This window comes from Cricetulus griseus, chromosome 3 (genome assembly GCF_003668045.3).
Source record: "Cricetulus griseus strain 17A/GY chromosome 3, alternate assembly CriGri-PICRH-1.0, whole genome shotgun sequence".
In the NCBI taxonomy this organism is placed as follows: Eukaryota; Metazoa; Chordata; class Mammalia; order Rodentia; family Cricetidae; genus Cricetulus; species Cricetulus griseus.
The window spans coordinates 80,988,369-81,132,547 of NC_048596.1; the positions used below are offsets into that span (position 1 = coordinate 80,988,369).

General features: G+C 42.8%; 5 protein-coding genes across 6 annotated transcripts; 2 read left to right on the top strand and 3 right to left on the bottom strand.

Moving 5' to 3' along the window:
* Window positions 1–3,016: 3,016 nt before the first annotated feature.
* LOC100767354 (acyl-coenzyme A synthetase ACSM2, mitochondrial) lies at window positions 3,017–27,219 on the bottom strand. The gene is made up of 13 exons (XM_035441308.1): window positions 27,043–27,219; window positions 23,611–23,821; window positions 23,165–23,372; window positions 21,179–21,322; window positions 19,807–19,963; window positions 16,530–16,609; window positions 16,228–16,351; window positions 13,567–13,647; window positions 11,660–11,761; window positions 9,126–9,253; window positions 8,918–9,017; window positions 7,844–7,963; window positions 3,017–3,121 (listed from the first exon to the last, which is right to left on the bottom strand). The coding sequence occupies exons 1-13, from the start codon at window positions 27,217–27,219 to the stop codon at window positions 3,017–3,019; spliced, it is 1,737 nt and encodes a 578-aa protein (XP_035297199.1).
* A 20,112-nt stretch (window positions 27,220–47,331) lies between these two features.
* On the bottom strand, window positions 47,332–51,018 carry LOC100773967 (serine/threonine-protein phosphatase 2A catalytic subunit beta isoform-like). The gene is made up of 2 exons (XM_035441620.1): window positions 50,901–51,018; window positions 47,332–47,919 (listed from the first exon to the last, which is right to left on the bottom strand). The coding sequence occupies exons 1-2, from the start codon at window positions 51,016–51,018 to the stop codon at window positions 47,393–47,395; spliced, it is 645 nt and encodes a 214-aa protein (XP_035297511.1). The 3' UTR covers window positions 47,332–47,392.
* A 4,381-nt stretch (window positions 51,019–55,399) lies between these two features.
* LOC100755162 (acyl-coenzyme A synthetase ACSM5, mitochondrial) lies at window positions 55,400–80,639 on the bottom strand. 2 transcript variants are annotated; one of them, XM_035441310.1, is made up of 13 exons: window positions 80,439–80,639; window positions 76,773–76,983; window positions 74,037–74,244; window positions 72,092–72,235; window positions 68,051–68,204; window positions 64,297–64,376; window positions 62,587–62,710; window positions 61,715–61,795; window positions 61,499–61,600; window positions 58,903–59,030; window positions 58,722–58,821; window positions 55,868–55,987; window positions 55,400–55,483 (listed from the first exon to the last, which is right to left on the bottom strand). In XM_035441310.1, exons 1-13 carry the CDS (start codon window positions 80,637–80,639, stop codon window positions 55,400–55,402), a joined length of 1,737 nt encoding a protein of 578 aa, XP_035297201.1. The 2 variants fall into 2 exon arrangements, with proteins under 2 accessions (XP_035297201.1, XP_035297202.1); XM_035441311.1 differs by having other exon boundaries at window positions 55,435–55,467.
* Window positions 80,640–93,460: 12,821 nt separating this feature from the next.
* Pdilt (protein disulfide isomerase like, testis expressed) lies at window positions 93,461–120,011 on the top strand. The gene is made up of 11 exons (XM_035441499.1): window positions 93,461–93,653; window positions 97,869–98,075; window positions 105,948–106,081; window positions 107,228–107,365; window positions 111,307–111,417; window positions 111,499–111,624; window positions 111,779–111,976; window positions 114,832–114,952; window positions 117,181–117,359; window positions 118,720–118,809; window positions 119,739–120,011. Exons 1-11 carry the CDS (start codon window positions 93,461–93,463, stop codon window positions 120,009–120,011), a joined length of 1,770 nt encoding a protein of 589 aa, XP_035297390.1.
* Window positions 120,012–130,917: 10,906 nt separating this feature from the next.
* Window positions 130,918–141,979, top strand: Umod (uromodulin). The gene is made up of 10 exons (XM_035441312.1): window positions 130,918–131,011; window positions 132,113–132,895; window positions 132,982–133,089; window positions 134,625–134,833; window positions 135,708–135,856; window positions 137,419–137,664; window positions 138,936–139,098; window positions 139,629–139,710; window positions 140,421–140,462; window positions 141,918–141,979. Exons 1-10 carry the CDS (start codon window positions 130,918–130,920, stop codon window positions 141,977–141,979), a joined length of 1,938 nt encoding a protein of 645 aa, XP_035297203.1.
* The last annotated feature ends 2,200 nt before the right edge of the window (window positions 141,980–144,179 follow it).

Consider the following 144,179-nt stretch of genomic DNA (forward strand, 5'->3'; position numbering starts at 1 on the left):
GGTGGTCTGGCAAGATAGAGGGGGTTATTTCAATTTTTTGTACCTGTTGAGGTTTGCTGTGTTGCCAAGTATGTGGTTGATTTCAGAGAAGGTTCCATGTGGTGCTGAGAAGAAGGTAAATTGTTTTGTATTTGGATGGAATGTTCTATAGATATCTGTTAAGTCCAATTGTGCCATAACTTCTCTTAGTTCCTTTGTTTTTTTGTTAAGTTTCTGTCTGGTGTTTCTGTCCAGTGGTGAGAGTGGGGTGTTGAATTCTCCCACTATAAGTGTGTACTATTTTATATGTGATTTGAGTTTTAGTAATGTTTCTTTTACAAACGTGGATGCTTTTGTATTTGGGGTATAAATGTTCAGAATTGAGACTTCATCCTGATGGATTTCTCCTGTGATGAGTAGGAAGTGACCTCCTTCATCTCTTTTGATTGATTTTAGTTTAAAGTCCAATTTGTTGGATATTAGGATTGCTACCCCTGCTTGTTTCTTGGGTCCATTTGATTGAATGGAAAATCTTTTCCCAACTTTTAATTCTTAGTTACCATCTGTCTTTGAAGTTGAGGTGTGTTTCTTATATGCAGCAGAAGGATGCATTCTGTCTTCTCATCCATTCTGCTAATCTGTGTCTTTTTATAGGAGAGTTAAGACCATTAATGTTGATGGATATTAATGACCATTGATTGTTCATTCTTGTTTGTTTTTGATTTGGTGATGGTGGTGAAATTGTGTGAGGGATTCTATCCCTTTTTCCTTTTGGCTGTTGGTAAAGTGGGACTATCTATTGCCTATATTTTTCTGGTTGTAGTTAACTTGCTTGGGTTGCAGTTTTCCTTCCAGAACTTTCTGTAGGGCTGGATTGGTGGATATGTATTGTTTGAATCTTGTTTTGTCATGGAATATCTTGTTTTCTCCATCTATAATGATTGAAAGCTTTTCTGGGTATAGTAGTCTGGGCTGGCATCCATGGTCTCTTAGCGTAGGTAGAATATCTAGCCAGGATCTTCTGGCTTTCAGAGTTTCCATGGAAAATTCAGGTGTAATTCTGATAGTTTTGCCTTTATAAGTTATTTGACATTTTTCCTTTGCTGCTCTTAATATTTTCTCTTTATTGTGTATCTTTGGGGTTTTGGTTATTATATGGTGAGGAGACCTTTTTTGCTTCAGTCTATTTGGTGTTCTGTAGACTTCTTGTATTTTCATTGGCATATATTTCTTTAGGTTGGGAAAGTTTTCTTCTATGATTTTGTTGAATATGTTTTCTGCACCTTTGAGTTGGATTTCTTCACCTTCTTCTATACCTATTATTCTTAGGTTTGGTCTTTTCAAAGTATCCCATATTTCCTGGATATTTTGTGTTAGGGATTTGTTGGACTTAAGATTTTCTTTGGTTGATGAGCCTATTTCCTCTAGTGTGTCTTCAACTCCTGAGATTCTCTCTTCCATCTCTTGTATTCTGTTGGTTGTGCTTATGTCTGTAGTTCCTGATCATTTACCCAGCTTTTCTATTTCCAGCATTCCCTCAGATTGTGCTTTCTTTATTGTCTCTATTTCAGTTTTTAGGTCTTGCACTGTTTCCTTCTTCTTTGTTTTGGTTTGCTTTTCTTCCATTTCTTTAAGGGATTTTCTCATGTCCTCTTTGAGGTCTTCTATCATTTTCATGAAGATGTTTTTAAGGAACATTTTAAGGTCATTCTCTTCTGGTTCATCTGCATTGTGATGTTCAGGTCTTGCTGGTCTCCGGTGGTGTCATATTGGGTTTTCTGTTATTGAATGTGTGTTTACTGTGTCCTTTCTCATCCTTTCTTCTGGTGAGTGTAGCAGGAGTTTCTTCCTCTCCTAGTGGGTATGGGACCAAGGTTCCCTTCTGCTAGATGTGAACAGATCCAATACTCTGATATCTGTCCCCTTCTCGTGGATGGAGGTGGTACTGTTACCAGGGTCTAGGCAGTGTCCAGGTGTGTTGAGTTCGAATCCGGTGAGCAGATAGATCCCTGGCGTCAGATGTCTCTGAGCAGGGCCACTGAACTGAGACCAGAAACAGCTCCTGGCCTACTTGTGCTGGTGGATGGAGGCAGAACTGCCACCGGAGCCTCAGGAGTGTCCGGGTGTGGTGGATCGTGCTGCAGAGTTCGGATCCAGTGAGCAGATCCCTGGCATCAGATGTTTCTGAGCCCCCAGTTCTCTTAAGAAGGCTCATTAACCCTTGATCTCTAGGTTACAGGTGAAGCTCTCCCCCTCAGCATCCCCCTTGGACCCATACATCTACTGGTTAGGTAACCCTGGTAGCTGAGCCTGCAGTTTATATCACCTGTCAGTCCTGTGGGTTCCCCAGTCCATAAGCGGCCACAAACCCCTCCTCTCTGTCTTGTCCAAAGGTGGTCCTCAGATTTTTGATTTTGAAATGATTTTAATATTGATTCTGGGAAGTGTAGATAGAAAAAAAGTGTGAGCCACAGAAGTGGCATATTTTGAGGTGCAGAAGTCGAGCCTGCAGATGCCAGAATGAAGCAGGATGGCCTGTGACATGTCTAGGACAGTTCCTTGTGCATGACAAATGCTCTGTAAGTGGTATTTCCTCCATCTTTGGACATGATGTCTCTAAGGATTAAGGCAACTTGGGGAACACTTAATGTCCTGTTCACATGCTCCTCTTTTCCTAATTTCTCTTCAGTTCCTTCTCTTCCCTTTTCTTTCTCTCTTCATTCTACTTTTCCTTCTTCCTTCCTCCTTTTCTTCCTTCCTTATTTCCTTCCTTCCTTCCTGCCCATTATTATTTGTAATTGCTTTTCTTTGCTGTTTTAGCCCCTTTTCACATAATTTTTGTTTTTTTTCTGCAAATATCTCATTCCCTCTTTCTTCTTTTTAACATCTAATATGTCATTGTCCTGTGTTAATAACTAGGCAAAGACAGAAATCACACATAGCCTCTGCATGAGTAGTTTTATTTCTCTTTAAGAGGATGAAGACATCACAAGGAAGAAGTGGGGAAGAGAGAACCCCAGCAAGGGCCTTGGGAGTCTCACTGAGCCTGGTCTTGTCCTGATGTTTTCCATTCCTTGGCTCGGAGCTTTGCTCGCTCAATTTTTCCTGTGATGGTCTTGGGCAAGTCCAAAACAAACTCCACCTGTTGTGAAAAATCAGATCAACATGGGTCACTGATGACCACGATGGCATTGGATTTTTTTTAGAGGAGCTTCTGTGAGCACTAGCTCTTAAGGATAGAGGGTCCAGGTATATGAGGATAGAGGATGGATATGCTCTAAGTCTGCTCTGTTTACAATAAGAAGCCTCAGAAGGTCTCTTGAAACCAGGGCAGGAAGATGATGGCTAGAACAGAACAGGGAGGTCCAGAGCAGGGAGGTCCAGAGCACTGACTTGTATATGCAGTCTTGAAGAGAGGTGAAGCAGCAAAATGAACATGGCATGGTCCAGAGACAGACACCTGAACTTCCATTCCAAACTCTGTATGCTTCTGTTCCTACTCTATCCAGCTTCAGAAGGTCCCCTGACTTTTCCAAGAGTCAGCTTAACTATTAAGTACAATAAAGGACAACAACAATGTCTCTAGGTTGCTGTGGAGATAATATGAGATTGTACATGGAGTGAACACTCATGAGTATCAGCTGTGGGTATTCATCTAGACCAGAGGAAACATCTAAAGCACACATCTAAAAGCTGGGGCAAGGTTTTGGATTTCATCTCAGTTCTTATGATATGTATTTGGCCAAACTACAAAATCTCACTGATGTCAGCATTCTCTCATTCAAAGTGAAGGAGCCACTCTAATATTCTTGAGTATTAAGATACAGATGACAGTCTTTTTTTTAGTAACAAAACAAGGGGAGAGAATTTCTACATGACCAGGTTTAACTTTTCATAAATTTCGGGGTCAAATACCAACAAATATGGCTGAGGAAATGTTACTTCTATTTTGTTCAAATGATTATGTATGCTCTGATTTCTTTAATTTCAGTACCTAAAATGTTGTATGTGACACATTGCTGTATAAGTGTATACATAATGAAAATGTAACTCAGCAATATAAATCAGTATTGGAGTTTGCTCTCTGGAAAAGATATAGTCTTATTGTATTAAGTTTTTTTTACCTTGTAATAGAAAATATTCTAAAAACAATGTTTAAATTATTCAACTTCTTGTGCCTCCTTATCCAAAGGACACTAAAAATATGATCTTATAATAAGTACATATACCCTCATGATTTTTGCCTTAAGCATTGTGCATTTTTTATTAGATTCAACAAAGTCTTGGAGAAATTTATAAAACAAGTGATAAATTATGTGAACCTAAATTTTCAAAATTGAATAGGTTTGGTGATCCCAATAACACAATCAGATAAGGAAGTGTGTGTGTGTGTGTGAGTGAGTGTGTATGTGTGTATCTGTATGTGTGTTTGGATAAGTACAATCATATGAAGAATATCACTGAATGCAGTTATAGGAAGTTAGGACCTCAACTTGAACATTCTGTAAATGAATTAAGATTCAAACAAAATTGGATATAGATGTGTGGTAACTCTATATATGTACTTAGCAGAGATATTTCCTTGGCCCCTTATTCAATGATTTTCTTACTGCTTCAAACATATTTTTGTCATACATGATTGGGTTAATACAGCCAAATTTCATACATGTGTTGTGGAACATTAATGAAAATAAAAATGTGGAACTATTAAAAAAAAAGATACCGATGACAATTTATTGAGACTTTCACTTACTAAGTGACTCAGCTGGCTATGTCATTAATCTTGGAATCAGCTGTCTTTAGATTTAATAAAAGATATTAACTGTGATTCTGATAAAGAAAAACTGTATTCTTGGCAGCTGATGTGTGTGAATGTTTCCATAAGAATTGTTGAGAAAAGAATTTGCTCAGCTCACATTAGGATAGAACAGAGGCTGAAAATCTATGACCTGTGGGCAAAATACATACGTATAGTCCCACTTACTCTGTTAGTCCCTCTTTATCGATGGTTTGGGTTCAGTCGGATTTAACTACCTGAGGTCAGCTGCAAATTCTAGAGATAAATAATTTGTAAGATTAAGTAAAATTTTAATATTAGGTTGTTCTAATTCATTTGTTTTATTACCATTGCTGTTAATTTCTTATTGCCTCTGAATTTTAAACTGGACTAGTCAGAAGTATTCATATATGATGGTTAATCTTGTCAGCCTGATTTGATTGACAAGAGCCCAGGAGATTAGTTAGGTACACCTCAAGGGTATGACTGTGGGTGGGTTTCCAGAGATGATTGCCATGAAAAGGCTCTAACTTAATGAACACTTCATTCCATCGATGAATTCTCAACAGAGTAGTGTTATTGGGAGGTGGTGAACAGTGGAAGCTGGAGCCTAGAAGGATGGAGAAGATCCAGGGAAGGAATAGCCTTAGGATTATGTATTGGCCTGGGCCCTTGTGTTTGATCTCTGCTACTTTTGCTTGAGGGGCAGTCTCTTCCTCCACATGCTCTTATCACCATGTGTTCTGCCTCAAGCTAGGCCTGGAGTCAACCAAGTTGAGGACTAAGGACTGAAATCACTGAAACCAACATTAATCCTTCCTTGTATGAGGTGCTCTCTCAGGCATTTTTTGTCATAGTTATGGGAAAAGTAACTGAAACTGTATACATAGGGGAAAAACCCATAGTTTATAAAAAGTTTGCAACTATTGAACTGCCCAAAGAAGTTCCATTTCATTCTAGTTCAGCTAACTCTACTCACCTACTCCCGAGCCCTTACTGATCACACCCTGCCCACCAGAACATTTCCCTGCAGCTGCACTTGGAGTTCTACTGTCTTACAACCTAAAACAAATTATTTTAATCAACGGAGTATTTGAACCTTTGGAAGCCCTGCTTGCCTCTGGTATGATGTGACTATGGTTTTTGGTTTTATGACTCCCATCTGTGGCAAAAGCTTGCTCTTGGTCTCCAGCCTAAGTAGAGAACTCTTATCCAGCTTTATAGTCACGGTGGTCTGTAACTTTTTCTTGTGTGCTCTAACACTCTTTGTAATTTCTTATCCACTGGGCATCTTGTATTAGAAGGGACAATGCTATTGTCTCTGAGTGCTTTAGCATTTGAAGGGCAAAATGGAATAATTACAGCGAAGACCAACTAACTGTTCTAAAGTATTTACCATTTGGCTCTTGGGAATACATAAGGAGTGGAAGGAAGCCACAAGGAAGAGCTCAGTTTGATGCTAAGAAGAAAACTTCCCTGCTTACTGTGAAATAGGAGCAGAGGGTGTGGTTGGTAGGGAGGGCACTGCAAGGAAAAGCACCTGCTGTCCTAGGGAGTCTAGAGGAAAGATGAGGGCCAATATTTGAGTGATATACTCATGATGTATGTGGTGCTACCGGGCCCCCTTTCTTGGTCTTACAAAATGTTCAGTAGCAATTCAAAATCCCTCACATGTGGATGTCTTGCTTCTTTTTTTAAAAGTTAAAAAAACGTTCATTTTTATTATATGCATATGGGTGTTTTCCCTGCATGTATGTCTGTGTACCATGTGCATGTATTTTCTGTAGCGGCCAGATCTGGAGTTACAGATCATTCTAAACAGCCATGTGGATTTTGGGAACCCAGTCACGATTCCCTGGAAGGGTAGCTAATACTCTTGACTGCTGAGGCATCTCTCCAGCCCCATGTGATTTCTTTTAAAAACATTAAATGTTTACTCTGTCCAAGTTACTCTTCTACATGTCTAATGCTTAACAAATCTTACCCTCCCCCATATTTGGAGAGGATATCTAGTTCTCTATTAATGCAAACAAGCCTCTAACAGATCAGAGACCTGCACTAGCTTCCAGGTAGTTTCAGCAGCTTGCCACACTCCCACCCCTCTGCAGCATAACCCCTTATAACTGGCAGGATTCTCTGAACATTTTTGCTATCTTTTCTGCCATAGCCCTAGCAATTGCCAGTCTGCTCCCCTTTCTGTCCCTGAGAGGTAGTCATGGCAGACTCCCCCAGGTACCTCTGTCTTCTTTCTGTTATCTACAATAAAAACCTTCCAAGTTAATCATGGAACTGCCATATCACATACAGCACACACACCCATCACATACAGAAGGGAAAGTCAATATCCTCTGTCTCCGTTTTGCATATGAAGAATATCAGGGTCAGAGAAGCTATTGGGTAATTAGCAAAGGTAGATTTTTTGACCCACAGTGTGATTCCTGAGACTGTGTTTTGCCACCTTTTTCAGTTTGAGGATGAAAGTCTGGTTGTGGACTCTGATATTCAGTTGCATCCCTCTGCAGGAATGGAGGATGTAGTGCTCCTACCAACCCCTTTCTTGTGACTTCTCTACGATTGCTGTCTTGCCAGCCTCTTCCCACAGCAATATGCATTTGTGCCTGTTCTGCATGGGGCTATAATGGCCTTTTCCCAACTCCTGACTCCAACTCAGTGGATTTCTGAACTGTCTTCTGAGCATCCCATGGGGTTGTCCAGGTTCCTGTTGAGACTGAAGTGCAGTGTACTTTCACTCTGCCCTTCTCCTTCCCTTTCCATTCTTCCCTTTCCAAGTGAAGCATGTCACTTTCTTTAAACCCTTAAATATGAAAGCTGTATGGTTCTGAATAGTTTTGCAAAGCCCCACTATACAGAGTGAACTCCTACTAAAGCATTTGGCTTTTAATTCAGAGTGAGTCAAAGACTGGCCATTTTTCATACACAAATATAGTTGTTGGGTTGTTTGGGGACAGTTTTTGGTCACCACAGGGAGGACTTTTAAATTAGAGGTCTTGTTCTCATGCCAAAGAAGAAAACTGTATCAGGGGTACTTTTGCAAGCACAGGGGACACAGGATGGCAAAGGCCTTACCTTCCTGGGGTACTTGTAGGGCGCTGTCACTGACTTCACATGCTGCTGCAGCAACTTGGTGAGCTGATCTGGGTCATGGGACAGGAACTCAGGGGCAAGAACCACAAATGCCTTTACCACCTACAGCAAGGAGGGGACCCAAGAAGAATGAGAATACTTATTCATCTCCCAGGATGAAGCAAAAATCAGTATCAAGACGCCCACCCTGGCCACTACAACTGAATGCCTGCATTCATCCAAATGTCTGGGCCAAAGGAAAGGAGAACATGGGAAGTGGATAAGAACAGCCAACGGAGTGACTTATTTTTTGAATGAGAGTTAGGATAAGAGATCCCAGGCTCCAGTGATCATAAAGACTGCTGAGGGGAAAACAGATACAGAGAGGAAAGATAGGAAAACAAAGAATGGGGTCTCTAATTTTAAATGGTTTGATTAATCTCTTCCAACTTCAGTTTACTCATCTATAGGATGGGATAATGTTTTCACATTTAATTCACAGGAAGTAAAATAAAACCATCTACAACTTAAAGCTCAATTGAAGGTCCTCTTTTTGCTTTCCCAGTGGCTCTCATTATTTTACATGCCATGTGGCCCATATCTGCCAGACATATGACATCACCATGCAGAAGTGCACTGGGACACTGATCCACTTACCCACCTTAAGCCCTCCACACACACACACACACACACACACACACACACCTCTGCACAGTCCTGTAACCCTGATGTCACAGGGTCCTCCTCTTTCATGCCATGGCTCAAGGATTGCATCTTCTAGACCGAATGTTCCCTCTTTTACTCTTGTCAAGAAGCAGGTCCTTACAGATGCTCATGTGCTAGGTTGCTAAGTCTTGTCCCCAGCCAGCACTTGGCAAATATGTAGCACATTTAATGCTCATGACACTCATTCCACAAATGGGGAAACTGAGGAAAATAGTGGTTAAGCAGTTTGGTAAAGCTCACACAGCTGATTGGCAGTGTGGTCAATATTTGAACCCAAGCAGATTAGCCTAGGAATCTGTGTTCTTAACCACCTTACAACACGGTCCCTGTGTTTCACAACTGCACTGTCACCTCTCCTCTGGTAGGGTCTGGGCTGCTGATCACAGCTGTCTCAGCCACGGCAGGGTGCTCCATCAATGCATTCTCTACCTCTGATGGACCGATCCGGTACCTGCAAAAGGATGCCCTTTAAAGAAGACTGGACACCCAACCTCTAGGACTAAGAATCAGACAGAACAAAACCCTAGAATACCCTTCCTGGTCCAGAAACAATGCTCACCCACTGGAATTAATGATATCGTCTGTCCTCCCCATGAAATGGAAATACCCTTCTGAATCCTTGGTTCCCCGGTCTCCCAGAAGCCAAAAGTCTCCTCGAATATTGGCCTCTGTCTTCTTAGGATTGTCCTAGTGAGCACAGAAACAGAGAACTACTGTGTCTGCAAAGTTTAAGAACTTCCATGAACAGTTACTTCCCATTACCACTTGATCAGCTGTACATTGTGTGGTTGTCACACATCTACTGACCTTAGATTCCCTAGCCAACCTGGATTTTCTCCATTTATTTCAGTCATTTGAATGACAGTCTCTAACCTACTACCCTGAATCTAATCTATAGACCATACTGACATATTCACTAATCCATTTATATTCTAGTGTGTTTCCACCTGTATATCCCATCTTTCCTTCCACAGACAGTTTAACCTCTGTTCATTGCACAGTACCTCTGGGAGTTATTGAGTCCATTTCCCTCCTGGTTCTTTCATTATACTTGGAAGGTCTAGAGACTGGCAGGCAGGGTTCCAAAGCCTCACCCGGTGTTCACACTTCTGGCATGGTTGGGCCTCTCTGTCCTAGCTACCTTGCTAGAATGTGAGAATGCAGGCAGAAAGTATGCAGGCTGTGTTTGGAGAAGAGTACAAAGTAACTGTGTCCTGTCTGCAGAGCCTCAGTTTGTCCTGTAGAGGGGACAGGTTAATTTGGAGTTGCCATAGTGTCTTTATTACACTTGTACATAGTGGAGTTCTAAGTGTATCATAAATACCATTGCCTTTACACCCCTAATGTGATATACAACACAATCTCCAACTCACCAAAGAGGAAGTGAGACAGGGTGGTGGATAACTTGTTCCTGATGACCCAGCAAATACTGGAGTAGCATTTAAATTTAAGCAAGCTGGCTCTAAAATTTTACATGGTGTCTAAGAGCACTAAATGTGTTTAAAGTATACCAGGAGGTTTTTTTTTTTTTTTTTTTTTTGTTCTTTTGTTTTGGACAGTTGAGTTTTTATTCAGTTGGTCTAGAAGCAGGTATTAGGCCTCTTGGTAGTGAAGTGTGGCTTGTTCTGGCATTGCAACACTAGGGAGGAAGTGGGAACTTGATCTTGGATCCCTGGAACTGCTTGACAGCCGGCCATTGGCAGTTGCCCTCTGAAATCTTTTCCACCTTCATCACGTTAATGGAGTGTGCACGGGCACCGGGCCAGGCACTCATGTCTTGGTAGCACTGTCTGACGGCTCCAGCAGCGGTCAGGTCCCGGTATTTTCGGCACATGTTGTGTGTGCCCTGTTGTGAGTTGTAGCGCAGCCATACTACAAAGTTCTTCACCCGCAGTGGGGCCTCAGGTTGCACCTCTGCACATGTACGATCTCCCCCGATGACTTCGTCTTCTTCAGCTGGGACCAAAATTGGGACTTGGCCACCACATGATTTGGCATAAAGATGCACATGAGGTATAGGGGTGGCGTGTCGAACTTCAGGGTGGGCAAGCAGCGCCCACCACCTTGTACTCCCGAAGCATGCCTGAGCAGCCTTCATGGTGGTCGGTCCTCCTTCGCCGCCAGCCACAAAAGCTATACCAGGAGTTTTAAGAATGCTTGCCTTTGTAGAATATGCTCAATAAAGCTTTCTACTGTTATGACCCTTTAGTACAGTTCCTCATGTTGTGGCAACCCCCATGATAAAATTATTTTTATTGCTGCTCCATTACTGTAATTTTGCTACTGCTACAAATCATAATATAAATAACTGTGTTTTCTGATGGTCTTAGATGACCCCTGTGAAAGGTCATTTGACTCCAAAAGGGATTATGATCCACAGATTGAGAGGTGCTACAATAAATGATAGGAAGGGTATTATCAGTGGACTTGCTCACTTATTATCTTGGACACAAGCCTTTGCCACATATCCAGAAGGTGCCTGTTTGAGGTTGTCTTTTACCCCCTCCCAACAGTTGTAGATTTGACTGAGTTTATAATCTCTGGCTTCACCGTCACTACCTGGAAAGAGAGCTGGCCTTATTCAGATGGCCTATTCTGTGAGTAGTTTCCAGAGGTCTGAACCCTGGATGCTGTCAATACTGCTGTGATTCTCTCCATAGAGTACCCAGCATGGCTCTAAAGCTCCATAATGCCATAGATTCTGGGTCTGTGCTTTGTGGAGAGAGCAGGGAGAGTGCTCAGAGGCAGCAAGAATACTGGCACATTGTAGGTTTTGTTGTTGCAAAGGCTCATGGGAAAAGGGGAGTTTTCTTTAGTGATTTCTTAGTACTTGGCTAAGGATGGCAAGAGTGAATGGCCTGGCATCTCTCTTCATAAAGTGCCTGTTCTTTTTTTTTTTTTATCCTAATTTAATATTATTGCTGGTTTACACAGAATTTAGGTGTTATCATGTATAAGTGCCCATTCTTGAACCCTGATAACTCTGTGAATCTCACCAATACTTCTTGGGGGTCTTTGTAACATTAGTCATCCATCATCCTATTTGGTTCATCTCATTCTTACAGGGAACAGAGGTAGAGCATAGGTCCTCACCACGTATCCAGAGAAGATGCCTACAGGCCGGATGGGCTTCACCCTGATGGCTATGTCTCCTTCCTTGCCAGGGGGCAGGACATTTCCCTGCTCATCTATGACCTAGAAGAAGAGGAAGAATGGATGGATGACCACAGAAGAGAAACTACACAAACAGTGGTGTGATGGCAGAGTTGGACAAGTGGAGAGCATTTTTCTCTCTCTCAACAGGACCTACAAGTCAAAAGAGGCCAGGAGGTTTAAGCTTGGATTCCTGGTCTACTTGCCTAGGTGCTGGTAAAGCCTCTAAGTATACTGGACCAGAGGAACCTGGGCAGGTGCCTATGGTTATAAAGGTTTAGGAGAAACATGTGCCTCTCATTAGCATTGAGAGCCTCCTCACTTGTAGACTTAGAGACTAAAAATCAAATGTTGTTCTGCTACCTTGCCCACTGACCTTCAGCTATGAGGCACTATGCTTGGATGCTTTCCTCCAGTGTGTGTTTTTGACATCTTTGCCAAAGAGAAGATGGCTACAATTACATGCTCTTATGTTTGGATCTATTTTGTTCCATTAATCTACATGTCTGTTTCTATGCTTTATTACTGCAGCTCTGCAGTGTAACCTGAAATTTGTATGGTAGTCCCTCCAGCACTGTTCTTTTTGTCAGGGATAGCTTTCACTATTTGGGACCTTTTTTATTTCCATATGAGTTTTAGTATTTGTTTTCTATTTCTGTGAAGAATGTCGGGGTGTTTAACTGGGATTGCATAGAATCAGTAAATCACTTTCAGTTAAATGGTCATTTTCACAGTATTCATTCTGCCAATCCATAAATATAAGAAGTCTTTTTATATTCTAGTGTCTTCTTCAATTTCTTTCTTCAAAGATTTAAAGTATTCACTGAGGAAGACTTTCGCCTTTTTGTTTAGCTTGATTCCTACATATATCTTTGAGGGTATTGTGAATGGGAGTATACTCATGATCTGTTTCTCAGCATGTTCGCTGCTGGTGTATAGAAAAATTACTAATTTTTGTAACTTGATCTTGGATTCTGATACTTTGCTGAGAGTGTAGAACTTTTTTAGAAGTTTTCTGGTAGAATTTTGGTATCTCTTATGTATAATGTCAGATCATATGCAAATGGGGATAATCTGACTTCTTTTCCTATTTAATTTCCTTTTCTTGCCTTAGCACTACAGCCAATGCTTCCAGGACACTATAGAAAGGGAATGGAGAGAATCAACAGTCAGTCATTCCTGAATTTAATCTGATTTCTTCAAACTTTTCTTCATTTAGGCTGGTTTTGGCTGTGGGTTTCTTATTACATTGAACTTTGGTCCCTTCAGTCCTGTTCTCTATAGGACTTTTACCATGAAGTTGGGTTGGATTTTGTCAAAGGCTTTTTTAAAAAAAATACATTATGGATATAATCATGTGATTTTTGTCTTTAAGACCATTTATATGACTTATTATGTTTATTGATTTAGGTAAGTTGAACCATACCTGCATGTCTAAAATAAAGACAACTTAATCATTGTGGATGATATTTCTTATGTGTTCCTATATTCAGTTTACAAGTATTTTGAGGAATTTTGCATCTATGTCCAGGGGAATATTAGTGTATAGTTTTCTTTGTTTTGTTGTAGTGTATTTACCTGGCTTTGGTATTCAAGTTATTATGGCTTCACAGAAGTTTGAATATGTTCCTTCTGTTTGTATTTTTAAAAGTATTGATTGTCGTTCCTGTTTGCTGTGAATTGATCTAGATTTGGGCTTTTTTTTTTTAAGTTGGAAGGTAGGCATCTGGGTCATTCACCCAACTGAACTAGCATACCTAATACTAGTTCCACTCAATGAAAATGTTATAAGTAAATACATGACCACAAATTAATATTTTCCCTCCCTCCTTCTCACCCTTCCAAACCTGTACATCATAATGGGGAACAGCTGTTCCCAGGAAGCCTGGTTTGACGGTCATTGTCCTGGAAACTCTGCAGGTGAGTCCCTGTGGAGAGGCACAGACAGAATAGTAAGGCTCAGGAAGAGCTGCACAGTCAGCGAGGGAATGGTTCACTGAGCAGGTCTCATTCCTACCCTTAGCCATTCACATTCCTGTCTCCTCCATTCCCATCCTCTGTCTTTCTCCCCTTTCCTGGAACACCAATCCTAGTAGCTCACTGAACTGTTGGTTCAGAAGACAATCTGATTACTTCCCAGGGAAGAGAAATGGACAACCACTCTCCAGAAATCCATCTAGATGAGAGTAATGAGTTCTCACATTTTCTAACACAGTAGAATGACTAAAATCAGCACCAATGGATCACATATCTCAAAGTTGGAGAAGAAGCAATGTTCCCAATGTAGAGGAAGGATAAATGTTTGAGGAAGTGCATATAGAGATATGCAAATATCACACAGTAGGCATGGGGTGTAGGTTGGTGGTAGGACAGTTGCCTAACATGTGCAAGGTCCTGGGCTTGGTTCTCAGCTTCACAAGAAGAAGAAGAAGAAGAAGAAGAAGAAGAAGAAGAAGAAGAAGAAGAAGAAGAAGAAGGAACAGGAAGAGGAAGAAGGAACAGGAAGAGGAAGAAGAGGTAAAGGAAGAAGAGAGGAGGAAAAAGAAGGAGAGGGAGAAAGGAAGGGGGAGAAGGAAGAAGTGGAGGAGCAAGAAGAGGAGGGAAGGTGGAGGACTTTTATATTTAGCTCTTTTGTGCCAAAGTTAGCCATCTGCAATCCCAGAGGCCTACAAGATCTTTGGGACAGTTTGCTTGAATACTGAAATGAACCCTGCCTCAGAGAGGCTGTGGGACAGAGAAGCCTCTTCTGCACTGTTCTCCTCTGGGTGGATGACAACCCTTACTAGTTTGCACTCCATGTACTGTGGTCCTCACTTGTATTCATAAGCTCTTCTTGACTGCTTAGCACTGCAGCACTGCCTCCAGCCTGCTGGGGGAATACTACTGGGGTTCCATTAGCCAGAGAAGGAAGATAGGTGAGAGGGCAAAGAGGAACACCAAGGGTCACCAGAGAGCAAGTCACTCAGAAAAGGGGCCAGTCAGTCTGGGGGACAGAATCACAAGGCTCTTCTAAGAAGTGGCACAGAGCAGCGCAGACACATGCTGTACACATGCTGCCAATCAACTCCAAGATTGGCAGGGGTGGCAGGGACTTCACTGGCTTCTCCCTGTGCTTCACTGAGCAGCTGAGTGTTGTGTCCGACATATCTGAGAGTTTCAGTTTTCTGCTAATGTGTGATTCTGTCACACAGAAATTCCATGATCATCTTGTCTGAATGAACAGTTGCTGGGTTTTGTTGTTTTGGTAGTGGTGTTTGAAGGTAGAGCCCCTGAAGTCATAAGAGGAATCAACAGAGAGAACCAGGCCCCAGTAGATCTGTAGCCATAACACAATCCCTGAGCACCCTGACTCTGAACCCAGAACCAAAGAAACACACTTGCTCCTAGAATCAGAGCCAGTTAAAGAAACATTAAAATTAGAGCCAAAAGGCTAAAAAGCACCAGTGAAAAAAAATACAGTTTGGCACTGACATCAGAGCCATCTCTGCCCTGATCAACTGAAACACAAAATCAACCAATCCCCAAGCAGAAAACCCAGTCAATCCCTAGCAGGGAAGTAGTTCCCTCTAGTTTGGCAGTATGACCACTCCCTGACTTTAGCCAGGGAAGTAGTTCCCTCTAATCTGGGGGGATGACCTCTCTCTGACCCCTGACATCATGGACTCTTCCTCCTAATGGGAGGGGCCAATCAGAAGCATGCAGATTCTCATTCCATAGGGAGCAGTCAATTCGAGGTCTGGTCTGTGGCTAAGCAGGTTTGAAATTCCCCAATCCCTTCCCTCTTTGCCTGGCCACTATACCCCCCACCCTTCCAGCAGTGCTCAGGAATCCTCTCCTGTTTCTGCTGCTGCTGGGAACTGACTGGGAGGCTCTAGTTAACTCCCAATAAAGACTCTTTGCTTTTGTATCAGAATCAGACTCATGGTGGTATTTTGGTTATCTGGACTTTGGGCATAAAACAATACCTTTCTGATGGGACTGAGTAGTGGCTCTCTTCAGACTGTCAGTCACGCAAGAGTAGGTTTCTACAAAGCAAGTTTACCCCTGGTTTGTTTGGCCCATGTCTGTTTTCCCACCCACTTTTCATCATGAGTTGAAGCAGCATGGGGATACCAAAGGTATGAGCAGATGCCAACATCCAATTTTAGATTTCCCAGGCTTCAAAACTATGAGCCGAAGTATCTAGTTTTCTTCATAAATCACCTAGCCTCAGTTAGTATGTTATAACAACACAGAACATATTATGTCTCTAGCTTTTGATCCCTCTTTACCTTTTTATTTTTTCATAGCTCTTTTCATCATCTACTTTCTTGATTTTCTGCCTTCTACCCCACTAGAATCCAATGCCCATGAAATTGGGAACATTGACACTTTGATCCCATAGTAGACGCTCAATAAGTATTTCTCAACTCAAAGAGTGATACACTACTTCACAATAGCCCAATTAGGAAACAGAATTTGTAGTCTGGCTGGAGCACTTAGCCCATGGTCCCCTAGGAAGTAGATACCGTTTCTGTCTGGCCGTAGAATTCTCGGATATACAGTCCTGTCTTGGCTTTCCAGTTCTCCAGGGTCTCCGGGAGAAGGCTTTCCCCTCCAGTGAAGCAGCTATGCAGATGTGGGAACTTGTAACTAAAGAAGAGAGTTTGTTTTCTCTTAGCTTCATTGGAACTGAAGCCTACATAGGCTTGGGACTGAGTTCTGGGAGGTATGATGGTGCCCCTGTGTTTATATAGGCTAAGTTGTGTCCAGATAAATAGGCATAGGGATGGGTTTAGAGGCTCCTTCTGATCCCCCAAGTGTCCATCACCTGGAAAGATCCTGTTGTAGCAACATCCGGTAAATGAGGGGGGCACCCACTAGGCTGTTGATGGGATAGCTGGACAGCACCTGTAGGGAGAGAACCTTCTAAGACATTGCTCATTAGATCAGATGCCAAACTCACAAGGCACACATCGTCATGACAGTCACGACTTCTCAATTTGTAGTGACACAGACTGAAATCCTAGTTTGTCTGTTGTGTTTGTTTCAGACTTAACAAGCCTCATGATGCTCACATATGCTCAAGACAAAACAGAGGAATGAATGCAGACAGAAAGAGGTCCAAGATTCATTTGGAATGCTTTTGTTGAAGGTTGGCTGGCTCTTCCCACTCAGTTTAAGACTCACTCTTGTTACCCCACCCCCACTACACCAAAGGATATGTAAAGCCTCCACTATCAAGGAGAATAGATTAATGTAGGGTAAAGGGTCAGGGAAAGAACGCCCTGGCCCTGACTTTATCCCAAGATCAGGGCCAAGGAGAGAACATGCTGACTCTGACTTGACTCCAAGCCCAAGATCAGGGCCAAGAAAGAACAACCTGACCCTGACTTGACTCCAAGGTGGTTTTGTGTATCAACTTGACAAAGGCTAGAGTCATCAGTGTAAGGGGTCATCTGAGGAAATGCCTCCATGAGTCCAGTTGTAAGGCATTTTCTCAATTAGTGATCAGTGGGGGAGGGCCCAGCCCATAGTAGGTGGTGCCACCTCTGGCTGCTGGTCCTGGCTTATGTAAGAAACCAAGTTGAGCAAGTTAAGTCAGGGGAAGCAAGCCAGTTAGTAGCACCCCTTCACAGCCTCTGCATCAGCTCCTGCCTCCAGGTTCCTGCCCTGTTTGAGACCTGTCCTGACTTCCTTCAATGATGAAAAGCAATGCTGAAGTGTAAGCCTAATAAATCCTTTCCTCCCCAACTTGATTTTTTGGTCATGGCATTTCATCACAGCCATAGAAACCCTAACTAAGACAGGGGCCAAGAAAAAAAATCCCAAAACCAAACAAAGTATCAATACCTGAGCCTGTCCCAAGATCAGGCCACAGAATCCCACCAATCCCTTAGCATGAAACCCCACCAATCCTTGAGCAAGAAATCCCACAAATTCTTGAGCTTCAAGATCAGGCCACAGAATCCCACCAATCCCTGAGTTTGCCCAAGATCAGGCCACATAATCCCTCCAATCCCAGGCCACCCTGAAAATTTCCACCCTCCAAGAAACTATATAAACCCTGTCTTCTGCTCAGTTCTCTGCTGCCTCTCACCCAAGCAGAGACAGCCACCCTCTTGAGGTTTTCCTTCACAATCAATGTATGAGGTTTGTTGTGTGGTGTGACTTTATGGTATTGCTTGGCTCCTGACTGACAGGATACCTTTCCCTTCAGAGATGCAACACTTGCATAGGGGAAGCCTTTCCCCTCAGAGCTGTGACACTTACACCAGATGCTGCAGCAAATGAGTTATACAATCTTGGCTCAGTGCCTTGACCTTCTGGAACTAGGTTTGCTAAAGGCTATTTCCATGAAAATATTTGTGAGAAACCGTAGTGGTCAAAAGTGGCTAAAATCATGTCTCATCATTTCCAAAGCAGTGTCCAAGAAAGGCCTGGAACTGAATGCTAACTCTGCATTGTGTTTCTTCCTGAAGTTCCCACAATGACCTCATATAGCATGTACTGTGATCCTGTTTATGGACCTGAGCCCTACAGGGTTAAGTGTCTCAAACAACTGGAGGAGTCAGTGTTAGCCACAGGGTATGCAATGTTCTTTCCCTCACTATATTTGTTTTGTGCAGAACTGAATAGTGATCTAAGCAAAGATCTAGAAAAAAAAGAACATGAGTATCAAACAACAGTTTCTTGTATGTGTAACCAGTGACCCTGTGCAATTCTGTAGTATATTTTTGCAATAAAAATGAAAGCACACTTATTGCTTGTTACCATGCAGTAAGAAGCAGCTACAGCATATAACTTTGTTTAATGACTATCTCTGACTCTACAGGGAAAGCAATGTTATTATTCTTTAGAATTCCTCCCAGGTAAATTCACCAAACTGGACATAAACCAAATACCCACCTGTAATATGATGGGAAAGAAATGGTGACACATTCTTAGAATGGAATACAATTAAAAAGAACAAACTTCATACACATGCAAAAATATGGGTTAACTTCACAGAGAAAATTTGCTGAGTGAAATAAGCCAGACACAAAAGATGATCCATCCTACATAGGATTTACCAAAAAATAAGAGAAGAGGTAAAATTTAAGATGGTAGAAGTCAAGAGAGTTATTAACTTATGAAGTGAGGGCATGGCCAGGGGAGATATGGGCACCTTCTGCAGCTATGGAAAGATTTAATGCTTCCATCTGGTGATGGTTACATGGGTGTCTGATATGAACCATACATTCCATATACTGGATGGATCCATAGACTGGATCTCTAACCTCATGTGATTCGATTTAGAGAGAATGGTGCCAAGTACTGGAAAAAGGTGTGCCAATGGCACATTAGGTAATGTCATAAGAAAAGTACCAGATTTTATCTCTCCTCCATACTTCATCCCTCCCTCCTTCCCTTTCCACCTCCCCACTTCTCCCTCCACTAAGACTATAGCAAGAAGGTGATCTCCTACAAGCCAGCATGAGGTTCATCACTAAGCAGATGACCCCTCCAATACCTTGACCTTCTTGAGTCCATTGTTTAGAAGCATGGTCAGCATCTGCTGTGTGAGCCTCCCTGTTTGTGGTATTCCTGGGGAGTAGCCTAAGCTGACTGAGGCAGTGTATCACCCAACTGAATTCTTTCTAAACTGTATACTAAAATAGTGGCATTCCATACATTTTAACTATCATCTTGGGTTGCTCTGCAAATGAAGGAGGAAACAGGACACCAACACATACTCATGCATAGACACATGCATATACACAGACACACATGCAAGCATACACACAGGTGCGTAAGGGAGATGATAGCACCTCTCATCCCTTTATCTGAGATGTGCCAAAAAAGAAATGTCTCTTAGTTGATAGAACAACCACCTAGTCCCATCTCTTGAACACATGCCATTCATCAATGCCTGTGTCCATCTCTCTCCCTAGACCATGAGCTTTGTTAGACGGGTGCAAACATCCAACTTGCTTCCTGTTGTCCACTGCTCATTCATGTGGCTGGGATTTAGCAAAACTTTTATGAATTGAAACCAACAGCCACGATCTGGAGTGTGTAAACTCAGAGCTTACACTGATCAACCAATGGGGGCAGTCCTCTCTTACCTTTAGAACAGTCTGTGGATTAAACTTCGGCAAAAGATAGACAAATATGCATGCTCCCAATGTCCAAGGTTCCAGAAACGAGGCTAAAATGTTCACTATCCAACCTGTGTCTGAGATGGTCCATACTGTGTCAGAGACATTCAGGCCTGTCCAGGAGCTGAAAACACAGAACACAGGCACACAGAGCTGAGTGCACACTGATGATGTGATACTTAAGGGGCTGTGTGGCGGAAGGGTGAGATGTGGCCAAGCACTCTGTGTGAAAAGGTGGCAGTCCTTTAGAAAGCATGACCCAGAAGACACAATTTAGTAGATAACTGAGTTTTGCTCTCACCTTATTCCCAATACTAGGACAGTGGCTGACAAATGAAATCACTCAGGAAAAGCTTACTAACAAAAGGCATCAAAGTAAAATAATTGTGTGTGTGTGTGTGTGTGTGTGTGTGTGTGTGTGTGGCCAGAGGTGAACTTCAGGTGTTGTCCTCAGGTCCTGTCTACCTTAATTTTTGAGACAAGGTCTCTCACTGCCTGCCTTGGGTTTTTCCAATTAGGCTAAGCTTGCCAGCCTGTAAGTCTCAGGAGTCTGCCAATTGCCATCTCCAAGATTTAGTATTACAAATTCGGGCCACCAAACTCTACATTTTTAATGTAAATTCTGCAGACCACAAGTCCTCTTGATTGTGTGACAAGGACTTTATGAGACTATACTCCTTACTCGTAATTAAGACTGATTCAGTTTTCTGATACTGTTGGCTCAGAGGTAGGACATGCATGCTTTAAAAAAAAGTTTTGAACATGAAAATACTTCCAATTCTAGAAATAAAATTAGCATTGCAGGAAGGCTCTGTGGGAAAAGAGCATGGGGACTTTCAGTTATTAGTTCATGGAGACCTTGGCACCACACCTTCTGACTCCAAAGGGCATATTGACCTAGTACTGAAATTAGTGTGTCTTGAGGCCTGTGTTCTGGAAACTCTGAAAACCCTGTTCACCTTATTCCTCTAATAAAACTTTTCACATAAATGAATTTGCAAAGTAATTTGTTGTTCACCAAAAGATGTCCTCCTGGAATTTGGGTGTCATCAAAGCAAATTGCCAGGACCCCCCAAAACAAGATAGAGAGCATCTGGGAAAGGGACATCTGTGCCCCATTGCTATCCTTCATCCTACTAGTGTGGCTTGAAACAAGGAAGGTGACTTGAGACCTTGTATTGTCTAAAACAGAGATGTTACATTGAAGAGCTCCCAGTATGAGAAGTCTTGCTCCGTTTGCCTCCCTCTTCAAGTTGTCTTTCTAGAAGTCTCAAGGACAAATTAGACCTGACTTCAGATCAGTCATCATGAATCTATATCAGGAAAAGGCTCAGCTTACCCAGCGTCCATCTTGGCCTTGAGGCCCAGGCTGGAATGGGAATGTTCTGCCATCTTGGGAGGGCCACTGGTCCCACTAGTAAAGTAGATGGCGGCTGGTTCATGACTTCCAGTTTCCACACAGTGATGAGTGGTAGATACATCCCTACAAGGACCAGAAAGTCAATGTCTCAGATCTAGCCTAGATAATGATGGTTTGTGATTCGTCTTCCCTCAATAGCCCTCGAAGTGACAAGGGTAAGTCAGATGACCTGTCTCTGAAGGGAAGGTCTTGAGTGGCAAACTTCATGCATTCTTGAGTGAGTCAGGATTAGCATTTTGTTAACTATGTAAATTTGTACTCGTTACTGTTACTTAAATTCTGTGAGTCTCACTTTCCATATCTGTGAAATGGGGGCAACATAACCTTATCTCAGAGAGTTCAGTGAGAAAGTTAACTCTACAACAAAGAAGGAGTGAACATACTTAGCCAGGACTGAACATTAATTCAGTTGTGGTTGGCCCCAGCATTATAGCAAGAGCACAGAAGGAGAGCAGTTAGTTTTCCAAGTGATCAAAAATAATTATTGATTTTTTTATGTGTATGAGTGTTTTGTCTGCATGTATGTATATGCACAGCATACGTATGTTTCCTGTGGAGGTCAGACAAGGGCACTGGATCTCCTGGAACTAGAGTTATTGACAGTTGTAAGTTGCCATGTAGATGCTGGGAATCAAACCCAGGTCCTCTGGAAGAGCAGCCACTCTCTCCAGCACCCCACGTGGTTTCTTGATACCCACTTTTATTCTCTGAAATACCCCATAAGTCTCTAAGTACCTTGAATCTGAATCTCTCAAAGCTGGCATTTTATTGTTTATTTTTATGAAAATTATTTTAAAGATCATGACAATAGAAAGGAAAAAAAATCCTTACATTCTCGATAGATGTTTCCTAAGGCACATGTTTCTAAATGGAAGGATTTTAGACCTGTGGCAAGAATCCCACTTATCCGGCCAGTCTTGCTATGAAATTCTGGAAGGACTACTATTCTGGAAAGAATATCCTACAGATATAGAATAAGGGAAGAAGAGCCTGGAAATCAGTGCACTAGGCATCTCTAAGATGTTGCCTAGCATTTCATCTATGGCTGTGGTAAATAGTTCTGGATGCCTTTCAGCCCCATTCAGATCAGTAGCATGTTGTTCTAGTGTGTGCAAGTGATTGATCTTAATGTCAAGGTGTGTGTGTGTGTGTGTGTGTGTGTGTGTGTGTGTGTGTATGTATGTAAGCACTTATATGTGCTTATATAATGTGTCTGTTGTTCTGTGTGTGTGTGTGTGTGTGTGTGTGTGTGTGTGTGTGTGTGTGTGTGTAGTGTGTATGTGTTATATTCATGTGAGTATGTGCTAAGCACACCCCTGTACGTGAACATTCAAAGGCCAAAGCAGGGTGTTAGGTGTCTCCCTTTCCTGCTTTCCGTGATAATTTCTGGAGACAAGTTTTCTCAATGAACCAGAATCTTAGCTTTTGGGCAGGGCTGGCCTGTGAAATCTTGGGATCTGCTTGTCTTTACCACCTAATGCCAGAGTTATAGGCATGTGCAGCCATGCTGGCATTTTACACAGGTGCTGGGGATTCGAACTCAGGTCCCCGTACTTTTACAGCAAGTGCTGTTACCCACTGAGCCATATTCTCAGCATCTCGGTCTCGCAGGCTTTTTCTTTTTCATGCTACCATGGCATAGGAATCTGGGCCTACAAGTGTAAAAAGTGTGTGGTAGATAATGCCCCTTACAACCATCAATAAATGAAGTATTTGTCAGTCCATTCTTTAATCCTGGGGGCATTCTATGCGCTTCTCATAAGGTTTCTGCATACCTGGCCACACCCACCTTTTGAATGAGTCCCTATTAACCCTTGTATTTGCTTTTCTTTCTTCACTGTCTCATTTTCCTTTGTCTTGGTTTCCTCTTCTGGTGAAAACCCGGCTAAGGCAGGAGATACTCACTTTAGCAATGTCTTGAAGTTTAGCCATCCTTCTCTCCTGTTTTCAGACACCAGCAACTTGATTTTCAGAAAAGAGCAGTCAGGGGCCACAGCATCCACTTCCTGAGCCACTTCATCCCCAGCCACAATGGCCCTGGCCTTGGATGACTGCAGCCTGTAGAGTATGTCTGTAGATTTCATCTGGATGGTTCCAGGCATGAAAACAAGGCCTGCAGAAGACAAATGGCTTAAAGAGAGCTAGGAAGTGAATTATCTTCTTCCCCAGAGAAGGGCTTTGAATAGCCATGGGACCAACAGGGAAGGGCAGGTGGGATGTGAGGACCAATAAATAGGAAGTAAGGGGGTTGCCTTCTATGGGGGTTTTTTAAGGAGGGGAAACTGCTGTTGTCTGCCTTTCATTTCCTTTACAAGAGAGAGAGTGTCCAGCCTGTGTGGATAGTTACTAACCAGTCCGAATGCATCCCAGGGTCACCAGCCACCACTCTGGGACTTGGCCAAGTACTACTGCCACACGGTCCCCACGCTGCAGGCCACAGGCTCCCGAGAGGACATTAGCTGCTCGTTGGCTGATTTCACTCAGTTCTCTGAAGTTCCACTTTAATTCTTCCCCACTGCCATTCATCCACCATAGGGCTGGACGTGGCGGTCTTTTGCCAGCCTGAAAAAAAGAGATGGCCTGGTTATCAGAAGACCCATGGAGACACAGCAGATAAAACTAGTTGCAAGTCTAAGGGTAGGCTTGTTGATTTGAGGATATCCACACACTATTAAAAAGTGTTGAAAACCCTCAAAAATTTGTTTTAAATGAGGGTTATATCTATCAATGTTGTAGTAAAACAGAGACTTTAATATGCATGCTTTAAAAATATAACAGTTAAAACACATTCTATATTACCATGATAGTGATTTTGATTGCTAGCTGGAATGACTCGAGGATGTTTAAGAGATGAGCAAAGTGCATCTCTGAGTTGTGTGTGTCTCCAGAGATGACTGGATGGTGTGGGCTCTGATACAATCATTGGATTAATAGCTTGATGGATTCATAATATGCCATTGGGAGATGGTTAAAAGCAAGAAGTGGGTTCTGGGTAGAGGAAGAGAGTTGGAAGACGTCCTTGGGGTTGGATCTTTCCCAGAACCTCTTCACTGTCATAAGTTTCATTATTTTCCCCTTAAATATTATTAGTTTCCATTTTGCTGGTTTATTTAACTATTTCTTTCATGAATTCCAAATCAAGAACTGTAGCAGTAAGACTTTTCCTCAGTATTCCAAGGAGGAATAACTAAGAAAAAAAATCAAGAAGCTAGCTGAGGAGACCACTGAATCAGTAAAGTGCTGGCCATGGAAACTTTAGGACCTGAGTTCAATCCCCAGAACATATGTTAATCAAAAGCCAGTCATGGTAACACATACTTGTAATTCATGCACTGGGGAGGTGGAGTCAGGCAGATCCCTGAGGCTTCCTGCCCAGTCAGTCTAATGTACTTGATGAGCTTCTGGTCAGTGAAAAACTCTGTCTCAAAAACTAAAGTGATGGAGCTGAGGAAGGGCACCTGAGGTTGACCTCTGGCCTCCATTTGAACTAGCACATACAAACACGTGTGTACATGTTTAAAAATGTACATGCAGGTGCATAAGGACAGGCATATAACAGATAACCTTTTGTTGTTGTTCATCATCACCCTTGTCAAACAGTTCCTTACTCTGGATTGAAACACTCTTTTGTAGATGGACAGGCAAGGCTCAGGGGCTCAGGAAACTAACAATACAACGATGAAGATGCACAAGGCATGTGAATCTTCTAGAAGCCAGTCCAGGTGTTAATATAAGCAGTAAACAGTTGTTGGTGCTCAGCTGCCTGCAAGTTGCTCAAGGAGCATCAGTGATACATGCTGCGGGCTTCTCACTGACACACATATCTTTGAATTGCTCCTGCTTCTGCAACTCCTTGCCCACACCCCATAACCATCCCTTATAGGTTCATTGTTTCACCTGTCTTGACTTACATCACATCAGCTCTTTGGTCTGTCATTACACTCTTTGTCTGGGATGAACAGCAATAGTTTCCCAGGTAGAGTCACACAACAACCTTACACCTTGTTCCATCTTCAGGATGAAGAATGATGTAATCTCCATACTGAGGTTGTGTCATAGTGCCAAGACCTCAGAACAACATTGTCACAACTCACCATTGTCATAGCTATGTATTGTCGCAGAACATCATTTTCACAGCTCCCTTTGCATAGTCCTGTTTGTTGCTCCTATTGGTTAACTCTAGCCTTTCTCCTGCCTTAGTCCCAATGATCTGGTTCATCCTCTAGAAATGCATTTATGGTGAAGGCAGTGGTGTCTGGTAGCAAAAGAAACTCAAAGATGGACAAGAAACTTGAAAGTTTCTGCCTCCTCTCCCTATCCATCTCTTGTGGAAGCCTTTTTATACTCTGCTGAGTGGGCATCTTACCTGCACACTTCAGTGGCAGAGACATGTGGCCTAGCTTTCTGGGAAGACTGGCTCAATCTTGAATTGTTGATTGCCTCCTATGATCTGTGTTAATCAGACTGGCCATCGGCATGATAAACACGTATTAGCTCCTGGATTCAGAGGCTTTGATCAACATTCCTTGGATCCATTGACTGTAAGCATGTGGTGAGGTAGAGCGTCATGACAGTAGGAGTGGGTGACAGAGACTACTCACTTGTGACAGATAGGAAGCTAAGAGAGAAGCAGAGACCACGGACTAGGCAAAGCCCTTGAGTTACATTCCCAGTGAACTATTTCCTCTAGTCCCACCATTTAAAGCCTCCATCACCTCCCAAAACATTGTCAGCAACTGGAGTTCAGTTGCTTAAACTGAGTCTAGGGGGTACTACATGCTTAGTCCTGTAACAAGTTCACCCATCCCAGCTATGCCCCAGCTCACGGCTCTTTATTTCATGCTGGAGAGTCACAATAGACAGTGGGTTTGGGGTTACTAGATACTTCACCATGTCTCATATGCCTCTGACCTTCTTTTTAAAAAATATTTGTAGTAGCATGTATTAATTACACACAATCGTAAGTTTTATTACATTTTCATACATGTGCACAATGCATTTCAATCATATTCACCTTCCTATCATCCTATCATCCTTGTCTGCCCCCCACCTCCCTTTCCCACTTCTCTTGATATCCTTCTTCCAACTGGTTTCTCTTCTACTTTTGTGGTGTGTGTGTGTGTGTGTGTGTGTGTGTGTGTGTGTGTGTGTGTGTGTAAGTTTTACCAGGGTTACTTATAGGAACATGGGAGAAGGTTTGTTTATAGAAGCATGGGTACCTTACTAGTGGCTATATTACTGAACAATATGTCTCTCTGTTCCTCATTAACCTTTAACTGCATATACAGCCTCTGGGAGAAATGGGGCCCAATGAGCTCCTCCCTACTCCATGAAATCTAGTACAGGTAATTATGAGTTGCTGTGAGTTCAAGAGAGCAATGCACATTTCATGCCCAGAAATTACAATCCACACCCCCACCTCTTATGTTCTTTCTGTTCTTTCTTCCATAATATTTCCTGAACCTCTTAGGGGATGATAGAAATGTCCTATTTATGGAGCATTCAACAATCTCCAATTCTCAGCACACTGACCATCTGTGAGCCTCTGGTCACAGCTTATCACAGTTGTCACTGACAACTGCATATCATGCTTTTCTGACAGAACCCCAGAGCTCTCTGATTTTCTTTCTCCCAAGTCACCCTGTGCTGAATGAAGGAGGATGAACACCCTGCTCACAGCTCCTTATGGTGTCTGAGACCTAATAAGCATCTCATAAATCTCTACGGAATGAACTGATAAATGAATGAGGTCAATCAAACCATGCCATTCTCTCTCCCATTACCTTTTCCATGTTGGCCCAGTGATCTATCACATCATTAGCGAAGTTGAACTTGGCAGGTATTTCCTGGTGGCCCCACTGTATGGACAATAGTTTCTTGATATTAATATGGAATGTACGGATGGACATCTCAGTACCCCAGAGGGTACAATATCTTGGAATTTTTCCCAGCCAAAGCATGGTCAGAGCTGTGAAAGAAGGAGGAGATGTAGGTGAACTCTTCCCTGCTAGATTGTGATACTCAGCATCAGCCAGTGGAGAGTTGTTTCCATCCTCCAGGCTTGATTGGTTGTGTTTGTGAGTATATTGAATGGACACGGAGTGCCCGGTTCAGTCTCCTTCTATATGCCATTCTCCTAAAGCAGCTCCCTCCAGGTCCTGCAGAAATTCTTTGGATATCCAATGATTCAGACTTTAGCTTAAAGTATGAGGGAATTGTTTTGTGACTCTCATTATACATCTGTTTTCTTCCTGTAGAAGGATTATATCACCCCATTCATTGCCATGTGACTTCTTGGTGCAGTGTACAGGAAGAGACCATATTCCCCTCTTGTTTACTTTGGCTTGCTAGTGAGATAGGTTATGGTTAATATGATGGCTATGGGTTGATCAGATTTTCATTTCCACCCCAACCCCGTGTGGGTGTATGTGTGCATTGTATGCATGTGTGTACACAGATGTATACATGAACATACCTGTGAGCATGTGCAGAGGCCAGAGGAAGACACCGAGTAACCTTCCCCATGTCTTATTCCCCTGTGATAGGGTATCTAATTGGATCTAGAACCTGCCTTTTCTCAGGTAGTCTTGATGGCTAGGGAGCCCCAGTGATCCTTTTGTCTCTGCTCCCCTAGCTAGCTCTGGGCTCCCACAGACACACACACACACACACACACACACACACACACACACACACACCTTTTTTTTTTTTTCATGTATGCTGGGCTTCTGAACTCAGGGTCTCAGGCTATTGCTGAAAGTGCTTTGACCCACTGTGCCATCTCCATAGTACCATTTCTTGGGCTTTCCAGAACTACATATCTCATATGAGTACTATGAGGGTCCTAGAATGATGACACAAGGAACTCAGCTAAGCCCAACCTGTCCACTTCCAACCTTCAGTTATTTTTCAACTAAGTTTTGTAGACACATCTTAGACCTATATTTAGTAGGAAACATATATATTTGAAAGCTATCAAATGCTTGGGATTCTTGCCAATACACCAACTGTTGACTAATATACTAATTTTTTGGAATTAGTTTTGATTGACATATTTTAAAAACTATGCATGTACAGTGCAGTATCTAACACACACAGCAACTTACAGAATTATAGCTCCTGTGATTATTGTTTTCAGCTTTATTAGTTCCAGGGAAAGATGTTCCAAGGCTATACACTGGTGTTTGAATTCTGTCATGTGCTCTTGCATGACACTGCAGAATTTCAAGCCTAACGACCTTTGATTTAGAGAATCCAGCCAGCAATCTGTCCCCTTGGCTGGATTCCCAGCCCCCTTTGTCTAGGCAGAGGGCATTAGGATTCTCATCTATGGCACTTACATGTTTTCTCCTACTTTCTCAAAGAAGGGGTGAGAATTTCCTTCCCAGACCTGGCCAGCAATACCTAGTGCTTTCATGGTTGCTGGTATTTCCCTTTGGGTGGTTGACTTCTCCTTATCTTCTGGCCTTACCTCTTCAAATAAGCATGTACTCCTTCACCCCCAGCTATCTCTCAGCTTCTGTCTATGCTGCTACCCAGCTCTCCAGTCCTCCACTTTTGGTTGGCTAAAGCCCCGAATTAATACCCTTTGACATTCCATTTGTGGCTTTAAGATGTCTTCCATTGGGAGTTTTCATCTCCTTGATAGCTGTTACTCCTCATGATCAGTGAGTGTCATCATGATGCATGCCTCCCACTTTGGTCTCTTGCATGAACACTTACCTGACAAGCCTCTTCTGGAACTCTGTCTGGAGGTAGCTTGGTCTACTTCCCTCTTGGGAAGTAATACCAGAGCTCCTGCAGCCCTGGAGGAGAGAACCGCACTGAAGCAGATGGTTCCCAGATCCAATCCAAGTAGCCTGTGAGGGCTCAGCTAATCATTAATGGTGCATAACTCTGGGGCAATGCTACTCCTCCTAGTCAAGTTTATGTGTAGCAGTCTTTGAGTCTGTGGAGAGGGCTCACTTGGACCTGGTGGTTAATGCAAGGGATCAAAATGATTGACAGCAAGCCTTTTCTCCAACCAAGGAAGAGAATGGAGTTTCAGATGCTCTATACACTGTCTTACTGTCTTTAATCCTCTCATTTGTTTGGCTTCCACCAAGGGTCGCTTTTCTTGTTCTGTCTGTGACACTTGATCAATTTAGTGTCACAGCTTGGATCTAGGGCTCTTGCCAATGACCCCATTAGTGTATCTCTTGGCTGGATCTCTCTCCTGGGTATTCATCTGTTTGATGTCTCTACTTGGATATATCTAATGTGTTTTTAAGAGTAGATTCAGAAAGTGACAAGTATTCTATCTCTAAACCATCCACTGCATCTGTGGCCTTTACCAGAAGATGGTCATCCTATTGTTCCCACTCTCCCTGTATGAAATCTCAGACTTCCAACTCTTTATGCCTAGATCTGGTGAATCTATTAGTCCTGTCTTCCAGCTGTGACTGCCATCTATCTCACTCTCTTCAGTGTTCCAAATCACCATTTTCTATCTGTTTTAGAGTTACCATCACTGTGATGAAACACCATGACCAAATGCAAGTTGAGGAAGAAAGGGTTTATTTGACTTACACTTCCACATTGTGGTCCATCATTGAAGAAAGCATGACAGGAACTTGCTGTGGAATAATCCTCTTGTACAATATAAATATTTGTCACTTACATTTTTTTTTGTTGTGAGCCTAGCCTTTAACAGCTGAGCCATCTCTCCAGCCCAAGATTTATCTCTTGAATTGGCTTAATAAAACACTGATTGGTCAGTAGCCAGGCAGGAAGTATAGGCAGGGAGACCAAACTAAGGATGATGGGAAGGAGAAGTGCAGGGTCAGGAGTTGCAAGACAGATACAGAGGGAGCAGGAGATCAATGTGCCATGCTAAAAAAAAAAAAAAAAGGTACCATCATGTGGCAGAGCATAAATAAAGAATATGGGTTACATAAAATATAAGAGCTAGTTAGTAATAAGCCTGAGCTATTGGCTGAGTATTTATAATTTATATTAAGCCTCTGTGAAGTAATTTGGGAAGCAGCTGCCAGGTATTTGGGAATAGGAGGTTGGGACAAGAAGCTTCTGCTTACAAGAACTCAAACATGGCAGAAACCTGGAAGCAGGAGCTGATGTAGGGGTCATGGAGGAGTGCTGCTTACTGGCTTGCTTCTCATTACTTTCTCAGCCTGCTTTATTATAGATCCCAGGACCACCAGCCCAGGGATGGCCCCACAGACAATGGGCTGGGCCCTTCCTGATCAATCATTAATTAAGAAAATATCTTATAGATGGATCTTACAGAGGCATTTTCTCGACTGAGTTTCCTTCCTTTCAGTACTCTAGCTTGTGTCAAGTTGACGTAAAACTGGCCAGCACACTATCCATAGGAGCATTTTTGTGCTTTCCCCCTTTCTTCTTGCCTCTGCCCTTGGCCCTTGATATCTGTTCTCTGAATGAGCCTGACTTAATTCGGTTTGTCATTGGAGTCTTTTCAGTAAAATGCCAGGTCCTCGCTTGCTGTTGTCTAAAAGGTCATTACCTCAAAGACTTCTCAGGACTCTTCCTCCTGCCTCCCCAGTCCAGTCAATGGGCCTCTTTGTCATCCTGTCTCCATGACAGACACACCTCCTAACATTCAGGTGACTAGCTCACCTGCTAGCATCACACCCTTTCTAAAAGTTATCTGTCCTGGTGAGTTTTTTTGTCAACTTGACAGAAGCTAGATTAATCTAGGAAGAGGAGACCTTGGTTGAAAAAAATACATCCATCAGATTGTCACATAGGCAAGACTGTACAGCATTTTCTTGATTAATGATTGATTTGGGAGGGTCCAACTCACTGTATGTGGTGCTACCGCAAGTTGTATATATTATTTACAACACATTACATATACAAACAAATGCTATGTATAAATAAATATACACCCCATAAACACACACACACACACACACACACACACTTTCACAATTTCCTGAGCAAGCCATGGGACTGAGCCAGTGAGCAGCGGTTTTCTATGGCCTCTGCTTCAGTTCCTGCCTCGAGTTCTTTCTGTGCGCTAAGCTGTAAGAGAAAATGAACCCTCTTCTTCCCCAGTTTCTTTTGGTCATGGCATTTATTACAGCCATATAAAGCAAATTAGTCCATCATGTTTTTGTTTTTCAGCCAAAGAATTTTCTTAAATATTTACTTTGTTCTTGTTATTTATGCATGTGTGGTGTGTCTGTGTGCAGGTTACCATGAAGCCCAGGAGAGAGGGTCAGATCCCTGGAGCTAGAGTTTTGGGTGGTTGTGAGTAGCCTGATATGGATGCTGGGAACTGAACTCAGGTCCTCTGGAAGAGAGCAGTAATGCTCTTAACTACTGAGCAATCTCTCCAGTCCCTTAGGACATCATCTTCATGAGTCCTTTTTGGTCACCTGATCTAACATCACAGCCTCCATCTTCTCTGCCATGTTTCTTCTCTCTGGCCATATATATCTTACCATGCATGCTTTCTTATTGTTTTCTTTTTTAATTTTTTATATACATGCTCTTGAGGGAAGGGATTTTTATGTTTCTGATTCTTGTAAAATAACCCGTAAGACAGGGTATTACTTCCCCAAAGTCTCATGTGTATATGTATTTACACACACACACCCTACATCCTTACATACTTTTTGACAGTTTATACACACATACACCATGTTGTGAGCATCCTCAAACCTTGCACTTCCATGCCTTCTGCACATGTTGACTGCCTTCTTCTTCCCTACAAGTCCATTTCTTTTGCATCTTTTTAGTCATGGGGCAGGGCTTGGTTTTGGCCTTCCCAGTTTAATTATGGTTTCTTGTATGAGCATGGATAGGGCGGGACCAATGCCTACATTGCTGAAGAAAATGACACCAGCTGGGGCTGATGCCAGGCAGTCCTTAGCCTTGGTTAAATGGCCACACTGTCTTCGAGGCAGAGGCAAATAAGATTTCAATAGAGGTTGAGAAAGATCAAACAGGGGGGAGAGGGGCATATATGGAGAACTCAGAGAGATGGTCACATAAATTTTAGCTCTGTCTTTTCATTAGGAGATGATGCTTGATGTCTTCAAAAGTCACCTTCTTGTTTATCCAGAGGAGATAAAAGGAACCGTTGTTTACACCCCCCACCTTTCCTCTCCAGAGCCCTCTGCAATTTTCAGTTGTCTGGAGTTCATTCTTGTGCTATGCTGTTTCCAGTGACCTTGAGAAGTTCAGAGTAACCAAAAGTCCCTGGGCATGTTTTTTAGCCTTTGAGGACCACTGGACATTCAAGCCTCAGTTTATCCATCTGTTGGATAGGTTAACAGTGACATCGCCAAGCTTGTGTGGCAGTGTATTGGAATGATTCTTACCAAGCATGGTAAAGAAAATAGCTTGCAGCTATGTCACTCCTGTTTGACTTATTCATAAGGTCAGAAACACAAAGGTGGGTTCAGGGAGATGACTCGGCAGGTAGAAGTACTTGCCAGGTACTCCTGAGGTGAGGTGTGATGGCATGCATGTGTAATCCCAGCACTTCTAAGACAGTATGAGGCAGAGACCAGAGAATTGTCTGAAAGCTTGCAGGACTAGCCAGCCTGGAGTATTCTACACAGCAGCAGAAACAAGAGAGGCCCTGCTCAACAAGGTGCAAGAACCAATGCCCACAGGCTGTCCTCTGACCCCCATACCCATCCTGGAGCATGTGAGCACCAGCAAGCCCTGAAGGTGTCTATCTTCCTTCTTCTAGACTTCCATAACTGATATTCCTGATTGCCTCAGAATCATGCAGCCATGAACTTTCCTGTGATCTTTTGGAAAGTTCCCTATATTGATATTAAGTCCCTTTTGTCATTGCTTCTCAGGGATGCTCACCATCTGCCCACATTGAGCCTTCAGAACATCGGAATGTGGAGTCAGCTGAACTGTCCTCTGTTTTTGTTCCTCCAGTGCTGTTAGCCCTTATCTAGCGGGGGACCTAAGTCTAGCTGCTGTTCCCCATACAGCTCTATGTTGGGACTTTAACCAATAGTAGGCTTTGCTTAGACTTACTTCTTAGTCGGTGCTCAGAGGTCCCCTGAGGTTTGCTGTGTCCACTGAGAGTCCACAGTGACAGGCTGCTCTCCCTGTTGCCTTTTCTTATTTGTAGGTGCAGTTGCCTCATCTTAGGTGCTTGCCAGAGACATCAAAAGTGTTCACCTCTGCTGGATGGCGCCTGTTCCTGGACAGGAGGCAGATGTAGATTTCATCCACCTTCCCTGATTATTGATGCTTTCAAAGCCTCATGTGCCCCACTCCTCAGTCTGGATTCATGTCTTTTTTTTTTTTTTGTGCTACTCTTTTTTTATTTTTATTTAAATTAGAAAAAAGCCTGCTTCACATGTCAATACCAGCTCCCTCTCCCTCCCCTCCTCCCCCATCCCCACACTAATCCTCCCACCCATCCCCCCATCCACTCCCCAGGAAGGGTGAAGCCCTCCATGGGGGATCCCCAATGTCTGTCACTTCCTCTGGAGCAGGGATGCCCTCTACCATGTGTCCAGGCTGAGAGAACATCCCTCCACTTGTTATGTAAGTATATGATATGTGATCACAAGGGCTGTTGACCCACAGATTGATAACCACTGAACTAGATCATTAAAAATATCAAAAATAATTAAAAACATTTGTTTAGAGTAATTTTAAATAACGGCCTAGGTAAATGGAGAAAAAATTATAACAAATAGAAATGATTCTAAAACTTATAAAATAGATAAAATCATAAAAAATTACATATTGATGGAGAACTATGTAATATTTGGTGTGTATATACATGGTGTACTATGTCTTTCAAGATAAATATATCTACCTCTACAAACAACATTTAAGTAGGAACTGGGATAGAGTCACATGGCAGCTCCATTTTTAATATTTTGAGGGAAAGTTTTCCATTATGGCTGTAATGATGCATATTTCACTATTTTGAACAAGGGTAACTGATGCTACACAGCATCCCCAGATCTTACTGTCTGATTTTGAAACACTCTTCAGATATTAAACTACTTCCTGCTTTGTTGACTGCAACAAACTTCTTTTCCATGGGCTTCAGTCACATGGTTCTGGCTTTACTGTCTTTTTGTTTTTTTTTTTAATCATGTATTTATTCTTTCAAGTTTGTGTGTGTGTGAAACATGTGAATTGCACTTTGATCATATTCCCCATTATCCTCTTCCCACAAAACTTTCTCCTGATACATCCCCCTCCTATTTTCATGTCGATTTTTATGACCCCTTGAATATAATTAGGGCTGCTTACATAAGTGTGGGTGGGGAGTTATTTACTTGAGCAAAAATCACTTAGTAGTGGTTACACCACTGAGGAATACGACTCCCCCTCCCTCAGAAAACTTTGACTGCCTACAGCTCCTCAGGGAGTGAGCCCTTGTGAGCCTCTCCCCTGTCCACAAGGAAGTAGATTCATCAAATCTGGTGAAGATAATCACGCTGAGTTCACAGTGTGTCTGGAAGACAGTGTTTTATAGCAAACCAGCTCCATCCTCTAGCTTACATTTTTTCTACCCTTTTTTCAATGTTTTCTGAGCTATGGGGGGAGTAAATATATGGATACAAAAGTAAAACATTTACATGATAGCTTGACACTATGTCCATTTAGCAAAACAACTGTAGTAGGTTGGTTCCCCCCTAGGGACTATGACCTCTCTAACATGGGTTTACATTAACAGACAACAATTTCTTCCTGTGGAATGAGCCTCAAATCCATCTGAAAAGTGGTTGGTTATTCTGATAATGGTTATGCCTCTATTTACCATTAGAAATGTTTTGCCTGGAAGATTAATATTGTATGAAGATTACTTTTCTTCCCTGTAGACTGACTAGCACCACCCAGCACTGTAAAAAAACTAGCTAGTAAGGAGGAAGCTTCCATCTCAGTTCTAGCTTGAGTTCTATATGACTTGCAATGACAACATGTGTTGTCTTCAGTATTAAGGCCATAGTATCTATTCTGGTGGGTGACTAAGAACAATGGTAACAGTCTGTATTGTTTGAGGGCCTCTAAGGCCTATCTGACCAACAACTCATTGGGTAGCCGCACACACCTGGTCCTGGGATTTTCATTTAATAACTATGACTTTTAGGACCACCCACGCAGGGTGGGTTTGTGCCTTCTTTTGCACCAGTTCATACCTCCTTATTTCTGAGAAAACCACTCCCACCATTCACAGGCTCCCATTAGATTCCTAGTTGTCAGCTTCTTTACACACAACTTTATAGTAGAAACTTACTATGAAGCTCTGAGGATCTAAAGTTAGATTTTCTGGGTTTGAATCCAAATCCCCTGCCCCTGAGCTGTATGCACATGATTTTATTCACTCTGGACTTCAGCAATATTGTCTAGAAAGAGGGGTAACCCTAGCACACCTCTAAAAATGAGAATATTGGCCTCAATGGCACATACCAAACACCCAGCCACAAAGATGTTAGGAGTTACGTGGCACATTTCAAGACTTCTGGGCATGCATTCAAGGATGGAAGATTTGTCTAACATTTATGATCCCTGGGTTGCATCCTTGGCATAACAAAAAACAAACAAACAAGCAAATGAAAACAACCAAACTCAGCAGCTTCTGGGGAGGTGAGATATTTGAATTTTGATTGAAGTTAGAGTATTTCTTCTTTTAAATTTAATTATTCAACTTCAAGTTATTTACTTATCTAAATCATAAATAAACAACAAAAATGCATTAATTGCTGTAAAGCTAGGAGATTTGGAAGGGATATCTTTTTATTTTTTTCATTTGAATTACAAACAAGATTGAATTACATGACAATCCCACTTCCCTTCTCCCTCCCTTCCTCCCCTACCACCCCCCCCAACTAAAACCCTACCTATCACATATCCTTTCTTCTAATCTACACCTGACTCAACCTTTCTGCTCCCTCATGACCTCTGCATCCTTCCTCTGGAAGAGATATCTTGAATCAAATCCAAACTCCTGTATGGATGCAGGGTCTGGGAATCATGCATGATGACCTTATGCATGAGGAAGATTGCAGGAGGCACAGTCCAGGGAATAGCAGTCAAAATCACATGCATTCAAGAAAACACATGAAAAATTATTTGTTCCAGAAAATGAGACCAAAGGGCTTGCAGAGGTATTTGATGTAATGCTTCCAGGTAGATAAATCATGGAACCCTATCCTTACAGGGCTATCTGTCCTTGCCAATTAGTCAGCAAATATTTATGAAAAAGACACAGATATGACCAAAACACATCCTTTCCAGTTTGGAGGAAGAACAGAAAATAACATGTAAAATGATTCAGTTAATTTTAATACCATTGAGCATTAGTCAGAAGTCAGGTCACATCACATTTGCATTGAGAATCAAACAATAAATCACAACATGAAATAGGCATCCAAGTATTGCCATCATCGTTTAAGGACTGCATGACCATCACACACACACACTTCTGGCATCCTGCCTCTTTACACCCCTTCTTACTCTCTCCAATCAATAGCACTTCTTCCTTCCTGCTCCTTGAAGACACACCCAGCACAGCCTTTGCACAAATGAGTCTTTTATTAGATTGTTTTTTTCCCCAGATTTCTACTTGAACATCTTCTTTTAATCTTTCAAATTTTTGACAGCTTTTTTTTGTCACCATCTCATCATCTCAGCAAAGCTTACCTTAACCACATACCCACTTGAAGTCGCAAGCCTCCAAGTCTACCTGGTGGTTCTCCTTCCCTCACGCCCTCTCTATTACCAGACTCTATGCTTCTTAATCCTAATTACATTTCACTTTATAGAAATTCATTTTAAATCATTTTTGCTTCTGTCTCTTTCCCTAAGACTTGTTAAGACAGAAATGTTTGCCTGTCTTCTTTGTTGAGTTAGCTAAAGAACTTAAGGTAGAATCTATCTCAGAAATTTAGTGAATACCTGGCTATATAAATTAGCACTGTGAGGAAAATGAAATATTTTGATAATATAATAAGTGTGACTTTCTGAAGTGTGTAACTGCATAAATGACTGCTTCTGCGTGTGTATGAATGTGCCTGTGGATGTCTGTGTGCACAACTCTTATGAATGTCTGAATGTCTGGTTCTATGTATGAGTGTACACATCTGTGTATGTGTGATTGTTCTTGTGAATCTCTGTGTGTGTGTGTGTGTGTGTGTGTGAGAGAGAGAGAGAGAGAGAGAGAGATAGAGAGAGACAGAGAGAGAGACAGAGAGACAGAGAGACAGAGAGGCAGAGACAGAGACAGAGAGATCTTAATTTCCAACTTGAAAGGAGTTGGAATGGGCTAGGAAACACACCCCTGGGAATGTCTGTCAAGTAGATTCCAGAGAGGCTTAGTGAGGAGGGAGGATTCTCTCAACATGGATAACATCACACTGTGATCCAGGATATCAATAAAGAGGAGGCGGCATGAGCACCAGCATTCATCCTTCTCTGCTCCCTGACTGTACACAATGTGACCAGCTGTCACATGTTCTTGCCACATGCTTCCCCCACCATGAAGAACTTTGCTCCTCAACCCATCAGCAAACCCAAATTATTCCTTCTTAAGTTGATTTTTCTCTTGTTTTCATTTTCTTTTCTCCTTTCTCAAGTTGCTTTGCTCTCAGAGCACTGGGATTGAGTGAAACTATGGATATGGGCATGGTAAGCTTGCAAGGTGATGTTAGATGCATGGTCTCACATTCATTGTGATTTTGATGTGCATTAAAAGAAAGATAGCAGCATTCTAGACTTGAACTTTCAGGAGTGTTATATCAACTAATGTGAAGTTATTTTTTAAAGTGAGTTGACAGATAGCAGTTAAACTTACAATCCTAACCATTCAGTGGAAATCAGGAAAATCTGGGATAAACCTAGGTAAATGATGCTGGGCATAGAGTAAGTTCTCAGGGAGTGATGGGGGTATATCACTGATCATCACTGTGGAGGGGCTGGTGGGGAAGAGTGTCCATATGAGCAACATGGTGGGTGTGAATTTTGTCTTTTTCCTTTAGGAGATTCAAGGTGGAGTTTAAAAAATTGAAGACAAATGCTGGCATGTGTTAGGGTGGGGAAGGGGAACACTTATCAATTGCTGATGGGAATGCAAACTGGTACAACCACTACTGACATCAGTGTGGGGGTTCCTCAAAAATCTAGAAATAGGCTTACCACATGATCCAGCCATACCATTGGAAACAACTTATATAATGACTATCTATCTATCTATCTATCTATCTATCTATCTATCTACCAATCTATTATCTACCATCTATCTATCCATTTCATATATATATATATATATATATATATATATATATATATATATATGAGTAGAATGACTTACAGGTTGTGGTTCATCTTACAATGGCTGCTCATGAATTGAAGGTCCAAGAATCCAGTAGTCATTCAGAGCTGAGTGTCTCAGCTGACCTTCAGTATACCATGGAATCCTGAAGAAGTAGGCTCTATTGCCAGTGGAGGAATGGACTTGCTAGTAAGGGTGAGAGCAAGCAGACAAAGAGAGAGAACTTCCTTCTTCCATGCTCTTACATAGATTGCCAGTAGAAGATGTGGTCCTGATAAAAGGTGAATCTTCCCACCTCAAAAGATCTGAATTAGAGGTTTATCTTCCCACCTCAAAGATCCAGATTAGAGGTTGGTCTTCCCACTTTAAATGATTAAGAAAAAAAATTCCCTCACAGGTGTGTCCAGTCATTTGAGTTTTTGTTAATTATAGATGTAGTCAAGTTGACAAATAAGAATAGCCATCACAAGTCCACCCTTGTCAACTTATGCCATGCTTTGTTTGTTAGGATTACAATTGCTGTAATGAGACATCATGATCAAAGAAATTTGACAAGGAAAGTTTTTATTTGGCTTACATCTCCATGTCACTGTTCATCATCAAAGAAAGTCAGGACAAGAGCTCAAATGGGGCAGGAGCCTGGATGCAGGAGCTGATGCAGAGGTCATGGAAGGGTGCTGCTTACTAGCTTGCTCAATGTGCCTTGCTCAGTCTGTTTTATTATAAAACCTTGGACCACCACCCACAATGGGCTGGGGCTACCTCTATCAATCACAAATTAAGACAATGCCCTACAGCCCTAACTTATGGAGGCATTTTTTTTCAATTGAGGTTCCCTCCTTTCAGATGACTTTAGCTTGTATCAAGTTGATATGAAACTAGTCAATGCTCATGCTTAATTTTCAAGTGAAAACAATAATTAGTTCATAATACACCCAAACATGATGTAAGTATCCCAAGTACAATCACAAATACATTATATATTTAACAAGGTCATAAGTATTCCTTTGTACAACCACAGCCACATTATAAATTTAGAATATGTGTCAATGTCTCTTGAGGGATGATGTTCTTTTAGTACCTCAAACTTAAATATGATAACCAAATATTCTCACAATTGATGTTATATCATATGACAAAGAAATTGAGGATATAGAAAACACAAATACCTATAAAAATACATTCTTAACAAAATACAACAAAAACACTCATATCAACTATAAGTCTCTTTTCTGCAGTTGGTCACATGGCGATCTGGTATTTATAACTACCTTCTTCTACTAACCATTCTGTTTGTCCTTCCCCCTCAGCAAGTACCTCAGCAGGACTTGGCTCTTTTCCTGGAGAAGTGACCTATACCCTCGTTCCTGAAGGGTCTGTGGCCTTTGTCATTTTGCCTGATTAGGCTGTTACAGTTCCCCATTGACTTTAATCACAGGGCATGGTAGCACCAAGAGACACCCTAAAAGATCTCCTACATTCAAGACATAATCCTTACTTCCATTGTAAATAGGCAATCCAATTTCCCTCTTGATAATCCAGATCAATCACCTCTCCTAATACTCTTATTCCTTTCTTAACTTGCTTGCTTAAAGGCACTAGAAGCCCAAAGTGGCCAGGAGGAAGTCTCAGCTTCTAGTTCAATGGAATGTTAGTTGTGTCTGCTGGCAGGAGGGTTCCTCTCTCTAAAACCAAAACTTCTAGGCCAGCAGAACAGAAAGACATGGGAACAACAAGCAAAAAATTTCCTAATGGGTCACTAGGAGTGATAGTGAGTGCAACTTTTCCCTTTCTTACCCCTTGATCCCTGAACCTGTAGATCCCGGTTATGGGAGAAGCTGTACCATATATTAGATGTTGATTCAAAGCATATACCTCCTTCTGGAGAACTCTGGCTCCACCTTCCAGGCTACTACCACCTAATTGGGGTGGTACCTGTGATTTCAAAGGGCCATTCCAACTTTGTGTCAGGTCAGTTGCTACAGAATGGTGGGGACCATGTCAAGACACGTAGATTCTATAGTCATGGACCCACTGTCATACTTCTCTGTCAAAAGAGTTCCTTGGTCAGAAGCAATACTGTGCAGAATACCATGATGGTTGATAAGGCATTCTATAAGTACATGTATGGTGGTTTTGGCAGAAACATTATGTGCAGGAGAGGAAAAGTCATAGCTAGAATACATATCTACTCCTGTAAGTGTCAGCATGTGGTCAAAAGAATGACCCATGGTGAAAAATGCCTTAGGGAACTGTGAGAGAGTCTCCAGGAAAAAAGGCAGAGGGCCTTTTACCTCAAGGGCATTTTGTTCCCCGATTGCCCTTGGACGTAGTTTTGATTTACATTTAATTTGTAATTCATGTTTGTTCTTTTCAGATGTCAGAATAGAGTTATAGAACCCAATCTGGTCAGTGTAACCTGAACCTGGATTTGGCCTTCTGTCTTGCGTTTGTACCTTCCCAGATATAATCTATAGTACATGCCAGAAAATTGTGTTTAAATTAGTCTGTCCTGATAAAGCTCTGGGAAAGGGCTGCTCCTTAATATTTAATGTGTGCTTACTGACCTTTATTTACACATTTCCTATCACGTTTGTCTGAACTCAAACAACCTTCCTTGAATCATTGTTTTATTTGTTACATTCTTGTATAAAAGTGCACAAAACTAAAGTAAGGTCATCTATAGCATTAGAATGTAGTCTACCCCATTCTTTTTTTTTTTTTGTTTGTTTGTTTTTTTTTGTTTTTTTTGTTTTTCGAGATAGGGTTTCTCTGTGGCTTTGGAGGCTGACCTGGAACTAGCTCTTGTAGACCAGGCTGGTCTCGAACTCACAGAGATCCGCCTGCCTCTGCCTCCCTAGTGCTGGGATTAAAGGTGTGCGCCACCACTGCTCTGCTCTACCCCATTCTTTCAGGTCCTCAGATTGCAGGTCCAGCAGACCAGATCTGCACAGGTCTGCGAAAGTTGACAGTAAGGACAAAGTGTTGTCCTTTCCATGGAGGAAGTGGTCCAATTTAGTAAACCTGCCACCAGGTCACTTGTTGATTACCCTGGAGAATGGTACCATATCTGGGACTCATTGTGGGTAACAGTTTTAACCAGATCAGCTTGGGTGAGAGGTAGTCCATATTGTTGTGGTCATGCATAAGCCCATCTCTGCCACTATAACCACTCTGTTCATGGCCCATTGGGTAATGACAGGAATAGGTGGGAAAAGAGGCTGACTTCCACAAAATGGGTGGTCCTATCTAGTTGATAATCCTATCTGAAGACGTATTTCTGTGACTGGCGTAGTAAAAGGCTGAATGGCCAATAGCTAGGCAGGAAAGTATAGGTGGGACTTTTGGGCAGGCAGAGAGCTCTGGGAGGAAGAAAGGCAGTCTCCAGCCAGATGTGGAAGAAGCAGGATGGGCAGTACAGAGACAAGGTAACAAGCCTCGTGGAAGAATGTAGATTAAAAATTATGGGTTAATTTAAGCTATACGAACTAGTTAGGAACAAGCCCATGCCAAGGCCAAGCTTTCATAATCAATAATAAGTCTCCATGTCATTATTTGCGAGCTGACAACCCAAAGTAAAATGGACCTTGCTCATGGTGATGCTTCAGCAGGCTCAGCATGATGGACCAGCCATGGCTTTGTTTGTTTGTTTGTTTTATTTAATTTTTTTCATTTTACTTACCAACCTCAGTTCCCCCTCTCTACCCTTCTCTCATCCCCCCCCTCCCCCCTTCCCACCCCCATCTACTCCTCAGAAGGAATAAAGTCTCCCTTAGGGAGTCAACAAAGTCTGGTAAACCAAGTTGAGGCAGGACCAAGCCCCTCCCCACTGTATCAAGCATGAGCAAGGTATGTCACCACAGGGAATGGGATCCAAAAAGCCAGTTCATGCATCTGGGATAAATCCTGGTCCTACTGCCAGGGGCTTGCCCCTACATAACTGTCACTCACATTCAGAGGGCTTAGTTCACTGCATCTTCTTCCATCAGGTAATGGATGTAGGTTCTGTGATGACAATTAGGGTAGTCATTAATCTGATTAACGGGGAAGGCCAGTTCAGGCACCTTCTCTGCTAGGAGTCTTAGCTAGGTTCATCCTTGTGGATTCCTGGGAATTTCCCTAGCATCAAGGTTCTCCCTAACCCCATAAAGGCTCCCTCTATCAAGGTAACAAAGCTTGTGGAAAAATAGATTAAAAAATATGGGTTAATTTAAGTTATAAGAACTTGTTAGGAACAAGCCTAAGCTAAGGACAATCTTTGATAGTAAGTCTCTGTGTCATTATTTGTGAGCCTTCAGCCCTAATAAATATCCAACTATACATATGTATAACTCCTCTTTCTTTTGATGAGCATTTACATGAGACACAATATCTTCATATCCTTTGCCCACTTGGAGAAACCTGTCCACAAACTTCTTCCCTAGATGTCTTTCTTACCAATTTTCTAAATCATATTCTTTCCAAGTTCATGACCATCCAGCCAATCCATTGGCTATCACCTATGAATCAGTGAGCAATTCTGGCATTTCTCCTTCCAATGAAAATGTATGGCCATATATACTTCCCAAAGTTCTACCCACTATAAGGATTTCCCTCACTGGTATCTTTCAGGGTTGTCCCATAAAGGGATTGTAATGCTACTTCTGTCTACTTCTGGGTGGTGCCTGCATAATATGCAGAACCATCAGTAAAACAGGCCCAAATATTCTGTTCCTCATTCAGCCAATCATAGGGCACACCCCATGAGGCTATAGGTGCACACTTGAGAGCGGATGGCATTATAACAGAAGTAGAAACCATAGGCATTTGGGCAAATTCATGTAACTTGCTTGTGCCTTCAGGACCTGCTCAGCCTATCACTTCCATTTGATAATGGATTGCTGCTGTGAATGTCCTACTTTGTGACTTGGTGAGTCAGGCAATACCCAACTCATGATAGACAGCTCAGATCACATGTAACTTGGTGGCCCATTGTCAAATGTTCAGTTTCCACAAAGGCCTGCCCAATACCAGGTCAAGAGCTCTCTCTCTCCCTCATATATATATATATATATATATATATATATATATATATATATATGAGAAATTTATTAGAATGGTTTGCATGCTGTGGTTTAGCTAATTCATCAATGGCTGTCTATGAATGGGAAGTCCAAGAATCCAGTAGTTGTACAGCTCACAAGGCCTCAGCTGGTCTTCAGTATATTGTTGGCGTCCCAAAGAAGTATGCTAGAATGCCAGTGAAGGAATGGACTTCACACAAGGGCAGAACAAGCAGGAAAAGAAAAAGAAATTTCTTTTTCCATGTCATTTATACATACTGTCAGCAGAAGGTGTGATCCTGATGAAAGGTAAATCTTTCTACCTTAAAAGATCTGGATTAAAGGTTTATCTTCCCATCTCAAAGATCCAGATTAGAGGTGGATCTTCTCACTTCAAATGTTTAAGAAAACAATCCCTCATGGGTGTGTGCAGTCATTTGGTTTTAGTTAGTTCCAGGTGTAGTCAAGTTGACAAACAAGAATAGCTGTCACAGACATATATCCAAAAGATTTTATATCCTACTACAGAGATGCCTGTTTATTCGTGTTCATTATTGTTCTATTAACAGTAGTCAAGAAAAAGAAGCAGTCTAGGTATCCATAAAATGATGAATAGATAATGAAAATTGTTATATTCACACAATGAAATCATTCAGAAATCATTAAGAAAAATAAAATTACAAAATTTGCAGGTAAATGGATGGAGCTTGAAGCACTCATTCTGGGCGAGGTAACCCAGACCCAAGAAGACAAATGTTGCATCTTCTCTCATTTTTGGATCAGTTTTGAATCTTCAGATATGTATGTTTTATGGGGAAAATCCATAGAGGTCAGGAAACTGGTAAAGAATTAGAGTGGGGGCTTCCACAGTAGGGGAGATAGAGCACAGTGGTGTAGAGGTGGCAAAAGAGAATAATAGAACAGGAAGGGTTAAATTAAGTAGGGAATGTGAGGGTGAGTGAAGGAAGAAATAAAGGGTGGGATAACTAACCCTAAGGACCTTATGAAAAGTCCAAATAGTACTATAGATAATTCTCTCTCTCTTCCTCTCTGTCTCTGTCTCTATCTCTCTCTCTGTCTCTGTGTGTGTGTGTGTGTGTGTGTGTGTGAGAGAGAGAGAGAGAGAGAGAGAGAGAGAGAGAGAGAGAGAGAGAGAGATAGTTTACATAAAGTTATCCTACAATGTGTTGACAGTGGTCCTATGAGAAACCACTGACTAGCAAATAAAAAACCTAATGCCAGGAATGGATTTCCTCTTTTGGAGTTGTTGGCATGGAGAAATTAAGCTAGTACCAACCTGGCAGCTTCTTCCCTACTGGCTAGCTTCATAGTGCTGGAAGGTGCTATATACTCTCCTGAAGGAGACAGTAATCCTTAATTTTGTTATCTATGAACTCTGTGAGCTACAATAATGATTGGCCTTGCAAGACCTGCCCACAAGTGCAATAGCTGCATGACTGTCATGAGAGTAACCAACCACTTTCTGATTGGATTTAAGACCTGCTACACAAGATGGAACCTAAACCTGGCAGCACTATGGGCCAGAAAGCCCGTGCCTAGACATGTCATGGGCCCTAGAGGAGAACCTACTACTACTACTACTACTACTACTACTACTACTACTACTACTACTACTATTACTATTCTGCTAATGAAAAATAGTATTGAGCCCACTCCTCATGATTTATCTCTGAACTTAGAATTAGTGCATCTTTCAACTCCTATAAAAGAAGCTTCTTTTTGCAGTAGATGGTGTGATTAACACAGACATCCAACTGTTCAAATTTCAAAGAATACAAGACTGTGGAGTGCTTAGTCACAGATGGGGACATCCATACCATGTTCCCTCCTTCCAAGGCTCAGTCAGAGATCATCAGGAAAGAGGTGGTGAAAAGATGGTAAGAGACAGAAGCTGTGGACCAGGAAACTGTTTTCCAGATACAACAGGGAAGTTGCACATCTGAACACACATTAGTTGTGAGAACATGCTCAAGGCCTGGGCAAGCTCAAGGCAGATTCAACATGGAATAAGGGTGGAGGTGGGGGGAGGTGGGCATGAAGTCCTACACTTAGCTGAGGAGCTATTGGAAATTTAAACCTGCTGGGAGGAGAGTCAGTTTCCTTTATGGGCATGGTCACCCTGTAGGTTGATAATGTTCCAGTGGATGGCCCTATACCCATGAGCATATGGACATCAAAAATTGGACTTGATAGGCTTAAAAATGAAGATATAATGTTGGGTGGGTAGACAAAGGGGTGGCTCTAGGAGGAGTCTAAAGAGGAAAGTGAATATGATCAAAATACATTATATGAAATTCTTTTTTTTTTTTTACAAAGCAAGGAAACATTTATTTACTACACTCACACAGTAATAATTAAGCATCCTCATGTTTGTCCAGGTAGCTTAAAATAGCAAATATTCAGTCCCCACAGAAGAACTGTCTTCGTTTTTTTTTTTTGTTGTTGTTGTTGTTGTTGTTTTTTTTAAGCCAAGTCAAAGAATAGTAGGAAAAAACTCATTATTCACTGAGCATGGCACTCAGGCACCACTCTTGGATCTGGGACAAAACATGAACCGTAACCCAAAAACCCATTTCTACTTGGCTTCACTGATTTACCACTCAAGGAACTTAACACAGGCTAAGGTTCTAACTAACAGCTTATCTGAGACAAATTGAACTCTAAGATCACATGACTTGACAAAAAATGTACAAATGTTTGTTAAGAACTTACCATTCTGTCAATCATTTTAGTCATGAAATATACATAGCAATATATTTATAACCAGAAACTACACTAATTAGACACATCATTTAGTTTGTTAAGTTCTACCTGAAAACATGCCATTTTAATTAAAATCCTAAAAACAAACTCTCAAGTTCTATGGTTTAACAATCAAGTCCTACTGAAGCAGCACAGATTCCTTTCACAAGCGCAGGCCAGCAACAAGACAAACTGCAGTATATGTCATATGTCAGACAAACAGGTCCCCAAGTTCTTCTGAAGAATGCCAAGGAGTTGCCAGAGAGGTTACACAGTGGCCTTGATCTTTATTTTTGTTTACCTGGAATTCTACAAATTCCAAAATTGATCAATTGATTTATCTTGTTTAATAAACAGCACCAGTCGTGCCCACTGATACAATTCAAACCTGACTTTCTCAGTTCTCAAGTTTATTATGAAAACACTGTGGTGACTTGTGCAGTAACATCATCTTACAGGAGGGAAACAGTTCTGTTCAAAACAACTCACCAGGTTTTCTGACAATAACAAAGAACAACGTGGGGCTGAGATTTGAGAAGGGATAAACTGAGTGCAGACAAATCATACAATTAAATTAAATGGTATCCCTGAAAAGAAACAAAACAAGAGGGGCGGCCTTGGTACTTATTTAAAAATGTTCATTAAGCTCCAATGATTGTTTGCTATCCTCATCTACAGTCATGCTGAGTAAGCTACAGCTAAGTGGAAGTCAACTGGACTCACAGGTGTTAATGTTTACATCCTATTGCTGCAGTCTCTCAAGAAAGCAAAAGTAACTACAAATAGCGCTATGCCAGAAACTGGATTCTTGACCAACAATGTCGCGTCAGCATGCAATGAACTGGTTCATTCTAAAGTGGTCACGGCTGTTGATGACAAGAGGCTTTGTATTTTTATATGGCACATCTTTTGGTCCGTGTGAAAACAAGTTTTTTGAATGTTAACTATGTTCTGACACTTTGGAGTTACTGTTGCTCTTCCCATTTCCATTAGGTCAATATACGGTTCATGGCAATACTGTACAAGTTTAAATTTTCATTACAGGAAGTAGTCTGGGGTACGACGAGTGACATGTGGCTCGCCTCTACGGGGTGCTGGATCAAACTGCAAGAAAGAATACTTAAGAGTATCATCAAGTTCCATGATTGCAGCTTGGTTACCACAATGATAGCAATAGTTTGGAGCACTGAAAATTGTTACTACATTCTGGTCATGGCACCAGTTATATCCCTCCATCACCAGCTGGTGAGCTCTGGACACCAACGTGAGACCATTGGCATGATTAAATGTCTCAGAAATATCTTGGCCAAAGGTATAACCAGCTCCTCGAGGAGATATCCCCCATCCACCACGGTCATCTGGATCTGACCACAGCAAGTCACATATTGGACCCTCATGAGGAACTTCTTGTAGGCAATCAAGCGCTCGGATGTTATCCAGTGTGTCTATGGGTGGCGACAGACCACCATGTAGACAGAAGATCTGCCCATCCACCAAGGCAGTGAAGTATTTCCAAACGTTTGCATTTCCGTATTTTCTTAAACACTCATCGTAGAAACCATAAACTTATTAAGCAAAAAATAAATTAATTAAGCCAACAGTGGTACATTCCTATAATTCTAGTACTCACAAGGCTTATGTAGGATGTTCTAGAGTTTAAAACCAGGCCAGGTTACATAGCAAGTGTGGTAGTTTAAATGTAATCAGCCCCCAAAGTGTGGCTTTGTTGGAGTACGTATGGCCTTATTGGAGGACATGTGCCACTGTGGGGGCAGGTTTTGAGGTTTCCTACACTCAGGATACTTCCCAGTGTCTCTGTCAACTTCCTGTTGCCTAAAAGATATAGATCTCTCAGCTACTCCAGCACCACATCTGCCTGCATGCTGCCATGCTCCCCAACATGATGATAATGGACTGAACCTTTGAACTGTAAGTGAGCCACCCCAATTAAATGTTTTCCTTTATAAGAGTTGCTGTGGTCATGGTGTTTGCTCACAGCAATAGAAACCCAAAGACAAAGTTGGTACCAGGGACTGGGGTATTACTGTGATTGGCCTGACCAGGCTTTTGTTTGGAGAAATATGGACTTTGGGAGTTTAGGTTAGGAAAGCAGTGGAATGCTTTGAGCACTGCTTAATGGTCTCTACTAGAAGGAGCATGGAAGACAGTGGTGCTGAATGTGATTTGATGAGCTGTGAGGATCAAGAGGTTTCAGAGGAGAAGAATGTTAGTGTGTGGCCTAGAGACTGGTCTTGTGATATTTTGGTGAAGAAAGTGACTGCCTTTTGCTGTTGTCTGAAGAGTCTACCTGAGGCTAAAGTGAAGAGTTTTGGATTAATTTCATTGGCAGAGAAAAAATCTCAAAGCATCCCGGTATAGATTCTGTCCTGTGGATTTTCGTGTTCATGCTTATAAAGATTTATAATGAAAAGGAGCAGGCCGAGCAAGGTAAATTGTAAAATGAAAATTTTGAGAAGAAAAGAGCACCAGGAAATAAAATAGAGCTAAATTCTGTGTTCAAGGAAATAAATGGATCAAGAAATGAAATAAAGGGAATGGTAACCTCATGGCAAGACCCTATCCGGCTAAGTTTCTAACTTGTCAAAGGAGTTAGAGCAGGGTGTGGTAGGGCACATGTTTAATCCCAGTTTAATCCCTTCCCTTGGGAAGGTAGAGACTGGCGGATCTCTGAGTTTGAGGCCAACCTAGTCTATAGAGCAAGTTTCAGGACAGGCAAGCTTAGGCAGTGAGGGACAGAAATCTGCTGAAGATGTAATTGAACAAGGCGGCCACGTTCTAGCCCCAGTAAACAGAACCTGACAGCTTCAATCACATGGTTCTGGCTTTAGGGTGATAGTAGAAAGGGGCAATAAAATTTGTTCTTGAGACTAGGGAAAACCACTGAGGCCAGGCATGTGTCAGGGGTGTCCTTGAATTGAGGCCTAGAAAGGCCATTGCATAAAGCTGTGAAGTTGAAGCCTGAATTGCTTTGGAGACCCCAAGATGTTAGAGATGCCAGAGTTGTGAAATACTTGCCAAGGAGATCTGTTAACAGGGAATGGAATCAACCTAAGAGAAAGAAGTGTGTTGCAGTCAACAAAACTGAACAGAGATGGAGACCTGGAGAGCTTGTTGACATAAGACATGAAAATGCTGAGTTTGGAGTTTTCCCAGTTAGTTTTTAGCCTTGCTTTGACCCACCATTTCCTTGCTAAGCTCCCTTCCCTGCATTTTTGAATGGTAATGTATATCCTGTGCCGTTATATGTTGGAAGTATGTGATCTGCACTTTGATCTTTACAGGTGATTGCAGTAAAGAGATTTCATGAATTGCAGAAGAGACTTAGAATTTTGGACTTTAAAACATTGTTGAGAATTTGATAGACTATGGGAACTTTTGAAGTTCAACTAAATGCATTTTGCATTATGATATTACAAGTTAATTGGGGGCAAAGCAGAATGTATTAATTTTAATGTAATTGGCTCCCATAATCTCATAAAGTGGCACTATTAGGAGATGTGGCTTTGTTGGAATAGTTATGGCCTTGTTGGATGAAGTGTGTCACAGTGGTGGTGGGCTTTGAGGTTTCCTATGCTCAGGGTACTGCCCAGTGTCTCAGCTAACTTCCTGTTGCCTGCAAGATATAGGACTCTCAGCTATTTGTCCAGCACCATGTCTGTCTGCGTGCTACTATGTTTCACCATGATGATAATAGAATGAACCTCTGAACTGTAAGCAAGCAACCCCAATTAAATGTTTTCTTTATAAGAGTAGCTATTGTCATGGTGCCATCTCACAGCAATAAAATCCCCAAGAAGCAAAACAAAAGAAAAAACAAATTTCTTTAATACATTGCTTTAAGTTTTTATTTTCTTTTTTTAATTTTATTTTTATTAGTTCTAGTTAGGGAACAAGCTTATTTCAAGTCCCTTCTCCCTCTCCCTCCCCTCACCCCCAAACTTCCTCCCCCACCCCCAGCCCCCCCCACCCCATCCACCCACCACTCCCCAGGCAGGGTAGGGCCCTCAACGGGGGCTCTGCAAAGTCCACCAAGTCTTCCTATGCTGATCCTGGGCCCTTCCCCATGTGTCCAGGGCCAGAGTGTGACCCTTCATATGGGATGGGCTCTCAAAAGGCTAGGCTCACAACCAAAAATATAAGTTTTTATTTTCTAAAATGGTATCTATCTACTGGTGGTAGTGGCACACACCTTTAATCCCAGCACTCGGGAGGCAGAGGCAGGTGGATCTCTGTGAGCTCAAGGCCAGCCTGGTCTCCAGAAAGAGTGCCAGGATAGACTCCAAAGCTACATAGAGAAACCCTGTCTTGAAAAAAAATGATATCTATACTTCTGATACAGAGCAACTAAATTAAACCACCCTGAATTATTCATGAGGGTGAAGCAATGGGATATACCAGATGTGTGGATTTCAACACACTTTTGGGACATGTCAGTGCCATCTATAAAGTAGGATATTATCAGTATCTGCCCACAGGCAGGCAGAGGTAGAAGCTCTGTGAGCTGTGTGGGTGTGGCTGGCCCAACCTGAGTGTGACTTGCTGCCAAGAGCACATCTATTATCTTCCACCTCCACATGAGGCCTTTCCTCATCCTGTTTCCTATGTCCAGAGGGCTCACAGTCTGTCTCTTTACCAGTGTCCATGTTTTCCTCAATCCCATCTCTCTAGAGACGTCTTTCCCTGGCTCCCCTTTTATGGGTGTGTCATCATCTGCATGTGTATATGCTTGCTTTTGTACATTTGTGGGCACACATGCATGAGTGGGGGTATATGCATGTATTTGTGTGAGGCTATGCATGCATACATTGTGGGACAGGGGTTGCATGTGCATGTGGAGGGCTGAGTTTGATGTCAGGAACTGTCCTCCATTGGTCTTCAACCTTATCCACTGAGGCAGGATCCCAAGGTCAAACCCCAGAGCTTTCTGGTGTCTCTAGTCAGCTAGCTCTAAGAGTCTCTTATCTTTGCCTTCCAGGGCTGGACCACCATAGCCACTGAGCATTTACATGAGTTTCTGGGACTCTGAACTCTGGGCCTCGTATTTGTATGGCAAGGTCTTTAATGGCAAAGTCTTTAACTCCAATCTAATCTCCCCAGCTTTACCAGAAACATCCTATGCAAACCTCTATGTACCCTAAATCCCCCAGTCCTGTAAGCCACTGTCTGCTTTGTGGAACTTATCATAATGTCCTTATTGCTGTTGCTACATGGTAAATAATATCTGCCTCTTCACTAGACTAAACTTTGTAAGAAATGCTATGGGTTGAGTTTATTTGTTGAAATCTTAGTCCCTAGAACCTTACTGGGTTTGGAAACAGGGTCTTGGTTGCTTCCTTGCTTCCTTACTCCTTGCTTTGTATTATTGGAGATCAGATCCAGAGCCTTACACATGTCAGGCAAATACTCAACCACTGCTTACATCTCCAACCTCTTCTTTTTACTGATCCTCTTTGAAACACTATATTACCCAGTCTGGCTTTGAATTTACTCTGTAGCCCAGGCATCCCCTGGAGCTTGCAACTTCCATCCCTTAATGAAAGTCAAATTCTTTAAAGTTCAAGGACTGGCAAGTTTAGGTAGTGAAAGATAGAAGGGTAGTGAAGATGTCATTGAATGAAGGGCCGTGTTCCAACTACAAAAAGCAGCAGAACTTGGCAGCTTTGACCATGAAGTTCTGGATTTAGAGTTAAGGATAGAAGAAAGGAATTATGGAATAAGCCACTGAGGCCAGGCATGTGCAGGGGTGTCCCTGAATGGAGGCCTAGTAGAGAGGCCATTGTTGAAGCCTGGATTGCCTTGGAGAACCCAAGATGTTAGAGATACCAGAGTTGTGGATATCTGCTGAGGAGAGCTAACAGAGTGGAACCAGTTCAAGAGAAAGAAGTGTGCGGTGGTCAACAAAGCTGAATGGAATTGGATATGTTCTGACATCGGATATGAAGATGCAGCATTTGGAGTTTGCCCAGACAGTTTTCAGTCTTTCTTTGGTCCGGCATTTCCTCATTATGCTCCCTTCCTTGCATTTTTAAATGGTAATGTACATCCTGTGCTGTTATATGTTGGGAATATGTGATCTGCTTTTTTATTTTGAGTTTTACAGGGATTGCACCTAAGAGATTGCCATGAGTCTCAGAAGAGACGTTGGACTTCAGATTTTGAAACACACTTTGGGCTGTTATAGACTATGGGAACTTTTGAAGTTGGACTGAATGCATTTTGGTATTATGATATGGCTATAAGCCTTTGGGGACCAGGGAGTGGAATGTGGTGGTTTGAAAGAAAATGGTCCTGAAGGAAGTGGCACTGTTAGGAGGGGTGGCCTTGTTGGAGGAAGTGTGTCACTGTGGGGGTGGGCTTGAGGTATTTTTCTCAAGTTTCACTCAGTGTGACAGTCAGTTGACTTTCTGCTGCCTTCTGGTCATGATGTAGCCAACACCATGCCTGCCTGCACACTCCTATTCTGAAAATAATGACGATAATGGACTGAACCTCTGAAACTGTAAGCCACCACCTCAATTAAATGTTTTCTTTATAAGAGTTGCTGTGGTCATGGTGTTTTTTCACAGCAATAAAAACCCAAACTAAGACAACAGTCAATGTTACTGTCAAGTCTTCCACTCTTGTTGTCAACCTTACCATTTTTGACATGGGGCCTCTCATTGAACGGGCCTCTCATTGAATGTAGAGCTCACTGGTTGGCTAGACTGGCTGGCCATCAAGCTCTTGTCTTCTTGTCACCTTAAGGTTAAGGTTACAGATATGTGTAGCAACAGCTGACTCTTCCATGGCTATCAGGGATCTGAAAGTCAGGTGTTCATGCTTACACAGCAGGTGTTGCATGATCAGTGCCATCTCCCAGTCCCAGAATAGAAGACTGCCTCTCTAAAAGAACTTGTTCATCGAAATAGTTGTTTGTTTCTTAAGATAACTTGGTACTCAGGCTGGTGAAACACACAGAAACAGCTGACCTCAACAATGGGGAGCTCTTGGTCCCCAGACTGATAGCTGGGAAACCAGCACAGGACTGATCCAGACCCCAGGAACGTGGGTGTCAGTGAGGAGAGCTCTGAAATCTATGGGGCCTCCTGTAGTATATCAGTACTTATCTCTAGCATAGGTGTGGACTTTGGGAACTCATTCCACGTAGAGGGATACTCCTTGAGCCAAGACACACAGGGGTGGGCCTAGGCCCTATCCCAGAGGATATGACAGACTCTGATGACCCCCCCCATAGAAGGCCTCACCCTCCCTGGGGAGCAAAAAAGGTACATGATAGGTAGGGCTTTAGTTGGGGGGAATGGTAGGGAAGGAGGGAAGGGAGAGAGAACTGGGGTTGACATGTAAAACAATTTTGTTTCTAATTCAAAACATAAAAAACAGATATCTTGGCACTCACTCATAAGCGGATATTAGACATACAGCCAAAGATAACCAGGCTACAATCCACAATCCCAGAGAAGCTAGGTAAAAAGGAGGATCCTAAGAGGGACACACATCAAGGACCTCAGGAAGGGGGAATAGTTAAGATCTCCTGGTGAACTGGGAGGGGGTAGAAGAGATGGGATGTGGGATTGGAACATGAGGGATTGAGATGGCTGAGTTGGGGAAGGAATGGAGCAGGGAAGAACAATGACAGAAATATCTTGATAGAGGGAGCCATTATGGGGTTAGGGAGAAACTTGGTGCTAAGTAAATTCCCAGGAATCCACAAGGATGACCCCAGATAAGACTCCTAGCAATAACAAAGAGGGTGCCTGAACTGGCCTTCCCCAGTAATCAGATTAATGACTACCATAATTGTCATCATAGAACCTGCATCCAGTACCTGATGGAAGCAGATGCAGCGATCCACAGCCAAACACTGGGATGAGCTCCTGGAGTTCAGTTGAAGAGAGGGAGGAGGGATCTCATATGAGCAAGGGTGAGTCAAGATCATGATTGGGAAAATTACAGAGACTAGCTGACCCAAGCTAGTGGGAACTCACAGACTATGGATTGACAACTGAGGAACCTGCATAGGACTGAACTAGGCCCTCTGAACATGGGTGATAGTTATGTGGCTTGATCTGTTGGGGGAGCCCCTGGAAGTGGGAGCAGGACTCATCCCAGGTGCATGAACTGGCTTTTTGAAGCCCATTCCCTATGGTGAGATACCTTGCTCATCCTTGATACAGGAGGGAGGGGCTTGGTCCTGCCTCAACTTGGTTTGCCAGACTTTTTGACTCCCCAGGGGAGGTCGTACCTCCTATGAGGAGTGGATGGGGGTGGGATGAGGGGGAATTGGCAGGGCAGGAGATGGGAGAGAGTGGGAACTGGGTTTGGTTTATAAAATGAAAAAGTTTTTTAAACAAAAAATAAAAGAAAACTTGTCTAAGGGAAGGGAGCGGTGAAGCCTCCAGTGTGTTTCTTTGTAGCCACTTCCCAGTGGCAGTTTTCCCTGTAAACTATAACATGTTTTTTCACTAGAACACAAGCTGTGCTTAAGTAATAGAATAGTTACATTAATTGATTTAATTGTTTCTCTATTGTTTTGGGTTTTGTGTGTTTTTAATTCTTAACTAAAATCTTTGTATATCAAATATTTTCTGCATTTTGAATCATTTATAGTGAATCCCAAAGCTGTGATTTCTAAATAGAAGAGTATTGCCAATGTTATGGACCAGATGCTGTTACAAAATGACTTCATCCAGAGGGTCAAGTTTTACATTCTCACTGGCATAATGAGATCATGGATCCCCTAAGGCTGTGGTGATCTGTCTGTCCCAGGAACAGCAGAGTAGAATGAAGCTGAGAATATCTCAGTCAGGGACATTAAACCACGGAACATTTGCTGAATGTGGCAGGAGCTGTGAGCTCTGGACCAGGGATGCTCTTGAATTTACCAGCATCATCCCACAATGCTCATTTGGAAGCTGACCACCTTTAATGCCCATTCTTTGAAGGGATCGTGCTCCAAGGAGGCACTGGCTAGCCCCCTTCCTTCTACTTTCAGGACCTTCAGAGTTATTTTTCTTGGGTTGCACGTCATCTTCCCCACTCTTGGTTTCTCAATGTACTCCTTAAGATCTTTCCAGAAACCGTCTTTGGCAGTTCTGAAATGAAAGCCACCTAATAACCAAACAAACAGATACAATTATGCTTAGAAACCATCATTTCCTAGAATGACCCTTTTCTTAAGTCATTCCTTTTGCTACTTCATGGGAAAGCTCCCATAATTCAGGGTTTTCCCCACGAGACAGTTAAAATTTCTGGAGCTTAGAGTGCAAGGGCCCTCACCTCTCACCAGATCATTTGCTTTTCATCTGCAGATCAACTCTTAATGTAAGAACAAAACAAAAAAAAAAGATCCAGCAAAGAAAGACAAACAAGGCTGAAGCAGCAACTGGGGTGTTCATATCTGCAGTGCTGAGCCTTGCCCTACATAGGTGGCTAGTCCTAGGAACAGGCACTACCTGGTTCCTCAGCTTATGTCGTAGAACCCCAGGTGTTTACCTTCCTGGGGTACTTGTATGGAGCAGTCACCTTCTTCACATGCTCCTGGAGTTCCCGGGTCAGTGCTTCAGGGTCATGAGATGTGTAGGCTGGAGAAAGGACTATAAATGCCTTCACCACCTGCAGGGAGGGAACCCCAGAAGGGATCAAGCCTCCAGGAATGATGCTCTTCTCCTTAAGCTAGCCTTATCGTGAGCGTTTTTCTAGTTTCTGCTAGTTTTACTAGTTCCTAATAGTTCTACTAATTCCTTGAGCACAGTCAGTGAAGTGAACACCATCCATGTCCCTATTGTCTGCCTGTTCAGAATAAACTACTGAAGAATTATTGGCCTTTTGGAGCCTCATTTCCCATTCCACTCCCCATACTTGTAATGGCTCCATTAGGAGTGAGGATGTATTCCCTTAAGATGCAGATCTACTGGAGGAAGTAGCTTCACAACACCAATAGCCATTTGCTCTCCAATTTTCATGTGGGAGGACAGAGAGGCACCGGGTTGTCCAGGCAGGGTTAAAGAAAACACAGCCCTGATCAGGGGCTGCTGTGTCTTTGGAGAGTGCCTGCATGTACATTTCCCATCAGCAAACATGGAGCTACACTGTTTCTGTTTTAGTCATTCCAGGGCATATTCTGTACCTTGGCTTTGTGTGCCCAGGTTTCTCCTACAATTTGCCTCCTAATAAAGAAAGAACAATTGTTCAAAGCATAATTCCTGGGCTGGAAAGATGGCTCAGAGGGTAAGCTCATTTGATACTGAGCCTGAGAACCCGAGCTCATTCCATGGAGCCCACGTAGTTTTTCCTCTGACTTCCACACATATGCTGTGACACACATGCATATTTGTTCACACACGCACGCACGCGCGCGCACGCGCGCACACACACACACACACACACACACACACAAATAAATGAATTTTTAAATGTGTTCAAATTGTGTCTTCTAATAATGTCAGAAATTACACCTATAAAGTCTCACCAATATGACTGTCCCAACATAAGCTGAACAAAAATGACACCAATAGAAATGCCAAAGTGGACAGGGGAAAGCCCACAGGTGTCAACTCTACACAAAGAAGCACAAGTCACCAGGGAATACTGAGAATGGGAGCAATAAAGACTATTGGCATTGTCCAACATCAAATGGTCAACCCTGAAAACATATATACAAGTAACATTATACAGACTGAACAGATCATATTTAGGAATATGTATGTAGATGCATATATACATATAATAACAATTAGTGAAAAAAGAGGCAAGAAGTGTTTGAAGGGAGGAAAGGGTAAAATGTTGTAATTATATTATAATCTCAAAAGTAAAATAAAATAGTTTCTTATATTAATGGAAGAGCTTTGAAGGCCACTTAGTTGCAGGTCTACACCACCCTTAAACTCTGCTAACTCACTTTTGTTAAGGGATAGTCATTCTTGCACACTTCCCAGAGGTGTAAGCTCACTATCATTTTGTGTTCCAACAAACTTGGCTTTTAGGAAGAGCTTTGTCTTCCCACGATTACTGTGAAACATTTACTGAACACCTGTTATGTGCCAGACTGTGTTCCAAACATTCTGTATGGAATAACTTGAAGGGGTCTAATTATCAATGTGTTAGTTAATCCACAGCATTCAGAACCATGTATTCCTTTCCATGTGTGATTTCTCCAGCACATATGTGAGAGTCACACTTCCCTCTTCCTATATCAAACTCAAATTTTAGTGAGGAGTCACTTGGTAAAGGCTTCAGGTCAAAGCCGGTACGCTGGAGCCCCTCCCCAATCAATGTGATTCATCAAATCTGGCTCAAAGTCTACAAATCTGTATTTTAAACAAGAACTTTGAATGAAGTAACCATGAATCATCTGAGGACCAGACTTTGAGACTTGCTGGCCCTAATGCTTCCAGGAACACAGACTGGTACCACTCTAACTTTTCAGAGTAGCAGCTTTGCCCTAGGACCATACTGCAGCTATGGCTTATAAGTGAATATGAAATGTCTGCCATGCACGTTTGAATGCTTGTGGCCCAGCTCCTGGCACTGTTTCAAGAGGTTCTGAAAACTTCAGGAGGTGAGGACTAGTTGGTGGAAGCAGGTCACTATGAGTGGGTCATTGAAGGCTATATGCAGGGTCCTTGGTTCCTGCCTGGTTGTCTACTTTCTGGCCTGCTATAATATGAACAGCTTCTACCACACACTTGTACCCCATCTCCAATCAAACCATTAACTTCATTACTCTGCCTTCCCTTTCCTGCCATGAAGGACTAAACCCTCTGATATTGTGAACCCAGATAAGTCTTCCTTCTACTGGGTTGTTTCTATCAGGTATTGTGGGCACAGTAGCACCTAGGAACTGCTCTTTCCCTTCTCTTGGGACCCACAAAAAAGGTGTTTGCCTTTGTCCTGTGAAATCCCATAAATCTGGCTCATCTTTCTAGTAAATCAAGGACACTTAGAAACATTCTGTCATCCCTCAAGTTGGCCATGCAGCCATCATTAGTCATGTCTGGGGAGCTTGCTAGGTCCTCATCTGAAACAGAAAAGAACTTTTTTTTTTTCTGGAGAGAATTAATGACAGTCTGTGTCTTCCCTTCCACTGAGATCTCCTGCCCAATCAGCAGCTTCATTTGGATTGTCTGATGTCCAATATAAAATTACACTTTGTATTTTCCCATCTTGTTTTGTAGAGTATCTGTGATTTAAACGTGGTTTAATCAGAAGGAATGTCTGAGTGTGGAGCTTAGATTTGTGGTACTAGGGGTGGGGCTGAGATCAAAGGAGGGATTGAGCATTCCTGTTTGTTCCTCTGGGTTCGAATAAGCAGAAAACAATGAGGTTATGCTCTTATCTGACTGCTTACCTCTCCCCGAATGGGGTCTGGGCTGCTGACCACAGCGCACTCGAGGACAGCTGGATGCTCAGCAAGAGCACTCTCCACCTCAACAGGCCCAATCCGGTAGCTGGAAGAGAAAAGAAACCTTTCCAAATGGCTTTCCTCCCCCTATAGAACCTCAAGGAGAGGAAAGAGCAAACTGCCTGACCTTGAAGAGTTGATCACATCGTCATTTCTCCCTGAGAACCAAAAGTAGCCATCCTTGTCCTTGTGGGCTTGGTCCCCAGTGATGTAAAAGTCTCCTTTCTCTGATGAGGCTGTCTTTTCAGGATTTTCCTAGAAGGTAAGGGAAGACTGTGAAGGATCATTTGGGAACAACCAGTTAGGCTAGCCCCTGCCTGGGGATCCCATGCTGGGGGTGGGCAACAATCCTTCAACAGGTAGTCTATTGGTTCTCAGGGCTCAAGCTGTCCAGAATTTCCTACAGGGCCAAAGGTTGGAGTCCTGCAGATTTGTGACTTCTCTTTTAATTGGATGAGAGCTTCCAGGTGGGATGTAGAGCAAATGCCCACAAGCATCCTTAGAATAGTCAAACTCAAGGAGGATATACATGGGGCAATTGGCTCTGCATAAGTGAATATGCTGCAAGTAGAAGATAGCAAGTAAAAGGTTGTCTTGAAACCCCATTGATAGGAGGAGAGGCTAGAGTAAAGAAAAGAGTCAAGCCATGGTCTAAAAATGGTGTGTGTGTGTGTGTGTGTGTGTGTGTGTGTGTGTTTTGAATATGGACAAAATAGTGCCTTGGCAAACATGTTGAAGTCAGAGGACAGCTTCAGGTGTCAGCGCTTTCTTCCACTTTGTTTGAGATGGGTCTTTTATTGTTTATTTGCACCGCATGCACCAGGCTAGCTGGCCTGTGAGCTTCCATGGATTCTCCTGCCTCCATCTCCTCTTAGGAGCTGGGATTTCAGACACTCATGCTATCCTGTCTGTTACAAGCACTCTTTCCCACAGCCATGTCAGCCCCAAATGAACACTGAAAGACTTATATTAATTATAATATTGTTGGCTGATGACTAGGGCTTCTTATTGGCTAGTTCTGTCTTAATTGTTAACCCATTTCTATTAATCTAAGTATTTCCACATGGTCTTATTTACCAGAGAAGGGTCTGGACCTCTTACCCCTTTACGGTCTCACATGACATCTGCTAAGCATCTCTGCAGAGAAGAGAGTGGTTTCCTGATTGTCCCTACTTATATCCTGATTCTGCCCAACTATGTCACTTCCTGTCTGTCTGTACAGATGTCTAGACCTCTATGGTTAGCTAGTGGCAAGTTTCTGCCCAACTACATCACTTCCTATCTGGCCAATCAGCCAATCAATGTTTTATTCATTAACCAATAAGAGAAACATACACACAGAACATTCCCCATCACCTGTCCAGTTTGTGGCAGGTTCTGAGGATGCAAACTCAGGTCCTGACACTTGCATGGAAAATGCTTTGTTTACAAAGATAACTAGCCCAATTCCAAAATAATTAAAGAAAATTACTATTTGTTAATAGAAAGAAAAATTACTAATTACTAATGCATGCAAATATATGGGTGACTGGCAAATAAATTATCCTTAATTTACACAAAATGGATATTTTATATCTCCCTGTGTAGTTTTAGAAAGAAAACAAAATTACCATACAGTTGTTGCATACAGTATACAGTAAATATATAGTCTATGTCATGCTATATAGTAACAACAATGTACCAGTTGCCTGAGGTCTGGGGTAGAGAAGGTTGAATGGAAAGGAGCTCATACAACACTTAGAGGTGATGACAGTGTTTATATCTTAAGTGCAGTGGTGGCCACATAGGTATACATAGTGACCAGAACTCATTGGCCTGTATACTTGCATTGGAAGCATTTTTCCACAATTAAATTTTATCTCCATTCAAATACATTTTGAGGAAAGGCTAAATTATTACTGAATATCAAAGAGTATATCTTAACCACAGTCTATAAGGTAGAGCCATAGAACTCTTACCAGTCTCTAGAACATTGAAGGAGAGATAAACAAACAGAAAGATAGAAAGATAAGTTAAAGCTGGTGAAAATAGATGGGTGGACAGATGTGTGAGTTCAGTACACAAGCCCACATGGCAAAAGGAGAGAACTGACTTCTCCAAGCTGTCCTTTCACCTCTACACATACGCCCTGGCATGCATGTACCCCCCCACACACTTTTTAGACCATGGCTTGACTTTTTTCTTTACTCTAGCTTCTCCTCCTATCAAGGGGTTTCAAGCCAAACTTTTACTTCCTACTGCACATCCAGGTTTGAGAGTTTTATAGAAAAAAGTCAGAATGAACTCTAGACAAAGCATGCCTTGTTTTGGAACCTTGGACTGAAATCACAGGATACAAACCCAGCCAGCAAACCAGAAAGAAACACCCCCAAAACTTGGCTCTGATACAAACTTGCAGTTGGCTCTTGGCTAAGAACCTTCACTTCCCTGAACCTATTTTTCCCTACTCTTTTCCGTCACAATGAAGTTGTCATGGGTTTGTGCTCTCAACACACTCTTGTTAAAGCCTATGACTTACCTCGTTTATTAGTTATGTGACACTGGAGAAGCCATTTTTCTTTTGTAGCTTCCTAATCAACAACAGTGTTCCTGGTCAATAACAATAGCAACCAACTTCATGCGGTTACTGCAAGGGTTAAACTATAGATATTTACAAAATGTGTTCTCAGGGTTTGGCATGCAATGATTGCTGTGCCTTCTCAGGGCTGTTCCCCACCTCTTACCAGATAGCAGTTGAAGAAACAGAAGGGTCTGGTGGGTTTGATGCGGACAGCGATATTCCCCTCTTTTCCTGGAGGCAGGATATTGCCCTCCTCATCTACAATCTGATAGAGAGATCGTCAAATGGCATCAGAGCATTTTACACAGCCAGGGTACCCACCAACACGTACTGACCAGCACATGGATAGCTCCGTGCACAGTGGGCAGAGGCTGCCTACCTGAACATCGTAAGGTGGGCTTGCTTTCCCCATAGATCCAGACTTGATTGTGGAGCCTCTTGAATTGCCACAGATGACGACCTGGAGAGAGGGGGAGCCTCATCCTCTTGTTTCTTGCTCTCACTGCCAGCTCCTCCTCCTTTCTTCTGCCATCTTTCTTTCCCTCCCTCTCATACCCTTCCTTCCCCTTTCCTTCCTTTTTCTTTATCTCCTTTCCATACATAACAAATCTTTATGTGGTACTCTAATTACTGTTCATGGATGGAGAACTAAATTGTATCATGAAGCTCAGAGACTCACTTACCCCCACACCTTGCCAAGACTTCTGCAGGGGTCACTGCTTAAGATACTTCTAAAAATACATTGTGGACTATTTTGGGTAACAAACAATTTCCTTGGGCAATTACGGGTATTAATCTTCATTGTCAACTGGATTGGGTTTAGGATCATCTAGAAAGCAGTGTGTCTGAGAATGGAAGACCATCTGAACATGGGTATCATGATAGAATTTCTTCCATCATGAACTTCCACTGCCATAATGTTCTCCAAGCTCAAGGAACAAAGTGACCATGACTGGACCCTTAAAATTACAAGCCAAATCTCTCTCTTTTTTGTTTCTGCCAGATATTTTGTCACAGCTACATGAAAGTAATTATGGTATCAGGAAAGCTGCTTTACTGGTCATGGTAACTATGAAATTAATTACCTGAGACTGCCTTTAAACCAAACGAAGAATGGCTATTGGTGTCTCATTGCCAGTTTCCCCTAGAACCAACGAAGTTTCTGGCAGGTGTCAGGGAGAGATGAGTAACTCCATGATCCTCTAAGATGGGCTGAGGGCTTAGATGAGGTGGCCTGGGACACCAACTCACTGTTTCAGATTGTCCGTAGCCTTCATGGAGCTCCAGGCCTGTCTGGCTCTTCCACTTGTCCCTCACATCAGGGTTGAGTGCTTCTCCACCGGTCAAACAGTGCCTCAGGCTTTGAAACTTATACCTTTCTCAAGTAGGAAGACAAGACCACCAATGTCATAAACATTTCTCCCTACCCGCTAGCATTGCTAGAGGTTCAGAGCCCCAAAGACACCAGAGGATAAACTTCCTTCTGTTCCACAGTCAGCTCCATGTCATCCAACCACTCTGTAGCTATGGTCTGCAGAAGCAAATCATTAAAACTAATCAACCCTATCTTAATTTGGGATAAAATCAGATTCATGTGGTAGTTTAGGCATAACAGTAAATTGTACAACTTAATTTACTTATAAATAAACTGGTTGATAATAAATAAATTGAGGCAATGATCTGAGTCAAAGTAATAAATCAATGAAAAAATTAATAGACTAAAAATAGCCTTCTAGGAATCCCCCAATTCTGAAGATTGGATCTAAAAGTTCAAGAGATATTAAATAAATAGCAAATCTGCCTCTCAGTTTAAAAATTACCCTAAGTATAAATACAAATTCAATCATTTTCTCTTTCTGGTTGGAGTCCACTGAGCCAATTGAATTTTAGTATTGCCAGGCAGCATCTAATTGGTCTTGAAGAATTACCCAAGGACTGCTTCTAGCCAGAATTATGATGTGGAGATATCCACAAGGAGTGAATGAATGGGATGGATTCTTATATCTAGAGGAATAAAATCAAAGTCATGTAAGTGCTCCCTTCTTTTGGGTATTTCTTGGCCAGGGAGTGTGATTATGGAAGATGAGAGCCTGGGAAGAGCATGCCTTGGGAAAGGATAGAAAAGGGAGACATGGGTGGAGATTAGTAAGTTACTGATGGATGAGGGGGTTCACCTAATACCCCAGCAAACAGCCCTGCCCAACTAGTGAATGTTGCTTTGTATTTGTCCAGGATAAAAGCTATCCGTGGAGTGCTGTCACCTTCTTTTGTGTGTTTGAAGACAGGCACCCAGGAATAGCTGGCTTGGGTTAATTTGGCGGTGGGAAATTTAGAGAATATTGTGGTAGAGCTTGTTAGTCTAAGCAAATGGAAGATCCTTGGCTACTAACCCCATTCTATAGATGGTGGAAATCCAACAATTTCTGCGACAGAAGTCACAGACACAAGGCTAAGGTACTAGCCTGTGGGCATGGTATATAGTGGTGATGAAGTTTACCTCAATTGTTGAAATTTTGGATTGACTTAAATAATTTCAATTTTCTCTGGATATGAATTCCAAGGAGACATAAAATCATCTTTAAATGAGTGTTTTGTGTAGAAGACAACAGATATCGACAAAGAGAGGCACATGAAGATGTGGATAGATTTGACTTGAGAGAGTTATAGGAAGACAAAGCTAGAGGAACACAGAGAATAAGAGTTGGATTGAAAAGGTGGATTTGAGCGGGGTGGTAGTGGCGCATGCCTTTAATCCCAGCACTCGGGAGGCAGAGGCAGGCAGATCTCTGTGAGTTCGAGACCAGCCTGGTCTACAAGAGCTAGTTCCAGGACAGCCTCCAAAGCCACAGAGAAACCCTGTCTCGAAAAACAAAAAAAAAAAAAAAAGAAAAGAAAAGAAAAGGTGGATTTACTCATAGATCCTCATATGAGAACCCCAGAATTGCTGAGCAGAGTCTATACCTTGTCAGATCCTCCTGTACGAGCAGGCGGAAGAGGGTTGGAACACAGCACATGGTAGTTATTGGGAACCTGCAGAGAGTCTAAACAAAACAAGGGGTTTAGACAGTTTTCTTAGAGACACTCAGGTGTGATGGGATGAACGAATTAGATATTTATAGTCTCACTGACAAAGCAGAGAAGTAGAAAACCAAGCATGGCATCTGTTAAGATGACCTCCATGATCTCTACCTGTTGGCATTTTTACCCTTATGGGGTGTCCTCTTACACTGCACCAGTAGCATCCTGTTAACCTGGTGGAAGTCACTTGAGGTTAGATGATAAGAAGAGGAAACTTCTGTCTTGGATGCTTTCACCTCTCTTGAGTGACTCACTCTGCAGGAGACAAGTTACCAGGCTTTGATATTCTAGCTGCCCTTGGGATGAGGGAACACAGTGAGGCTGGTATTCAGTGCACAACTGGTAAAAATACTACAATCAAAAAGTGAAACAGATTACCCAGGCTTAACAGTACACTGAGATGACTACCTTCCTAGATTATAGCTTTGTTAAAAATTAGTATTGAAGATCTCGGGAGAAGGCTCAGTCCATAAAGTGCTTATAGTACACTGTGAGAGCCTGAGCTTGCTCCCCAGAACCCAAGCAATGAGAAAGAGTAAGTGTGGTAGTGTATATTCATAAACTCAGCACTAGGTTGTCAGAGACAGGTAGATCCCCAAGACTCACTGCCGGTGGTCTAGCCCAATAAAAAAAGCTCCAGCCCAAAGAGAACTTGTCTCAAAAAATAAGGTGGGTGCCACCTGAAGAGTGTCATTTGAAGATGACCGCTGACCTTCACACATAAATGTACAGTGTACCTCTACACACATTCCTATACATTCATTTACCTGCATTCATGTAAACACACAGAAACATAAATTATCCTTGGAGATATATGTAACTACTTGAGGTATTTTACACTTTGGCACCATCCAGCTCCAGAATTATTTCATCTTTCCCATTATCTTCTCCCCAGACTCATGGTAACTGCTATTCTACTCTGTCTTCATGAACATGACTATTCTAGGTACCTTATGTAAATGAAGTCATGAAGTATATGTCCTTTGGGGCCTGCCTTCTTTCACTTAGCATGAGGTCCTCCAAAATCACTCATATTGCAGAGTAGCAGAATTTGCTTTTTTTTAAAGGCTGACTAGTGTGTGTGTGTGTGTGTGTGTGTGTATTATATTTGGGTTACACAATTGTTTCTGATGGATGCTTGGGTTGCTCCTGCCTTTTGCTTACTGTGACTAGTAACACACTACTGTTAGTAAGGGTGTACTTTGGTGAAGTCTTTACAGCAACCTCACAAGGCTTCTTTTCCCTGAAACCACCTAGTAAAGCTATTCCCAGATTCCCAACCATGAGAAGTTGTGAGATAATAAATGCTTGTGTTAAAACTGATAATTTTTTGATGGAAAAATTATATTTATTTCTCTTATGTGCATGAGTGTTTTGTCTACATGTATGTGCACCACCAGAGTGTGCCTTTAGAGGTTAGAATTGGGACTCAAATCCTCTTGGAACTGCAGTTATGGATGGTTGTGAAGCATCATGTGGGTACTGGGGAACCAAACCTGGGGCCTCTGCAAGAGCAAGTGCTTTTAACCACTGAGCCTTGTCTCCATCTCCTTAAGATAAAAAAAATTAAAAACCTATTTAAGTGAATGAATATGAAATTATATCAAAATCAGTGGGACAGATCTAAACAGGTGAAACTGATAACTTTAATTTACAGTATGGCAATAGATTATCAATATAGTGCTATGGCTGGAGATAGTAAAGAGAGAAACTATACATGTGGCCGACGAGTCATACCTGAGCATTCATGATGGGGAGTTAATGGCAAAACTAATGTATTGGGAACTTGGTGCCTTTTCAGTATCATGACAGCTGTAAGAACTTTCTTTCAGAAGTAGAAAGTAGGACTCAAAGATGTCAGGAGACTATGATGAGAGTTCATGTAAATGAAGTTCTTTTTTTGGAGGGGGGTAGTTTTGTTTTTTGAGACAGGGTTTCTCTGTGTAGCTTTGGAGCCTCTCCTGGCACTCGCTCTAGAGACCAGGCTGGCCTCGAACTCACAGAGATCCTCCTGCCTCTGCCTCCCAAGTGCTGGGATTAAAGGCGTGCACCACCAATGCCCAGCGTAAGTGAAGTTCTTAATTGGTCTGGGTAATTAAAAGCCAGAGTCAGATATAGAGGGAAATGCTGAGATATCACAGAGAAGGAGCAAGCCACAGCACACCTTACCTCTTTAGCATCTCAGCAGACAAGAGAGTGATTTCCTGTTTCTCCCTACTTATATCCTCTTTCTGCCCAGCTACCCCACTTCCTGTCTGTCTGTACAGACCTCCAGGCCTCTATGGTTCTATCGGCAAGCTCCATTCCCTGAACCTTAGACAGGCTTTATTTGTACAAGCAAAATATCACCAGATATCCCCCTTTTGTCTAAAATTAAAAAGGGTTATAACTAATATAAGAAAATCTATTGTGCAATAAGTACAATAACTATATACAATTATACATGGCGATAAGTACATTAACAATGTCTAGTTCATTAGCATATGACAAATTCCGAGAAAATACTCATTTATCAATTCTTTCTTGATGAGTCCAAAGTCTTGTACCTAATTTACTTTCTATTCTAATTTGCATTATCAAATTATCTCCTAATGTCTTAGGTGGAGCACTAGACAAGGAGAATGCTGGGAAGAGAAAGACAGAGAGAGAAGCCAGCAGAAAGATGCCATATAGCTACTGGAAAGATAGGACTCCAGGCATTCTCTGATAAGATAAGGCCATGTGGAAATACATAGATTAGTAGTTGTGGGTTAATAATTAAGAGAGAGCTAGCCAATAAGAAGCCTAAGCCATTGGCCAAACAGCTTATGATTAATATGAGCCTCTGTGTATGTATTTGAGAATAAGGATGGCAGAACCCAGTAGAACAGAAACTCCATCCACAAGTCCAAGTTTAACCCATGGTGAAGCCCATATTTCTAGTCACATATAACTTAGCTTGTCTCAAAGAGATGGGCCTAGGGAGATAGGCTTGTTGATGTCTCAAGAGCTGCCATTTAGAGTGAAGGATAGAACAAAGGTACTCAGCATCTTCACTGGGGTGGTCAGTACCCCTCCCTCACGATAAAACTCCAGAGAAACAAGACAGGAGGGGCCAGATCTATGGTTGGGTGGAAGCTCATGATAAGGTCAGGGGACAGAAGCACATGCTCTGGTAAATCGACTTCTGATTTTTTTCCTAAAGTTTTGACATAGATTTGCTTTGACAGAGCATAGGGAAGAAGACTGTGTAAAGAGAGGCATGCATGTATTAAAAGGCTTTGCAAAGTTTTGGAGAAATGAAATTCTTTTGTGCCTAGGGATCTATGTTGAGCATGAGCAATGCTAGGTGGACAGGAATCAGATTATGGAAGGCTCTGAGTGAATTTGTCATCAGATTCACACATTTTCCCATGCCAACTAAACCATATATTTCACTCATTCATACCCAGGACAAAAACAAAAAAAGGTGTTCCAGAGCTCGGCATGGTGGCATACAATTATAACCTCAACCCTTGGGACTCAAATGCAGAAGACAGCTGGTTCAAGTTTGTTTTGGGTTATATAGTATGACTGTTTCAAAATGAGTGCATAGTGATAGAGCATTTGCTCAGTGTGTGCAAAGCTTGGGATCCCAGCACTGGGAGTTTTTTCTTACATTTAGGATAGTTTTGGCATCAACTCGGGGCAGTTCATGCACGAAAATGCAAGCTCCATTGGGCCAGGCAGAGAAGAGAGTCCAGGCTGCCTTCACCCACCCAGTGTCAGTTGTGTTCCAAAATATGTCAGATTCAGTCAAGGCCATCCACCTCCTGCCAAAAAATGAGAGAAAGTCAGAGAATCTTCATCAATGTCTCCATCTTTAGAATGGATTACATTATTCACATAACATTATTTGGAGGTCAGACCACAGGAGGTACTATTTAAACTTGTCAAATCTACACAAGACCCATCAGCTCAATTACTATCTCAACAAACACTCAACACTTTCTCTGTGTTTGTTCCTAGGCCAAGAAGAAAAAAATGAAAAGAACAGATCCCATACTTTCAAGGAGGTCACCATTTAGTAAGAACAATTTGCAAGGGAAAATTAGTCTCAGTACGTTGTGATAAGAGCAAGTTTTAATCTGCTCATTAAATTAGTCTGGAGTTGGCACTAGTGATGTAGAAGAAAATCATTGTATTTTATAAGACTTATAGGTGAAAAAACATAAGTATCCAAAAAGACCTAGAAGAGCACATTTTTAACTTTCTTTTTATTTATTCTTTATGTCTTTCACAACATGCCTCCTGATCCCATCCATCTCCCTGCCCCCTCCAAAAAAATTTTAAGAGAAAAAAAGGGGTAGAAAGAAAGAAAGGGGAAATCTCATCATGGAAGCTGCAGTGTGACATAGTGAGTCTCCTTTAGCCATACATTTTTACATTTTACATGCAGGTATTCATTGCATAGAGTAATTGGTTTGAGGCCCCTGATCTCTGCTATACTATCAATGCCTCTTGCTCATCACTGCAAGGGGTGAACTAGCCAGGGCAATGCTGGAGAACTCACCCTGGTGGTGAAGACAGGGGAGAGATGGCAGGCTAACCAACCCTGAAACTACCCAGGCCTAGAACCAGGGTTATGTGTTGGTCCACCCCAATATCTACTTCATCTGTGATATACTGGAGCTAGGGAAGGGTCAGTCCTATAGACCCAGGGCTGCAGGATCTCCATGATGCAGGGCAGCAATGGGATGTCCAGGAAAAGTCCCAATGAGGGCCCAGTGTCAATGGGAGAGCACAAGTTTTGTAGGATGCCAGTGAATAAACACTTAACTTGGAGCAAGGAGACTATTGTCTCCACAAATGTTGATTAAGCATCCTTTAAGATTTATTTCATGTTCTTATGGGATTCATAGTGAGAGTGGAGATGGGTCTGAGAAATGCTTCTGAAGTGGACATGACATTTGAATAAGCATCATTGATGTGTAGCAACCATGGTGATAAAGCAGAGGAGGAATATCCTCGGAAAAGAATGCACATATCTGCAAACACGGGATACAGACAGGCTGTCATGGTTGCCCTTTGGTTCCAGGACATACTTTCTTTTGGTCCTACTCATGGGTGGCTCCCCCTAAGTCAGCTCCTGTTCCTTTCTTCAGTGCAGAAGTGTTTCTTTGTTCTCTTCAAATCTCACCCAGCCTCAATATATTAAATATCATCTGTATACTGGTAACCTGAGAGGAATCTTGTTACCGTTACACATGTAGAGCTACTTCACTTAGGAAGATGAAGATGTTTAATGGACCCATTGAGTTTGCAATGCCAAGGAATAACGCTTGTTTTTTTTTTTCCTCTACCCAGCTTATTTTATACTTTCCTCCACATTATTCTTGGGAGAATAGGCCACATAGCTCTCACTCCATATTAAACTGTCAGAAAATTTTATTAGGTCTATGTTATTCATAATCTCTTCACTCACTCCTGTCATCTCTAATCCCCAAGACAAGTCATCATGCTTTTGTTTGAATGTAGTATACCTTTTTCTTTCTTTCATTGATTTTTTTTGGTTTTTCAAGACAGGTTTCTCTGTGTAGCTCTGTAGACCAGGCTGGCCTTGAACTCACAGAGATCCACCTGCCTCTGCCTCCCAAGTGCTGGGATTAAAGGCATGCACCACCACTGCCTGGCTGTGTCCTCTTTTCTAACTCTGCTTCATTCCTTCATCCTTACTATTTGTTGTCAATCCAACATCCCAAGGGATCCTTTAAAAACTAAGTTGCATCATGTCATAGCCCTGCTCAAAATATCCAACACTTCTTAAGTAAACAAAAAACTTAACATAGAATTGTCATATGACTGAGTGATCCTACTTTGGAGAACTACCCAAAGAAGTAACAGTGGGGGCAGTAGGTACAATATACAAGTAACCCCTATTTCTACCAACAGTTGAGTGGATTTAAAAATGCAACATATACATACAATGGAATACTTTTGAGTCATAAAAGTAGGGAAAATTTCCCTGAAATTTTCATTTTTCTGTACAGCTGAATAAAATTCCACTCTAAGATAATTTTTATTATCCATTCTCCTGTTGATAGATGTATAGTCTTGTCCTATTCCCTTGCAAGTATTCCTATTGTAGGATATGGAGTCTTTGGGCATTTGCTTGGGAGAGGTATAACTAGGTCACATGGCAAGAAAATGGATGGATTTGAAAAATACATTAAGAAAAGTGGCTTAATCTCAGAAAGACAGAACCCACATGTTCTGAACTCATGTGTTTCCCATCCTGTAATGTATACATGTATATACACAAGTATATGTAAAATCTGCAAAACTAGAAATGATACCAAGAGGATCTAAGAACAAGTAATGAGGAAGAATGGCAGGTGGACAAAAGGACACATGAGGCACAAAAGAGGAAAAGTGACAAGGTGTTACAGAGGAAGCAGGGGTGGGGGGAGCTGAGAGAGGAGGAGAATCTACTGAAACACACTGTGCTTGAAAAGGCCATAGTGATACCTAGTACTTTGTATGCTAATTAAAAGTAAAAAAGTAAATGTGAGGAAAATTTAATAGAAAATGAGTGAACCCTGATGGCATTATCCTGCGTAAAAGGAGACAAATTTCAAAATCATGTACTGCTCACATGAGATGTCTGAAGTCATCAGATTCATAGAGACAGAAAGCAGAATAGAGGGTTCCGGGAAGGTAAGGGTGGGGGGTGGTGAGAGGCTATTATATAATGGGTCTAGAGTTTCTGTTTGAGAAGATTAAAAGTTAGTTTTGTAGAGGGATGGTGGTGATGGGTGCACAAAAATATGAGCATAAATAATGATATTAGATGATACGCTTAAAATAGTAAAAATTTCCCAGAAGAAAAGATCTTCAGTGTTTTATTTTACCCCATGAATAAATGACAAGTGTTTGAGAACATGAATAGTTTTACCATGACTTAAAGATGGTATAACACATACATGTTTCAAACTGTGACACACTGTTCCATAACTATGAACAGTTTTATATATCTACTAGAAAAATTTTAAGAAAATGATAAAAATATGCATTGTATATTTTTATGTAATTTTAAAGATACCTAACATTTTTTTAGATTCCTCAGAGTAAAGCCTTCAAGGCCTACCTGACCTATCCCCTGGTTGCCTTCTGACCTCCATTTCCACATCTTCTCCTTTTACCCCCCCCACCTTTGCTCACTCACCCACATTGGTCTTGGACTGTGGTGATATTTTGTTTATGATTTAACAAACAAAGCTTGCCTGAGGATCAGAGTGCAAAGCTAGCCACACTAGTTAGCCATAGAGGCCAGGCAGTGTTGGCACATGCCTTTAAACCCAGCACTCGGGAGGCAGAGGCAGATGAGTTTCTCTTAGTTCAAAGCCAACCTGAGCTACACAAAATTGATTCAGTCTAAAAGAGAAACAGCTCACACAAAGGTGATCTCAGCACTTGGGATCCCACACCTTTAATCCCAGCACTAGAGGGGAACATAAGGCAGGGTGGTGGGGGAAGACAGGAGATGACGAGAGTCTGAGGTTTAGTGGATGGTCCCTTCAGTCTGAGCACTGGTAGAGATGAGAGCTCTCTAGTGGTTGGCTGCTTTGCTTCTCTGATCTTCAGCTTTAATCCCAATATCTGTCTCTGGGTTTTTATTATCCATGCTACATTGGACCTTCCAGAAAAACTGTCCCAATACCTTCCACTGGCCACAAAACCCAATCCATAGCTGCACTGGGAATGTTCTACCATCTTGGGGGCCCCCGTGGTTCCACTGGTGAAGTAGATGGCCAGCGAATCTTGACTCTTGGTTCTCACACAGTTGTGCTCTGCAGAAGCCTCTCTGGAAAATGCAAGAATGCCAGGTGACACAGATAATATAAATACACCAAGCAGTACCAAACTATAACAATGATAGGACTGCCATTTCAACATGTTGTGCATGAGGTGCTGTGTGGAGGGTTATACTACGTGCATACACATTAAGAGAAAGATACTGTCTCTACAACAGTTTTGTAGCCAAGAAAATTGAGGCTCAAAACACCCAAATGACTCATTTGAAAGATCCACAAAGTTGAGTAAAAATAGTTCAGTTAGTACAGTGTAAAGGGGCAGACATGAGTTTAGATCCTTAGCTCCCATAAAAGCTGCTTGCATCTGTAATTTCAGGCTTGGAGATGCATAGGCAGAAGATCTCTGGAGATCACTGGGCAGCCATTCTACCTAGCTGGTGAGTTCCAGCTTCCATAAGAGACCCTGTCTCAAAACATAAGGTGGTGGAGAATGATAGAGGAAAATACCTGATGTTAACTCTGTACTGCACATACATACATACATACATACATACATACATACATACATACATACATACATACACCCACCCCTATATGAACAAGCACACACACACACACACACACAAACACACACACCTACATTTTTTGAGTGTGGCTGAGGAGTTTGTGGTAGAACACATACATTCTCATGTGTGTAATTCTGTTCATTTATGAATAGTCCTATCTCTCACTCAATTCTCAATGTAGAGATAATTTTCTTAATGTTTTCTCAAAAATTAGGGGTTTGAGATTAGGTAATTTCCCAAATTCTGTGATTTGAAGGCTCAGATAGCTTATGGTTCTCAGCCCTGGCTGTGTCTTAAGATCTCTGAGTTAATTTTTAAAAGAAATTCCATTATTTGTGCTCCACCCTGGGTAAAATGGACTCAGAACTTTGATTCTTCCTAAAGGTTGGGCAATTTTAATGACAACTGAAATTAAAAGGATATATCTAGGTTAACCTGGCAACTCTCCCAATGACATGGGCTGAGACCCTGGTTCAGCTACATCTGGCTAAGTAGGCCAGATGCCAGATTGCAAAATTATTATGTAAAACACTCAGGTCCATCTGGTCATTGAGGTGGACACTCCAGACTCAAAAGTCCAGCACTCAGAGGCCTGTTTTGTATTCTTCCTTTCTTGTTTTTTTATTTTGTTTTGTGACAGGGTCTGGCTGTGTAGTTCAGGCTGGCCTCAAACTCAAAATCCTGTCTCAGCCTCCTGAGTGCTAGGGTGACAGGTGTGAGCCACCAGGACAGGCATTATGATCTCTGATTAGGAAAAAAGATCTCAAGTTCCCAGGTAAACATCTGCCACACCCTTGTTGCAAGGCAGAAGTAGTCTTGACTCTGCCCTAATTCTGACCTTGTGTGGCTCCTTTCAAGGATTAAGCAAGGTGATTTCTTCCTTACTACAGTGTTCTGAGCATCAAAGCACAGAGCACCAGTGTTCTGAACCACAGAACAGGCCTCATTAAATCCTTCTTGCACAAATGAATGTAGGTGGCTGCATATTTGGCATAGTGCCTGGTAGACAGTAAGCACCCCAAAAAGGGTATTTCATTATTGACAGCTTTCTGTGAACTAAATGTATCATAAAGTTTAGTTCATATGCTCTGGTTAAGAATTTTAGCTATCTTTACCACCATTTTAGAGGACACTGGGACACAGGTGGTCCCACTGAGGTGGTCACAGGATGATGTGTCTGGCCAGTATCTCTTTGATTCAGTCGCCTCATGCTCAATCCTGTTGCTGAAAAGGAAAATACCCAAAGTTTATTTCATTGCTACTCTCCTGGAGAGTCCCAATTTACCGAAGGAGTTCCCGGAAATTGATCCAGCCTGGACGACTGGTGTCAGACACAAGAAGCTTGGTTTGGAGGGAGGGGCAGTCAGCACTGATGGCGTCCACTTTCGGAGCTAGGGCATCACTGGTGATGATGGACTTGGCCCTGGATGCCAGCAGCCGGTACTTGAGATCCTTCGATGTCAGCTGGGAAACACCTGGGATCATGACCACACCTTGAGCCACACGGAGAAGGGAGGTTGTTAGAGAGGAGGAAGATTCTAATGTAGAGGCCAGAGAAAAAAGTAGTTGAAGTGGGTTGGAACACCTGGGGGAACAACAATAGTAACAACAAAGTGGAAAAAGACATTTCCTATGGTAAGAACTTTGCCGACATTACTTCACTTATTTCTCACAATGCTCAGAAAAGCATGCCATTGTGGTAAACACTCCATGCACTTTAAAAAGAGTATGCGTCTTTAGACTTTCATGCCTTAACTAAATCAAATGACTTGCCCAAGAGTACATAGCCGACGTGTAATAAGGACAGAATTGCAGAGCTAAAGCAGCTGCAAACCTGTTCTGTCCTGCCTGTTCTGTCCTGCCTAGATTTATGTCAACTTGACGCAAGCTAGAGTCATCTGAAAGGGAATGTCAATTGAGAAAATGCCTCCATAAGATCCAACTGTAGGGCATTTTGTTAATTAGTGTTTGATGGGGAAGGGCCCAGCCCATTGTGGGTGGGGCCATCCCTGGGCTTGTGATCCTAGGTTCTATAAGAAAGCAGGATGAGCAAGTCATGATTAGCAAGCCAGAAAATAATACCCTTCCATGGTCTTTGCATCAGCTCCTGCTTTCAGGTTCCACCCCTGCTTGAGTTCCTGTCCTGACTTCCTTCAGTGCTAGACCACAATGTGGAAGTATAAGCTTAATAAACTCCCTCCTCCCCAAGTTGCTTTTGGTTATGGTGTTTCATCACAGCAATAGAAACCTGCCTAAGAAAGACAGAGTCCATAATCTTGAATATATTATATTGTATTGCCTTAGCAACTCCTTAGCTCAATTTTTTTCATTACTTTCAAACAAAATATTGCAATAAATCCTTTTGTTTTTGTGTGGATCACTTGCTGATAAAGGAAGTATTGCAGGCAAGGACTCCAGAATCCCAACATGGCTTCAATCAAAGCTGTTCGAAGGGTGGCATATTCCATACACCTCCAAGGGCAAGGAATAAGGACTGGCAGGGGGAACTTGACATTTGAAAGCCCTTGATATCTCAGAATGCAAATTATTAGTATTTTCTGTGGTGTTTAACACTCAATTTCACAGAGGAAAACATCTAGAGAGAACAAGAGGCAGAGGGAAAGATCAGTTCAGCACAACACCAGAGCCAAGCTCATGTTCTCACTACACTTTGCCCTGTCTCTGAAACTCTTGCACAATTTAGTGCCCAGTGTGAGCACTCTGAGTTGAATGTTGTTGTTCTTTAATACATGTGTGTGTTTGCATGAATATGTGTGTGTTCATGTGAGTGTGGGTGCTATGTATGTGTGGAGGAGGTAAGACGACAACCTCAGGTGTCTCTTCAATTGCCATCTACCTTGTTTTTGAGACAGGCTTTCTCACTGGCTTGGAACTTGTCAAGTGTGCCAAGTTGGATAGCTGTGGAGCCCCAGAGATCTACCTGTCTCTCCCTCCCCAAAGCTGATATTATAAATATATACCATCAGAATACTTGGCTTTTTTTCTTTTTAATATGGGTTCCGGGGATCACACTCAGATCTTTGTGAGGTATCCCCAGTCTGGATGTGCTTCTTCATTCCACTACTCTGTTTTCACATCCCATAGAAGTCCTTTGTTTGTATGGATTAGGGACTGAATTCAAGTTTGAAGCCTAGGAAGATGTGATTTAAAAGGAAATGGCCCCCAAAGAGAGAGGCATTATTAGGAGGTGTGGCTTTGTTGGAGTAGGTGTAGCCTTGTTGGAGGAAGTGTGTCACTGTAGAGGTGGGCTTTAAGGTCTCATATATGCTCAAGACCCAGTGTCTGAGTCTACTTCATATTGTTTGCATATCAAGATGTAGCCAGCACCATGTCTGCCTGTACTCTGCCATGCTCCCCACCATGATGATAATAGACTGAATCTCTGAAAATGTAAGCAACCCCAATTGAATATTTTTCCTTTATAAGAGTTTCTGTGGTCATGGTGTCTCTTCACAACAATAGAAACACTAAAGAAGACAGAAGATGATTGACAGCCAGCACTGTCAATAAGAGAAAGTCAATCACTTTAACTTGACAAGTGCATATGAGGAAAATCTATGGATGTAGGGGTGCAATGACATCAGCTGTTGGAGTGGAGGCTCCACCTCAGCTCATAATGTGGAATGCAGTTGCAAGTTATTTTGAGTATGGATAAAAGCTGTAGGGTAGGCAAAAGTGAGATATTTGGTGACAAAAATAAATAATACTTTAAACAAAGTTTTGATCATTGAAAAATCTCTTAACACAGTGCCCAGCACATAATAGGTGCTTTAAAAAATTGCAAGGGTTCTTTACACTTCTGTCCTTACTAAGCAATTGACTCTTCATTATCATATCATTGTCTAGACTCTGCAAACAATCAGCTTTGTGACTGCTGGGCAAAGAAAAAGTGAACCCCAAATGGGGTTCTCTTTGTTCTGTCCTCCAAATCTTGTGGGACCTGCAGAGCTCTGGTGGTCAGGGTCAGTCCTACCAAAGACCCCTAGCCTTGCTCACTGACCTGTTCGAATACAAGCCACGCTGATCAGCCACCAATCTGGGAGGCGTGGAAGCACCAGCATCATTCTGTCTCCAGGTTGCAGGCCACACACACCCTCTAAGACATTGGCTGCCTTCCTGGACTGCTTCCCCAGCTCCTCAAAGGTCCACTTGACTTCTGCTCCTGAGCCATTCACCCACCAGAACGCAGGATTTGGGGGTCTGTGTCCTGCCTGGACAGTGGATATAGCCAGGGGGAAAAATAGAAGCCATTGTTGGGTGGTTTTGCTCATTTGTTTGTAAGAAAAAAAGAATATATATATATATATATATATATATTATATTATATATATATATATTGGTTTTTCGAGACAGGGTTTCTCTGTGGCTTTGGAGGCTGTCCTGGAACTAGCTCTTGTAGACCAGGCTGGTCTTGAACTCACAGAGATCTACCTGCCTCTGCCTCCCAACACCCGGCTGAAAAATATATTTTTATAATAGCTGTGTTCACAGAGTTCAAAAATCAAAATTATGAAACCTGGCAGTAGTGGCACATGCCTTTAATCCCAGCACTCAGGAAGCAGAAGCAGGCAGTTCTCTGTGAGTTCAAGGCCAGCCTAGTCTGCAAAGCTACACAGAGAAACCCTATCTCGGAAAAAAAAGAAATCACAATTATGGTATGACACAGTTGAGTATGACTCAGCATGAACAAAGTCCTGGGTTCAATTCCCATCAATGAATAAACCAGGTGTTGTGTAACCCCACATGCCTGTAACCCCAGTACTTAGGAGGTAAAAACAAGAGGATCAGAAATTCAACACCATCTTTGACTGCACAGTGAGTTTAAGTCCAGCTGTGTCTACATGAGACCCTCCCTCATAAAACTAAAAGCAAACCAGCCAAACACAAAACCCAAGGGCTGGTCCCTTCCTTGTACTTAAGATAATGGCCAGTTTTATTTGTTACTTACACATTCTCACAGTGTTGAGTTTAGGCAAATATAAGCAAATTTTCCATACCAATTTTTTGACATAAAAGGTAAGATGATTTATGCTGTCTTGTGTCCTTTCCTGTTTAATTAAAAACATTACTCACATCACCTACTAATTACCACATAAAGTACACAACACATTGCTTTTTAGTATAGTCCCACAAGGTTGTATAGCTGTATTATTTATTGTTGCCATGACCAAAGGCAACTTAAGAATTTGTTTTGACTTAAAACTCTAGAGAACTAGATGTCTATGATGGTAGGGAAGGCACAGTGACAGGAACAGGAAGCTGGGAGATCACCTAACTGCACAGAGAAAGCAAACTGGAAGTGGACAAGGCCATAAACCCCGAGAGCCTGCCCAGGGCCTTGTCAGATCTTTTTCGGGCACATGCAAGACCCAGGTGATGCTTGTGGCTCTAACACACAGTTTCTGAGATGCTTAGGAGTGTACAGGAGGCTTTCAAAGCCCATGTGCATTTCTCAGTCCATAGTCTTTCTTTTCTTTAGCTTCTTGGTTACTCTACTAGCTTTTGGTTTATTTTTCTTTTCCCATGTAGGCATCTAACACTTCATCTGCTTCTTACAATCACAAAGTTAAACTAATTGCCTACATTTTTTGACAGATGCCTTCCTGGAAATAGACTTTTTTTTCTGGTTAAGTTCCAAGCTGTGCCAACTCTAGACAGCCTTGAAAAAATAACAAGTCAACTGGTGGTCACCACATACATACATATGTATATACATACAAGTAACATTATGTAGATGGAGAAGTTTATATTTAGGAATATATATAGTGTGTGTACATACATATACATAGATGCATGTAACAATGAAAAGAGAGGACATGAGTTTGGAAGAGAGCAAGGATGGAGGGAAGGGAGAGAGCAAGTTTGGAGGGAAGGGAGAGAACATGTAACTATATCATGATCTCAAAAATAAAAGAAAAAGATGGCAGTGACACCAAATAATGGTAATTCTTTGGAAATGAAGCTTTGAAAAAGGTCTGGCGCCATTCTTTCTTTGCCTTCAGAGGCTGCCAGGCTCTACTGGGGACAAGCACTACTGCTTTCCATGGCTTCTGGGCAGCTAGAAAGTTGGGTCAGGACCAGAGAAGCTTAAAATACCGAGGCTCAGCAATGGCTGCAATAAACACTGGGTTGCCAGGGCTCTGCTACTTCTGAAGCTGCTATTCTTAGTCCTTTTCAGTGTTGTCCTCATCACTGGCTTTCATGAAGCTGAGAACTTTGGAAAACCCCATTTCATTTTTATGACTTACTCTTGCATCTTTTGTTTTCATCATCAGAAGACCTCAAAGAGGTCAGATATTGTGACAAATAACTTTAACCTCAGCAAATAGGAAGTTAAGCCATATAGCTAAAGTTCTGTCTCAAAGAAAACAAAAAAAATGCCAAAAACAAAACTCCAAATTCAGAAACTAGATGAAACATTGGCCTAACATGTCCAAAGGGTCTGGACTTCATTCCCAACATTGGAAAAGAAATGCAAAGAAGGGGAAGAAAAAAGGGAAACTCATCTAGAATGGAAAAAAAAAAAGCATTTACTCTTTGCAGATAGCTAAGGATGGAGGATTATGCCTGTGAGTCACATACACTTCTCATTTAATGCTCACTACAGCTTGGGGTAGCTGATGCCTGGAACCCTAGTATCAGATGAGAACACCAAGGCCCAGAGATCTCAGGGAACTTGCCCAAGTTCACACTTAAATATGTGGATGATGCATGCCTGGTGACTGCAAAGGCTGCTTGCATCTCATCCATCCTCACTCTGCCCTACCAGTTTACCATCTTCAGTGGCAGTGTCGTATTCTTGTATTAAGTGGTGGCAGAATCGACAAGGTTAAAAGAAACACAAATGAGATAGGAATAGTAGATTGTGCCTGTAATCATAGCACCTGGGAGTGAGGCAGGAGGCTTGCCATGAGTTCAAGGTCAGGTTGAACCACAGTTGGCTATAGCTCTAGGCCAGACAGAATTTCAGAATAAGACAATCTCAAAAATAAAGAAACACACTCCGGAGACAGGCAGGCAGATCTCTGTGAGTTCAAGGTCCCTCTGATCTATATAACAGAACAAGTTACAGGATAGTGAGGGCTACATTGACCTGTTTTTTGTTTGCTTGTTGTTTGTTTTTGTTTTTTATAGCAAACAAACAAAATTAACCCTGAAGTTTCTTTGGAATCAAAATTTATATTTTCACATTACCAATAAGCCATTGGTATCAATATAATACAAAGTGATACCCATAATAGGCATGTATAGAAGAGAAAGTAAAGAAGTGTGTGTAGATAAAACACACAATGAATCAGAACTTTTTGGTTGTTTTTTGCTCACTTCTAGCTTTGATCCTGCTCAGAAGGGAAGTGTGTGGAAGTGAGAGACAGTATCGGAGCAGACCCCTTCCCCTTCTCATCAGACCATAGCAGGAGGATGAAGTATGGTTGTCTTGTGTGGTTTGGGCTCAGGAACCAGTGACACTGTGCAAGATGAACCTGGTCCACATGGCCTGGATCAGGTTTGTTCCCCGCAGGCTTGCGTGCCATCAGTTTGAGTTTTAAAACTTGCCAGGTTCTCAGGTCATAATGTGAAATGCACTGTCTTGCAGTCTTGAATCTCACTGCAGTGTCTGAGGAACTTCAGATGCCCTCAAGGGACACCAGGGCAGGGTGGGGCTCACCTTTTCCAGCCGACTCCACTCATCCAGCACATCATGAGCAAAGTTGAAGTACTCAGGTACCGGCTGCTTCCCCAGGCTGATGGCTTCCCAGGTGGCCACGACCTTGGGGACAGGTGGAGGTGGTGGCTGCCTGTGAATCCTACAGATGCCCCAGGAACTCTTCAGAGCCTGGAGGACCAAGCCTCTCCGCCAGAACCTCATGTCTTCTGTCGCCTCCTGTCTGTCACCAGAGGAAAGACTGAAGGATTCTGAAGGTGCCAGCTCTGAGGGTAGCATAGCTCATATTGGCTATAGGATACATAATCGGCTTCATTCTGCTGACATTGCTAGTCTCTTCTCTGAATCAGAAGTACTCTCCTACCTCTCCCTGTGTGTGGGAGTCTGCGTGTATCTGAGGTCATCTGTTAGAGCCCACTTCTCAAAACCCATGGCTTCAAAGGGATCCCCAATAACAGTAATTTTGCTACTGTATTAAAAAATTTTAATGTGCAAATTGTATGTTTGTGTGTATGGATTGTGTATATGTGTTCAGGTGCACATATGTGTTCAGGTACATGTATAATGTATATGTGGAAGCCAGAGGAAAATTTTGGCTGTTAGGCTAGGATGTCTAACCAGCACACCCTAGGAATCCACCCATCTCCAGCTCTTCTATGGAGATTCCGGGGATTAACTTGAAGTGTAAGCACTTTATTGACTAAATTATCTCCCTAGCCCCTTCACACACATTTTAACTATCTTTATTGATATATGATTACACAGATTTAGGGAGCACTCTGTGACATTCCAGCTAATTTGTGCATGTGTGATAGTAGGTCAGTGTGATTAACATAGCTGTCACCTCAAACAGCCCGACACTGCTCAGTAGAGACAAATTACTAACCACACATGCAACTCACAGCTTTCTACCACTAGATGCAGAAAACTAGAAAGAAACACGGGACATTAATTAGAATAGTATCTCTTACTTAACCAGGCACGTGAATAACATTATCCCTTGTACCAAGACTGCAAATGCAATGTGCACTTCACACTACCATGCACAGCTAGGTTTAGGTCAGTTGTGTGTCAGGTGCCAGGAGCTGCCAGAGGGCAGTGGCATGAACAGGGCAGGGCTGTTTTAGGCCCTTGCTTCTCAGAGTATGGGCCTTGGAGCATGAGTGGTCTCCAGACTCTGTGACAGATGTAGACTGTCAACTCCCATCCGTGAGTGCATGTGACTCTGTACATTCATGAGATCCCAGATATTTCTGTGGCCTGGGGATGCTCCCAGCTTCAGTCCATTGGGCCAAGTTCCTCTAGTAATAACAGAACAGGGCAACAGTAAAACAATCACCATGTGTTTCAACAACAGGAGAAACCCATCCCTACAAGCACTGACTGACTGTGCACAGAGCACATAGAAAAAAAAAAAAAACAACTAAATACATTATTTCACACCCACGTATACATTGCCCACACTCCTGACACTAACCATTCATGGTCCAGTAAGCAACCTTTTATAAATGCTCTGGGTTCCAGAAATAATAACTTAAAAGAACAAGAATGTCAGAGGGAATCGTTAAAAAGAAGAAGGGGATCTGTGGGGGTGGAAAGGGACAAAAGGTAGTGATGGGGGATGATCATGATGGAAATGCATTTTATACCTGTCTAGAAAAGTTGTGTGAAGCCCGTTATTATGTATAATAGCATATGGTTAACCAACAATAAAAGTATAAAAAAGCTTTTCATTAAGTCCCATGACAATGCTGGTGAGAATGGTACTTTCCCAAAGAGAGGAAAAGTGACTCTCAAGCCTCACTTTCCAGGAAAGCCTGGGTTTAGCCTCTGTCACAGCTGCTAACCCTGGGGTTGCCGCCTACCGGTCCCTGACACCTCCCTTGCATTTTGCCTTTTCCTTTGGCTCTTCCCTCCTTGGTGGCCGATCTCCAGAGACTCCAGGCCTTTCCCTACACCTTCCTAAGGTCAGTTTATGCTGTGCCTATCCTTGATTTAATCACCAAGACCTCTAGGCAGGTGACACTTGCCAGTGAAGGATTTCTTGCTCAGTTACCTTATTTTAAAATCTGAGGCACACACAAGGCATAGTATTCCTCTTCAGCAGCAGGGCAGACCTGAAGGCTCGTGAGAAGTTGACCCAGAGGCTAAAGAAGGAAGGCTTCTGACCAGGAGCTTTAGCCCCAAATACAGCCTGGAGAGAAAAGCCTTAGAAGACAGCAGGGATCATACAGCTTCAACTCCCAACTGGACAGGACTTTGTGAACCAGTGAGAGTGGCTCTCTGCCAGTTTCCCTCTGGCTCAGTGTCTGCAGGACTAAACCCTGACCTGGACTCTGTCTCCTCAGGACTGGGACATTTGCTTCCTGGAATTCAGGTCAACAACCTAAAACTGGAATGAGAACTTTACTCTGTGGCAACAGAAAGGACATAAAACCAGACTCCCATTGTTTCCTGCTTGAAGCCCCCCTGCCTCCCCTCCAAGCATAAAGATAGACAGTGAATGGGAAGTCTTGCTAAGGATGAGAGCAGGGTTCTTCGCGTTAATGAAATGGCTCTTGGATGGGGACCAAGGCAGCACAATTACATACGTTTACTGAAAGAAAGAAGAATCTGCTCTTATCCAATAAAACTGTTGAAATTAGATAAAAAGCCTTCCCTGTTTCTGCAAGAGTCAAAGCCAAAGTTGTGACACTGGTGCACAGCAGCAGGTTGCTTCCTTGAGAACAGCAGAAACAGGGCCATTGAGATGCAGATAGCATAGCTACCACCACCGGAACCGCTTGAGAAACTCCCAGGTTAATTCCTATCCCACCTCCCCACTGTGATTGGTTCCAGCCTGGCTCTGCTACACACCTGCTTCTTCCTGCCTAACTCTCTTCTGCCTAACTCTCTTCTACATCAGTGGTTCTCAACCTTCCTAATGCTCCAACCCTGTAATACAGTTCCTCATGTTATGGTGACCCCCAACCATAAAATTATTCCATTGCTACTTCATAACCGTAATTTTGTAATGTTATGAATCTAAATATCTGATCTGCAGGATATATATTGCAAGCACTCCCCCACCAAAAGGGATCCCGACCCACAGGTTGAGAAGCATTTTTGTAGATGATTTTCTACCTTCCTCATCAAGGTGTCACTTGGAATGGCACAAGGATCTCCCTCAGACTACAACTGTCTGTCTCCTTTGGCCATCCTTCCCCACACCTCCTTTGAGTACCATCCCTTTCTAGCTTTCCCTTTCTAGGACAGACCAGCTTTTAACACTGTTTAGTTTTAGTTATTTCACTGTGTTTATCTCCCTCACACATGCACACTACAACAAGAGCCCCATGTAGATGTAGGTTTAGGATCCTCTCTTCTCCCACATCCCTGCACTTAGGCCAGTGCTGCTTTGGGGGTAGTTCGTGATTATTTGTTGAATCTACAAGTAGTAAAAGCAGATTCAGTCTATGTTTTTTCATTGCCAGGTATTTTGCTGGGGCTTTCCATGAGTATAAACGGAGGTTTCTCTGTCCTGCAACTGCTTCTAAATAATCACTCTGAGGCTTAATATTAGCTACAAACTGCTTGGCCTATAGTTCAGGCTTGTTACTAACTAGCTCTTACATTTAAATTAACCCATTTCTATTAATCTATGTATTGCTACATGGTCATGGCTTTTACTGGTCTTCTGGCATCTCCCTCGACTCCACCTTTTTTTCCCTCCCTGTATTCAGTTTGGCTCTCCCACCTAGCTATATTCTGCCTGGCTATAGGCCAAAGCAGCTTTTATTATCAACCATTGAGAGCAACATATATTCACAGCACACAGAAGGGTTATCCCACAGCAAATAGGTATGAATTGATTTCTGATATTGTAGATATGAAATGGTGTATTTTGTTTTTGTTTCTAGAATAAAATCTAAGCAGGTGAAGTCCCCAAGCCCCAGCACAGGGGGACATCAGAGCATCTTAACACTAGAAGCAGATGCAGGGTTCTCGTAGAGAAAATGCTCAACCTCACACAGTGTGTCTAACATTCATGGTGCCATGCTCCACGACTCATCTGTTGGTCAGGTCAACCTGGCCTACTTCTACAAGGGTAGCTTCTCTTTCTCCTTATACACCTTGGTCACAGAATTTTTACTGGGCCCTAGGCAATAAACTCATGCCTAAATGTGCAGCAGTTTCTAGAGATAGGATCTTCATGCTCAGGTAAATGACAAATGAACTATCTTCAGGTGATAAAACCTCAATATCTCTATTTCTGTCAGTATTTGATAAGAGCTAGGGCAGCAGAGAGCTGAAGGCTGAAAACTCTGGTCGTTACAATGACATACTAATAAGACAAGCAGCTTTTATTTGACACATATTTATTTAACAAATATTTGCTGGGTGCCTGGCTATGCTAGGCAAAGGAAATGGCATGTAATTTAGGAGGTGATTAATGCCAAAGATGGGGATGAGGCTGTTATTATTTTTATACACAGTGGTGGGAAAGGGCTAACTGGGAAATTGACACTCGACTTGAGGAAGCCAAGAGAGTAAGTCGAGTATTCCTGGGTAAAGAGCTTCCTGACTGAGGAAAATGCAAGTGCAAAGGCCCTGATATAGAAACATGGGCATCATATTTGAGGAAGAAGGAAGAGGTTGATGTGGCTAGAGGACATTCAGAGAAAGGCAGTAAGAAGGCCTGGGGTATGGCTCAGTGGAATAAGAGTTATAGTACTTGCTAAGTATGTGCAAAGCCCTGGGTTTGATTCCCTAGCACTTAAGAAGGGGAGGGGAGACGAAGGAAGTAGAGGGGAGGGGGTGACTAAGAGGTGGCAGTGGTGAGATGGAAGAGTGTTTACTGACTTCAGTGCACTCAGCTGGTCATTTTGCACCTATCAGATTGTTAAACGCTTTCCACACCCAGTGAATTCCACATCCTTGAACAGTAGAAGAAACCAAGCCACAGAAAGAGTAAATTGCTCACACTGGTTAGGACAGTGCTGGGACTCAAACTCCAATCCATAGACACCCAACTTTCTACAGTTAGTTTGGCTTTTGGTCCCATAGAAACTCTGGTCCCTGGTGTCCATGGGCACATTTTTCTTCAGCAGAGCTGCTATGCCAGGCCCCTCTTACTCAACAATGGCCCATTCTTCTCCAGCCCCTCAGCCTGGCCCTCTAGAACCCCAGAACTCAGAACATTGTTTCAGAGGCAGCTCTGACCTCCATGCTCTCAAGGAGGAACTTCATTTCTGCCCCTCGATTTCTTGGGAACACCTATTGGCAGATAGGTCTTGCTCTCATCACAAGGGGAAACGTAAGGCCTGCTCTTCAGACTCCCATATCCTCTCTGAAGTGCCACAGAGCTAACTGCCCCAGCTCAAAGTAGCCTGACAGCTGGACGGCCTGAGAGGAATCCGGCTCCTTGCAGGTATGAGCTTGCTGAATAAGACCACTCTGATTGACAGGTGACCTTCCTTCTTTTAAGGGCATCTTATATTTAAGATGGCTACACATTAGGGTCAGTGCAATGGCTTTATAGGCTCAGTATAACCCTTCTCCAGACCTATGAGAACAGAACCTGCTAGGTTTGGACTCAAGCATCAGTATTTGCGAAAAACTCCTCCAGGAAACTGTACTGTACAGTGGTAATTGAAAACCCACTCAAATAGGTCATGGGCTTTTTTGTGGGAATTAAATGAGGTCACCCATTCACTCACTAGTTACTGAGTTTCAAAACAGGTCCAGACATGGTTCTAGGAGGCAGGGAAACAGCTACAAACAATTCTATTCATTTATATCTAACAGTTTTAAAGATCCAGATTCGGTGCTGCATTACCTGAAATCTCAGCAGTTGGCAGGTTGAGAAGGTGGGAAAATCACAAACATCTAATCAGCTGGGGCTACAAAGTGAGTTCCAGGTTGGCCTTGGCTACTTAGTGTGGCCATATCTTTAAAAAGAAAGTTCAAAAATGAAACATAAAGTACCCAAGCAAACAAAAGCAAACTGAAATATGAAATAGACACTGGTGACTGGGAGGGCAGAGTGTTTCAGGTGGAGGTGAATGGGGCCAAGGGGCATTGGAAGCCTCCCCACCTGATAGCTGGTATCGGCTGGGGTGACTCCTGGTGTCCATGGGTGAGTACTCTCAGCAGGGGCTTCTCTGTCAGGATCTGAACCATTATAAGAGTCCCAAGAGGTGAGATAAACAAATTGTAGGCAGAGGCAAAGTCCTAGGGTAGAGTGGTGGGAGTGGGGGTGGGGGCGGGGGCGGGGGTTTCACAGGGCATTGGACCTGACAGAATAACACAAGTTTTGGATGATTCATGTTGGTAGAACACAAAAAAACCTTTCCGGAAAAAGAAGCAATATGCGACTTGGTCTAGTTCATATTAAAAATGGAGATCGCTGAATGCCGTGTGTATGCCAAGGATTAAGGGCTACAAAGAATAGAAGACCATCAGGCATCACATGGTGTGGATAAGGGCCAGTGGTGGTGGAGATATGGGGGTCTTGGCAGAATCCTGGTGGGCAAAATCCCACAAAAGGGCTGCTTGGGAACACCCCTTTAGTGTCAGCTATTCTTATGAAGGACGGTTCCCACTCCAGTCACTTTCCCCTGAATTGGGGACTGACGTTGAATCTGAGCTTAGAATTTTTAGGACTGAGTTGGTGAGAGGTGTTCAGGGGACAGGGTTCCAGAAGGGCCCACGAAGGATGCTGGTCACAGAAACAGGCAGGTGCAAAAAGAGTGAGGTCCACACCCAGGTAATAAATGGGCAAGGCACAGGCGGAGGATGGCTGAGAGTATACCTGAGGACACAGGATGCAGACTTGGAGGGTTTCTCTGAGATAGTGTAGAGGCAAACTTAGGTTTTAGGGAACTCTCAATAGAAAGAGCAAGAGCTACAGGAAGTGACTGCTTGGAAGAGGAATTACTTTCTCTCCACTCTTAGAGAATGTAAATGGTTCACTTATTTGCTTGCTTTAGTCACATGTTTACTGAGCAAAGCTTCCTACCATCACCCTACTTAAAATACTAAGTTGTCCCCTCCTTCCATCAGTTTTCAATCTTTCCTACTTGCTCTTGTCCTTCAGACCTTATCAACATATTCCTCTTTGTCTTGTTTCCCAGCAGAACACAGACTCTCATCTGCTTTGTTCACTTCTGTGTCTTCTGTGCTTAGAAGGGAAAGCAGCTCATGTCATGACCTCAAAGATACTTAGTGAGTGAACAAATGAATGAGTGAATGTGGTAGCTTGAATAAAAAAATGGTCCTTATAGGGAGTGGCACTAACAGGAGTTGTGGCCTTGTGGACTGGGCGTGGGTTTTAGGGTTTCAGATGCTCAAGCCAGGCCCAGTGTCATTTTCTCTTCCTACTGTTTTGTGGATCCAGATGTAGAACTCTCAGCTACCTCTCCATCACGATGTCTGACTCTGTGCCACTACACTTCCCACCATGATGACAATGGACTAAATCTCTGAACTGTGAACAAGCCCCAATTCAATGTTTTCCTTTATAAGAGTTGGTGTGGTCATGGTGTCCATTAACAGCTATAGAATCCCTATGTAAGACAACAAATGAATGAATGAAACAGCAAAGTTGACATGGTGAAGGCTGATGATGGTTAGTGTGGTGTTTTGACTCAAATAGGCTCATATATTTAAATGCTTGGTCACCAGGGAGTGACACTATTTGAAAGGATTAGGAGATGTGGCCTTGATGGAAGAAGTGTATCACTGGGGGTGGGCTTTGAGATTTCAAAGGAATTGCAGAAAAGTTTAGTCAGTGAAGGAAGCCTTAGAAAACTGAAAGCTGATGAAAATGTTTGAATGAGGGGGGCCAAGTTCCAGCCCCATCAAGTAGCAGATCTTGACAGCTTTGGCCAAGTGGTTTTGGCTTTAGAGTCAAGAATAGAAGAAAGCCATTATAAAGCATTCCTCTGAGACTAAGGAAAACCACTGAAGCCAGGCATATGTCAGGGGGGATCCCTGCATGGAGGCTCATGTGAAGCTGTAGAGGTGAAGCTTAGATTGTGTTGGAGAACTCAAGATGTTGGAGACACCAGAGTTGTTCAACACCTTCCATGAAGAGCTGCTAACAGAGAGTGGAACCAGCCCAAGAAAGAGATGTGTGTTGCAGTCAACAAAACTGAATGGAGTTGGAGATCTGAAGAGATATTTGACATCAGACATGGAGATGCAGAGTTGAGAACTTGCCCATCTAGTTTTTGGTTTTATTTTGGTTCAGTATTTCCTCACTATACTTCTTTTCCACCTTTTTGGAACAGTATTATATACTTGGTGCCATTTTATGTTGTAGGTATGTGATCTGATTTTTTTGATTTTGATTTTATAGGAGGTTACAGTTAAGAGATTATCATGAGTTTCAAAAGAGACTTTGAACTTTGGACTTTTAAACAGTGGTGAGGAGATTATCAGCCATCGAGACTTTTGAAGTCGGACTGAATGTATTTTTGCATTATGATGTAGCTACAAGCCTATGGGGGACAGGAAGTGGAATGTGGTTGATGAATAAGAATGGCTCCCATAGACTCATATATTTGATTGCTTAGTCATCAAGGAGTGCAACTATTTGAAAGGATTAGGAAGTGTGGCTTTGTTGGAGGAAGTGTGTTGTTATTGGTGCGGGGAGGGGGGCACAAGGCGGGCATCGGTGTGGGATTTGAGATTTCAGAAGCCCAAGCCAGGCCCAGATGCTATCTTCCTGCTACCTGTGGATTAAGATGGAGAACTTTTAGCTACTTCTCCAACACCTGGTTGCCTGCATGCCACCAAGCTCCCTGACATGAAGATAATGAGCTATTTAAACATCTGAATCTGTAAGCCTTCCCAAATTAAATGCTTTCTTTTATAAGCATTGCCATGGTCATGTTGTCTCTTCACAGCAATAGGACACTGACTAAGATAGTGAGCTTGTCTTACCAACTAGTCGAGTCTGTTTTCCATGATGTAGCCCTGGGGGCTCTGGAAGCAGACACTTAGAGTACTTGCCTTAAGCAAGGTAGAAAGTAAGGAATGACAACTGAAGTTGTCTCTCTGAACTTCACAAATGGTAGCTTGTGCACACCCACACATTCACAAGAATATGTTAGAATACTATATACACATACAAACAAAAAATTCATGAGATTTTCAAGAATAAAATTTGTACACTGCCTAAATAGTTGATAATACAAAGATGCTATTATTTCATTAAATATGCTAATAGTATTTAAAAATTCCTTATCACTTAGAAATTCACATTGAAATATTTATAGGTGGCATGTAGAATGCCTGAGAAATGAGCCTCACAATAGCTCATCAGAGAGTTTCTGAGACTATAACTGGAATAATTTGTGATGCTATGAACTTTAGGAATGAGTGTCTTGAGGACACATAGTGTAGTACTATTTTCCCTAGGTTGTATGTATTCAAAATTTTCCAAGTAAAGAGTTAAAACAATAAGTGAAGAACCATCTGGGAACCTTTGAAAAACATACATATGTGGGTCCTGGGCTGGCTATTTTTATGCCAACTTGATTCAAGCTAGAGTCACTGAAAAGAAGGGAGACTTAATTGAGAAAAAAAACCTCAATAAGATTGGGCTATCGTCAGGCCTGTAGGACATTTTCTTAATTAGTGATTGATAGGGGGCACCACAGCCCACTGTGGGTGGGACCACAACTGGATTCTGTAAGAAAGACTGAGCAAACCATGGAGAGCAAACCAGTAAGCAGCATCCCCTCCATGGTCTCTGTATCAGTTCCTGCCTCCAGGTTCATGCCCTGTTTGAGTTCCTGTCCTGACTTCCTTTGATGATGAACAGTGATATGGAAGTATAAGTCAAATAAATCCTTTCCTCTCCAGTTTGTTTTGATCATGATGTTTCATCATAGCAATATTTTCTGAAACTAAGACAGGTCCCATACTAAATAATTCTGAATTAATCTGAGTTTGGCTGTGGTGGGGTGTCAGTCATGTTCTTTAAATTCTATAGAGGTTCCAGGGTTAAGAAAAGAGCATTGATATGGATCAATAGGATTAACATAGTAAACACAGAAAATTTTACCAAAAGCAATCTACAGATTCACTGCAATCCCCATTAAAATTCCAAAACAATTCTTCACAGACCTAGAAAGAACACTACTCAACTTCATATAGAAAAACAAAACAAAACAAAAAAAACCCAGGATAACTAAAACAACCCTGTATAATAAGGAGGTTTTGCTATCACTGACTTCAAGCTCTATAATAGAGCTATAGTAATAAAAACAGCCTGGTATTGACATAAAAACAGACAGTAGGACCAATAGAATCAAAGACCCTGATATTAATCCACACACCTATGAACACCTGATTTTTGACAAAGAAGCTAAAAATATAAAATAGAAAAAGAAAGCATCTTCACAAATGGTTCTGGCATAACTGGATGTCAGCATGTAGAAGACTGCAAATAGATTCATATCTATTCTCGCCCCCCCCCACAAAACTCTAGTTCAAGTGTATCAAAGACCTCAACATAAATGCAGTTATACTGAACCTGATAGAAGAGAAAGTGGGAAGTATCCTTGAATGCATTAGCACAGGAGACAACTTCCTGAACATAACACCAGTAGCACAGACACTGAGATTGACAATAAATAAATGGGTCCTCTTGAAGCTGAAAAGCTTCTGTAAGGCAAAGGACAAGGTAAATAAGACAAAATGGTAGCCTACAGAATGGGAAAAGATCTTCACCAACCCCACATCTGACAGAAGGCTGCTCTCCAGAACATTTAAAGAACTCAAGAAGCTAGACATCAAAATACCAATAATCCAATTAAAAATGGGGTACATATTTAAACAGAATTTTCAACATAAGAATCTCAAATGGCCAAGATACACTTAAAGAATCCCTAGCTATCAGGGAAATGCAAATCCAAACAACTGAGATACAATCTTATACCTGTCAGAATGGCTAAGATCAAGAATACTGAGAACGCTTATGTTGGAAAGGATATAGAGTAAGGGGAACACTCCTCCACTGCTAGTAGGAGTGCAAACTTGTACAGCCACTTTGGAAATTGATATGATGGCTTCTCAGAAAACTGAGAAGCAATCTACCTGAAGACCCAGAAATACCATTCTTGGGCATATACCTAAAGGATGCTCAGTCATACCACAAGAACACTTACTTAACTGTGTTCATAGCAGTGTTAGTTATTCATAATAGCCCCTACCTGGAAACAACCTAAATGCTTCTGAACCCAAGAATGGGTAAAGAAAATGTGGTCAGTGGAAAAACAAGTAAGCAACAAACAAAAACACAAAACAAAACAAAACAAACAAAAAATAGTGATGCCATGAAATTTGCAGGCAAATGGATGGAACTAGAAAAAAGTTCTGAATGAGGTAATCCAGACCCAGAGAGATAAACATGGTATGTACTCACTCATAAGTGGATATTAGCTGGAAAGTAAAGGACAACCAGGCTATAATCCATAGCCCCAGAGAGGCTAGGTACCAAGAAGGGCCCAAAGAGGAACTTACGGATTTCCCTGGGAAGGGGAAATAAAAGAGATCTACTGTGTAAACTGGGGGTGGCAGATGGGGATGAGAACATGAAGGATATGGTTGGGTGGGTTGGGGTAGATGAAGGGGGAGAGTAATGAAAGAGATGTTTTAATGGGGGAGCACTTAGGTGTTAGGGAGAAACCTGGTGCCAGGGAAACTCCCAGGAATCCACAGAAATGACCCCAGCTAAGACTCTTAGCAACAATGGAGAGGGTACCTGAACTGTCCTTCTCTTGTAATGAGATTGGTGACTACCTAATTGTCATCAGAGAGCCTTCATCCAGTAACTGATGAAAGCAGATGCAGAGATCCACAGCCAAACACTTAACTGAGCTCCTGGAGTTCTGTTGAAGAGAAGAAGGGAGGGGTTATATGAGGTGGGGGTCAAGATAGTGACAGGAGAGCTGGCCTGGGCTCATGGGAGCTCCCAGACTTTGGAGGAATAGCTAGGGAGACTTCATGGGACCCATCGAAGGCCCTCTGCATGTATGTGTCAGTTGTGTAACTTGGTCTGTTTGTGGGGCTTCCTAGTAGTGGGAACAGGACCTGTCCTTGGTGCTTGAGTTGACTTTTGGGAACCTATTTCCATGCTGGGTTGCCTGGCCCAGCCTTGATGCAGGGGAGGAGCTTGGTCCTGCTTCAACTTGATGTACCGTGATTCCTTGACTCTTATGGGAGGCCTGCCCCTTTCTGAACATAGAGGAGGAGTGAATGGATGCGGGGTAGATAGGAGGTGGGTGGAGGAAATGGCAGGAGAGGAGTGAGAGGAAACTGTAGTCATATGTAAAATAAATGAAAGAATAATAAAAAAGAACATTGAACACTCAATAATATGTATAATCGGAGTTTGTTTAAAAATATGCATGTGGCTATTTTCAACATTAGTGGGGATTCATTACCAATGAGCAGCTTTCTCCACAGAGGGATCGTGGGATAGCTCTTTATTTACTTGACAATTTGTGCTGCTGCTGCTGTTGCTGTTGCTGTTTGTCTATTTGAGACAGTATTGCACCATGTAGCTCAGACTGGCCTGGAACTCACTATGTAGTCCAGTCTGTAGTCTTGAGAACATTTCAAAGACAAGGCAGTAGACTGGGCAGAGTTGGAGGAGCAGGAAGCAGCACCAGTATCAGTCAAGGGGAGTGTGGAAGGGGACCTTTAAGAGGCTCACTTTGGGATTCTGGAGTGGGCCTCATCTCTGAAGTCTCACCAAGTGGCTGGGAAAACAATGGGCTCCAGTGGCACCTTTGATTCCAGGCCTTGATGAATGGGAGCTGTTCTAGTTTCCCTTATGCAGTCAGTGCGCAGGGGTTGAAGTTGGCCAGGCAACCTTATGTTTTGCTGTAGGGCTACTGCCAAGCTGTGTGCATCGCAGAGTGTTGTGAGCCCTGCTCCTTATACATTCCCCTACAAGCATAAGGAAAGGGAGTCTGTTCAGAAGGTTTGAGAAGAGCTCTGTTTCCTCCACTACCCCCTGCAGGCCAGCCATGGAACTGTTCTGGATGCCACTGCTGTTGGTGGCTGCTGGCCTCTCTGAGGTCCTTGGCTCACCTGGGATAGACACAGGCCTCAACATTTCCCAGCCTGTGCACATTATGGAGGATCATAATTTAATGGTGCTGACTCCTGCAGGCCTGGCGCAGACACTGAATGAGACCCGCTTCCTAATGGTGATTTTCTGTGAGTATATTGGGCTCTGATAATGAAGGGTCATTGATTTGGGGGACCACAGGAGTTCTATATACTATCAAATTCATAGAAAGACACAAAAATACTGTAGGTACTCACAGCTGGGGAAAGGCCTGTCCCCACAAGAATTCAAGCTCTGCTCACTCAGTTGTTTTTATCACAGTGGAAGGCCAAGTTCATCTTCCTCCTTCTCTCTCTCTCTCTCTCTCTCTCTCTCTCTCTCTCTCTCTCTCTCTCTCTCTTCTCTCTCTCTCCTTTTTTAACCCTCCACCACTGGGCTGTACCCTTAGCTCCCACTTTTACATTTTTTAATTACTCTGATAGCAGTATGAACAATTCCACAATTCTAAGTATTTGAATACTTTCCTTCACACCAGCAGAGATTTTGTCATCTAAGAGACACTAAATTAAACTCATTACGTTTCTATTGTTGATTCTGCCAATACACAATTGAATTCAGAATGAGATCCTGAAATCTGATAGGCCTTCTAAGGTGACCTTTGGGAGAATCATTTTGGGGAGAATTATAAATGTTTCCCTCAAAGGTAAATGGGCTCTTTATGCAGGAGAGTTTTTAGGGACATCTCAGTGACTCTAAAAACCTTGGCCAGTCTCTCACCCTTCTGAGGACTCAAAAACTCAAGGGTGATGCTCAGTGGGGACTTCCTTTCTCAGGTCTCAAATGCTGCCTGTGTCTAAAACAAACTTCAGTGTTTGGGGTTTGGTTTTGACCACTTGTCTCTTCTAACATTCTGTGTGCACTGATGACACCATCAAGCAACTTCTTGCCAAAGTCAGAAACCTCAAGGTCATCCCCAAATTGCTGTAGCCTCATCTAGAAGGTATCTCTATATCCTATGGGTTCTTCATCACAAACTCTGTGGTCCCCAGTTCTCTCCACACCCTCCATCACTGCCTCTGTTTCATTCCCACCACTCTCCACCTGAAACCCTACGTAGCTACTCCATGGATTCCATTCTCCTTCCAATGTGTTCTCCATAAAGCACCCAAAGAGACTGGTTTCAGGACTGCATCTCTACTTGTCAAAATGGAATATTCTGGCTCAAGTATCTAGGTGTCTCATCACATACTTTGCTTTGTAACATCTGTCTTCCACTTCTGCACTTGGACTGTGAGTTCAAGTTTCTTGTGAGGAAGCTTTGTTCATTCCCATTTAGACTGGGTAGGAATCTTTCCCAGTCTGCTTCGCTTTCCTTCTAGGAGTATTTGTCACATCATATCAAAAGTACTTAACTTTCATGCTCCATGGAGTCATGTCACAAACCTGACCCATGTCTTGATCCCTGGAACTGACACTATTGGAACAAGGTAGGTCTCCACACATGTCAAGGGAACGAATGAACTAATGATATTTTCTTTGGGTCTTCCTTTTCTCTGTGACAATTACCCTGAATGAGTCAAAGAGAGAAGGAAAGGCTACTTTTGGTGGAAAGTGACCAAGAAAAGATTAGCAGTTGTCATTTGAGCCATTTGCCAATTGTCCCTAAAGCAAAGGTGGCAAGAATCTGTCTTGAAATTACAGTAGATATTGATGGTGACCGTGATGAAGATAGCCATTAGGACTGGGATAATGGTGATAATTAGTGATGATGGAGGTAATAATAGAGATGGCAATGACATAATGATGGCAATGGTGATAATTGTCCAGGTTAGCCTTGATTGCCAACTTGACTTAGCCTAGAGTCATCTGAAAGGAGAAGCCCCAGTTGAGAAATTACTTAGGTCATGTTGGTCTGTGGGCATGTCTGTGAGGTGTTGTATTAACTGTGAATTGATACAGGAGGGCTCAAACTACTGTGGAATGTATTGCCATTCCTTGGGCAGGTGGTCCTAGGCAAGCTTGTAAGCAGCATTTCTCCATGGTTTATGACTTAGTTCCTCTTTGAGTTCCTGTTCTGACTTTCCTCAGTGATGGATTATGACCCAGAAGTATAAGGCAAATACATTGTTTTTCTCCCAAGTTGCTTTTGGTCCAAGCCTTTTAGTATAGCAGAAAAAGAGTAGCTAATATAGAATAGAATAATTGTAGAGATAGTAATGTCAATGGTGATGATCATAGAGATGATGGTAAAGATGATAGATATGATGATGATGCTGCTGCTGCTGCTGATGATGATGATGGAATATTGATAATGATGTAGATGATGGTGGTGGTTGTGATGGAGATGCTGAGAGGGATGAAGATTGTGGTGATGATGACAGCTGCCATGTTTTTAACTATGGCAGTGATGATTTTAATGGACATTTATCAAACATCTGCACTGGAAATATTGTACTCAGTACCATGGTTCCCAACTTACTCATGAAACAAATTTCAGAAAGGTTAGATAATTTGCCTAGAGTCACACAACTGGTATGAATTTAAAACACGGTCTTCCATCCAAACTACTGCTAAGTCCATCCAACATCACCACATTGACCTCCAAGAAATATACTTATTTACTCATAGGTGTTACTGGAATGCTTGGTATGCCCCAGATGTATTCTCAGCACTGAGAAAGGAGTGGTTAACTACATTGCTTTCCTGGAACTTACAGACAGGAGAGGAGACTCTAATGCTAAGCAGATCCAGGAGTGAAGTATGTGGTGTGTCTTGTGGCTAAAAATGCTATGGAGAAAAGAGGGGGTGGGATGCGATAGAAGTGTGTGAGGTCTATGGCTGTGTCAACACGATCTCTCTTACCTCTGTTTCAAACACCCCAGAGCCCTGGGATAAGTATGGTTTCTCTAAATGCTCCACCGTTTAGCAACTATTTCAGCGCTTCTCTTGTCTGAGCATATGCATACATAAACTCAGCAATCATGAGATCAGCATGGCCAGGTCCACTGGGAAGCTGGGAGAAGCCACAGAGCAGAGGCCAGAGCTTGCTGCTGGTGATGGAGAGGTGTATCAAAGATGGTGATGGGAGAAGCATCAATCTGTGAGGGAGGCAGAAAGTCTTTGCTTCCCATCCACATGTGGGGACTTTAATGAGAATGCTCACTCACACTTAGGTTCTATTGCTGAGCCGGTGACTGGCAACTGAGCCTGAGCCAGCTGTCCTGGGGCTCAGCTTCCCCAGCTGTGCTTTACAAAACACGTATCTGTTACCGTAGCCATACCCACAGCCAGAGGTGAGCTGCACTCTCTTCAAGTGCTCCAGATGGACAAGAGGTTTGGAAAGGATAGAACATTCTGGCTTGGAAGGGTATCAGTTTCCCCCAGCCCTAACAGCTTACCGGTCTCAGACATGTGGCAGCGAGGACCTGCATTCTGGCAATGTCATCAGGAGTTTTACCATTCCATCTCCCCCCTCCCACTCCAGCCAGGACAGCCTATCCCCATGGCCAAGGTCAGTTCTCTGGGGCTATTTTCAGTAATGAGCTCCTATCTTACCTCGCTGCCCAGCTGTGTGAACCACCAAGGATTCCAGAGTACCAGACACTGTAACAGAGTCTCTTTAGCTATCTATTCCCAAAGTGGTGGGGTCAGAGAGGACAGTGAGCATCCAGTGCGCCTCACCCACCTGCTCCTCACACTTCACCTACCTTTGCCTGAGAGAGTTCCCAGCCCAGCCATGGTCGGAGGGGCTCAATGACCATTTAGTTCCAAAATATTCCACCAGATGGCGCAAATGAGCCACATCACTCGCCCTTACTTTCTAACTAAAGGGGTGGGGAGGTTATCATTAACAACAATAGCTATTAAAATGCATTATGTCCTTATTAGGTGTCAGGCATTAACATAAGTGTTTTCACATGCCTACTGAAAGTTTAAAAAACAAACAAACAAACAAACCAGGACCTCTTCCGCCAGCTTGAGTATATCCTGTTGTCAGGACCTTGGGCAAAGTGTGTGCTTTTGTTGTGCCTCGGTTTCCTCATCTATAAAACTGAAATAATAACAACAACAACATCTACCTCATAATGTTATTGAGAGGGAGAGGGACAATAGACTTAGTGCCTGCAATCCCCACAGAAAACGCTAAGCACCATGGAAACTGACTGCTAAATTAATTTCATGTGATTCTGATAATCTCCCAGACGGTTCCATTTTATGATGCATTTGTTTCATCTCCTGCCACATTTCTGAAACCTACTCCTTAGCTGTGAACACAGGAGAAGCCAGGGGCTCCCAGGAAAAACAGACCAGAACAGAGTGAGGGAGAGGGATTCTGTAGTCTATCTTCATACTGGGTCTTTCAGACAATCCATCCTCGAAGCAGTCCCGGAAGTTGGCTGAGGAGCTGGGCAGAGCCGCAGAGATCATCGGCAAGGGCAAGAATGGTTTGGGCTTTGGCAAAGTGGACATCACCGTGGAGATGGAGCTTAAGCAGGAGTTTGACATCAAGCAGACCCCGGAGTTGAAGCTGTTTTTCGAGGGCAACAGGTCTGCCCCCATCAGTTGCAAAGGTAACGGTGATTGAGGTTTCCGTTGATTTCATGCTCCGGGGAAGCCTGCATGGCAGCTCAAGGCGTGATACGGGAGGCTCCGATCCACATGGCCTCCCGGTGATCCAGGCTCTTTTCTGTTGTGGCTCCATCTTGCTTAGAGCCTTGGAGCCACCTGCTCTTTCCTCAGTCTCCAGATGGAGGAGCTCACCCCAGGTAGCATGCTGGCTAGAGTGGCAAAATCACTCCTGTTTGCCATCTGTTGGCTGGAGTTCTGATACACAACCCCACACAAACTCAAGAGGGCTGAGAAATATGGCTCAGCTCTGTGTCTAATTGAAAATGGGGCTTGCAAACATTTGGCTGCTTTTATCACAGTTCTCAGCTAAGGAGGGACATGACTGCCTACCAGAGAGGTTTTTTCTATTTCCACTCTTCTACTATGGATGATTTTGTCATGGAAGCACTGCTGGGCCAAAGGGGAGGTTGCAAGGGGCTGGGGACAGCTTGGGCAGTAAAGTGCTTGAAAAGGACCTGGTGGGATTTCCCAGAACTCCTGTGAAAAATGATAGGCTTGGTGGTGCCTTCTTGCAATCCCAGAGCTGGGGAAGTAGGAATGGGTAGGAGACTGGGGCTAGCAAGCCAGCCACACTAACCTATTTGATAAGTTCTAGGCCAGTGAGAGGCCCCATTAGGAAAAAAAGATGGTGCCTACAGAACACCCTATGGTTGATCTCTGGGGCTCTACATGCAACACACACACAAGCATGCACATACCCAGAAACAAGCAAGAGGGCCTGGGGGTGATAGAACAAAAGGTTGCAGTGCGTGTCTACCTAGTACTTTCACTCACACCATCATTCATTGATTCATTTGCTGACACATCTATTCACAGGCTCACTTACTGACAGCTTACCATGATATTGAGAACCACATGCCTTATTGTGTGATATGGCTGATGCTATTTTTAAATGTAAACAGGTATGGAACAGATGGACATGGACTGACTGGTGGATGGGTGGACTCACTGCTTGATGTTACAAAACGTATGAAGCCCAAAGGAACTCAGCAGGGGGGTTACGGAGATGGCTCGGTGGGTGAAGGCATTTTCGGCCAAGACTGAACCTGAGTCCAATCCCTGTGACCCACATGGTTGAAGGGGACAACCTATGCCTGAGAGTTGTTCTCTGGCCTCCACAGGCATGCTATGGCATACAACCTTGGTAGTTAATTCATAAGTAAACAAAAGAACCTAGCCCATCCTCTACCATGCCAATAGAATGGTGCCGTGGTATATGTGTTGAATAGCAGAATCAGAAAACAGACATTGCCTTTTACAGGCATTGGCATTTCTGAAGCTTTCTTCTAAGCAGTGGGTACAAGAAAAGCCCAGGAACTAAATGAGCCAAACAAAGAATCCAATCCACCCCAGGAGATGGAGAGCAGGTAGGGGTTTTAGCTTTGAACAAACCTGATGTAATATTGATTGCTGCAGGAACCAAAGGGTTCGAAAGAGACTGAGCAAGAAATGAAAGTACATTGCAGTTAACAGGATGCTCACTAGAGGGCGTCAGAGAGATACTGGCGGGCTGGCTGGGAATGAGCTTCAGAGGGAGATCCTTACATCACAGAGCAGGCAAGAACTTCAATGCCCAGTGGTTCAAATGGGGGGTAGCCTGTGCGAGCCAGTGGGGGGATGTGGCAGGAGAGAGATGGGGATCTGATTGCTAGGAATTCTGAGGAATGATCCTCAACTATAGGGACCCATCTAACCCAAGCAAGGGGCCCTTGGCTATGTGTTGGCTTCAGGAAGGACTGTGAAGAAGCAGGCCTGGGTTACTTTGTGAAAGTTCACATCTGCTTATGGCATGGCTCAGGTGCTGGTTTGTCCTTCCCTGTTGAAGGACAACTGAGATCTGGTACTATCAAGAGATGACAAGATGAGTGTGTGGCAACTTCTCCACCTTATGTGAACTTGGCAGAGAAGATACTCAAGGATTTCTGAGTCTTGGTGGTGGCAACGAGTGACTGAGACCTCCTCTTCTATGCAGGAGGCTTCTCATATCCTCTCCCAAGGGGTCTGCCCTGAGTGCTTAGGACATGCAGCCTGCTCCTCAGCTGTGTCCCCACAGTATCTGTGTATCCCAATCAAGACATAGCCTCACAGAATGCTATCTGCTTGTTAGTGTCTTCTAAGAATACCACACGGCCAGGGGCTGGTCTAACCTCCATCTGTTCTAATCTCCACCCTTGGGGTTCCAGTCTCTGCATCTAAACTCAGTCTCTGCATCCAGACTCAGTTTCCTCATCTGAAAATGGGGAATGTGGAAACTCTACCACCTTGGGCTGCTGAGAAAATATAGCAGTGTTTGCAAGGCACGGGACCTGACAGATCCCTGCAGCTAGCACTGACTTCCAGGTGTTTCACAACAGCCCAGCATGGCTGTTACTTTCACAGATGGAGCACAGGAAAGTGGGACAACTTCTACATAGCACCCTAGCTGGGGCTGGCAAAATGGCTCAGCAGGTAAAGGTGCTTGCTGCCAAGCCTGGTAACCTGAGTTTTATCCCTGGAATCCACACACTGGACTCCAAGAAGCTGTCCTCTGACCTTCAGATATAGTCCATGGTACCTTTACACCCCCCCACACAAATAAATAAGTTGAAATATTGAATTTTTTTAAACAAAAGAAATACTCCAGCTAGTAAGTAGTAAAGTCAGGGAAGATTTTTCTGGAAAGGGCTGTGTAATAGGAATTTTAGCCTTATGTGGCAGAAAACCTGTCACACCTATCAATTCTGCTATGCACTATGTGAACAGACATGGCTATATTTTAATAAAATTTTATTTATAAAATCAAATTATGGGACAGGTTTGGACTATGGGTTATAATTTGTTGAGCTCTACTCTACATTGTGCTGTATATTAAATACATAGAAGTGTTTATTATTAACTATTAATTATTTAAGCCAATCTAGTGCTTGGAAAAATATGCTCTTATTAGTTGTTAAGTTTGAACAATATGCAATTACAAGAGCCCATTGCAAGAAGGCATACACAAGAAGACAACACATACTTCTTTTTTCCATATTTTTATTTATTTATTTGTATTTGTTGAGACAGGTCTTTCTACATAGCCTTGGTTATCCTGGGACTCACTATGTAGACTAGACTGGCCTTGAACCACCTTTTAAATTTTTTTGAACTTTTTTTTTTTATTTTTTACATTCCAATCCCAGTTCTCCTTTCTCTCTTCCTGCTCCCCCCACTCTTCCCCGTCTCCCATCTGCTCCTTGGAGAGGATAAGGCTTCCTCTAGGAAGTCTACTAAGTCTGTCCCATCATCTAGTTGAGGCCTAACCAAGGCACCGAACCTCTCCACCCCCGCACCCCTGTGTCTAAGCTGGATAAGGTATCTCTCCATATTGAATGGGCTCCACTAAGTCAGTTTGGGCATTAGTGTTAGATCTTAGACTCACTGCCAGTGGCCTCATATATTGTCCCAGTCACACCATTGTCACCTATATTAAGGGAGTCTAGTTTAGTCTTATGCAGGTTCCCTATTTGTCAGACCTGAGTTAGTGATCTCTCACTTGCCCAGGTCAGCTGATTTTGTGGGTTTCTCCATCATGGTCTTGACTCCTTTGTTCATAGCATTGCTCCTCCCTTATTTCGGTTGTACTCCAGGAGCTTGGCCCACTGGTTAGTTGTGGATTTCTGCATCTGTTTCCATCTGTTTCTGGAAGAGGGTTCTAGCTTCTCTGGGGTTGTGGATTGTAGGCTGGGTATCTTTTGCTTTATGTCTGGTATCCACTTATGAGTGAGTACATAACTATATTTGTCTTTCTGGTTTTGGGTTACCTTACTCAGGATGGTTTTTTCTAGTTCTACCCATTTGCCTGCAAATTTTAGGATGTCATTGTTTCTTACTGTCGAGTAGTACTTCATTATGTAAGTATACCACATTTTCTTTATCCATTCTTCAGTTGAGGGGCATCTAGGTTGTTCCTAAGATCTGGCTATTACAAATAACCTTGCTATGAACATAGACAACACATATTTCTAAGCTTACTCAGTCTCCCTCTTCTTCAGTGTTATTTCCAAGCACAGAAAGAGGAACTGGGATGCCAGGATGGAGTCTGGTACTCAGGTGTCAAGAATTAGGAGGCACTCTGGCTCTGAGTACCTGAGCAAAGCTGTACACCTCTGCTTACATTTACTTGCTCTAGACAGAATGAATAAGGCCTGCTTAACAGGACTCTTTGGAGTTCCAAGAGGACACACTGCTCTCCATGCCACCTGCAATGTGACTATAATGAAGCCCCACTCAGGACACAGGTGACACTTAGTCCTTGCTGGGTCATAGCCTAGTTCTTTCCTCTAATATCCGAAGACTGATGGTGGGAGACTTGACCGTGTCTACCTCCCTGGAGGAAGGAGACTCAAATGGCCTCTGGGGCCTCTATTAGTGATGCATTCACAGCTTGTGTTTGGAAATATGCAGCCAAGCTCGGGCCCAGTCAATCATTGACACAGCATTCACACCTGAGTTGTCACTGTGTCCTCTGGCACAGAGTCAAGAGCCAGGGGAGGCACAATGCCTGGCAAGCAAGGGCAGTGCCCAAGCTGCAGACACTTGGGAATAAGATGTCAGTCAAGCTCAGAGCTACCTATGCTCCATAGGGTCCAGAGGGGCAATCAGAGGAAGTGTACCCCAGAAGAAGAGGCCTGAGAGCTACTTCTCTCAATCTGGCTTTCCTGATGGTCCACCCCATCAATTCCCTCAACATAAAGTGATTTCTTGAGCACCAAGTATGTATATGCCTGGCAGCTCACAATGAATAGATAAGTTTATTCCAAATCATGTAATAGCAGTTTCAGAAAGTGATAAACCTATGGAAGAAAACAGAAGTTATAATGACCAGGTAAGAGGATAGGTAGTAAGACAGGGGATGACTGGGGGTAGGCAGGAGACAGACAAGGAAAAGGCTGGCACAGGGGGAAATTGAGGCTGTAGCCATGGGTCTGACAACCTGAAGGTTTAAGCCCATTTGGATGGAGGCTTTCTTGATTATTTCTCTTTTTGTGCTTTCCTTGTTTGGGATGAGGTTACTGTGTAGTCCAGGCTGGCCTGGGACTCAGGCTCTTTCTGCTTCAGTCCCAAGAGTTAAGGATGTATGTATACAGCATCATCCCTTCTTCAATCATAATCCTATCTACCAAAGCTAGCATGACATCTTATGTGTCAAGAAATGCTGCTCATGGCCCATTGGACTGATGGAAGTCAGTTACTGTGCTCCAGGTAAACACACCCTAGAACTCCAGTTTAGGAAGTTAAGAACTTGTGGTCAACAGTGCATGCTGTTAGAAGTTAAGAACACTGTTACCCCTAGGTTAGGTATGGGAGGCTTCAGTGGAGCACTTGGCATTCACATTGATTTGTGTGATTCTGGCCAGGACCACACTCCATTTCATCATCTGGCTAGCAGTTTCATGCACATTTATTTTGTGAAAACTCATCAAATGCACATTATCATTTATATCTGCATGTTTCTACCCCACAGGTAGAATAGTGGTGGGGATAGTGGTTAGGATAGTGGTTCTCAACCTATGGGTCAAGACTTCTTTGGAGTTAAAAAACCCTTTTACAGGAGTTGCATAACAAATAGTCCACATATCGGATATTTACATTATGATTCATTAAATTAGCAAAATTGTAGTTATGAGGTAGCAACAAAAATAATTTTATGGTTGGGGGGTCACTGTAGAACTAAAGGGTCTGTGCATTAGGAAGGTTGAGAACCACTGCCTTAGGAGTTGTGATGGTTAATGATGTTGTCTGGACCAGTCTAGAATCACATGACAGAAAGCTCTCTGGGAGCATCTGTGGGGAATTATCTTCACTGGGTTCTTTGATGTGAGAAGTCCCATGTTAGCTACTGGCAGAATCCTTCCCTTGGCATGTTCTAGGGTGTAGGAAATGGAGAAAGCAGGCTGAACACTGGCATACACTGTTCTGTTTTTATTTTTGATGCCATGTGACTTGTCTCCGGCTCCTGCCTGCCTCCTTGACTTCCCTATGATAATGGACTGTGTTTTGAACTATGAGCCCAAATAAGCACTTTCCCTCCTACATTGCTTTTGCCAGGGTGTTTTCATCATAGCAGCAGAATGGTAACTAAGACAAATGCAAACAAAGATATTGAGTTTTTTTCAGTGGCCTGTGCAATTCTGGGTGGACTGGTGAGTTCCTACAAGGCAATCTGTCCCACTCAGGGTCCTTTGCATAGGCTTTTAACTCTCTCCTTGCCGTCTCCCACTTCCCTCCTGGACATCTTTCCGGTTTCAGCTCCTACATCATTGTCCCTGGGAAGCCTTTCTTGACCTTGGCTTCTAGGTCAGATATTTTTGCTACAAGCTCTTATAACTTTGCTTCAAACACTTCCTTTGGGTGTGGTTATACACTTGTTTGTGCAATTAGTTGATTGTTGTCTTCCCCAACATACTAGGAGGCTTCAAAAGCAGAGGTAATGTTTGTTTTTCTTCTAACAATGAGAACCCCAAGACTAAGTATGACACCTTAATACTATGGGGGCAAGTCAATTTACATTTGTCCAGTAAATGAATAGTTAAGAAATTAGTGAGCCATAACTGAAGGTCTGGCTGCACTCCAAATCTATTTAAAATTGCTTTATTTAAAGAATTAGTTAAAAATTTCTCTCCCACCCTATACCAGACATTGACATAAACAAGAGCTTACCTCATTTTCTGTCTTGTGAAATTGATGCCCCTGGGAAAGACAAATCAATCTGTACGCAGCTCTGTGTCCATTCTGGTACACCAACATGTCTTTCCAGGTTGGGAATTCATGTCCTCATTTTAGAGGCTAGGATTTCTGCACTTGGCTACTCCCATGAAGTATCTGCATAATGGAAGCTGGGATTCTGGAACCTTAGGGGATATTTGGGTATCAGAATTAGCATAATAGATGCAGAAATGGGATATTCTCCAAAGGTACAGAAATATGTGATCTTTCTACTTATATTTTAAGAAAACCAATTCTTGACCCCTTTGCTCGTATATCACTCCTTACTCTTTTCATCAAGACCAGAATGGGAAACCCACAGAAACAGCTGACCCAAGGTAGGGGAGCCCACTGGCTCTGGATCAACAGCTGGGGAACCTACATAGGTCTGAGCTAGACCCCCTGAATGCTGGTGACAATGGGTGGCTTGAGCAGTTTGTGGGGCCACTGGCAGTGGGGCCAGAATCTACCTCTAGTGCATGAATTGGCTTTTTGGAACCCATTTCCTATGGAGAGATGCCTTGCTCAGCCTAGACACAGCAGGGAAGGCTTTGGTCCTGCCTCAATGTGGTGATGGGACAGGCTACATTGACTCTCCATGGAAAGCCTTACCCCTAGTGAGGATCGAAAGGGAGGGTGGGGTGGAGGTAGAATAGGGGGGAGAGGGGAACTGGTATTAGTATGTAAAAACAGGGGTGGGAGGGGAAGAAAGCCAATTCTTTCCCTATCATCTTAGAGATATTTGGGAGTGCTTTCTCCCAGGCTAGATTCCCAGGTGGGTTGGTGAAACAGACATAGGCAAGCTGAACATCACTTTCCTCATCTGCAAAATAGGAAGTCTGAGAACATCTGTTCCTTAGAGTTGCTGTGAAGGTTTAATATAAGCACAATATTCAGTCCAAGGTCTTAACCTATGGGAAAAGTTAATGATACTTAGCTGCTGTTAATACATTCATGTCTTGGAGTTTGGGAGTAAAAGAAAATGGAGGTACTGCCGTATGCCTGCAAAGAGTGGAATTCAAGACAAGATACTTTTGTTCCATGGATTCAGAATAGTTCTGATGCGATTCCTTTAAATGTCTCTTCAGACGTGGTTGAATCTACGGCTTTAGTTGTTTGGTTGAGAAGACAAGTTCTCCACAAAGCACCTCTGTTCAACAACAGTGATGAAGTGGCAGATTTTGTGAAATACAAGCCCTTGGTCATCGTTGGCTTCTTCCAGGTACTGGGGTAAAGAGGTGGGAGGTGATTTTCATGTAGTGAGTACTGTGTGCGGAGGGTTTCTGACTTGTAAGAGGGTCCTTGCTCAATTTTCCTATCCACTGAGCTGCTGTCCTGGGGGAGTGCCTGGTTTCAAATGAAGAAAGCAAACATGGAAGTTGAAATGTTAGAGGTTAGTTAGAAAATGGAAAAAAATGAAGAGCACAAGAAATTGGCTGGCATCCATATTTTGTTGGTTTTAATGCTGTAACTGATCTTTGGAGGATCTATTTAGAACATCAGAGAATAAGAGGGTGTCTCTGTTTTCCAGTTCGAGAATTATTTAACTACGATTCTAACAGATGCTTGTTACTCTGCTTAGGCTAAGCCAGTTTCTATCCACAAACTCTTTGCAAGCCTTCATAAAAACTAAACCCTTAACACTATAGCAGGTACCCATTGGAAGGTCAATCAATCAATCCTCATCCAGATAAAGTACAGGGAGGTGCTTGGGATAGCTCATAAACAATTTAAATGTGATTATGAAATGTCTTATGATAGCTTTCTATTGATTTTATTCTTTATAGTAATAAATCTTACCAAGTATGTTTGCCTGTAGAAAATGAGTTTTCCATGTGTCTTAACTGATTTACTTTAGGTTGACAATGCTTCATCTCAATGGATGTCAGTCTTTGCTGTCATATTTACATGTGAGGAGAGTGCATAGCCCTTTCCTTCCTGGTTCCTCAAGAGAATTTTGGGCCCAAATATATTTTTCATGCTGAATATTGAATCCCAAAGGCCAACAGGGCAGCTACCTCACAACACCAGCTCATATTTGATGTTATGTGCAGCCAAATCAGTGGCTTCTTCTGAAAGAGACTCAGGAATTAATTTTAGGAATATTTTCAATTCCTGGGTTAGAGCAGCCTTTATTTTCATAATAGGAAAAAGTAAAAATACCTAGTTCTCTCCATTGATCTCTGTGGATTTGCCTGTGTGGGGTGCAGTCATAGCTAGAGGAACATTCTAGGTGGGAAATATCCATACAAGGGCACTTAGACCACCCAGCAAAAACCCAGAACTTAGAAAAACAAAGCCACTGTTCCCCTCCAGCCAGGCACTGTTACCCCCTTCAGAGAATTACAGAACATGCTTTCCCACACAGGATTTAGAGGAAGAGGTGGCAGAATTGTTTTATGACATGGTCAAGGACTTCCCAGAGCTAACATTTGGAATGATAGAAATAAAAAATGCCTTCGGGGGTTTCCATGTGATCCTTGACAGCGTCCTGGTGTTTAAAAAGGTATGTCTTCATCCTATATGGCCATGAGGGCCTTTCACTTCATACTAAGTGGCAGCATTTGGGGACAGGCTTTGGCTCTATTGGCTCCTGTGAACTGTCTGTGGACTAGCTGACTTGTAAGAAATCTGTTTCCTGGACCACCCCCACCTCTTTTCCTGCTTCTCTGCCTTTGCCAGTATCTGTTATTCATCAAGACTCAATCCCACAAACCTTGTTTTTCTGATTCATGTTTTCCCATCCATCTCTGTCAACAATTACCATATACCCATTGCCTATAAATCTCTGTCTCTATCCAGACTTCACTTAACTCCAGATTTTGGTATGTAGAACCAGATAGTCCATCATGATTAATGTCAAAGTCATAATCTCCTCTCCAAGTTCTCTTAAGACTTGGAGAGTCACTGTGCATGGTGGCTCACGTGAGTTCCAGGCCAGCCTGGTTTATAGAGTGAGTACCAGGACAGCTAGTACTGTTACACAGAGAACCCTATCACAACAACAACAACAAAAGACTTGGAGAGTCATAGTGAAGAGTGCCACCATCCCTTCATTTAGTGGAGGAAGCCAGAAACCATTGGTTTCATCCTAATATCTCCCATTTCTCCACCCTTCCCTCATAGCCAATCCCCAGGATATGTCACTTCCCCAAATCTCTACTGTAACCATCCTAGATGAAGTGACCATCATCTCCAATAGCCTATTAGAACAGTTTTTAAACTGGTATGCTCTGGTCTGCAGAAAACCATTCTTTCCAAAATTGAAATCTGATGGCCATGGCCCCCGCCTCTCGGAGTGTCCTTTAATGCTTTGTGTAAGAGGGTGTGTGTGGTGTATGCATGTGTGTGAATGTTCATGTGTGCACATGTGGAAGCTAGAGCAGGATATTGAGTGTCTTCCTCTATTACATTGAACTGGAAGCACACTGAGCTTTTGTTAGGGTAAAGACTCAAATCCTTAATGAAGTCTACAAGGCCTTCCATAGCCTGAATTCATTTAGTGATCCAGCCCCCAACCCAGGGATCTAGACCGGAGCTGACAGTCTTTTGTTTTTTCTTTCTTTGAGACAGGCTTTCTCTGTGGCTTTGGAGACTGTCCTGGAACTAGCTCTTGTAGACCAGGCTGGTCTCAAACTCACAGAGATCCACCTGCCTCTGCCTCCCGATTGCTGGGATTAAAGACATGAGCCACCACCGCCCAGCCGTAGTCTTTAACTATATAGATAATATGACTACTTAGATGGAAAGCAATTACATCAAAGTTTTAGTTTCTGTCTTAGTCAGCTCTTTGTACCTAAAATGCCTGAGAAAAAGAACCCAGAGGGGAAAATTTTACACTCATAGTTTCAGTCCATCGTTAGTGGGGGAATGATGGAGCAGAGTGGCTCATGTCACAGCAGTGGGAGCAGAGAGGGATGTATGTGCTGTATGGCTTTTTTCTTCTTTTCCCTTTTGTTGTGTCTGGGTGCCTTGCCTGTGGAATGGTGTGGCCCACATTTGGTTAATCCTTAGTTAATCCTCTCTGGAAACACCATACAGACACACCCAGAAAGGCCTTACTCATCTTGTAATCAAACTGATACTAGATAGGTTGCCAGAGTTCCTCAGCCATACAAGGAACATCTCCAGTTTCCTGGAGCCACTTGTGGTTGGTTGACTGCTGTGTAGAACAGTATAGACACTAGAGTATTGTCTCCATTTCAGCTCATCCTGTGGGCCTTCCAGTCATGCCTTCCTGTCATGCCTTCCTGCTTCTCCCCACACAGTCAGATCTGTATCACAGCTGTTTTACTTACTGATTATGTTAGTCACTTACCTAAGGCCACACTTGATAAGTCATTGAAAAGCTTTTAAGATGAGAATAAAATAATCTGTCTTGTGAATGGGACAACATGGAGTCAGAAAGAGATCCAAATACATACAGAACTCCAATATATGACAAAGATAATTGAGACTAGAGGAGAAAATACTGTTATTAAATGCAGGATGTTTAGAATAACCAGGAAGCTGCATAGGGAAAATACTGAAGCTGTAGGCAGGCAGTATACCTTACATCAAATCAAATTCCATATGACCCTGATTCAAAACTGTAACTCAATGAACCATGTTCCCATATGACGATATAGGACACTTTGTTTCTTCTTTTGTTGTTGTTTTAATTTTATTTTATATAAATTAGTGTTTTGCATATGTGTATGTCTGAGCACTTCAGAGGCCAGAGGAGGGTGTTGTATCTCCTGGAACTGGAGTTACAGAAGGTTGTGAAGCACCATGTGTGCTGGGACTAGAACCCAGATCCTTTGGAAGAGCAGCCAGTGCTCATAACCACTGAAACATCTCTCCAGTCCTAAGTCTGTTTCCTATACATGGAATGGGGAGGCCCTTCACAAAGCATGGAGAAACACTTTTTAAACTTCTGTTAAATGTGTACTATCTACACATCTAACGTTCTGTAGAATAAACCAATCATAAAATCTACAGCCAAATAGCAATCATGGAAAATATTTTCCAGGTATTTTTATACTTACTGTGATAAATACATTAAGTAATTGCATTCTGTACTACACCTACATGCAGGGAGGTAAATTTTATTTACTAATTTTATTCTAATAGTTGTTATTTTTGAAATTACAATTATACAATTTACCCCTTTCCTTTCCTGCATCCAAACCCTCCCATGAACCCTTGTTCTCTCAAATTCATGGCCTCCTTTTACATAACTAAATACACAGATACAAGCTTCTGAGTCCATAAAGTGTTTTAGGAAGGTACATCTTAAACAGCTATGAATATGAACACTATGGTTAAACTTCCCATTCTTAAATCCTGGCTCTGGCATTGGGATATAATTGAAAGGTAGAGTGCATACTTAGTGCATTTGAAGCTCGAGGCTCAATCCTAGCAATAACTAGGGAACTAACTCCTGCTTCCATCTCTTACTTAGTAATCTTGGATAGGTCATTATACTTCTCTGAGTCATAGTTTACTCATGTGGGAAGTGGGCAAGATGTGAATACAACCAAGAAAGAAAGAAAATGAAGAAAGGGGAAAAGCAAGAGGGTAATATTAGTGCATGGTTTGGGAGACACTGTGACGCCTGAGTAAACTGATGTGTATCCTGAGTTTACAACTGTGGCTGGCACAGCACAGGCTCTCTAATTAGTATTATTAAATTGCTGATGTAACCAGTAAAGACATGGAACTTTGTATCCAGAGGATAACTTGGGCTATAACACATTGAAGCAAGAAAATGATGACAAGAATCAGATTTGTGTTCTAACAACATTAGGCTTGCTGCTGCTGCTGGTGATGGTGGTGGTGGTGGTGGTGGTATGTGTAGAAGTCAATGGAGAGAGTACTTCAAGAGTCTAGCTGAGAAGTTTGTACTAAGTTAGGACTGGTGGAGATGAAAAGACTATGGAATACTGAGACTGTAAACAACCATATCACCCCCATGTTTATACAGATATGCTACCTACTCATTAGGAAAACAATCACAGGGCTTGGGGACTTAGAGAGCCTTCAGACCACAGTGAAGGTGTGACCCTGTTGGAGTTAAGAAGGCTGATATATCACCTCTGATCAGAGGTACCTCTCAGGATCTCCCTGATCTGGGTTTGTCTTTGTATCCCTGATGCCTTTGGCCTTTGTTTAGTAGTGGTGTGGCATGACATTCAGCCTTAGTACACGTGTTTTGGTGGATTTCCAGAGAACAATGGCTGAGGTTGTCATCAATCAGATTGCTTTCCACACACCCACATTCAACAGGTAGACCGATTTGCTCAATGTTCTTATTTATTAAGTACTTGGATTATGTGCTATACCTGCCAACATCCTTAGTGTTTTTCCTTCATCCTGGGTGGGGGGTGTGCTTTTACATTTGTTAGGTGTATGTATTATGCAAGCAAGCTACTGTCCTCTAACATGAGTTTTCTTTGACTCAAGGGAAGAATTGTGAAACGTCAAGAGCTTATTAATGACAGTACCAACAAAGATTTTCTCAATCAAGTTGTGAAACAGCAGCTTACAGAATTTGTGATTGAATACAACCCTGAGGTCAGTGGGCAAGGGGATGCTGGGAGGACTTTGGGAACCCTTGTTTGTACTTTGAATGACATGTTTTCCTTGCAATTTCAGAGTAGGAATCTGATTTATGAACTGAGCATCTTGAATCACATGTTGCTCTTTATCTCCAAAAACTCAGAGCCATACAGCATCATAATCCGGCATTACAGAATGGTTTCAAAGGAATTCCAGAACAAGGTTTGTAGACCAACTCATTGTAGTTGGAGGTTCTTTGATGGGGACATCAGAATAGCCTTGCTATTTGAGTTTCATTAGCTCCTAGCTTCTCAGTGGTTCCTTTCCCTTGATGAGAGCTTTCCAGAGCTGCAAGACATTTTACTTGATTTGGCAGATTCTTTTCATCCTTGTGAATTCGGATGAACCAAAAAACAAACGCATCTTCGAGTACTTCCGGATCTCAACAGTCAATGTTCCATCTGTTCAAATCCTGAACTTGAGCTCTGATGCCAGGTACAAAATGCCCACAGATGACATAACCTTTGAAAACCTCAAGAAATTCTGCCAGAACTTCCTGAGCAAAACTGCCAAGGTAAGCTTCCTATTAGATAAGTTGTGTCAAGAACCTCAGAACCTTCTTATGATTTTTCTGGTTTCATTAATCTATAATAAGAGACAGAACAAAGGCCATCCCCAGGTTCAACATGGCAAGTCTCTCCATTTACTACCTTCATTCACTGAAGCACATAGTTTTTTCTGAGGTTGGAAACCTACTATTAGTTCTTTGGTCATAAAGAAAATTCCCAGTAGAAGTTCAGATGTTCTTGAAATCTGACTTGTCTTCTGTAGGAGGTTTTAATCCTTCCTACAGCCTCATCTTGGAAAATCCACTTGACCTAGGGTTAGAAGAGAAGGAGATGGAGAAAATAGCAGCCAAGATTTGACATCGGTTGTGTAGGGTGGAGAGACATCATCCATGCCACTGAAAGGGTGGGTGCAGGAAGTTAACTATGAGCACTCCTGCTGAGTAATAGTGTTTACTTTACAAACTGAAATATCTTTGAGAGTAAATGGAGAATCCTTCAAACATGTTTTGGATAATGACAGGAGTACATGGAGAGTCTTCGGGTAACTCCACATCTATGGAGAATTTACTGCTGGCTGCTTCCATTCCCTTCTATTTCCATAGGGACCTGCCTCCTCTATAGCCTTCTCAAGGGGAAGTGATTCTCAGACTCACATGATTGTGAGGTCAAATGGAAAAGCTGATGTCCTTCCTGGTCCTTTCAAAGCATTTCTCTTTCTAGCATCTAAAACCCAGCATTCTTTGCCTTTCATGCTTTTGGCGCCACACAACTTACTTCCATCCCTTGTTGCTATCCTCAGACCATCTCCTGTTCTCTCTGAGGATGAATGTTTCTCAGTGAAGACTACCTCCATGCTTCTTTGCCATCATTCCTAGGCATTAACATCCATCATGCTTATCTCTGTTCTCCACGAATTGGTATGCACACACTATCTCAGCCTCCTGATCATGTTCATCATCTAGATCTGGAGTTTCCTCCAAAAGTCTCATTTCAAGCTTCTCCTACTCACTTCTCCACTGACCACACTACTAAAGAGCCTCGCCTTTGCCATGAGCTTCCATCTTTGGATCCTGTTTCAGTCTCTTTTGTGCCTTCTCTATGAACTTGGATTCTATGGTTTGTCACTCTTGATAACTTCGTCTCCTCTCCATGTTCTTCTACTTCTATACCCTGAAGGTGTAGAAGGCAAATATCCAACTCCTGTTGAGCCCATTTAAGATATATACTACTTCTATAGTAATGTTGGAGAACAACAACTCCGCCATGAGACTGACTGACATTATGGACACACCAACCAAACTTCCCTCTACCAAGAAATGCTCCAGCATCTCTCTCTAAATCCCTCCAAGGTATTTATCTCTTTACCTTTAGGTCAATTTCTCTTCCTGTCCTGTTCCTACCTTCACATTCAGCTCAGCACTCTACCCATATATCACCTTCATGCTGGAGGCCTTCTCACTTTCCATTATCACATCCACAATGTGCCTGAGACTTTCCCTAGCCTCTTCTTCCCTCCAGTTAGATGTAAGGTGTTTTTCCACCCTTCAAAGGCCAACTCATTCTCTTGTGCTCCCAGAATACAGGTAAACATCTTCCACATGGCCAATGATCTTTGCCTGATCTGCCTGTTCCTAATTCTTCATTGTTTGCATCATTGCTCATCTGTGTCTGGTCTCCCCCCACCTTTATGCTTCCAGTGAAAGAGCCTTTAAGTCATTCCCAGAGTCTGTAAGGTGGAGAAAAGATAGTACCACTAAAGAAAAAGCAAAAGAGTTTGACAGAAGCCAGACAGCAAGGACTTTATAAGTGTATTAAAGATTTGGCATATGCAAGGGGAAACCAGATCTCTGTGATAAAAATAGAGCCCTAACTGCAGAAAATAAAGGCATGGAGAAGATTTGGAGGAGATTCAGGGGGAATCCATGTGAGAATCATGGACTAGGGTAGTCACAAGGAAAGTGGAAAAGAGGGTATAGACTCAAGAGATACCCAAGAGTCAGTGGTTGTATAGAAAAATATATTACAAGATTTCTGAAACTTTCTTTAAGCCAAAACAGCTGATGAATATATTCTTTCTGCCCTTCAATTCATATTCTTTACTGAGGTCTTTCTATGTGCAGACACTTGATAAGTAAAGAAAAGTCCTTTAAGGCACCATGTAGCATGGCAGAAAAATAGAAAAATAATCGATAATGTTCTGACAGTAACACAAAGGGGATATTTCAAAGAATTTATCATCTTGAAGAATAAGTTTGAGTTCACTGGATAGAGGAAGGAGAGGAAAATTTGGAGAAGGCCTTCCAGATTGTGGGAAGAACAAACCAACCTGAGGTGGATGACAGTTAGGTTTTGGGGGCCAACTGATCATCAGTACTGCTAAAGAAAGCTAAGGGGGGAAATGGCAATGAACTTGGGGGAAGCTGTGACAGAAATGCTTTGGCCTTGACTCTCATAGTTATTGAGGGCAACCATTGTTTTCAAGCAGTCTAGTTGAGATACTAATGACATGAGTTCCACTGTCATCTGAGAATCCTGAGAATCATAGATATGGATAAATTATAGTCCAGATCTCTGACCCCCCTCAGCACTCTGACTCCCCTTTAGGCTCTGACTTCCCTTCAGCCTCTGAGCCCCATCAGTGCTCTGACCCCCACACTCACCCCAGCACTCTGACCCCAGTCTGCTCTGGACAATGTGGAGCTGACACTGAGTTTGTGACTATCTCTGCATTTCAAACTTTTTCAGAGTTTGTCTTTCCAAGACAAAGCCTTTTGTTGTTTGTAATTGGGAGTGTGGGGACCCCAGTTACTTGTTCTTTGCTGGAGTGGAGAGTGTTAGACCTTTTAAATTTGCTTTCTAGAAACACAAATCCAGTGAAGAGATTCCAAAATATTGGGACCAAGGGCCAGTTAAGAAGCTTGTGGGGAAGAACTTCAATGTGGTTGTCTTTGATAAGGAGAAGGACGTGTTTGTGATGTTCTGTAAGTATCTTCATGGAGACAACAGGGGGTTAAAGGCCCCAATATTACTTTTCAAGTATTGCTTCTGAATTCTTGGGCAGTGCACTCTCCAAACTCATAAACTCTAAAACCGGGCTGAGGATTAATTGCCTCTCTCTCAAGAAAGATTCGATCAAGATGCCAGCAGCCACAGGCAACTCGGTGTCCCAAATTAATTCTTTTTTGTTGTTGTTGTTTTGTTTTGTTTTTCAAGACAGGGTTTCTCTGTGTAGCTTTGGAGCCTATCCTGGCACTCTCTCTGGAGACCAGGCTGGCCTCAAACTCACAGAGATCCACCTGCCTCTGCCTCCTGAGTGCTGGGATTAAAGGCGTGTGCCACCAACGCCCGGCCCAAATTAATTCTTAGCATGCTGAATGCATTTGTAACAGTGGCACTTGTGTCTAACATGGTTTTGTTGGATGAAGAAGTATGCTAGGACTCGGGCGTTGAGTCATTGTATACCTAGGCCATGTAATTTCCCCCCACCATATCCTCTTGAAAGCAGCTACTATTATGCCTTCCATGTATGGATCACTCAACAGAATCTCAGAGAAGAAGCATTCCCAGTGTCACTGGAAATGGGATTTGAACATTTTCAGTCTGGCTCTAGCACCTGCTTTCATATTACCCAGAATTTCCCTGCTTTGGGCCTGTATGGTTCGTCCAATGGTCTCTGTGAGGTAGGGGCACAAATGTGTCATATCAAGGATTTTGTATAGTATATGACATGTTGCAAGCACTCCCCAAGTGATGATTGCTGTTACTTACATTATAATTATTCCCACCACTTGTCTAAGGACTATGGCCCTTTTCCTGTCATCTTTAGTTTATATGCCAGTACCCCAAGTTAGAGACTTCTCTCCATTAGACACTGCAGAAGGTGACTCCAAAGCTACTTCAGACAGGCAAAGGTACTATTTAGTAAGCTTGTACACTGAGCTAGGTTTAAGTGTATCATATGGTATGTTACAAAAGGCTGTGAGGAAGGCACAATGGCTTTCCCCATGACACAGGTCAAGGTCACACGGTAAGTACTAAGACCCAAAGTGAAGCCATCCCTGTGCTGATTTCATTGTACATCCTTTCACAACCTCTGTGAAGCAGATACTTGTCCAGTGACAGTGCTTCTGAGAGCTGTACAGCTGAGTCATAGTAATCTGCTCCCTTTCATCCCGGAGCTGGGGCAGCCTTTCTGTACCTACCCGACACACAGAGTTCTGAGAACACTCATTTACTTCTGATAAAAGGCAAGACCAACCTCATTTTCTTGGAAGTAGGGCTGTTGGAGTGCACCCTAGGGCTTCAGCCATTATCCCCTGTGTTCCTACCCAGGGCCCCTTCAAGCTCCAGGGGTCTCTGGGTGCTGCAGGTAGGAGGTTTGGTCACAGGGGGCATTTGGCTGGTAAATGAATAGATGGGCTTGTAAAAGTGTAATGTCAGGGCCTCTGAGGCCATTCCTCCCACAGAGCAAAACTCTTGAGTTCCGAGCTTCCAATAAGGGCAAACAAGGGAGGCTGGCTTTCTCTGTTTTGGATCTGTGCTCTGATCTCTTTCCAAAGGGCCAGCTGTCTGGCCACTCAAAGCTCAAGGAACTTTGCACAAGAAAGGCCAGTGTCCCCTGCCAAGGTTAGTTGTCCCAATTTTAGCACATACCTGTTCAGTTTTTTGGTTATGTTCTCTTCCAAGGGGCTGAAAGGCATGTTATATTGTTATACATTAATATATATTAGATAATATTATTCTATGCCATATTTGTAGAGTAATCAAGCTCATGTGACCAGTCTTCAAGTCTTATTCCCTTTGCTTAATTTCCTGGATGACCTTGGTCAAGTAGCTTAACTTCTGTGCTGTAAATACACACATTCTCTTGCAGACATAACAGCAGCATAAATATTTTCCCTGGTTTTCTCTTCAACTGGAGTGGAACACTATGTCAAAAGGAAGGTTTTTTTGTTTTGTTTTTTGTTTTTTAAAGAACATACTAACACATGGAAAATGTTAATGTCCAGGAGGAACAGGACTATGTTAATTTTTATTTTGGTTTAATTAATAGTGATCATTTATCAAGATACATGAATAACCTATGGTGTGAATGAAAGAGTATGTGGCTCACTGAATAGATGCATAGTAAGAAGAACACATGGTGCTACATGGCATTAGCTTTCAGAGTCCTGCACAGTGAGAGCTGAGCAAGACCCTTCTTTTCCAGATGCACCTTGGTCTGAGAAGTGCAAGGCACTGTTCCCACTGCTGGAAGAGTTGGGCATGAAATACCAAAACCACTCAACAGTCCTCATCGCCAAGATTGACATAACAGCAAATGACATTCAGCTGGCGAACCCAGATCAGTACCCGTTCTTCAGGCTTTTCCCTACTGACTCACAAGAGGTGAGGGGCTCTTGGGACCACACAATTGAAAATGTTATAAATTACCAGGAACTCAACTTCTCTCCAGCTCAGCCCTCTACTGAACATTCTCAGCTCCAGTCCCCAATATGCTCTCATATTCAAGTTTAGAGTATTTTCCAGCATATTCCATTCAAGTTCTAAGACTTGTTATGGTTTCATACAACTTGAGTACATTGCTTATTGTGTCAAATGGAAGTGGATGTTTTGATTGGGCAGTGATAAGTTTCCTCTAGTATGAAGCTGGGCTATCACAAGCTACAGAGAATAAAGTAAGGACCTCTCTATAGGGATATTGGGGTGGAATGCTACCAAATTAAAGAACATGTGCCAGACATCAACAATCTACCCCGGGGAATTCTGTTCCTTGTGCAGCCATCACCAGGGCTGGTGGAACATAGTCTCTATTGATGGGGAAGGGTATCAATCAAAGGGGCCTGAGCCAAGGTCCTCCCTCCAGACAAGAGTGGATGAGTGGGAGGTAAAGTCATAATGACACGGATCACCTATGTATGCAAAGGGAGAGCAGAATCTGGAGAAGAGATATGGCTAAAGTCTTCATGCAGACCTGGGACTCTGAAGGATGGTGGAGATTTAAATTAAAGGAGGGATCATGTACTCTATAAGTAGGATGTGTAACATGAGTGGTGAGGTGGGCAGGATGACCAGAACTTGGGAGATGTCATCCCAGTACAGAAGGTACATTAGAGAAGCTGTAGGAAATGAGGTTAGATTGACAGGATGAAGCTATCATCAATCTTAAGTTAATGCAGTAAAAAGCTTAACCAACCAGTGGGTGGTAAGTAGCCTTCTAATCCGCTTAAAGATCCACAAAACAAAGGAAACTATTATGAATAAATGCTGACCATGCAGTAGGCATTTTATAAATAACAGTTATTTTTCTTATCATTGTTAAAATATTACTAATACCAGCCATTCATATGAACAAACACTTGTGGTACCTACCATAAGCCAAACACTGCTTTAAGCACATTTCCTATATTAGCTCATTTAATCCAACAAAGCTGTGGGGAAGCTCCTGAAATTAATGCCATATGGGGAAACTGAGTCACAAGTTCAGTAAACAGACCACACTGGTAAGTATTGCAGCCAAGGGTTAGACCTATAAAGTGTGGCTTTATAATTCATGTATGATCCATGCCTCATATCCTCTGATGCGTTTTTATCAAAGCCATGGTAAAGGAGGCTCACAGAGGCTAAGGCACTTTTTTTGGTAGGTCCACATTGTTAGGAATTTGATCCTGAGTTTCTTTTTGTAACACTATATGAGCAACTTATAAGAAGAGATTCCCATCTTAATCTTGCTTTGTTGTCTTCCTAGGCTGTCCTGTATAAAGGAGAACACACCATGAAGGACTTTTGTGACTTCCTGGAAATCAATGTTAAGATTAGGATTGAGGAAGAGGATGAGGTAAGGGGCAGAGCTACAGGCTGGGTCTTCTCTCATGCACATGATTACCAGGAAGCCAATGGCCCATATGAAAATTATGCCTTGGGTCCTATCAATTATTTCATTCTCCCTGGAGATGGTTTTGAGGCTGCATGGACAACTATTCACTTTGAGTGAGCTCACTGGTTATTTGAAGGGAACTTGTGACAAGGAAGTAGAAATGGCAGCCATTAGAAAACAGACTGAAGTAACATACAGCCTTCAAAACATCCTTCTTGTCACTTTCCTGAGATGGTAATCAAATGTGTCAATGAAAGTCTGCCCTCTGGCATTGCTGTCCTGATAGATATGACCAGTCTCCTCTTTCTCCTAACCATGCCACAGTGGGCTAGAAGGTGCCATCAGAATCGGTTAGGATACTTTTTGTTGCTAATATCAATGATACTCCTTGCCTGCTTTAGCAACAATAGGCGTTTATTTACCTAGTGGGACATTTTGCACAGATGGATCAAGAAGCTCGTATCTGCCTTCTGTCTTCCCATATGTTTTCTTCTGTCTTGGCAGTTTTCTCAAGCAGTCACTTCCCCACAGATGGTAAATATTTCCCCAGGGCTCTAGACTTACCTCCTCCCAGTTTAGAAAGATAAAAATCCACTTTTCAGTAGTTGCAACATGTATGCTAGAGAAGGATCTCATTAACTAGACCAAAGTCACCTGCTTTGTCCTGGAGTTAGGGACTTGGTAGTCACACCTGTCATAGAAGAAGTGTGCCCTCTGACAAAGGGGTCAAAACCATAGTTGGGCACTTTGTCATGCCACTGTCTCTATGGGGATACTTAAGCCAAATATGATTCTTTCTAGGCTCACGCAGAACAGTCTTACCCATGATCACACATGTTTCTTTATTCTCCGTCCTCTTCTTTCTCTTGCTCCCACATTTTCTTTAACAGCTGTTGTCCATTGAGCAAAATGAAGTGATAGAGGAGGAAGTGATAGCTGAGCCAGAGACCCAGCTCATAGAGAAGTTGCCTGAGCAGCAGTTGCTCAAGCTGGAGGATGCAACCTTAGAAGACAGACAAATGAAAGAGTCACCTGTGCTGGAGAGCATAAGCAAGCCGGCAGAGCCAGTGAGGACGGAAACAGCTGACGAAGAGGAGGAGGTGGCTCAGCGGAAGCAACCACCTCAACCAGGGAGGAAACCGGAAGTCAAAGAAGAACTTTAGCTTCTCAGAAGCCAGAAAAGAAGGAGCCTAATTCCAGTTCCTGACAACAGTTTCTGAGCGAATCTATTCTGACAATGCCATATATCATGTGGTAGGGTGGGTGGTGTGGGTGGGGCTAGAGACAATAAAGCCCATGAGTGTCTTTGATCTTCTTTGCTCATCTCCTTTTTTGTGATTGGTGCTAACTGCAAGAGCCACTTGGCCTGGAATTCAGCCAGGGCTGCAAGAGGAGCCATGATGCCAATACTGGCTAAGTATTCACAACTCCCCACCCTTCACCTCCATCAATAGGGGCCAGCTTCACTGTCCCCATTTACAGATTAGGAACTAGAGGCACAAGGAGATGAGAAATCAGTCAGAACCACACAGTTTGAGGGCTTTTGAGAGTATTGTATCTCTTACATCACTCTAGAGCTCATCTGCTTGTCACTATGCATGACACCTTGGGCTAGTTGGGCCGCCTCAGGAGTTTGGCTAAGTCATGCAAATGAAGTGCATTGACAGGCTTATGGTACAATTTGACACCATAAGAGCTCCAACACTAAGCTTGTCTCTAGATGTCTCCATGCCAGTAAGTGACCCACCAAGTCCTCATGCCAGAATCATCCTGTGGTCTCTTCTCTTACAACTATAAATTCGACATCCACATGATTTTATCTAGTTCCCCTCCACGTGACTCCACTCTTCTCTTTCCATGTGACCCCACATACTTCCTATGTGACTCCAGCGGCTTCCTTTCATGTGACCTATCCTGTTCTTTCTATGTGATTCTGCCCGTCCAAGTGACTCCACCTACTTTTCTGCATTGCTGAGAGTAGCCCACTATTTCCTGGGAGCAGAAGACTCAAAATTGATATTTCTCCTGATATTCTCTATGACTCTCTCCACCTCCCCCTCACACCTCATATTCCTACAACTGTGGAGATACCTTCAAATACCAGAGCTCTGGGTGCTTACTGTATCTGCCCCATCTCCATCCTTAACTGGCATCTTCATGGCATTTAGACTTGTTTCCAATCTTCTTTGTATTCCTGCAGAGTCTTGAGAGGTCTAGGCCTGCAGATCTCTATTACTCCTCAGTTCTCCCAGTTTCTATGCATCATCCACATATCTTGTGTATTCTTTGAACACAACAGATTCTCTCCATGGGGTTGTTCCCTCTATCTGAGTGCGTGTCCTCACAATACTTAGCATCCATCTCCATCTTCACACAGCTGTGGTTTTAATCATTCAAATCTTTTTTTTTTTTTTTTTTTTTTTTTTGGTTTTTCAAGACAGGGTTTCCCTGTGGCTTTGGAGGCCGTCCTGGAACTAGCTCTTGTAGACCAGGCTGGTCTCGAACTCACAGAGATCCACCTTCCTCTGCCTCCTGTGCTGGGATTAAAGGCGTGCGCCACCAACGTCCGGATAATCAGTCAAATCTTAACTCAAATGTTGCCATGTCTAGGAGGTCCTCCAGGACACTAATATTTGAAAGCACTTCATTAATTCATCAAGTAATTGCACAATGCCTGCTCCCATCCCCACCATGGCTAGTCCCATGAATACAGAGATACTGCTTTCTTAGTTCCAGCTGTGTGTTCTGCATGGTACATAGTAGATGCTCAATAAATGTTCTTAGAGAAAATGCAATCATCAGGTAACATCTTCTCTCTGAGGGATACATGATTTCATAGTTCTCCCCAAGGGAAGAGGTCAGAACATTGTCCCCAGGCCCAGGCTGGTCTGCATTAACTGTTTCTAACACAGTCTTAATGAGTTAAAAACAGCCTGGACTAATTCTCAAATGGCCAGATATCAGACATCAATTTCATGGGTTAGGCTTGGTGCACACCTGTAATTCCAGTGCTCAAGAGGCAGATGCAGGGGGGGTGTTATGATTTATGATTCTGAGTTGACTGTTAAGATCCTGTCTCATTTTTTCACACTGGGTTAAATGTCAAGGTTCATCAGGATTGGGGCCTTTTGGAAGAAACCTTTGCCTTGCAGCCTCCTGGGGGCTGCCTATTTGCCATGTCTTATGCTTTATTCTGGAATCCCTCTGACCTTACTCTTCACCCTCACATCTCATTTCCTCTGCATCTATCTTCTGTTTAGAAAATCTGTTGTGATCACATCCATCCTTTGGGATTCCCCCTCCATCTCCCTCTACTTAGCTTAACCATACCCACACAATACTTTTCATTCTGCAAAGCAATATTCATGGGCCCCAGGGATTAGGATGTCAGTATATTTGTGGGTCATTATTTAGTTCTTCATATTCATTCTGTTTATATGATTTCATTGGGGGCTAATGGGACTTCTGAGAATTGAGGGGTGTTATTGTAGGGACTGTGACAAGAATGGAGATACCATAATAGAGGGAGACATTTTTGGTTTACAGAGAAATCAGGCACTAGGGAAATGTCTGGAGATCTACAAAGATGACACCAGCTAACTATCTCAGCAACAGAGGAGAGGCTACCTTAAATGCCCTCCCCTGATTATGAGATTGATGATTGACTTATATGCCATCCTATAGCCTTCATCCAGCAGCTGGTGGAAGTAGAAGCAGATACCCATAACTAATCACCAATGTGAACTGGAAGCCAGATGCAGAGAAGGACCAGTGAAGAGCACAGAGGTCCAGACCAGGCTGGTGAAACACACAGAAACAGCTGACCTGAACATCTGGGAACTCTTGCTCCCCAGTCTGATAGCTGGAATACCAGCATGGGACTGATCCAGACCCCAGGAACATGGGTTTCTGTGAGGAAACCTCAGAAATCTATGGGACCTCCTATAGAAGCCCAGGACTTATTCTAGCAAAGGTGTGGACTTTGGGAGCCCATTCCATATAGAGGAATACTCCCTGAGCCAAGACACACAGGGGTGGGCATAGGCCCTATCCCAAAGGATACGAAAGACTCTGATGACACTCTATGGAAAGCCTCACCATCCAGGGGGAGCAGAAAGGATATGTGACAGATAAGGTTTTAGTTGGGGGAGGGTAGGGGAGGACCGGTGGGAGAAGGGAACTGGGATTGTCATGTAAAAAAAATTCATTAGTGAGATTTGGGTGAAAAAAAAAAACTCCCTGGGCTTCTGCTTTCCACTCATCACACAAGGCAAAGTCTGTTGGTATTTTTAGATCCCTAGAAGCAGTTCTCCCCAACCCATACCTGATTTACAGACATCAAGGTGAAGCAGGGAACAGCCTGGGGCCTTGGAACTCAGTAAAGCCATATGCCTCTATGGGGATAGGTTTTAGTATTCTAGGCACGATGCAAGACTCAACTGCCTTGACCTCACAACCATGTGGTGACCTGTCAAAGGAGGGGACCATGGGGACTGCTGAGACTAAATCACGGGGATCAGAGCCCAAGACAAACAGTGAGATGGAGAACAAGGCTGCCACATGCACGTTCCACAGGTGTACATTGGTGTACCTGAAGCCTCAGAGGTGCAGTGAGAAGAAACAGCAGAGAGATGGGGCACAGATACCCCTCTGTTGGGAAAGGCTTCTCGGTTCACTTTCTATTCCTTCCCAATGTATCTACCTGTCACTTGAACTACTCAGTTTCTCAAAACCAACCATCCTTTCAACTCCAGCCTACCAAAAAAGATGGAACCACTTGTTACTCGGAAACCCTTCTATGGCTAAGCATGGAATACTCTTTACCCCTCAGGAAATAAGGCTGACTGAAGTGGCAAATCTCAATGTAATTTGGACTTCAGTTTGCAGTTAGCATTATTTAGCTCTATAACTTCGGGATGTTACTCAGTTTCTCTGAACTTCAGGCTTCTCTCTTATTTCACTGAGACAACATAAAAGCAGAGTCCAGACATCTTTAGTCACCAAATAAAGTTTCCAATACCAGGAATGAGTTACATCTAATCCAGTTGTTGGCCGAAAGGGTCCCATGGGTATCTCTGAATTCAGGCTATTGCCAAGTCTTTTGATGGCTCTCTACAAGCTGACAATAAGGTTCTGATGATGAAGACAACATCTACACAACTCATTGAACATGGAGAAATTGAGCTGGTGCCTACAAAGAGTCTTCACCTCCATAGATTATTATTCGTGGTCCTAGAAGGTACTCTGGATTCCACCAAAGGAGAAAGGTAAACACCAGGGCAGCCACAAATCCTTCAACATACGAGAGTAACCTGCCTGCAAAATAAGCTGGTGTAATAGTGGCACAGAGCTTGTGGAAGTAACCAAGCAATATCTAATTTGAGTTAAGGCCCACTGCATGAGATGGAACCCATACCCAAGGGTACTTATACTGGCAAGAACCCAAGACCAGATAGGCTAGGGACCTAGGGGAAAACCTAATACTATTGTTCTACTAAAAAGACTTAATAAAATGATTCCCAATGACATCCTGCCATATTTAAATCAGTGCCTGGCTCAGCCATAATCAGAGATGGGATTCTGCAGCAGATGGGAACAAATAGACCCATAGCCATACAACATGCAGAATGAGATACATTGGAACACTCAACCCGAAAGCGGGTGTCTCCAACAAGTCCCTACCCTTAACGGCCCAGGGTACCCTGCAGAAGAGGAGGCAGAAAGAGTGTAAGAGCCAGAAAGGATGGAGGACACCCAAGAATCAAGGTCTTGTAGACACAACAGGGAGGAAGAACATATGAACTCACAGAAACTGCGGCAGCATGCACAGGGCCTGCACAGGTCTGCACCAGATGGGGTTCTAGAGTTTAAAGGAGAAGTGGACACATTCCTCCATCCCTCCCCAGAAGCAGTCTCCAATTGATAAGCACTTGCAAATGAAAATTTGTTTCCTCCAAGGGAGTCTCACTGAGGAAACCAACCACTCAAGTGTAGACCCATGCCCAACACTAGATGGACAACATGAAATGAACTCGGTGTCATCTTTGGAGGTTCTTTGTCTCATAATATTAAGTCAGGGAGCTTTCTTGTTTCTTCCTACCTTACAGGTCCTTTGCATATTTATTATGGTTTCAAGTTTGGGATTTTCATGGAATTTCTGAATGTGTGTGTGTATGCACCTATGTGCGTTTCTTGTGTTCTTTCTTTGGTTCTTTTTCTAATTTGATTGTTTCATCATTTTATGATTTTTTAAAAATTTATTTTATTATTACTCCTTAGATGCCTGTTTGTTTACTGATGAGAGACAAACAGTGTGGACCTGGATGGGACAAGAGGTGGGAAGAATTGGGAGGAGTAGTGAAGAGGACACCATAATCAAAGTATATTGACTATTTTTTAAGAAACTATTTTTAATAAAAGAAAAAGCACTGTGTGGCCCAAGAGAAGAACTTGGTAAGTAACTGTTGTCATATCATTCAAATCAAATACCATGTCTGTGGTGTCGAGTTAAGAGAGAAGAGTATTTCCAGGGGCCCAAGTCTCCTTCAAAACCAAGTATGTACTGAGTGAGGAATAAGATTGCATTTGGCAGCAATCTTTCATTTGCCTTTGATGGGTGGAGTAATTTCAGTGGAGTTGGAACTTGAGAAAGTATACTTGTGTGAACTGAAGAGAGTATATACATTCTTTGAGAAATTTGATCACGAAAAATAGGGTATAAAATAGCTTGGTTGTGTAGGATCAAAGGAGTGTCTGAAGGTCATTCTATATAGGAGGAGGGGATAAATGGAGAGAAGGGAAAATATTGGAGCACTTGAGGAGAGAGGGATCTTCCCAAGAAGTGAATGATGTGGTCTTCATCTGAAGGAGAAGAAATGCAGGCAGCCCGGGACAATGAGAGACCAACAGCATCCATGAAGGATGCCTGGAAGTCATTAGTGAGCATAACTGGTAAGAGGGGACAAGGATAAAGGAAGGCACAATGAGTAAGAAAATGGCTGAAAGGGACATACCAAGGATGGTCCAGCTATATTGAATGAAAGTAATGGTTCTTGTCTCAAAATGTAGTTTTTAGCATTATGGTGATAAGCAAGGCCAATGACAAGGTGACACTGCCATCAACAATGTAGCTTGTTATGTTCATAGATCCTAAGGTAAGTGGGCATGGCATGCCATGGAGGTGGGGGGAATGGAAGAGAAAGGTATGTGCAGAAGTACCAGAAGGGTCAGGAAGGAGGGGAGCAGGAGGGACTGGTGTGTGTGTGTGTGTGTGTGTGGTATGTTAGTGTGCAAACATGTGCACATGAGCATGTGAACACCACATGGGTGCCATTCTTCAGGGCCTATCTACCTTGCTTTTGAGACAGGGTCTCTCACTGGCCAGGAACTCATCAAGCAGGCTATATTGACTGGTCAGCAAACCTCAGGTATACACACATGTCTCTGCCTCCTAGTGCTGATATTACAAGTGCACACCCTCACACAGAGCTTTTTATGTGACGATTGGGGGTTGAACATCGGTCCTTATGCTTGTGTGGCAGACACTTTAGTAACTGAGTTACTTTCCTAGTACCCTACAAAGATTTCTCCAGGTGAGAAAGGAGGGGTGGGCTAAGCAAGTTTAGGACTGGTTGGTTTCTTGAATTTCAGTGGGTTCTGGGAAATGGCTGCTGTATTCAGTTTTCTAGTTCCCAGCTGGTTTTCTGGGGTGATCAGAGCAGGGGGTAGTAGCCCTGCATGACAGCCCCACCAAGGAAACAGGCTCTGGAGTGTTTGGTTGACATATAAAAGGATCTTTGTAGTAAGTTTTTTTTCATTCATTTATTTAGTTCATAAATAAAGGCATGCACAATTATGATACAGAATATAGTATGTTCACAATGGCATGTCTAAATTAAACCAATTAACATATCACACATATTCATCATTTTTGTTTTGAGAACACTTAAAGTATACTATCTCACAACTTTTAAAATATAGCGTATTGTTATCAACCATATTTATCATGCTCTCAGTAGACCTCAAGACTTCAGAGAGTCCATGCCTTTTGTCCAACTGCAGTTTTATATCCTTAAACCAAACATTTCCCCATTGTTAAAAACCCACATTGAAGCCTAATAGCCACAATACTGCTCTCTGTTACCATAAGTTCATCATTTCTAGGTTACACATAAAATTGAAATTGTGTGACATTTGTCTTCCAGTGTGTCACTTATTTTTTTTTGGCAAGCATATAACTTTACTACTTACTAAAGATGAAATCAAATTTGCATGCACAGGTGAGCACTAACTGAAGCACCTTGGATTCATCACATATTTGAATTTCAATTAGCTTATATATGTGTATATATTTATATTTATATAAAAAGAGCAATAATGGCAATACGTTGTGCATCAATAGCAGCAACAGCTTTTCCAGGTTCTGTAGTCCTTTGAAAAAATTGTAGAGACATCCAGCACACTCCATTTTTTTTAAAAAAACAAACAAAAACAAAAACAAACGACAACGACAACAACAACAACAACAAAGTAAAAAACAAAATCCCAGAAGACAGCACAGTTCTGTTACTCTTATGGTTCTTGGCATGTAGTAAGTTTTTTCCATCTCCAGGGACTAGCCAGCCCAGCAAAGCCTGTCTTCCCAGGATCAGTCAGGCACCAAGATTGGAAAATATAAAATCTAGAAATTAGAAAACATGGTGCTAGCACTTAAGAATAGATACTAGCCCAGACTCTCCATTCTCATGGCTAAACTTTGCCAAAAAACTCTGCAAACCACAGAAAATCTTTAAATCCGGGAGGGATACTAGAGCAGATCTTACATGGGACTTTTGGGAAAGGCACAATGTACCAGTAATTAGAGTTACAAAGAAATATGTGGCAAATAAATAAATGAATCAGCAATGATCTTTTTCATAAAAAAGAAAAAAAAAACCAAGCAAACTAAAATAGTGAACAGGAATATATTCCTCATTGATTTGGCAAAGAAGATGGAAAGTTGGTCAAAATGATATTCAAGTTATACTCACAACTATTTTATACTAGAGGGGGAGTTATAAATTATTATTATTGTTGTTTTATTTTATTGTGCTGTTTGTGGCAGGGTCTCATGCAACCCAAGCTGGCTCAAGCTTACTATGTAGCTGACATTGACCTTGAAGTTCTGATCCCCCTGTCTTTACTCTCAAGTGCTCTGATTACAGGTGTGCACCACCACACCTAGTTTATGCTGTGCTAAGGTCTGAGCCCAAGGTTTTGTGCATGCTAGACAGCCATTCCAACAACTGAGCTACATCCTCAGTTCCTATAAATTTATTTTAAAAATATCACTGGGGTGCTGTTTGGAAAGAGCTATCAACATTCTTAAAAGTACACACTGATTTAAAATGTTTACGTCTAGGAAATTATGAAGGGGACAGAATAAGAGACGTCCCAAGAAAGTCAATGTGGTTGTCATGATCATGCTTCCTATACAGTCAAAGTGTACATGTATTGGATTTTTCTCAACATACTGACATCTGTTCTACCAAGTTTTGGGTTGTCACCTATATGGGACTAGGTCAGGAGGTGTGGCTTGTGGCTTGATCTCTAGTGACTCTATCTCTGTGACTCCATATCAACAAATCACCCATCACAGAATTAGCTTGACTCAAACATCACCATGTGTTTCTACTTGCATCATCTCTGTTAACCACCATCACAGCTCATGGGGAGAGGCATCTCATTTTTGAGGTGAATAAAATGGTCTCATGTAAAAGAATAGTTAAATTCCCTGGGATAAAACTCAGAGTGGACCCAGGCAAACTCAGCATGTTCAATTACAAGGTTGTTCCTCAGCCCAAGGACCCTCCACTGCTAGGACATTCTTGTCTTCAAGCCTTCTGGTCTACAGAGGTTAACTGTAGACTCTTGCTCCTTTCAATCAGGACTCTAGATGACAGAGCTGATCTGAGGCTGTTCTTCAGAGGAGGTGTATGTTCCAGCTTCAAAGCAGGTATTCCTTTTATCCTAACACAAGGTGGCTTCACATACTGCCTTCTGTCTGGCCCCTTGGGCTTGGGACCCATCTCGTCCTTGCCCAGGACCAAGAAAAGAGCCCAGCATCTTAGCACTGCTTTGCCAGTTAATGTCTAACTCAGGAATGTCTTGCCACCAAAAGGTGAAAAACAGAGACCTTGTATTTCCAGACACAGGTGTGACCCCCAATGTCAATCAAAAAATAGCAGTCTCATGGGTTGGAAAAGGTGAACACTGCCAAAAGGAAAGAAAAATTCTACCTACCCCCACAGAAACAATCTTAGGATCAGAAGCAGAGAATAATTGGAGGAGAGCGTGCCAGCCAAGGGCAGTTGTGTATATATTGATCAGAAGCACTTACTTAGGAATGGACCAGTCCTGTCTTCCTGGGTTCAGGTAAGGCTATCTGGAGCCATCATCTCCTGTGTCCACTTCTCTCCTATCTATCCCCATTCTCCTTGAGGGAGGTGGCTGAAGAAATTCAGCTTCTGGACACTGGGGTCAGAGCAGCAAGTCTCATTTCTCAACTGATTGTCAACTTTGTGATCTGTGATATGTCAACCTCTCTTAGAGGCTAGCTATTTTTCCTTCAATCAGAAGTATTCATGAAGCATATGCTATGTGCTAAGTACTGGTGTTATGGCAGTTAACAAAAGTATAGGCTATGTGCTGAGTTTTTACATATGTCATTTATGTTAACCATGGGAGTGCCACAGTGCTTTCCAAACTACAGTAGGTCATGAGATCATGTGATTTTTATTAGAATTTTCTTCATTAAATAGACAATGTCATCAAGCAACAGACATTGTAAGGATAAGCATTATCTTATAAAACTTTTATCTATCTATCCATCTGTTTTTTGTGTTTCTTATATCTCAGATTCAGAAGTCTAAAAAATATTTGTTTTTAAAAATATATTTATTATTTTTATTTATGTTAGTGTGTGTGTAATTGCATGAATTTATGGGCAACATTTATGTACATTTACCCTAAGAGCTAGAGGGTGCTGAAATTCCTAAAACTGGAGTTTCAGCTGCCTACTGTGGCTACTGGGCACCTGATCCAGGTCCTCTGCAAGAGCAGTGGGCACTGTTAACTACTGAGCTATCTCCCCAGCCCTGAGAACATTTGTTCTTGCACACAAGTTATTTGAGTATAGAACTAGGCCTGACATCATCTATACACCAGTTGGTGGAAGAGGTGGTCCTCATTGCATAGATAAGAAGACCAGAACACATCACCTGGTGTCACAGTGCTGTGATAGGTAACACAGGGACTGGGCTCTGTTTCAGATCAGTTCCCAAGTGTTTACCTCTGATGCCACCCTAGCTTGCTGCATAAAACTTAGGGAATACTTGCATCCATCTAGAATTATTTTACCTGTTGCAATCACAATCATTTTGAAAACAGTAATATGTACTATTGTTAAGCTAATCATCTCTAGAGTTCCGTATATTGTGTCATTTCTTTACATAACCTGTGTGAAGATGTTAACTGTATTCATGATTCTCCTTGGTATTTAGCTCTTTGTTTGGCACAGAGTAGCCAAACAAAAAATGTTTGTTGAATGAGTAAGAAGGTATGAGAAAACTGTAAGTTCAGATATCAGGAGCTGTCTGTAAAAGCCCTCTAATAAGGTTGTGAGTACACAGCACCACCCCATCTTGTGATTTTTTTACTCCAAACAAAAGATTCAATTCTTAAAAATGTGTAATACATGGAGTTTGGGTGGATGGGTCATGAGTAAGGAGTAGGGCTGTGTCCACAGATGCTTCAGAAACCCACCAAAGCTAGAGCTGCAGCACCACACTTTTCCTGATCCATATAAATGGTGCCTTCTCATCTATACAGATGTTGCTTCCTCGTCCACATAAATGGTGCACAACCGAAGCATCCCTTCTGTCTGTGGGGAGGGGCATTTGCTCCACATGTGCCTCGCTCATGCCTGTTCTCAGGATTTCAGGCATCAGAAACACAGGGGAAAACACATAACCCACCATTACCTTTGGGCAGGTGTTTCCAGGACCAGAAATAGAGGGAAGAACAGGAAGGATGAGGCAGCTGTTCTCTTTGCCCTGGATACTGATGGTAATGTTGGTAACCCCTTGGTTCACTGCAGTTGGAGCCAGTAACTCATCAGAAGCAAGTAAGAGTGCATGTATGTGTGCATGTGTATGTGTACATGTGTATGTAGTACTGTTTCCTGTGCTTAAGTAAATCCTTAATAAGTAAATCCTTAGTTAAGATTAAGCATCTTTTAGCACATTTGACATGATCTTTATTCTAAGCCCATTTTGTGGATTGTAATGTGCCCAGGACTTACTTGTCTTACTTGTAAGTTTTGCTAAGATAAAAATTCTGGTTTAGTATGTCTGATAAGGGGGTCCAAGACTTTGAATTAATACCCAGGTTGGGTGATGCTGATGTTGGGGCAAAGGGCTAGAACATCTCTGAATCTTTCCTGCACTTCACTGTAAAGTCACAAACATGTCCAGATCCATAGGAGATTTCAACAGCCCCAAATGGCTCACCGGCACCTCTCCTTTAAGTGTGGGTCATTCCATGGGGCTTCCATCCTGGAGTACTCTGGAGTCACAGTAAATACAATTGTGAGGTCTTGGTTAAAGCACATGTTCTGTGGCCATGCCAAGCATGTGTATCATGTTTGGCAACTTGTGAGGGACTTACTCCTTCTGAATCTCAATGTTCATGCCTGTGAATAAAGATAAATTAAAACAGTGCCACTGGTAAGTAAGGTTCAGAATGACAAGTGCAGATCTTCTGTCAGACATGCAGTTAAGTAAGGAACACTAAACAACAGCTTTTTTCTTTTCACTGTTGAAAGCGAGTATTAGTGTCCTGTCAAATGGGCTGAGAACAGTCTTCAGAGAGAAGGGACACTGGACGGGGTCTTGGTGAAGGCTGCACAGGAAGAGAATTGGATCTGGGCAGAAGGGACAAACTATTGAAAAGGCTGGGAAGGGGTGGCAGCTTATTGTGGCATCCTTCACAAATATCAAGAGTATTGTGTGTTATGACCACAGATCTGACAATGCGGACATTTTAAAAGAAGGCACAAAAGGAAGGTCATGTTTAACTAGATGAAGAATCTACTCAGGAGAGGCAGGGTGGGTGGGTTTCAAAGGTGTCAGTAAGGTTACAAGTCCTTTGAGAAGCAGGGAAGAATCTGTGCTCAGACATCTGCCCAGCTGCCCGGGGTTCTGAGGTTGGGATCTTCTGTCCGCAGAAAAGTGTTCCGAATGCCACAGTAATGCCACCTGCATGCAGGATGGAACAGCCACGACATGTTCCTGCCTGACGGGCTTCACTGGTGATGGGCTGGAGTGTGAGGATGTGGATGAATGTGCCATCCCTCGAGCTCACAACTGCTCTGACAACAGCATCTGTGTGAACACACTGGGTTCCTATGACTGCACCTGCCAGGATGGCTTCCGTCTGACGCCTGAGCTGGGCTGCACTGATGTGGATGAATGCACAGAGCTGGGACTCAGTGACTGCCATGCCCTAGCCACCTGTGTCAACACGGAGGGCAACTACTCGTGCGTGTGTCCCAAGGGCTATGAAGGGGATGGCTGGCATTGTGCATGCTCCCCAGGCTCCTGTGGGCCAGGGCTGGACTGCTTGCCCCAGGGCCCGGATGGAGCACTGGTGTGTGAGGACCCCTGCAATGTGCACAAGACCCTGGCTGAGTACTGGCGCAGTGTGGAGTATGGTGCTGGATACTCCTGTGACTTAGATCTATACGGCTGGTACCGGTTCACAGGCCATGGTGGTGTGAGGATGGCTGAGACCTGTGTGCCGGTCCTGCGATGCAACACAGCTGCACCCATGTGGCTCAATGGCTCTCATCCTTCGAGCAGAGAGGGCATCGTGAGCCGCACAGCCTGTGCGCACTGGAGTGGCCACTGCTGTCTGTGGTCCACACAGATCCAGGTGAAGGCCTGCACAGGTGGCTACTATGTTTACAACCTGACTGCGCCCCCCGAATGCAATCTGGCTTACTGCACAGGTGAGATTAGCAACGCCCTACATCCTTAGTCTGCAGGAGTCTTGAGGCACAAACTGGTGACTGTGTATGTCTTGGTAATATTGCAGATCCTACCTCCGTGGAGGGGACTTGCGAAGAGTGTGGGGTAGACGAGGTTTGTGTATCTGATAACGGCAGATGGCGCTGCCAGTGTAAACAGGACGTCAACATCACAGGTGAGACCCAGAGGGATATTTGTTGAGAAAATGATCAGTGCTTAAGAGTGAGGCTTATGCTTGTGTGGGCCTGTGACTAAAGGACAAATATCCAATCAGTAAGAAGGAAAGGTCACTAATAGCCTGGGCTGCTTTGGGCTTCTCCTCAATTGGCTCCAAAGTAGGGACTGGGGGGACCTCTTCCTACCCAGTTCCTTCTTTGGTTTTGTTTTGTATTTTATTAATTTATTTATTTGTATTTTATTTACATTGATGTTTTGCCTACATGTAGGTCTGTGTGAGGGTGTCGGATCCTCTAGAACAGAGGTTACAGACAGTTATGAGCTGCCATGTGGGTGCTGGGAATTGAACCTGGGTCCACTGAAAGAGCAGCTAGTATTCTTAACTGCTGAGCCATCTCTCCAGCCCCCTAGTTCCTTCTTTTTGAGGACCCCACACCATGACAAGCCCACCAGGTAACCAGAAGCTACAGAGCCACTTGGCACATCAGAAACTGACTACAGCAGTCCTGTGTGGCCAGTGTGGGATGCCGGGCATGGTACTGGTCCTCTCTCAGCCTGATTCTTCATGGTGTCACTGAAGACAACTAAATCTTTTCCAGACTTGGGTCACGTGTCATGATGATGGTCTGATTCTGTGTATATCCAAGCACTATATGTGTGGTGAATGTTATAATGAACACATTCTTCTCCAACTTGTTGGGATTGTCTCCTTGAGCTTGATTCAGAGTGTGGGTGGCCATGCTGCATTTGCAAGTGACACCTCACAAAGTTAACAGTAAAAAGGAACACAATGGAAAGGAAGTCATTACATTTCTACAGATGTATAGTATAGTGCTTCAGCAAAATACTTAACACTAAAAATGAAAAATTAAGAAAAACGTCAAAAAGTGTGTGTGTGTGTGTGTGTGTGTGTGTGTGTGTGTGTGTGCATCATATGTGAGGAGTGGCTCAAGAGCCATGGCACATCTGTGGAGATTGGAGGACAACATGTGGGAATTGGTTCTGTTTTTCTACTATATAGGTCCTAGGGACTGAACTCAGGTAGTAAGGCTTGTCAGCAAATCCCTTTACCAGCTGAGCCACCACACCAGCCCCCAAATACTTGAAAAATATTCCCTACTCCAAACCCCGAGCCTGCTCTTTGTCTAAGAGGGAAACTAATCAGCATATATCATCAGAATCACTGCCAGTGGGGGGCTGGCACCTGGAGTAGCAAGGATACCAAAGAATGGCAATCAACACTTTCTTTTTCTCTTTCATCTGGGTTCAATGTTGTTTAGCCAGTGAAAGGCCCTCAGACTACCTTACATTTTGTATACAATCCACTGTTAAGGGAACATGAAGCTGGACGGCTGGTGGTTGGACCCACACATTGATGTTCATAATTCAATTTTGTCTGATGGGAGACTGTGATTAGCCCAAGGCATCTTAAGTGCCACCATCTGGTGGCCAGCCCAGCAATCATGCTGGGTCCCTGGGGACATGTCTGGCCATGGAGGAATAGGCTCCTAATCATGTTCCTGGCCTTTTCAGATGTCTCCCAACTGGAGTACTGGCTAGAGTGTGGGGCCAATGATATCAAGATGTCCCTTAGCAAATGCCAGCTGCAGAGTCTGGGCTTTATGAAGGTCTTCATGTACCTGAATGACAATCAGTGCTCAGGCTTCAGTGAGAAGGGTGAAAGAGACTGGATGTCCGTGGTGACCCCTGCCCAGGATGGCCCCTGTGGGACAGTGTTGAGGGTAAGTTCTTGCCTTTGGTGACATCAGGGTTGGAGTGGTTGGTGCCTATTTAAGCCCTAAGTACACACCTTGTATGATCTTCTGGTGAGTTGTTTGACCCATGACTAAATAACTTCAACATGGAGGGATTGCTACTTCTCTGTAGGGATGCTAGGATTCAATTAATACATGTGTCTGGTGTGAGCTTGATCTATCTATAAGGATGACTCACCATTCTAAAGATGGGAAAGGAAGAACTAGTTTGCCAGTGATGGCTTCTAACAACTAAGGTTAATACTGGGACCAGAAGCAAGCCTGCCTGTGTCCAGGGATCCCGAGAAGAGCCTCACCCCTAGAGGCCTCTGTGGAGATCAGCTATTAAATGCTGCCTCCTTCATCCCTGGAAGGAAAAATTGGGAGGAGCAAAGGTAAAGGAAGGAAGGAAGAAATTGCCATTGTCAAGGACAATGTGAAATGAAATTAGTAATAACTTGAATATTATTAGTGATAGCTTGCATATGATTTTCAGTTTGGACTGCAGTTTTGAAACTAGTCCAGGTTTTATGGAGTATTCATGCCACCATTCGGGTTTTATAGATACCATGCTCTGCATGGGCATACTGAGTTTTCAGGAACTGTGAACCTCCACCCCTTCATCCATGAAGCAGGGATTTAGCAGTCCTGCCTCTTTATGCCATTGGAAGCATTGGTAGGATGATGCAGGAGGAGAATGAAGGTCAGGGCCTGGAACATGACATCTGCCCCTAAAGTCACTGCTATTCTAACACAGAGACTGGGAGGGCAGCTTTCAGGAGTCCATAGATAAATACACTGGCTATAAAACCCTGCCTAGGGTCTCATGTCCCTTTCTCCTACTCCTCTTCACCCACTACAGACAAATGAAACCCATGCCACCTACAGCAACACCCTCTATCTGGCAAAGGAGATGATCATTCGTGATGTCAACATCAGAATCAACTTTGAATGCTCTTACCCCCTGGACATGAAAGTCAGCCTGAAGACCTCCTTACAACCCATGGTCAGGTGTGGCCACCAATAATGACCTCCAGTGCTCCTGGGAGGCTTCACCCCTCAGCCCCTCAGCTCCTCAATCTCTCATCTCCTCAGCCATGAGATCTTCAGTTGCCCTTACAAGTAGGAGCTGAATTTGGAGTCTGGAGAGCAGGCTTGCTTAGTGGGGACACCTAGTGAGGAATTTCAGAACCCAGATGATTCCAACTTAGACTCTGCCATATATTAACTGGATAGCCTTGGTAACCCATAACAACCATACAACTGTTGTCCTCATTTGCCAAGGGGCTTTAACAATGCTTGCATGGCCTTTCTTAGGACAGTGATGTTCTGCAAAGGGGGTTTCTGGAAGGAAGGGTGACCCTGCTTCTGGAGGGGACTCTGGGCAATCATATCTTATATTTAGATCTCAGCTTCCATCCTTCTCTGAGTTGAAGATCTCTGATTAAAGAGGTATTTATTGATCATGCCCTTTAGAGGTGCCTTGTTTGGGCAAAAAGGTAGCTGGAGAGGCAAACCAGGGAAGCTCCAACCATTTTGGTGGAAAAAATAGAACAATCCCATTACTAAATAAAACTGAACATCTCTGAGTTGATGAGTCACAGGCCACTGATGCTCATGAGGGGAAGGATAACAGTTGCAATCACTAGTGTTCATTGAGCATTTGTTGTATGCCAGACATGATGTTAAGTTCTTTATGTGAAACATCTCACAAGAGGCTAACAGTAGCCCCAGAAGATGCAAACTCAGGAAGAGTGCTGGGCTGATATGTTTGTGCACGTGCGTGCGTGTGTATGTGTGTGTGTGTCTTGCTCATTGCATGCTATTGGATGGAGATTTCTTGGCTAGGAAGTGCCCTGGAATAATATAACCAAGTCCTAGGCCTGCCTTCAAGGTGCCAGAGAGCAGCAGGTATGTGGGCAAACCTCTCTGGGGCTCAAGGAAGTCTCAGCCTGTTCTCTTTGTGAAGTGGACCTCTGCATTGCTAGGTATTTTGTGTGACACAACTCTCTCTCTCTATCTGTCTTCCCTCCCTCTCTGTTTCCTATGAGAGATCAGACAGTGAAATGCGCATCGGTGATTAGAAACAACCCATAAGACCCAGTCTGATGTAGGGATTGGAAGGAACTCCTTGACAGATCCTCAGAGCTCAAGTCCATAGACTCCTAACAGCTCATCTCTTTTTACCTGTTGAAGGCTGAAACTCAAGAAGTCCAGGCAGGTCCCTCAAGAATTTATCCTATTTTGAAGGATGGAAGGGGACACCAGTAGTGCCCTGGACATGTGACTCAAGATACAGTCTATTGATCTGTAACATCAGCACCATAAGGAGCTTGTTAGAGATGCAGATCCTTGAGGCTCACCATAGACCTGCTCAATCAGAGAGGGTTTCTCCCCAACACCACCCAACACCCCAAGCCTCCGAGTGCTCATGGAAGGCTGCCAAGCAGTGGTGAGATGTTCAGTCCTGCTACTGAATGAAATGGCCAGATTCCTGCAAGGAAATGACTGAAAGGATAGCCACCTCTGAGTATTTGCAACCTAGTTCTCTCACAGATCTTCTTCCTCTGCAGTGCCCTGAACATCAGCGTGGGTGGAACAGGCATGTTCACTGTGCGGATGGCTCTGTTCCAGAGCCCTGCCTACACACAGCCCTACCAAGGCCCCTCTGTGATGCTGTCCACGGAGGCTTTTCTGTATGTGGGCACCATGCTGGATGGGGGTGACTTGTCCCAGTTTGTACTGCTAATGACCAACTGCTATGCCACACCCAGTAGCAACTCCACAGACCCTGTGAAATACTTCATTATCCAGGACAGGTAAAACAGTGGATTCTACTTGGGGGTCATGGATGGGGCTTGGGGATATGTCTTTAGAATTAATGGGGGGAAAATAAACTTTTATGTTCGTGATCTTATAGATTAAATTTATCATTCTGGCCTATGCTGAATACAGGGATCTATCTATGCTACCTAGTAGTTTTTAGGTGCCATTTCATTAGAATTCTCCCTAGATCTTATTATATAATACATTATCAAATGTATTGCAAGTGTATAAAACACATACCAAATGCTTAAACATTTTAAGACGTGTACTTCGTCTTAATTGATTTTCTATGCATTCCTCGAGATAGCATTGTATCTGAAGAGGGTTGCATGTGTTCACTGGAGGACCAAGTGGGCATCCCTGACTTAGAACATATAAGAAATCTGATGAAAAGGCAGGCTTAGAGCAATAGGCAACCAGGGCCCGGCTAGGAAGAGTAGGTGATGGACATGATTAGCCAAGAGCAGTTGAAACTGGGAGTGTGTAGATGTGCTGTCTCTTCCTTAAAAGACCATAGATAAATTAAACAGATATTTTGAAAGTTTGCTGTGTACCAGACATTGTGGGTACCATGGTGAAGAGAAGAGATGAAACCTTCTACACTCATACAACTTAAATTCCAAAGGCAATACAGACAATTAAATGAAAGTGAAATATGTAGCGCATTCGTGAGGGAAAACCTCTTGGACAAATGAAGTCGGGGAGGGAGAGGATTTTCAGCCCATGGTGCAGAAACTTCCTAGAATGCCTGGCACACATGTGAGCGTCTTCTGCATGTCGGTTTGTTTCTTTTAGCAGCTGTGTTTGGATGCCGCTATGGGCATTACAAATGGGTGCACACACGTCTGTTGGCTCAGTGGCTGGCTGGACTCCCTGGCTTCTGCTGTTTTAGGCACATATTAGATAGCACAAAATAGTTAATGGTTCTTAACTATATTTTCTTGGCAATGAGAATGAACTTCTGGATTGTTCCAACTCTGTGGTTGAAGAATTTTATCTTTTTTCTTTAGCCTCAGACACAGGTTGCATCTACTGTGTGCCTCACTCTGTTCTAAGCACTTTGGAAAACTAAGTTAATCCTCACAATTATCTTTTGACATTACTCCAATATGCATATGGAGAATTTGAGACACAGAGAGGTTTAATGGGCTGCCCAAAGTCACACAGCTAACAGGCAGCAATGTGGTATTTAAGCCCAGGAAGTAGAGCTCCAGAGTCTTGTCTTCACCAATTCTAGTCATATGTCTTAATGTTCCCCATTCAGATGTCCACACACAGAGGATACAACCATTCAGGTGATGGAGAATGGCGAGTCCCCTCAGGGACGATTTTCTGTTCAGATGTTCCGGTTTGCAGGCAATTACGACCTTGTCTACCTGCACTGTGAGGTGTACCTGTGTGACGCTGTGAATGAAAAGTGCAAACCTGTGAGTCATGCCCCCACTACAACAGCCTGCTGGAATGCCCATCTCTATCACTAAGACATTTGGCCAGAACCATAAAGGAAGACATGCATCTGGGGTGTTTTCCTATTTTAACACAAGAGCACAGAGCTGCAAAACAGAGTGGGCAAGGCCAGTCAGGACACCTGTGCTACCTGGAAGTCAGGAAGTGGTGGTGATCTCGGGGGCTTGGCTGATAAATTGACCTTATTTGCAAGCTGCAAGCTTATTTCCCAATGACAGAAACTTAAACCTTCAGTGTTGTATGCAACTCAGGTGTTGTAACGTAAATTCCCCCGGGGGAGGTAGTACCTCATTTTCTCAATTGGAAAAGCTGTGAGAACTTAAGTGACTTGGCCACAGTCACAGTAAGGGGTAGGGCTGGGATGTGATCCCCTATCTCCAGTAGGAGGCAGGAGGATGCTTTTCTGAACTGGCTGCTCACTTCTCATGCGAGGATCACATGCCAACTTCTCCATCCATGAGTGATTTTCTATGTCACCCTTCCCTTGCAGACTTGCTCTGGTACCAGAGTTAGAAGTGGGAACTTCATAGATCAGACCCGTGTCCTGAACTTGGGCCCCATCACACGGCAAGGTGAGAGATCTATTCTGTTGTCATGTACCTGAATGGGGAAAAGGCAAGGTGGCAGAACCTGGCTTCTTAGATCTTACTGGGAACCAGAGAGTGAGGAACAGTGCATTCTCTGGTGTAGGGTGGGCTATCAGCTGCCTTCCTCTTTTACCAGTTGTAGTGAATTCATTCATTCATTCATTGATTACTCATTCATCCATTGCTGAGACTTGCTTTACTTTGATTTAGTATCTTGCGACAAACAGAACAAATCCCGCTGCTTTAGATCTTATGGAACTGTAGAGGAAACACTGTCCAAATAGCATCATTCAGATGTGTAGAACTGCAGTTGCCTTAAGTACAGGAAGAAAGTGTAAACAGAGTTTGAAGCTTTCTGACAAGGGAACCGGACCTAGTCTTGGTGATGGGGGAAGACTAAGGAGAAGCAGTCTGTTAGGAGAACTGAGGGCAGCTAGGCCATTGGTGGTCAATAAACTTGGATAGGTGAGGCTAGCTCTGTGGGGATTTGTAGATCCTGATAAGTTTTAAGTCTTTCTTCTGAAGGCAATATGGATGTGGCTCTATGTGGATCCAGTGCAGGGGAGTGATGTGACCAGATCTGGGCTTCAGAAAGATGACCCCGGCTGATAGAGGAGAAGATTGAGGGAGCTTTTCTCAGCCCCCTTGCAAGCTATGCGCCTCACTTCTCACAGATCTTTCTGTTTCTCCCAAAGCTATCCAGGCCTCTGTGTCCAAGGCTGCTTCCAGCGACTTGAGTAAGTTTAGGTCCTTTCTGTGTGGTTACCTGATCCATGACACTCCTCCGTGGCTTCTATCTGGGGGTCTTAGTGGGTTGGAAGGCCTAGCCTTAAGAGCCTGAGCTGCCAAGAGGTGATGGAAATGCCTCGACCTTGCCTGTACTCACACACACATTTGTGCTGTCTCATAGTAGTGTGTGGGAACACAGATGTGACCCAACAACCTGAGAGAATGCAGTATCCAGGTATGTTTGCACACAAGTTCATATCTGTACACAGATGCTACACACCTTTATTTCTGTATGCATACTTGTACATATCTGAATATACACATATCACACACATTCCTATCTGCACACACACTCATGTGCACAGGGATCATATACATGTCTGTACACAAACCATAGACACCCATATACACACAGATCACACCCATTCACATCTGCACATACATTCATGGGCAAACAGACCATATGTACTCAAATTTGCACATAGGTTACCCACTTTCACATTACACACAGATCATACACACTCATATCTGCACACAGACTGTACACACTCATATCTGCAACATATCACAATACTCGTAATGTACGTACAGATCATAAATGTTCATATATACACATGCTCATCACACACATTTGTATCTGCACACACAGATCACAGAATACATGTGTCTTTATACACAGATGTACACACAGCTGCAGTTGTCTGCATGCATGTTAGCTGCTCAGATATCCACATATATTTATTATAACCCTGTTTCCCCAAAGATATGCACACCTGTCCTTTTCTTTGCTCTTCCTGAAACTGAGACTCATCTCTAACACCTTCAGGAGCTGTTCTATAGGTCACAAATATTTGTTGAGGGCCATTATTTGCCAAGAACCACGCTTAGTAGTGCATTGAGCATACCAGACAAACAAGAAACTCCTTTTTTTTTTTTTTTTCTTTTGCTTCTTCAAGCATCAAACCACAAAATCCAGGAACTGGTGACATTTTTGTGGCCTTTTCTTATGCCTGCTGCTTTATTTGACACTCCGGATAAAAACTGAATCCACACAGCCATTGCTTTTCTTGGCTTGTGGAACCCTAGTCTAAGAGAGCTGCCACAATGACCTTGTGTTTGGCATGAGTTCTGGACCACTGAGTTCAAAACTGGAAGTCACGGTTCTCCCATGACATAGGCGTGTCCCCTGTGACTAGTCTACAGGTCTCTAGGATGGTAGGGTGTGTTAGGTATTACATGAGAGTGCACACCAAGTACTGCCGGAGACACAATTGTCTTTTCCAGACTAACCTGCATGGAATGGAGCTTTATCCACCTCCCCACTCCATGTAGACACCTTTTTTGAACTTCCTCATCCAGACAGGGTACCTTCCTTCTTGGCTAGTCTGTAGGAAAGTGTCATATTCTTTACACAAAAGTACACCAGCAACTGCCATATACCAATATATTTTTTTTCCTTTTAGGACTCCTGAGCATCTGGCTGCCTCTGTTTCTCTCAGCCACTTTGACCCTGACATTTCACTGATGGACAAAAGGAAACCTGGTGTGGTTCCTAGCTCACTTCCTGCTGGCCAAGAGGGGAGATGCATGCTGGTTTCCAGTCATAAGAGAGGGAGCTCATACTGCCTCCAGCTTACACTTATTTTCCCTCTTTAATCCTCACTATCAAAACCAAATTGGTATCTTTCAATGTTTTTCTCTCTCCAATTGAGACTTGTGATTGATCTGTACATGAAGCCCCATCTCATCAAATAATAATAATAATAATAATAATAATAATAATAATAATAATAATAGTAAGTTTAAAGCATCAGCCTTTGGAATCATTAATTCAAATATTTACTGAGTACATAATCACTGTGAGTACTGTCTGTTGTACTGAGCACCACACAGTGGGAATAAAACAGGCCCTTTCCCTATCTTTATGGACTTCACAGCTGCTCCAAGAAACTGGGCTCTTAGAACAAGTGTTCTGCTGTGCTACCTTAGATAAGGCACACAATGTGTCTGAATGTCACCTGCCTATCCATTCATATATAAATCCATCCTTTCATTCAGTCAATGTTTGCTAAGCTGCTACCATGCCAGTTACTAAGCTATGCCAGGGATATAACAGCTAATACAGGCAGTGAGCAAAGCAGGCATAAACTGTGCTTCAGAGCCTGAATATGCAATTCAAAAGGCTTCCAGGGACTCCAGAAATTGGGAGTTTAGCTGACAACGGGAGGTGGCTGATGATTTGCAATGGGATAGCCATGATGCCCTCACAGGGCACACTTTGTTTTCCATAAATGGACTTTGAGAACTTCACATGTTCAAGGCCTAGACTGGGAGCTAAGAAACATTGGCAAATGAGACAGAACCAGTCCCTGCCTTCAGGAATCTCAGGTCTTAGAGAAGAGAAGTAGAAGCAATGACAGGTGTCTTGTGCCTCCTTAGGACTCCTGCTCACTGGGCTTCTACGTCCCAACCCTAAAGTTGCAGATCTTTACTCCTGCCTTAGCAGTAGAGGGGAGCACACCCACCCCCTTTCCATTGCTAGAGAGTCTTTGTGGGGTCTCATACATGAACAGGAACCAGATCTTATCTATGCTCAGACACCCAGAGATCCCAAAGGTCTCTAGAAAAAATAATGTCACCAATGCTGATGGGAACTCTATTCTCTGACTCACCTGGTTCTCTGGCCTCCCACTGGGACTTTCCAGAGGAGGTCAAGGCCTCACATGAGGGAAAGCCACACATGTGGATTTGAAGCAAGGGTTACAGGGACAGCGTGTCTTATGTTAAGAGCTCTTATCACACACAGGCACACACAGAATGTGCAGGCCTCTTGCTGTTACATAAGAGCTGTGCATGTGGCCTATAGGCTAGTCCAGTGCTATCCCAGCCACAGTTAGTCTGTAGTCTGCTTAGGCCGAGTGACTCCTGTGTTGTGACTCAGGGGCTGCAGAACTTGAAGGGAAGGTCTGGCCAAGGAAAACAAGAGCAGAAGCTAAAGGAAAAGGCTGGGTTAGGGGCAGAGAAGAAACGTTACAACACCATCTTTGCTCCTTTCTTGTCATTTCCTTTCTTGTTTTCTGTCTGCTTGTTACACAGCTTAATGTTCCCACTAGCTATTGATGAATGAATAATAATTAGATACCAAATTCAGTGCAAGACACTTTTATGGTAATGAGGAAATAGCAAGTTTGCAAAACAGAACCATTTTGGTAAGGACAATACCTTGAAATAATAACCATGAAATGTGACATGACAAATGGTTACAACCACTGGGGTGGGGGAAAAAGTCAAGGACAGCAATATAGTGTAACAGGAGTGTTGTTTCACAAAGAATGACAGAGTATGGTCTCTCTGACAAGCAGAGACTGGGAGAGTAAAGGAGTGAACCAGCCTGTTGGGGACATCTGGGACAGCAAAAGAAGAATGTCATAGGTAGCTGATATAGTAAGTGCAAAGGTCCTGAGGCAGAAACATGTGTCTTTCCATCAAGGCTGACTGATACCTGGACCCTGGCTGGGCACATGACTCACTAGAGAGGGCCTACAGTATGCATTTGCTTTTGTCCATTTGTTTGTTAAACAAATACTTTCTCAGTGAAGATCAAAATCCCTGTCCTCAAAGAACCTACAGACTTCACAGACAGACTAGACCATGCAAGTGACTGTGATTAGAGTTGTGCTGGAGAGACATGGGAACAGAGCAGAGGACCAAACAGGATATAGAGT

What these genes read in the sequence shown, in the direction of transcription:
- LOC100755162 (XM_035441310.1), bottom strand. Translation starts at nt 80,639, where the DNA reads ATGAGGTTCTGGCGGAGAGGCTTGGTCCTCCAGGCTCTGAAGAGTTCC. An exon ending in AATTTCCGGGAACTCCTTCG is followed by an intron (nt 72,236 to 74,036) that starts GTAAATTGGGAC and finishes TGCATTTTCCAG; the next exon opens with AGAGGCTTCTGCAGAGCACA. An exon ending in GTTTCTTCAACTGCTATCTG is followed by an intron (nt 59,031 to 61,498) that starts GTAAGAGGTGGG and finishes CTTACCTTCTAG; the next exon opens with GAAAATCCTGAAAAGACAGC.
- LOC100773967 (XM_035441620.1), bottom strand. Translation starts at nt 51,018, where the DNA reads ATGGACACTGGTAAAGAGACAGACTGTGAGCCCTCTGGACATAGGAAA. An exon ending in TGGCAGCAAGTCACACTCAG is followed by an intron (nt 47,920 to 50,900) that starts GTTGGGCCAGCC and finishes TTGCTTAATAAG; the next exon opens with TTTATGGTTTCTACGATGAG.
- Pdilt (XM_035441499.1), top strand. Translation starts at nt 93,461, where the DNA reads ATGGAACTGTTCTGGATGCCACTGCTGTTGGTGGCTGCTGGCCTCTCT. An exon ending in TGATTGAATACAACCCTGAG is followed by an intron (nt 111,418 to 111,498) that starts GTCAGTGGGCAA and finishes TTGCAATTTCAG; the next exon opens with AGTAGGAATCTGATTTATGA. An exon ending in GGACGTGTTTGTGATGTTCT is followed by an intron (nt 114,953 to 117,180) that starts GTAAGTATCTTC and finishes CTTCTTTTCCAG; the next exon opens with ATGCACCTTGGTCTGAGAAG.
- Umod (XM_035441312.1), top strand. Translation starts at nt 130,918, where the DNA reads ATGAGGCAGCTGTTCTCTTTGCCCTGGATACTGATGGTAATGTTGGTA. An exon ending in TCCTTACAACCCATGGTCAG is followed by an intron (nt 135,857 to 137,418) that starts GTGTGGCCACCA and finishes CTTCCTCTGCAG; the next exon opens with TGCCCTGAACATCAGCGTGG. An exon ending in TACTTCATTATCCAGGACAG is followed by an intron (nt 137,665 to 138,935) that starts GTAAAACAGTGG and finishes TTCCCCATTCAG; the next exon opens with ATGTCCACACACAGAGGATA.
- LOC100767354 (XM_035441308.1), bottom strand. Translation starts at nt 27,219, where the DNA reads ATGCTTTGGCTGGGAAAAATTCCAAGATATTGTACCCTCTGGGGTACT. An exon ending in CCTGGGATGCATTCGGACTG is followed by an intron (nt 23,373 to 23,610) that starts GTTAGTAACTAT and finishes TGTCTTCTGCAG; the next exon opens with GCCTTGTTTTCATGCCTGGA. An exon ending in ATCCACAGACTGTTCTAAAG is followed by an intron (nt 16,610 to 19,806) that starts GTAAGAGAGGAC and finishes CTCTCCCTACAG; the next exon opens with GTGCTGTCCAGCTATCCCAT.